At 60.1% G+C, this 101,979-nt stretch overlaps 7 protein-coding genes across 13 annotated transcripts in view; 2 read left to right on the top strand and 5 right to left on the bottom strand.

The window, feature by feature from the left end:
• Positions 1-13,373: 13,373 nt before the first annotated feature.
• Positions 13,374-52,963, top strand: NFIC (nuclear factor I C). 5 transcript variants are annotated; one of them, XM_048287797.1, is made up of 11 exons: positions 13,374-13,683; positions 32,363-32,894; positions 42,962-43,033; positions 43,553-43,627; positions 43,765-43,888; positions 44,398-44,522; positions 46,932-47,060; positions 47,175-47,359; positions 48,768-48,927; positions 50,531-50,616; positions 52,789-52,963. In XM_048287797.1, the coding sequence occupies exons 1-11, from the start codon at positions 13,681-13,683 to the stop codon at positions 52,804-52,806; spliced, it is 1,509 nt and encodes a 502-aa protein (XP_048143754.1). In that variant the 5' UTR covers positions 13,374-13,680; the 3' UTR covers positions 52,807-52,963. The 5 variants fall into 5 exon arrangements, with proteins under 5 accessions (XP_048143754.1, XP_048143753.1, XP_048143755.1 ...); XM_048287796.1 differs by lacking the exon at positions 13,374-13,683 and adding an exon at positions 15,799-15,991; XM_048287801.1 differs by lacking the exon at positions 13,374-13,683 and adding an exon at positions 30,037-30,107.
• A 5,527-nt stretch (positions 52,964-58,490) lies between these two features.
• On the bottom strand, positions 58,491-62,195 carry SMIM24 (small integral membrane protein 24). Its single transcript, XM_048287828.1, has 4 exons — positions 60,947-62,195; positions 60,457-60,574; positions 60,302-60,340; positions 58,491-60,089 (listed from the first exon to the last, which is right to left on the bottom strand). The coding sequence occupies exons 1-4, from the start codon at positions 61,017-61,019 to the stop codon at positions 59,999-60,001; spliced, it is 321 nt and encodes a 106-aa protein (XP_048143785.1). The 5' UTR covers positions 61,020-62,195; the 3' UTR covers positions 58,491-59,998.
• A 99-nt stretch (positions 62,196-62,294) lies between these two features.
• Positions 62,295-64,804, bottom strand: SMIM44 (small integral membrane protein 44). The gene is made up of 2 exons (XM_048287827.1): positions 62,798-64,804; positions 62,295-62,673 (listed from the first exon to the last, which is right to left on the bottom strand). Exons 1-2 carry the CDS (start codon positions 63,036-63,038, stop codon positions 62,462-62,464), a joined length of 453 nt encoding a protein of 150 aa, XP_048143784.1. The 5' UTR covers positions 63,039-64,804; the 3' UTR covers positions 62,295-62,461.
• A 102-nt stretch (positions 64,805-64,906) lies between these two features.
• On the bottom strand, positions 64,907-68,463 carry DOHH (deoxyhypusine hydroxylase). 2 transcript variants are annotated; one of them, XM_048287826.1, is made up of 6 exons: positions 68,357-68,463; positions 67,727-68,055; positions 67,264-67,340; positions 66,847-67,084; positions 65,682-66,019; positions 64,907-65,528 (listed from the first exon to the last, which is right to left on the bottom strand). In XM_048287826.1, the coding sequence occupies exons 2-5, from the start codon at positions 67,998-68,000 to the stop codon at positions 65,703-65,705; spliced, it is 906 nt and encodes a 301-aa protein (XP_048143783.1). In that variant the 5' UTR covers positions 68,001-68,055; positions 68,357-68,463; the 3' UTR covers positions 64,907-65,528; positions 65,682-65,702. The 2 variants fall into 2 exon arrangements, with proteins under 2 accessions (XP_048143783.1, XP_048143782.1); XM_048287825.1 differs by having other exon boundaries at positions 64,907-66,019.
• Positions 68,464-69,166: 703 nt separating this feature from the next.
• On the bottom strand, positions 69,167-71,943 carry LOC125317757 (protein ANTAGONIST OF LIKE HETEROCHROMATIN PROTEIN 1-like). Its single transcript, XM_048287824.1, has 2 exons — positions 71,710-71,943; positions 69,167-70,478 (listed from the first exon to the last, which is right to left on the bottom strand). The coding sequence occupies exons 1-2, from the start codon at positions 71,902-71,904 to the stop codon at positions 69,360-69,362; spliced, it is 1,314 nt and encodes a 437-aa protein (XP_048143781.1). The 5' UTR covers positions 71,905-71,943; the 3' UTR covers positions 69,167-69,359.
• A 3,001-nt stretch (positions 71,944-74,944) lies between these two features.
• On the top strand, positions 74,945-99,493 carry FZR1 (fizzy and cell division cycle 20 related 1). 2 transcript variants are annotated; one of them, XM_048287829.1, is made up of 15 exons: positions 74,959-75,034; positions 75,269-75,593; positions 86,789-86,930; positions 87,307-87,432; positions 87,658-87,721; positions 88,445-88,572; positions 88,982-89,064; positions 89,506-89,689; positions 89,880-89,945; positions 90,335-90,437; positions 91,677-91,861; positions 93,238-93,471; positions 94,153-94,257; positions 95,425-95,517; positions 96,534-99,493. In XM_048287829.1, exons 3-15 carry the CDS (start codon positions 86,862-86,864, stop codon positions 96,573-96,575), a joined length of 1,482 nt encoding a protein of 493 aa, XP_048143786.1. In that variant the 5' UTR covers positions 74,959-75,034; positions 75,269-75,593; positions 86,789-86,861; the 3' UTR covers positions 96,576-99,493. The 2 variants fall into 2 exon arrangements, with proteins under 2 accessions (XP_048143787.1, XP_048143786.1); XM_048287830.1 differs by lacking the exon at positions 75,269-75,593 and having other exon boundaries at positions 74,945-75,034.
• Positions 99,494-100,800: 1,307 nt separating this feature from the next.
• The window catches only part of LOC125317762 (GRAM domain-containing protein 2A-like), a 4,162-nt gene continuing 2,983 nt past the window's right edge, over positions 100,801-101,979 (bottom strand). The window contains exons 9-12 of the mRNA XM_048287832.1: positions 101,757-101,867; positions 101,551-101,653; positions 101,235-101,342; positions 100,801-101,168 (exon numbers count right to left, since the gene is read on the bottom strand). Of these exons, the coding sequence (XP_048143789.1) occupies positions 101,153-101,168; positions 101,235-101,342; positions 101,551-101,653; positions 101,757-101,867 (338 nt within the window). The 3' untranslated portion in view covers positions 100,801-101,152. The remainder of the gene's footprint in view (positions 101,169-101,234; positions 101,343-101,550; positions 101,654-101,756; positions 101,868-101,979) is intronic.

Raw genomic sequence — 101,979 nt, 5'->3', positions numbered from 1 at the left:
CCCTGGCACACGGTGGCACAGGGAGCTGGTGGGCTCCCACCCTGATCCCCTTCTCCTTTCACACGGGGGGGCTCGGGGAGCAGCAGAAGGGGGCACTGGGGGGATGCTGGACTGCATCCCACCTCGTCTACCCCCTCCCCACAGCATCGCCCACCCTTCCCCTGCCGTTACATAAAGGCCCGATGACAGTAAATCAAGGGGCAAAACGTCTCCCTCGAATTAATAACTGACTTCCTGCGGTTGCAGATTCACCCTCAGCGCCTGTTTGTACCCCCCCCTTCCCGCCCCCCCGCTTGGGTTAATGCTCCCAGGCGCCGTTTGCCATTAACCAGCTCCAGCACCATGCAGAGTGAGAGGCTGGGGCCCAGTTATCCCAGTCCAGCCCGGGCAGGGATGTGGTGGGATCCCTGTCTCCATACATTCTGGTCCCACTCGGGCAGAAGTGCAGGACCTGTGGTTCTGCCACCACTTGCCCGGTGCCCTTGGCCATGGCACCCCATCAGCTCCTGTGCAGGGCCAGGGGCTGGGGACACGGGGAATAATGGGACATGGCCAAGGCTCCCTCCTGTCCTCACACCAGGTACAGGGGCCCCCCACACCCCCCCCACCTCCCTGCAGGCTGCCCAGACAGGGTCTGGCAGAGCCTGGTAATCTCCCCATTGCAAACGTTGCCACCCCTGGATCTGTGTCCTTCCCCCAGCAGCCTCTCGGTGCTCCCTGCACTCCCATTTTGTAACTGGGAGCAGGCCCTGCTCGCTGGGAGCTGGGACTGGAGCTGGGGCCAAGCCATTGTGCTGTGCCGCCGACTCGTGCGGGAAGAGCGGGTGCTCCCGGATGAACCCGGCTGGCGCAGCCGTTTCCTGGTGCATTTCTTCTATATTCCGAAAAAAAAAACCAAACAAAATTCTTCTTAAACTAGTTAAGGTTGCTAAGAGACAACAATGTGCTTTATATGGTGCCTTATTGACAAAGCCCAGCTCTTAATAAGCTCCGAAATGAAGGGCGAGCAGCTTGGGAAGCCCACACGGCAGGGCCGGACGCCGCAAGCAGCCGCCTCCTTCCTCCCGCAGAACAGCCCTAACCCCGCCTGGCAGTGCCAGGGAAGGGCCCTTCTCCCCCAGGGCTGGGGCTGGTCCCCACTCTCACCCCCCATCAACTCCCCCAGCAGCCCTGGCCACCACTGGGGTCCAGCCATGCCCCGCTGGCATCTGCAGCGTTTTGGAGCCGCCTGCTTGGCACAGGTACAGTGCCGAGAGCCGCCTCCGCACCCGTCTGCCAAACACCCACCAGCCCGGAGATGCTGCGGCTCCCTCGGGAGGGGGAACGGAGCTGGCTGGATCCACGCTGCCCATTCCTGGGCATGGCGGGTGCTGGGTGCCGCAGCCCCGCTGCGGGCAGCGGACCCGTCATGGGTACAAGAGCAGAGCGTGGCGTGCGGGGCCAGGCTCGGTGCTGGCGGGGTCAGGCTGCGCTCCTTGGCACAGGTGCTGAGCACCGGGGCTGGGCCCAGCTCTGCCGCTGGCGTGTGCAGGCAGGAGCGGGCAGGCCCCGGTGCCAGGCAGGGCTGGCAGCCAGCTGGCATGGCGGGGAGGCTGCGGGCTCTGTGAGCAGTGGGCACCACCCTAGAGCTGGTGAGGGGCGACGGGGGGACAGGCCGAGGTCAGCCCTTCTGCCATTCACCCGCTGTGCTGAGCCACCCGCAGCCTGTCACCGTGCTGGTGTCCGCAGGGGAATGGCTCCTTCCCAAGCAGCAGCCTGGCTGCTGGAGACCCCAGCATGGGGGACGAGGAATGGGCAGGAGGTGATGAAGGTGACAAGGTGCTGGTTGGGGACACAGCAGGAAGTTTTGGGCTGAGGCCAAGGGCGCTCTCAGTACTCCAGTATCTGGCCCTGCCGGCCCTCCTATGCCACAGCTCCCAGAGCAGCTCAGCACCCTAATTTTTCCCTGCACAGATGATGTGGGTGCTCCACGGTATCCCCACAGTGGGATGAACCAGGCCCCAAGCATCTCCACGGCCCCAGCTCCAGGTGCTGGCTCAGTGCCCAAAGCGGTGCCAAACCCACCCTTGGCCCCACCACAGCCTCAGCCCCTGAGGAAAGGGGATGCTGCAGGCTCCTGGCTGCTCCCAAAACAGTCCCAGGGGAAAAACACGTGCAGGAGCACACGTGTGAGGAAGAGGAAGGTTTGCGGGGGGTGGATAGCACCCCACTTGCCCAGGCCCCGGGCACTGGGGCATCCGTCAGCACACGGAGCCTGGGAACGTCGGTGGCTGAGTTGACTTTGGCTGGGGCCGCTCCCGCCTCTCCCTGCCCATGGCGGCGTTTCCCAGAGCCAGCCCCCGTGGCCTGGAGGGGATCCAACACCCCCATTCCCCCCAGGGGCACTGCCCCTGGCACACTGGGCACCGGAGGGTGACGGGCACAAGCAGCAGGATGGGGGTGCCACCCCACAGCACCTCAGGCTCGCCTGTGGCCCCCTCCCTGGAGGGCTCGGTGCCCCTTCCCCCAGCACTGGGGGCAGGTAGGGGCCGGGGCCGGATCCGTGCCTGCCTTGGCCACGTCCCCAGCTTTTCAGCTTAGTGCTCAAATCAGCTTGTGAGGTGCCGGCTGCTTAGCACCCAAATCCCCAGCCAGGGCTAAAAATAACCCCCCAGGCCTGGCGGGTGGCAGCTGGCACCGCTCAGCACCGCCTTGGCACCGCCATGGAGGGGCCCTAGAAATGCCACTGCTGGAATGGGGCAAGGACAGGGACCGGGAGGCAGGAGCTGGCCTCATCCCTCACCTGGGTGCCCTCACCCACCACGGGCTCAAGGCTCCTGTCCCCAGGGATAAAAGAGGTGTCAAAGGGGAAGGTGACCCAGTATGCCACCAGTTCCTCCCACTGGCACGCCTGGGAGTGGTGCCAGGTAAAGTGGCCTTGTAAGCAGGGCTTTTCCCCACTGGTAGAGTCTCTGCAGTAATCCAGGAAGGTGTTTGGGGGGAGGCTTTAATGGCCTCATGCTCCGTTTGTGACATGGGCACTGTCCTCACACCCCCCAACCACCCCTGTCCCCGGCACAGCCCCGGTGCCCAGCCAGCCTGTGATGAGTTTGTGCAGCCTCAGCCCCCAGGGGAGGAATTTGGGGGTGCTGCTGCTGGGACCCCTTGGCTGGAGGGAGCAGGAGGTTGTGGCTGCTCCTCTGCAACAATGGCCACAACCGTCGGAGGGGGAAGGCTGAACTCAGGAAGCCTCAAGCTGTGTCCCTGCAGCCACCGGGTGTTCAGCAAGAGTTGTCACCTGCCTTTGCGCTGGCCACGGGGCAGCACCTGCACACCTGGGGGACAGGGAGGGGAACAAAGTGCCCCCGAGCTCCCTCCGGCAGCCCCCGGCGGCCTGGGCTGTGCCGTGCCTGTCTGCAGCACGCTCGGAACATCGCCGGAGCCGTCACCGGTTTAAAAATAGCGTCTCAGCAGAGTGCAACCGCGTTCCCTAAAAGCCATGTGGTTCAAGTTAGAGGATTAATTGGAAATGCTTATTTTGATTTGCAAAGTGATTGGATTTTTCCAGGGCATTTTGAAAGGAAAAAAGTCTGAATTTAATTATCACTATTCCAAAAAGCACCATGGGACTGAGTGTTTGAGGTCGTCTCATGTTTGCTTCACACCCCGTTCCAAAATGCAGGCGGGCTGCGGGGACGTGGTGGGACGTGGTGGGGGTGTCCTGCTGTGTCCCACTCCCGCTGTCAGGCCGGTCCCGGCTCCCGACCATTCCCGGCTCCCGGCCATTCCCGGCTCCCGGCCGTTCCGGACCCGAGGGAGTCAGGATGACCAGTGGCCATCGGCCGGTCCCGGCGTGCGGCCCCCAGCGGGATGAGAGCTCGGGGGGAACCGTGTCAGCACAGGCCAGGCCTGGTTTGGGGAGGGTTTTCTTTCACCAAGTTGCTTTGTTTTTACCAAAATGGATTTTTAACAGTAATTGCCTTTTTCTTCTTTCTCAGGGAAAACATCATTTTCAATTACATTTCTCTGGGTTTCCATTGAAAAATGAAAAGCAAATGCTCTTTCTTGCTGGCAAAATGTGGAAAAATGTCTAGGAATATTTTTGTCCAAATGAAAACAGTTTCAGTTCTTTTTCGAGATCTCTTTTTTCCTGAAAAGAAACCACAGTTGCCTTCCCAGTTATTCTAGTCGGACTGGTTTCGGGACAGACTTCCCAGCTCCGAGGCTGGAGCTGGGTTGATGGTGCTGCAGGGCTGCTCTGGGGTGCCAGTGCTGCCGTGGCCCCTCCATGGCTGGTGGAAGGATGGGGCAGGAGTAGGGTGACACCTGCACCAGCACCTTGGCAGCTCTGGGATGCACCAGGCCGGAGAGACCAATGCTCTGTGCGGCAGGCTGGGGCTGCAGGGTCCTCTCCAGGGATTTGGGAATGTGACCTGAAACCCACATTTTTGAGACGCTTTGGAGCCCAGAGACTCCACTGTGCTCCCCACAGCCTTGCTCCCATCTCGGTGTCAGACACAGGTGCAGCATGGGCGTGTCTGGAGGGTGTCAGGGGTGTTTGGGGTGTCCAGGTTATCTGGAGCCCAGGGCAGGGCTGGGATTCGGGACTCAGTTTGGCACACGCCGAACACAGCAGAGCACCCAGAAGGGCCTGCTCGCAGCCAAAACCACCCTGGATTCAGAAATGGTGCCTCCATTCCTCCAAAATACCCTTTATTTGGAGGCTCTTCTTGCCTTGAAGTTCCCCCTGGCAGGTCTGGGCCTCAGAGCTGGCTGGGATGCAGGGCACACACGGATGCAGGATGCCCCACGACGGAGGCTCCGGCTGCAGGAGCTGTTGGCTCCGTGCACCCCACAGTCCTGCCAGGCCGGAGGAAGGGGAATACAGAAATCAATGTTCAACATTATCACTGGGCTGAGATTTGGCTCGGCTTCCCGGCCCGTGACGCTGCCTTCCCCCTCCTCCCCGCTCTGGGAGCACAGCCAGGATGGCCGGGCAGGTGGGGAGTGCCAGCGCGGGCATTCCGGTGAGAGCCTGCGGGTCCCGTGGGCTCCGTGCTGCCACACCTGGGCTGGGCACCTTTCCCACCACCCGCCATGCTCAGCCAGGGATGCTCCTTGAGCAGAGCTCACCCACGTCCAAAGTGCCACGGGAGCCAGGAGTGCGGTGCAAGAGCCCCTATCTCTGCCACGGCAACAGCCTTCACCCCAAAAGGCCCCAAATGTTGATTTAAAAACCTTCAGGAAAATCCTCCCGCATGGGTCTGATTTGCCCTTGCAAGTAAGGAGCTGTGCCTCGGTTTCCCCGCTCGGAACACAGAGGGACCTGGTGATTCTCCTGCAACTCCGTGGGAATGGCACAGCAGGGACACATCCTGCCTTGGGCCCCGGGAGCACAGATCCCTTTCTTCACCTCAAAAGAGCTGAAGGGTTGGGCTGAGCCCCCAAGGCAGCGTTCGAGTGCAGCAGCTGGGAGGCTTCAGCCCCAATCCTACGGGAGAAGGAGCAGCCCCGGCGCTGGCAGCCAGCGGAGGATGTTTGCTCCCGCTGTCACGTGCCTCCCACCACAGATTTAGACACCGGAGCAAGCCAGCCCCGGTGACAAACACGGTGCCACTTGGGTAAACACAGCCCCTCGGAGGCGATGCATCCGGGGCCACCATAGGGAGAGACCCAAGAAACCAGAAAAAGGGGGGGAAAAGCAGGAGGGAAAAAAAAGAGAGAAAAAAGAGGGGGAAAGTAAAAAGAAAAAAGAAAACAAAAGGACAAAAAAAAAAAAAAGGAAAATGAAAGGCAAAAAAGCAAAATGAAAAGCAAAATGAAAGGCAAAATAAAAGGAAAAATAAAGGCAAAAAAAAGAGAGGCAAAATAAAAGGCAAAAAAAGAGCCAAGCAATTGTCTTTAAAAAAATATTTTCCTCCTGGCTCGCTGCAGAGCGGCTGGGCGAAACGCCGGGAGCCGAACGCCCTGTTTTCCTTGCTTCCTATTAAAAAAAAAAAAAAAAAAAGAAGCCGAAAAAAAAAAAAAAAGAAAAAAAGAAAAAGCACCACCCAGCAGCCCAAAGCGGGGATACAAAGTCCACTTGTGGCCCTGCGCTGCACCCTCGGCCCGGGCGGCAGCTGGGTGCTGGCGCAGGGCGCCTGGCACACAATGGGGGCTGTTGTTGCCGGAGCGGGAGCTGGCGGCGGTTCAGGGCCGGGCAGAGCATGTGCCGGCGGCCAAGAGCTGGCGTGGCTGGTGTTAACTCTCCAGGCCCTGCTCCGAGTGCCCCGAGTGCGAAACAGGCAGGGAACAAATCCAAACCCACCGAACTCCCTCGCCCTGGCACGGGGCAGGTGGGGGAGCCGAGCTGTTGGTCCCCGCGCTGCTCGTTAATGCGCAGCCCCCAGCCCTGGGCCCGGCCATAATTTGGGCTTTATGAGCCAAGGCTGGACCAGGACCATGACAAAGCCCCTGTACCCCCTTCCCAGGGCTATCCAAGGCCTCCACCCTGCACAGGGTGCCTGGCCCTGCGCACTGACCCCACGGGGTCTCGCAGCACCCACTGGGCACCTGCCCGCGGGGCAATGCCTGGGCCTTGGGGCACTGTCACAGCCAGCAGCACCCACACCCCCTGAGTGCCACCACATCCCCCAGGGAGCCTCCGGCAGGTTCACAGCATCCCTCGGCGCCTGCTCCATGTGCCCAGGCTGGTGCATGCCAGGACACTGCGGCGCGGGTGCCACGCCAGCTCTGGGGGTTCCCCGCCACCACCCTGGGGTGCTGCAGAGTGGGTGACCCTGCAAACCCCACATTCAGACAGGACACCCCATCTCCTGGTGCACCTCAAGCGCCTGTGCTAAACACTCTGGCCACAAGCCCCCCAAGCCCGTGGTCCGTGAGCTGCAGGTGGGGGCTGCTGCCCCCCCACCAGTGCCTCACGCAGCCCCCCCAACCACAAACCCCATTTTCCCTCCCTGCTCTGCTGAGCTGCCTGGTCCCGCTAATAAAAAAAATAATAAGGACATGGAAAATTCTGTAATATCCCTTTCCAGCTTCTTGGATTTGGCTTTCGTTAATTCGAAGCAGACCCCGGGGGGGCGGGGGGGCAGAAGGGGGGAATCAAATCAAACCAGAATCACGGCACGGAAAGCCAGTTTTCACAAAAAAAGACCCAAGCCAGCAACCCCAACATTTGAATGCAGCAGGGAAGGGAAAAAAAGTTTAATATGTGCTTAAAAACAAACGAGCGGTGGTATCATTTTTAATTAGGAGCCTATTTTCAAAGCCCTTATTACTTACAGTACGCTCAGCATCCGAGTAATTTTCCTCTCTCATAAAATCGTGGCAGGGAAGGGGGAAAGGGAGGGAAAACGAGAGAAAGCGAGGAGGGAAGGCCAGGAGGGAAAGCGAGGAGGGAAGGCGAGGAGGGAGAGCGAGGACGGAAGGCGAGGAGGGAAAGCCGAGCCCTTTGTGCGGCCGAGAGCTCGGCGAGGTGAGCGTCCATGACAATTTGTCTGCAGTAATTGGTTTAGCTGCAGACAGAGGCTGGCAATGGAATCTGCGAGTTGCCAAACTTTTCCCGGGAAAGGGACTCTTTCCCCAAAATCCCTTTTGGGTATTCCCCCAGTTTGTGTCGCTCCGGGACACGTCGCTGTGCTCCGGCACAGTTGGAAGCTCCTTCTGGAAAACTAATATAATAATTCTTTGCCATTCCCTTCAAACTTTCTTCTTGCAAATTCCAGCCCAGTTTTCTCCTCTGGCAAACAAAATCCTCGGAGAAACCATTTCCTACCACAGCAAAGGCCTCATCTAAGGGCCGCTGGAGGGTCCGGGGCCAGCGCTGGGCTCCAGGGCTGTGCTGGGAGTGTGAACCCCACACCTGGCCCCAGTGTTGAACTGGTGCAACTGGGTAGTGGTGGTTTTCCATTGCTGCTGCCAGCGTGTTTGCCCCTGGCAGTGCCCTGGAGTGCTGGGCCCGGCACACACCGTGGGAAGGGGGCTGGGGCCGAGCCGGAGGTGCTGGATCCGGCGATGGGAGCAGGTACCTCGTTACCTCCCCGCACTTCTGTTTGCTTTGGCAACTGATTAAAATTCCCCCAGGATTCCTTCCCGCTTCTGTAGGGGCTCCAAAACACCACCACCGGCTGCTTCTGCCCGCCCCAGGCCCAGCTCCTGGGGACTGAACCCCCCCCGCAGGGGACAGGGCGCCAGCTGGGTCCCCAAAACCTCACTGCGCTCGCCGCACCCACCGCCCGCCACTTTCACTTTCAGCTCCCCAAAGCTTCCCTGCTCCTCCGCCCTCCCCTCCAGCAAAGCCATATTTGGGGGGATTTTTGTGCTCCCCCCATCCCTGAGTGCTGCTCCCCTTGGCACGGAAACATTTTGGGGGGGCTCCCCTGGCACTGGGGCACTGCTGGGCTCAGTGTGGTGGTGCAGAGCCACAGCCCTGTGCCGAGGATGTCACTGGGGTCACGGCACTGAGGCGCTCCTGCTCCCAGAACGGAGCTGCAGGGGCCGAGGGGCTGCCGTGGCAGTGTGACGGTGACATGGGGACCCCCGTCTGCCAGCTCTGTCTGCAGGGAGGGGACAAAAACCAAACTGGGATTCACACGCCCCGAACAAAGAGTCGGGGCCATTCCTCCCACTCCAGAAATTTCCCCAAATTCCCCAACACCAACACGACAAACCCGCCCTGGGAGAGTGGCCAGATTTGATTTATGTCTTTTTGCGGACAAAGAAAAAAAAAAAAAAACAAACGAGTGAGGAAACGTTTCCTGGTTGCATTTGGGGTTTGGTTGTTGTTGGGAGGGGTTTTTTTTAATGAGTGAAATTTCGGTGTTTGCAAGAATTCCTGGTGCCTCCATCCACATGTGGCTGCAAAAGTCCTGGCCCAAGCGCACAGAGCAGGGAAAGCAGCAGCACCATGGGCCCCGTGGTGGTGTTTGAAGCTATTTGGCAACCCCCCCCAAAGCCCCTTTTTGATGTAAAACCAAGCTTTAGGGTCATTTTGGGGGAGATTTGCTCCGGTAAGGTCACGGTTCCCTGTGCCGAGTGGTGTGAGAGCAGGGAGAGGGCTCCACAAGCTCTTTGAGGGCTGGTTTCCAACATATCCTGGGGGGAAAAGGCGATGTTTGAGATGATGTAGAAAATACAGATTGGGGGGGAAAATTGAGGATTCTTTTTTTTTTTTTTTTTACATTTAACTTGCAGCCAAAAAAACCAATAAAAAGCCACAGCAAAAATCCTAAAACCCCTTGAAATTCCTGCAGAATAATTCCCTGAAATCTGCTAGCAATTTTTAAGCTGAAATCCCCCCCTCATCAGCAACAATTTGACTAGTTAAAAACCTGCTTTAGAAAGAAAGAGAAAAGGGGGAAAAAAAATCTCTTTTCATTGCACGTTTTGGCTTTGAATCGAGCCAGGCCAGACCTCTGCCTGTTTGGGACCCAGGCCAAGAGCCATATGCAGGAATAAAGTAAATAAATTCTGGTCAAAACCAGAATATTCTCCTTAAAAGTTATTTTAAAAGCAAAGAAAGGCAGCAACAAAACTATCCCAACATGGATTATTTCCCTTTCTCTCCCTCTTTCCAGAGAGGGACGTGGCTCGGCCGTGCCGTTGCGCCCAGTAGAATGGGACCTTGGAAAAAGCCCTGCAAAAATGCTAAAAATGAGCCCAAGAAAAGGGTTAATGAGGCTGGGGGATGTTTCCCCGTGGCGATGGGGGGGCATCCAGCCCTGTGCTGCTCCGCGGGTATCTGCACCCCCTTGGCTGAGCCCAAAAGTTGGCATCGAGGTGTCTTAGCAGCACAAATCAACCATGAAATGCCCTTTAGAAATAAAATCCAGCTTTGAGGGGGGGCCCCACAATTTTCCACTTGTTCCAAGCACTGGTTTTATAGACGGCGGGTCGTGAGCCCACGAACAGGCCGGGATAAAAACCCAAGGAATGAACAAAGGGCCTGATCCAGCCACTCCCTGGAATCGGGGTAACTCAGCTTCCACCTCCGGGCTTTAATGCTTGCGAAAAACCACTTGGAGAAACAGAACTGCGCCCCAAATCCGCCCCACACTTCTTGTTTTATTTGAGGCAGCAGGGATGGCCTGCATGGGAAAATTAAATTGGGTTTGGATTCCACCCCCATCCTCAAAACGCCATTTACAGGCAGCCTGGAAACACAAAAAAAATCAGGATTTTTGTATTTTTAGTCTTTTTCTGCCTGGGATTTACACTAGGAATTGGGGTTCAGGCTGAGGGGGCTGCAGTGAACAGGGGGGAGTGGGGACGGTTGCTGCAGGGTTTGGTGGCAGCTCTCCGGCCCCATGGGCAGCACAGCCCATGGCACCCCAAATCCTGCAGCACCCCCGGGGCTGGGTGACCCTCCAGATGAGGAGTCAGGATCTGGGGTGCCCTTTGCTCTGCCTCTGGCCCTGCCAGTGCCAGGGGACAGGTGCCACTCACTGCACTGAAATTACTTCCACCCTCGGCCGGTGCTGATGAGTCCCCGCTGACAGAGGAGAAATGGGATCAGTTTGGGAGGACAGACTGCAGGATGAATTTGGGGGGACACAAGGTGTGGAAGCCCACGGGGATGCCTCAAAACCAAGGGCAGCAGCCCTTCAGCCCCAGCTTTGAATCACCCAGGAAATACTTTTAACAGCATTACAAAAATAAATAACTACGGCAGTTGTTTATTTATTATAAATAAATAGAAACGATTATTTATAATAAATAAAGAACTTCTTTATCATTAAGAAATAAATAACCCCTTCCCCATCACCCTGCACACCAGGGCCTCGCAGAAGGGAAACTAAAATCCCAGCCCTGCTCTTTCTCTCCCATTTTCCCTCCTCGCCTGCCCTGGCACCACCAGCCTGGCACGGCCGGGCAATCTCCCACGGACTGAACCCAAATATCCACGTTCCCCCCAAAACACGCCGGGCCAGGGGAGACGAGGAATCGCTGGAGAAAAATAAAACCCTGGCAGGAGAGAGGGAGCTGCCAGCGGGCACCACGGCGGCCTTGGAAGCGGTTAAAAATTGGCAAATTCTTCCCAGGGTTTATTTTTGCGCCGTATCGCGCTCAGGGCCGGGCAGAAAATGCAAACTGTGCTCTGCGAGCGGAGTTACCGCCGAGTTTACATTCCTCGAGGCTTCTGGAGCTGGGACGAGGCGAGGGAACTGCTCATTTCAGCCTTTTTTTTTTTTTCAGCTTTAAAACAGGGAAGTGGCTTTTTTGGGGGGAGCAGATGGTGATTAAAAAAAAAAAACCCTAAAAGAAAAAAGTTCTTGAGGTTTTAAATTTAAAGAATTTTTCTTTTTTTTTTTTATAGACAGCTGGAATAAAATTAGATCTCATTTCCATAAGGCCGATGGCCGTACTTGTGTCTGACAAATAACTCAGTAAATATATGCACGTATAGAATATAGATATATACAGGATAATACAATACCCTGTGAACGTACAAATTAACATCCAGTATCTTGGTATGCATGTGGTGGGTTTAGCAGGCAAAGGGGATACGGGGGATGGACAAAATAAACCTCCAGTGTATCCAAAATCCCTGCTAAATTTGAGCTGAGCCCTTGTAAAAATGATCAGGCTCAGAGTACCCCCCCAAAAAAAATATATATATAAAAAAGAGGGAGAAAATCATGGAATAAAAACTAGTGGAATGACTGAGTAGTTTGCTTTAATTTTATTTTTTAAATATATAATAAATTATTTAGCGTATTATTTATCACATTGAAACCATTTGAGCTCAAGGCAGACAGAGATTATGTTCCTGTTTGTTCAGGACTACGGAGCGTGCCGAAAAATCCAGGCACATGGTGCACGCTTCGGCCCTCGGCAAACTGAAAAAATATCTAATTTTTCTTGCCTTCCTGTAGAAAAATATGGTTATTTGAAAGGATTAAGAGATTAAAGGATTACTCGATAACAAGGGTTAAAAATCCAGGTCCAGACACAAAAGGGGTCAATAGAAAGGAGGGAATCGCTCTCCCCCCACACACGCCCTTCGCCGGTCCCGGACCAAACCCAGTGCCTGAGTCGCTGCCAACTTTTGAGTGGGACTTGGGAGGGGGCAAAGCCCCCAAACCCCCCAGCCCCGGCCGCAAAGAGGCCTCTGGCTTTAAGAGATGGGGGGGAAATCCGGGGGTGTTTCTGGGGAAGGGGTGAAGGGAAGGCTGGGGGAGCAGGGATGGGTGGGGAACCCTGCAGGGGATGGAGGGGCAGGGATGGAGGATGCTCGAGAGGGCTGGAGTCGGGGGGTGACACAGCCGGGGGGGTGTCTGCCCCCAGGGACAGGGGGGTGGCAAGGAGGGCGACCAGGGCAGGTGTCTACACCCGGGGGTGGGGGTGGCGCGGGGCTGACATGGGGGGGTTTCTGCCTCCGGGAATAGGGGTGGCAGGGAGTGACCACGGGGGTGTCCACACCTGGGGCATCGGGGTGACCGCCAGGGTGTCCGCAACCAGGGGATTGGGGTGACCAGCGGAGTGTCCGTACCCGGGGGATCGGGGTGACCGGGGGGTGTCCGCACCGGGGGTGGCGAGGGGCGTCCGTGCGTCGGGGATGGGGGTGAGGGCGAGTGTCCGCGGCGCGGGGCCGGGGCCGGGGCCGGGGCCGTGCGTGCCCAGGGGATGCCCGGGCTGGGGGCTGGCGGCCAGGGCTGCGCGGGGCCGGGGGTGCCCGGGGGATGCCCGGGGCGGGGGCGGGCGGTGGGCCCGGCGCTGCCCGCGGCTCCTCCCCGCGCTGCGGTAGCTCCGCACCGGGGCCGCGCCCCCCCCAGCGCCCCCCCCGCGCCGGGCAGGGCCGGAGGGGCGGCCCCGCAGCCAGCCGGCCCCGGGGGGGCCGCGCCGCAGCCCCCGCCACCTACCCGCACCATCCGGGGGCCGCCGTCGCGCTGCCGGGCGAGCGGGGCCGGAGCCTTCCTCCTCCTCCTCCACCTCCTTCTCTCCCTCCTCCTCCTCCTCCTCCCTCCCCGCCCCCGCACCGGGAGCGTCCCCGCCGCAACGCCGCCGGTGCCCCGGGCGAAGGGAGGAGGCAGAGGAGGAGGAGGAGGAGGCAGGGGCGGCGGCGATGGGGCCGGGGCGCTGCGGGCTGCGAGGAGGAGCCGTGCCCGGCCGGAGTGGGGCTGCGCCGGGGGGGCGCGGGGGGGATGCCCGCGCTGCTCTGCCGTAGGCGCCGCCCGCCCGCCCCGCTCCCGGGCTTTATTTTTATTTTTTTTTAATTTTTTTTTTTTTTAATTTTTAGAAAATATTATTTTTGCTTGCCTTCCAAAAATACCCATCGCACCCCCCCCCGCCATCCCCCTGCCCCGCCACCCCCGCAGCGCATAAGGCCGGGCCGGGCGCGGGCCCCGCGCTCCCGCCGCCCGTCACCGCCGCCCCGCGCCCCCCGCCCCGCAGCCCGGCCCCCCGCCCGGAGCATGGCCCCCGGCAGCGCGACGGAGCCGGAGCGAGGGTGACCGCCCGCGGGGGACACTGTGCTCTGCCGCTGGCCTCGGAGGACTTTTATTATAATTACCATCATTGTTATTATTGTTATTATTATTGGGGTTTTAATTTTTTAATTCTTTCGCGGGGCAGCGGTTTTTTTTTTCTCCTCCTTCGGCGCGGTGGAAAACACACGTTTTAGACCAAAATCCCAAACCAGCCCATCCATCCTCTTTGCTTTGCGCTTCGCAGCAACTTGGAGCCCGTTAATTGCACTTGGCGATGGTAGGTCCCATGACACTTTCGTTTTCTCTTCTACTTCCCCCCTCTCCCCTTCACCCCCCCCCCCCGTGTGCGTGTGTTTGCGGGTGCCCCCACGAGCAAAAGTTGCTGCCGGGGAGGGGGCGGCGGGGCGAGTTTAATACGGTGTCAGGGCGGGGGGGGCGCGGGGCGGCGGGGGCGGGCGGGGGGAAGCTGCCGCCGTCTCTCCTCCCCCTGCCCACCCGCCCCGCGGTACCGGGGGGCGGAGGCGGCGGCGGGAGCCGCCCGGCGGGGAGGTCGCGGCGCGGCGCGGGGGGAGCCTCCGCAGCCCGCGGAGGGCTGGATGGAGCTGAAAATGGCCGCTAAAAAAGGGGCGGAGAGGCCGCCAGCCGCACCGACTTGAACTTGGAAGTGACGCCCGGGAGGGTCGCGCTCAAGTCCGCGCTGCGCGGGGCCGCCCTGCCCGTACCGGGGAGGGAGGGGGGGAATCACCGTCCTCGATGTGAGAATAAAAACATTTCCCCCGGCCCCGCTGTGCGGGGCTTCTCCCGCTTCTCCTCCTGCCAGGCCACGGCGGTAGCGCGGCGGCGCGGCCCGAGCCGCCCCGGAGGATGCGGGATGCGGGGAGCGGGCCCGCCCGGCCAAGTTTGCGCGGAGCCGCCGCATCCCGCGGGGACGGGGATGTCCCTGTGGGGGGAGTGTGCGGGGTGAACCCCAACCCCCGGCGGGGATTGGCCGCGGGGGCCGGCAGAAGTTGAGAGTGAAAATCAGTTGTGCGGGGAGAGGCGCTGCGGGGGCTCGTCCCCACAGAAGGGGGAAAAAAAAAAAAGGCCAAAAAAAGCGGTTTTCTTCTTTTTGGGGGGCAGAGAGGCAGCGCTGGAGCCGCGGCCCCGCGCCGGGAGCGGCCGCGCTGCGGGCCAGGTCCTTGAAGGGAGCGGCGACCCCCGGTGCGGGAGGGGAGCGGGGCGCGGCCCCCCCAGCCCGGGAGGTGCCCGGGGATCCCCTTTGTGTTCCGCCCGTGGCGCTCCCCGCGCGCTCTCTAATTAGCGTCATTAGCGCCCGCGATCGGCCGGGGCCGGGGGGGTGCGGAGTGAGAACTTGCGGTTTGGAGTTTGCCGGGCGCAGGCTCCGCATTTTTAATCTCCTGCTCTCTTTGTGCGGGGGGTGTTGCGGGGCTCCCCGGGGCCATGGGGGGGGGGGGGCGGGGGGGCTGCCCGTGGCGCTTTCCCCCCGCCCCGTGGCACCGCGATGCTGCCGGTCGTTAAATAACGCGGGGAGGGGGGCGGAATGAGCGTCTCCGCGGGATGAGCGCGGTGCGGCGGGGGCAGCGCGGGGCCGGCGGGGCGGCCCCCGCGCCCCGGGGCTGGGTGCGGGGGGTAACACCACTGCCCCCCCCCCCCCCCCCCGCGCCGGGGCCGCTGCCCAGAAGTTGCACATGAATCTGCAGGGTTTTTTTTCTCCCATCGCTGGATTGGCTCCGTTGAGTTAAAAAAATAAATAAAAAATAAAACCCCCAAAACACGCAAAGCCGGGCGCGCTCGGCGCTGGCCGCGCCGGGGCGAGGGGGGATTCGCTGTCCCAAGGGGGGCCCCGTCCCTCCCCCGCCCCCCCCCCCCGCCCCGCAGCGCCTCGGCCCTGCGAGCCAAAGGGGGTTCCTACATCTTTAAATGGGATGTAATATTTTGGGATGGGCTTTTTTCATAACGTCACTTCATTCCTCGCTCCTTTTTTTTTTTTCCGTCTTTTTTTTTTTTTTTTTTTTTTTTTTTCATTTTCTCATTCTTTCTTTCCTCTCTCTCTCTCCGCTGCCCGGGTCTCGGATGGAGCCGCTTCCCTTCTAACTTCCCCGCCGCCCGTGCCTGCCGGCTGGGTGCGGACCCCCGACCCCCCCCGGGGCGAGGATGACCCTTCTGCCTCTTTAAACCGCCCCCCCAAAACCCCCAGACAAACAACAACAACAACAAAAAAGAGCTTTATTTTCCAAGGGGGGGGGGGAAATTTTGCTTTTTATTTTTAATTTTTTTTTTTTTAGGGTTGGTTTGTTTTGGTTTGTTGGTTTTTTTTTTTTTTTAGTTTTTTGGCGGGGGGGTGGAAGTTGGAATCTTTTTATTTCCTCCTCGGCCCCCCCTCCCGCGGGGCCGCCCCCCCGTGCCCGGCTGCCCCCCCCCGGGCCCCGCAGAGCCGCTCCGGAGGAGAGAGAGAGAAAAAACGCCCGGACTGCTCCAGCCTCCGAAATGACTCAGTAACTTTTACGCCTCGAGTCTCAGCCCTGCAATTAGGCACTTTCCCAGCACGGCTCGGGATGTATTCGTCTCCTCTCTGCCTGACCCAGGTAACCGGGACCCCCCCGCGTCCTCCCCCAATTTGCTCCTTTCGCCGCAACAGACTTTAACAGTTGCAATACAAAAAAAATAAGAAAAAAACAAGAAAACCCAAGAAAAAACAACACCCCCCTCCCTAAAAATAATCATAACAGAGAAAGGCGGGTTGGGGCCGTGCAGGGCTGCTCAGAGGAGCCGCGTTCCCCTCTTGTCCCCCTCCTTCGCCTTTTGCAGGGTTTTTTTATGGTGTTTCTGGTGCTTTTTGGGTTTTTTCAGCCTTCACTTTCACTTGGGGCGTGGGGGGGTTGGAAGATTGCGTTGTGGTTTGGGTTTTATTTTTTGTTCGCTGCGCCCAGAGGTGGGTGGTGCGGGGAAGCCGCCGGCTTTGGGGGCGAGGGGGGACACCGTGGGGTGCAGGGGGTCCTCGGTGGGTTCGGGGAGCCGGGGGGGGGGCTCGGCGCTGCAGACTCGGGCTCGGCCGTGCTGCCTCTTGCGTAGCGTGAAACTTTTCCTTCCCCCCCCCCAGCCTAGCTGCACATGGTGGGGTGCAAGGGGTGGGGGGGGCACAGGCTTTTTGTTCAAAATCCTCCAAGTTTGGGACAATGTGCACCCGGCCGTGCCACGCCGCGCTGGCGGGCGAGAGGGCAGGGGGGGTCGTGCGCGGCAGGATGTGGGGGGCACCCTCTCGGTATCCGAGGTGAGGGGCGATGCCAGTCCCCACCGAGGTGTCAAGGTGACGAGGGTGAGCCCCGAGCCCTGCGGGGGGACACTGGTGTCACCCCAGGCCACGCCACCATGGTCTGGCGGCACGCGGCAGGGTGGCCGTGCCAGGGCCCACGGTGCAGGCGAGTGAGGCGTCCCCGAAATCTCCCCCCAACAGCCGGTATGGCCACAGGGGGGAGATTCAGGAACCCCCCCCTTGCCCACAGCACGACCACTGCGGCTCTGCCTTTGCATTGTGCTTATTGATCGCTGATATTTATTTAATTATTGAGCAGGCAGCTTTCCCCGCCTTGTAACCTCTTCCCTGCTGGCAGCCACTGCCCGCTCCGGGCCTGGCCTCGTGCTGCACTCCACGAGGGCTCTGCTGTGGGCAGGGGGTGCTGCTGCAGGACCCCCCTGCCCGTGCCAGACTCCCTCCTGCCAGATGCCCTCCCTTGGGCCGGAGCTGCGGGCTGGGTCTGGCTCCACCTCGGGGGCTTGGGCTCCGCTGCCCGTGGGGGTCCGTGGGGGTCCCCTCGTGGCACTGTGAAGTGAGGGGGCAGTGCGGGGTCCGGCCCCAGCTCTGCCCGGACGCAGCGTGAGGCTGGTGAGGGCACGGGCAGGGGCAGGGTGGGCAGCACCAGGGCTGCTCAGATGACCCTGAGGTGGTGCTCCCTGTCGTGTGGTTGACTTGGCAAGGGTCACACCTCAATCTGGCTTATTTTCTTCTCTGTCTTTCTTTTTCTCTTTTTTTTTTTGGTTCTTCTATGTTTTCCTTCTCTTTTTATTTCCTTTTCTCTTTCTATTTTTTATTTGCATTTTTTCTTTTTTCCCTTCTTATTTTTCTTTTTCATTTTTCCCTTCCTTTTTTTCTTTTTTTCTTTCTTGCTCTTTTCTTCCTTGCTTTTTTCTTTTTTCCTTTTTCCTTTTTTCTTTTTTTTTTTTTCTCTTTTTTCGTTCCTTTTTTTCCCGTTCCTTGCCATCCCGCCTTCCGCACCCTGACTCCATCCCTCCCAGGGGTCCCACCACCTCCCAACCCTCCCAGTCTCCAGCTGGTGCTGGGTTGGCAGCGCCTGTTGTTGCCAGCTCACAGTGCTGGTGTGATGTGGGAAGCCGTGCGGTCGCTGGCCGGGCCGGGGCTGGCAGGAGCCCTTCTCTTCACAAACCCGTGCTGTTCCCAGCACTCCTCCTGGCCGACGGAGGGGAGCTGGTTTTTCCTCCACGGATCCTCTGCCCCACTGCCTGGGCTCGGGGAAGGCTCTGGTGTCCTCCCCCTCACCCTGACACGGCCTCAGCTCCGATCCAGCCCGGCTCGGATGGGACCAGCCGTCGTCCCCCGCCGCCAGCCCAGCCATTCCCGCTGCCGTTCCCATCCCACCCGCGCGGCGGGCAGGCTCGCCCGGGCTCGGGAGCTGCGGATGGTGATGTGGATACATTGGAACGTGCGCGGGAGCCGCCCTGCCTCGGCCTTTGCGCATCTCCGCACCACCACCGCTGCCAGCCCCTGGAGCCCGGCGCGGCCGCTGGGACCCCGGCGACCCCTCAGGCGGGCGCCCTTCCCAGCCGGAACAGGCTCGAGCTGGAGAGCCCGGCGGCACCAAAATAGCCCTGGCAAAGGCATCGCCCGTGACACGCTCCTGGCCACGGCCTCGGCCGTGTCTCCCGTCAGGCAAGAAGGGTGGCTTTGTGCCCTCCCCAGCTCTGTGTCCCTGCTTGGGGACTTCCTCCCGCTCCCGCAGCTCACCTCTGTCCCCCTCAGGGACAGGCCGGGAAGTCAAGAGGGAGCTGCCTAGATTAGCAGGGAAGCAGCACCGGAACCGCCGCCACGCACGAGGCCTCACCCTGCCCACGGGGAAGCGGGACGGGGGAGGGGGCAGTGTCCAGCTGCCCCGGCTCCAAAATAACCCTGGAGCTGAGCACCTGCCAGGGACCTGCACGTGTGTCCCCTGGGAGCTGCTGCTGAGAGCCGAAGGGATTTCCAAAGCCGTAACGGTTATCCTTGGCTCCTGGATCTGGATCTGCAGTGGGGGGAGATTTGGGATACATCTGGTGGGGGAATATTGCAAATTTTGTGACTTGTGATGCTCCTGCATCTCTGGCTCCTGCCTGGCACCTGGCAGTACCCCCAGCACACCCTCAGCCCCCCACCCTGGTACCTGCAGGATAGGAACGAGGTGAGATGGGCACCAGCCTCCAAGGCAGCTGTAATGTTGGAAGCCAGGCATCCCGCCAGGGTCTGGTCAGAGACCCTCTTCCCTCTCCCAGGCTCCATACTAGGGGTGCAGATCTGATTTTGGGTTGGCAGAGGCAATGCACCCGCGCTGCCTGACCGAGAGCCGGCGGCCGGGCACGGACCCCTGCGCGTGCCATTGTCAGTGGCTCAGGATCCGAGGGGAGCGCCTGGCTAAGCTGGCCTGGCACAAACCTCGGTACCGGCGAACTGGCACAGCTCAGGGCCTGGGGATGGAGCTGGGCTGCCAGAGGCGTTGCAGCCACGTGGCACGGTCACAGCCACATCTCCAGGCATCCGAGGGGATCCCACCTCTCTCCAGCCACAACCGGGCTCCAGACATCACTCGGCTGCCACCACTGCTCCAGGCACGTGGCTGGAGCAGGGAGCTGCCTGCTGGGCACATCTCATGGGGCATCCTTTGGCAAGCCCCCTTCCCAAAAAGCGCCGGGATTTTTCAGTGCCGGTGCTCGCCCCCTCCACCAGTAGCTCTGGCGAACTGGTTTCCAGCCGGGAGCTCAGATCGTCTGCCAAAGGATGGGAGCAGCAAGCCGGGCATGGCGGGGGAAGAGAGGGAAGGTTGCAACACACTTTCAATTCTCCCATCTGCTGAGTATTGTTTGGGAAAAACAATGAGGCTGTTCTTTAAATGCAACCTTCGGGAGATCCTCGCTTTCCCCGCGGCGCCCGCCGCGCTGTGCCCGCCTGCCCTGGCGAGCCCTGCCCCGCTGCTTGTGCCCGCTGCTCCTGCCTGATCCCATCTTAAATCCTCGCCCAGGAAACACAGATCCTGTTTTCAGTGAGGTTTCTGAAGCTGGATCGGAGGGCTGGAGTGGGCATGCGGGGAGGTGGATGGGATAAAGCCAGCTGCATGAGGGGCTGCTGGCCGGCGCTCACGCTGTGCTGCTCTCCCCCTCATCACCTTGAACTTGTCTGGGGCCTTGTGCAGTAAATCAGCCACCCCTTTCCGAGGCACCTGCCGATTCCTCCCCTCCCTGGGCAGCTTTGCCCTGCCCACGGTTCCCTCCCTGACCGTGGTTCAGGTCCCTCGTGCCCGCAGTTCCCTCCGTGCCAGGGCAGGGAGTGATCCCACCGCGTGGCCAGCGCTGCGGGTGTGCGCACGCCTTTGCAGACTGCTGAACAAAGCCCAGCTGCCAGAGCCCAGAGCACTGCCCGGAGCTCTTGGAGCAGTTGGGAATAGCTCCCTTTGGCGCTTTTCTATTCCCCTGAGCCTGGGAGGGCTGGGGATGGATGCTGGGAGCCGTAGCCTGATCCTGTTTTGACCCGGCGGTTTTCCCCCCTTGCAGGGGTGGCTGTGGCCAGGGCAGTGCTGGCATGGCAAGGCTCGCTGGGCAGAGGAACCATGGCAAGGGCCAGCCCAGCCAGCCACGCTGCCCTTATCAAGGCACAGCAAAGAGCGAGAAAGGCGGCTCCCCAAGGAGCCCTGGGCAGCCCTGGAATGGGGAGCTCAAGAGCCCAGGGGAGAACTGCCACGGTGGCACCAAGGGATCTATCCCGACACAGGGCTGTGCATGGCGGGGAGGCCCCGAACAGGGATTTGGGACTCACAGGGAAAGGGAAGGACAGTGTCTCCCACCTTTGGAGGTGGTGGAGGCAGGTCCCTGCAAGGCAGGGCTCCGGAACGGCCCTGGGACAAGGACAGCTTGCCCTGTTTGCTCACCAGCCTTCCTTGCCCGATGCTGCCTGTGCCAGCCATCCCTGTGCCTGGCCCCTGGACACTTCCCTGCAGCCCAAGGGGTGCCCATTGTCCCCCCATCACCCCCGTTGTGCCTGCACCTGTTCTAGCCACAAGCCAAGCCCTTGGTGGCAGGACGGGGATGGTGACGGTGATGGGGAGCATCCCCAGAGTCCCTCACTGGAGGGGAAGGAGAGTTGTGGGGGAGGCAAAATCCCTCCCTGTGAGGCTGGCACGCTGCCTGCCACCCCCGGCCGTGCTGTGGCTCCTCTGCGCAGGGATGGCAGTGCCAGCACTGAGCATCTCTGAGGGGGATGGCTGCCCCTGGGAGGGGGCTGAGGGGCTCCTGTCCCCATCAGTCCTTGCACCCAAGCTGGGAAGTGCAGGCAGGGCCCTGGGGTGGCAGGGATGTGCTCCTTAGGGACCCATGGGGAGAGGATTTCTCCCACAGCACCTTGGGGTGTGCCGGGCAGGTCGAGGCAGGGTGGCGAAGGCGATGGGAGCAGCCAGGGCATCAGTGGGTGCTGAGCCCTGCCAGGATCATGCGGCATTGCTGATGACGTCCCCACAGCATGGCTGAGGGCTGCCAGTGGGGCTGAGTCTGAGTGGGGCAAAGCTTCGTGGTGGGCCAGGAGTGCCCAGTGCCAAATCCTCATGGATTTTCGGTACCAAAGTTCTTTTGGATGCACCAAATTGGTGCAGACAAAAGCCTGAGCTCAGCTTCCCTCCCTGCCCTGGCAGCCAGACACCCTGAGATCTCACCCTCGAGGAGGGTATGCAGACCCCTGGGATGTGCCAGCTGCAGGGAGGGGATGCACAGGGTACCCCCGGGCATCCCAGGGCCTGGCTCGCACCCGGGCGGGCGGCTGGGCTTGCCATCCGTCACGTCGGCCCTGGGCAGGCATCCCCCGCGGCCGGGCGCTCTGTGCCAGCTTGGCCGGGACCCAACGCCCTGCGCTGGCCGCCAAGACCCGGAGCTTCCCAAGTCCTGGAGAGGAGCTGGGAAAGGATCCCGTGGCTCAGGTGCGGCAGCACTCACATGCTGGGGGACCTGGGGCCAGCCACTGCCAAGGATTGATTTCTCGGTTAACTCACCACTGCTCTAAAAGCGCATTAATCCTCCTTCCCCGGCCAGCAGCCAGTGCTGAGCAGCTTTTGGGCGAAATCCCCAGGTCTGGGCTTCGGGCTGCCTGCCGTGGACGTTGCCCTCCCCACCACCACCACCACCGCTCCAGCAGCACTGCCTGGCACGGGAACACCGGGATCCGGCCCTCCTGCTGACCCCTCTTCCCTGGGAGCTTATTCAAGTCCATAGCCAGGTGGATTTTTTTTTTTTTAACTGGTGGTTTTATCTTGTTTTTTAAGAAGGCTCTCGCTCTCCTTGCAAAGGGCCCCTGCATTCCCTTCACGGGGAAACGCTATTTGACCGGCTGTTGTCCAAAAAAAACCCCCAACATGTTTCTGATCACGAAAAACCAAGAAATATTTTTGCTTTCAAAGGAAAAGAAAAAAAAGCCCATGAGGGAGAAATGTTGATTTTCCACCCAGACATTTCCCCTTTCCCCAAACCAGCCCTGAAAAAGAGAGGCCCCACTGCTCCCTCCTCGCCCTAGGATTCCATCCTGGGCGTACAGTCCCGCCAGGGGCACGGTGGATGTCACCCAGGGCTCATCTGGGTGCTGGCGGCTGGTGGCAACACCAAGTGTGTGCCCCCCTCTCTGCTCAGACCCCCTTTTCCATCTGCTCCCACACTGCACAGGCACGTGGGGCTGCGGGGAGGACGGCGAGCGCCGGTGACCTGCTGGCTGTCCCCAGGGAGCCACCCATCACTGTGTGCTGCAGAGCCGCCGCCGCCAGCCCGCCTCGCCCCGCTGCCACAGGCGACGAGGCCGCTTGGTCCCACGGTTGCCTGGCGGGAGCTGTGATGTGTCGGATCCTGCACCCCCTCCCACCGGCCCTGGCTGCTGCCCAGCGATTTGGGAAAGCGAGACGGCGCGGGCTGAAATGTGACCCCCGCCACGCTGCGCCGCAAAATCTCCTTTAGTAACCTGTGCGCCAGGACAGCGAGCGCGCGGCGTGAATACCAATGAGGGGAAAAGTGCCGAGTAAAGGGTTTTTGATGGAAATGGCATCGCATGAGAAAGAGAGCGGGAGCGAGAGGGCGAGTGCGCGCCCGGAGCCTGCGCCGCGCACGGGCACGGTGGGGCACACACGTGTGCGCACCTGTGGCCCGCGAGGCTGGAGGCTGAGCGTGGCAGGGTGCCAGGGTCGTGCCACCCCGGCGAGAACGGGGGCGATGGGAATGGGAGTGATGAGCGGAGGGGGCTGCGAAGCAGCACTTGAGGGGACGCACTGCAAGGGGTTGCCACGGGCAGCGTGTCCGCAGGGGCCGGGGCACTTCCGTGGCACAGCGTGGCCCTGGCCAGGGGGAACGGCTCCCGTCCCCCGGCGCAGTGCGCTGCTGATCAAAGGCGCAGGCGGGGAGGGAGCGGGCCTGTGTGAGCAGCGCCCTGGCCGCGCGCCACCCCACCTTCCCGCTCCGCTCCCCCGGGAGTTTGTTAAACAAATTTCTCTAATTGCACAAGCCAAGGAGTTTGTTGGAGAAAAAAGCCGGGGAAATTCCCCTCCTCTGGGCCACCCCTTCCCCGCTTCCCCCGGGGCAGCCGGCGCAGAGTGAGCAGGTCCTCCCCACGACCCCCGGCTCTGCGGGAGGCTGTGACCCCGACGCCTGCGGGGCGCAGCTGCGGGCTGTCCTCATGTCACCCCTGCCTACGCAAGGACGTCCCCTGCTCGACCTCTTCGCAGCCGGGTCACGCTCATTCCCTCCCGTCCAGCCCCCGGGGTCAGACCCTGTCACCTAACGCGGTGACACCCAGCACCGCCGTCTGCCCTTCCCGGCTGGCGTTCTCCATCGCTTGGCTGAGCACCCCTGGAAACGGCCTTTGTGAGCCTCCCGTGGGCAGCCCCTGACATCGAATCCCGTCGGATTAGCGAACGTACGGGATAAAAGCCTCGGCTTGGCGGCAGTTCTGTGCCGGGTGGGGGCTGAGGCGGTGGCCCTGCCAAGAAGGGACGATGCGCGGCCGGGTCCTGCCCCGGCTCCCGCTGAGGTCATGGCTATAGATAGCCCGGGAGGGCGCAGCGCCGAGGGCAGGATCCTCGTGCCCTTGCCAGCTGCACCGAGAGCCCTGTGGGCACCCGCTGCCTGGGAAGAGACGCTGCCAGGGCGCTGGGGCTTGCTGATGGATGGGTTGGCTGGGCCAGCCGCTGACCATCGCCAGGTGACAATCTGGTGCTGCGGGCTGTGACCCCACACCTGCAGGGATGCTCAGACCCAGCCACTCTCCATCCTCCGTGGTGAGTGGGGTCCTGCAGCCTCCGCTGACGCAGTGACCTGGGGTGGCTTTTTCCGTTCCTCCCCACCACGTTTCCTTCTTCCTCTGCTCCCGAGCAAAAGCCAGGCTGGGGCACCCCCCATCCCCAGGGTGCACCCATGGGTGCAAAGCTGCTGGGTCAGGGAGTGCAGGGCCAGGGTTTGCCCCCTCCAGCCCCCCAGTCTGGGTGCAGCTCAGCTCCCCACAAAGCCAGGCAGGCGTGTGCCCAGGGTGCCCCCGCCAGCCCCATGGGGCCCTGGAGCGCCGGGGTGGCTGGGGAAGGCGTTGTTGATGAGGGCACTAAAAATAGAGTGGGACTGGGATCTTAATGGGACTTTGTGGGAAACCTGGAAACATTTTCTCATCCCCATAAATGAGTCCAGATGCATTAACGATGACTGCATCGCATCCTGAGGTACCGCCGGAGGGAACCGGGACGCGCTCACCAGCTTCCTCGCCTTGCGGTGGGGAATTGGTTGGAGAGAGGAGTCACATTGGTTGGAGAGCAGCAGCCGGGGCGGAGCCGTGACCGCTGTATCCCATGTGGGGACAGGGACTGGAGCTTGCCCAGCATCACCTTGGTGAGGACCTCAGTCCCATCCCATGGTCTCTGTTGCCAGTGCCCGTGGGTGCTCAGAGCTTTGCGTGCGGCGGGCAGCATGCAATGTGCACGGGTTGGTCACGGTACCGCAGCCCCGTGAGCCTTCTGGAGCCCCCAAGCCCTGAGGTGGCCAGTGGGGGGAGGGTGGGGTGATGCAGGAGGGCCACCAGTCCCAGGGCCAGTGGTGCTGGTACACCCCAGTGTGCCCTGCAGTGGCATCGAACTGTGGGATTGGGCCTGTCGAGGGGTTTTTTCCTGTTCCGTCGCAGAGCTGTGACTGGGGTATTGGCTCCCGAAGTGCCCGACCCCACTGGGGGACCTTGGACTCCCCCAGGGGATGGCTCAGGGCCAGCCTGGGCAAGTAGCCCAGGGCGGGTGGCTGTTGGAGCCCACGTCACGAGGCAGGTTGGCACGGCCGTCTCCGCGGTATGGCAGTGTCACTCAGCGGTTACAGCGGCAGCCTGGGAGGCAAGGGCAGTCCCGCCCTCTCCTCAGTTTACATCCAGGTGGGGAACAGCACCCGGCACGGGAGGAGGGCACTCGCCCCCTGCCCCAACCCGGGCTGCTGACCCATCACATGGGGGACAAGGGGACCGGCCGCAGCCACCGGCCTCCGTGCCGGGCACCGCCGGAGCCCAGCGTCCCGAACAGAGTCCCTTTGTGCAGGTCAGCCCCCACCCACTTCTGTCGCTTGGGAGGCATCCAAAATCCTCCCGAAATAGGACCCAGCCGGGCTCAGCCTTTGAATCTCCCCAGGAAGGCTCTGCTGAGCTGCTGAAAGCGGATGAACACCCCCCCTTCCACCCCGTTGAACCAGTCCCATCCTTCAGTGCTCGGGGTGTAGGGCCTGGCCAGGCTCAGAGGTGACCCTTCGGGGACACGCCCAGCCCCTTTGACCTCCAGGCACCACCCCGTGCCTCAGTTTCTCCATCTCTCTGTGGAGGGTCCTGGCAGGTTGACCCGAGCACCCAGGGAGCCAATGAGATGCTGGAGGAGGGGCTGAGTCTTTGGCACATCCATGGCACAGCAAAGGCACTGGGGCTGTGGGGGGGCCATGAACTCTCCACCTCCAGGGCCCTGGGCTGGCCGATCCTCCTGCAAGGTTGCCGATTCCACGGCAAAAGGCTGGGGCTATTTTTAGCCACTGACTTGCTCCAGGGATTGGATTTGCAGCGGAGTGAGCCCCGCAAGCCCATCACAGCACTGCCCATCGTGGGGTGCAGAGATACCCCCAGTGCCAATTCCCCCAGCAGGCACCCCCAGGAGGGAGCTGGGGACACCTCTCTGCACCCCTACACCTTTAATGGTGCGTGATGGGGGGGAATTAATCCCCCTCAGAAAGGCCAGGACAAAGCAGGCAGGGCTAAAAATACATTAGGAGGGAAGTAAAACCTCCTGCGTCAGGGGCTAAAGCCGGGCTCAGAGCCCTGGGCCCGGCCCGGGGGGCTGGAGGGACCCTTTCTGGTGGTGGCTCCTCCCCAGAGTGCACACGGTGTTGCCAGCCCCAACACATCTGCCTCAGTTTCCCTCTGTGCTCCTGGGAACATCCTCCGTCCCTGGGTCACACCCTGGCAGCTCCCAGGCTGAGACCCTGGGATCTGGGACGGGCCAAGCGCTGGGTCTCGGACACCGCAGCCCCTGCCATGTGCCAGGAGCAGGGATGTGGGCATGGACCACCCCCAGGGCCCCGCGCTGAGGCAGGGCAGGGTGGAGGAGCTGGCAGCGCCAGGACCCGTTGGCACAGCTTTTTTTTTTTTCCAGTTCCATAAAATATTTCCCTTCCTTGGAGCCCCAGGGGAGTTTCGGCTGGGAAGCCACGTGGCTCTGGTGCTGCTGGCCACGGGATGCTTCCTAGGACGAGGGGACATCTCCTTGGTCCCCCCGGTGCTGCTTCCAGACCTCTCCCAGATCTCAGCAGCCACCGTCGCATCCTGCCTCTTCTGTGGGCTGGCCTGGCAGGTGACGTGCCTCAGTTTCCTTATTTTTGGAAAGGCAGCGCCTCACCCTGGGGGCAGGTGGTGTCACCCTGGGAAAGTGGCTGAGCCGTCGGCTCCCAAACCCCAAAGGTGATGCACAGAGACGGCACCTGGGGAAACTGAGGCACCTGGGGAGTCCAAGTGACTCTTCAGGAAGGCAGCGAGGGGCTTTGGGCTCTCACACCACCGAGTCTTCCTCACCAGAACCCTCTTGACTCCTCCACCACCCAGTGCTAGCCGTGTTGCTGCTGGATACCATCCCTGGGGCATCCGTACCCCTCCCTGCACGTTGGGCACGCTTCTCCCCAGTTTGGGGTGCATTTAGGAAACCCGGGGACCGGCAGTGCCAGTTGTTGCCGGGGTGGGGGTGCACGCAGGCAGACCAGAGGCGGTGCTGGGCATGGTGTCGGGGCACGCAATGTGCCGCCGGAGAAGCCCCCTCCGGCTCCATCCCACCTGGGCCACCCCCAGCTGCCGTCTGCGGGGCGGGCTGTGCTGGCTGGCGGGGGCCCAGGCAGCGCTGGCACCGGAGCCCGGGGCTGCCAAGAGAGCTGCTTTTCTTCCTGCTGTTTTCCAAAGCAACTGGCAGGTTCTCTGCCGCCGCGGCCTCCTGTGACCCGCGGCCTCGGCGCGCTCCCCGCGCCCCCGCTCGCAGCCGCAGCACCTGCGAGGGCGAGCGCCGGCACCGCTCCCGCCCCGGCACGTAGGCGCGGGCAGGTGGGCACCGGCCCGGCACCCGGGGGCGGCGGGGACCTGCGTGCTCCAGGGTGGCTCAGAGGACCCGGCGGGGCGTTTGTGGGCAGTGCCAGGTGTGGGGACCCCAGGGCGGCTCAGTGAGGAGTCACCGCAGTCCCGGCTGTGTGGTGAGCACCAGGGGGCTGTACGAGCCCGCCCACCCCCTCCTGGGCTGGTCCTGAGCGGGGCTGAGCATCGCGGCAGTAAATGAGGGGTGGGAGCCCCTCTCTGCCGCATCTCTGCTCACCCTTCCAGCAGAACCCGTAGTGGGAACAGTCCAGCCCACCCAGAGCCCCCAGCCATGTGTGAATGTTGGCTGGGGGATGCTCTTGGCTCTGGGGGGGAAAAAAAGCCACAGGGTCTGGAGAGAGGAGCTGCGAGGAGGTTGCACGGTGTCCTGCCTTCACCTCCACCTGTGCCAGGGGTGCCAGCCAGATGCCTTGGGCGCCGAGGCTCTGTGCTCCGGCGTGGGCTGCAGAAGGGGTTTTGCAAGTGAGGGGCTGGGTCAGCCAGAAGCTGGGGGGCGGAACGTGGCTGCGACAGAGTGTTCTGCCCCACGGGCAGCTATGTCGGGGGGCCGGGAGTGCACAAGCAAGGCCAGCACAGCTCGTACCTCCCCTGGGAGCCTCAACTGCCCCCGTGCCCCCTCGCCGCCCCGCCCCAGCGCAGCGCTGCCGCTCTCCCGGGCCGGGGAAGCCGCGTTCCGATGCGGAGCAGGCCGGGACGCCCGGCTGCGCCACACCGGCGAGCAGCAAAAATTATGAATAAGCTCTTGTTAATAAATACTTTATGATGAATCCAAATAGATTTCCTCCTCTGGAGCAATTATTGTAAAATGGGCTCTAATAGGGTGCAGGGCGGCCCCGGGAAGGGCTGGGTGCCTTTCAGGGCCTAAGTGCCTTCTTCCATCCCCTCTAATGAGCACTTCCCAATCATTTGCATCTGTCTCGGCAACAGGTCTCATTACCAGGTTAACTCATTACCCAGAGCCGCTTCGGCGAACAGTTATAAGCGGCTACCGGAGGCTCCGCGGTCCATGCCAAGGGCATCTGCGGGCTGTGGCGAGGGGAAAGTAAGTTCCCGCTGTGCCCCTTTCAGGTACCGGGATTTTCAGGATTACCGGAACCTCTGTAGTCGCATCCCCTCCCTGCCGCCGCGCCAAGGCTTCCCATGGGGGCACGGAGCCCGGCGCCCGACTTGCCAGCCCCTGCCCGGGCTCGCAGGGCCGCGGGGAGCGGGACCTGGCAGGAGCGGCGGCCGTGGGAGCCGGCAGCGGTTCGGAGGTGTGTGGCTGCTGCAGGGGCGGCTGAGCATCCTTTCATGAAGTAAACGCTGTGTGGTCCCTGCAGGGCTGCGATGCAGCGAGGTTGACCCGCGTCGCGCCCTGCCCGCGGTGGGGATGGCATCCCGCTGCTCCCCGCAGCCGAGGCCGCGCTGGTGGGGAGCAAAACCGACTGCCGAGGTGTCTGACCCCTCCCGTCCCGCTCCTCCTCCTCCGCCCCTCACCCCAGCGCCTCCCCCGTGAAAACTGCTCGGGAATTTCCTGAGGAAACGTTGTTGTTTTTTTTTTTTTTTTTTTTTTCATTGGAAAATTCAGGCTGTTTCACTGAGCCCGACCTGTTTGGACAAGGCGCTGGAGCGGAGGATGTTCGGAGGGTGGCCAGCCCATGCCGCGGTGCCCGTGCCAGGTGCTGTGTCCCTGCGTGGCACAGAGCATCCCCCCCTGCCCCAGGGTGGAGGGTCCCCGGAGTGCAGAACCCCGGTGCTGCCGAGCCGGCGGCAGAAGCAGGGGAAGAGGCAGCGCCTCAGCTATGCCCCTTCCCACTCCCTGGCGCTGCCAAACCCTGGGCTGCGGAGGAGTTAATCCTCCGTGGTATGCCCAGCTCCACACAGAGCATCCCTCCTTCCTCTCCCCACTCCACCGCAAGACAGAGCCGGGCTTGACCCGTGCCTCAGTTTCCCCTCACAGCACCTGGCACGGAAAGCCAGCGCTCCAGCAGCCCCTGGAAAGGGGCTGCAGGGGGGCCCGGAGCAGGGCCGGCAGCACCCGACGCAGGCGTGCTGCTGCCTCGGTTGCAGGGCTTTACAAGCCTGGGCTGGATGAGGCCCAAGGGCAGGCTCTGCTGCCAGATTCTCATCCGGAAATGCCCCGGGAGCAGCCTCGTCTGGGGTATTGCAGCACGTCTCTGCTTCCCAGCCCCGCAAAGGAAAAACAGCAGGAGAAACACTTAACCAGTCCTTTGCCGGCACTCGGGCTGCTGGATGGGGGGAACGGGGTGCGAGACTGGGACGGACAGACAGTGCATCCCTGCCTTCGCCTTCCCAAGTGGATCCGGCGCGCAGCTGGCTGGTGCCAGCCGGGATGCTGTGCCCGGCTGAGGGGCTCGCTGGCTGCACGGCTGGGGACGGTGCCCAAGTCCCGCAGCGTGTCCCCTCAGCCCCCAGCAGCAGCGTTCCCGTGTGGTTGTCCTGGTGCCCCCCGGCCGCCCTCGCCTGCCCTGCTAAAGCAGCTTAACCGCGGCATCGCGGCGCGGGATAAGCCGGGCGGGAGGGAAAGTTGGCGAGGGGCTGATTGGCTTTGGGTGCAGCTCCCGGCCTGCCGTAATCCCGGGCAAGGGGGGGGGTCTGCGATGGCTCCGGGGACACCGAGGGCTGCAGGGGCTCCTGCACGCAGCGAGTTTTTGGAGAGTCTCAGTTGTGGGTCCGAGTGAGAACTGCAAATTCTCGGCACCGTGGCGGGGGAAGGCACAGAAACCGGGGTTTGCTGCTGCTGCTACCCCGGAGCAGAGCACCGAGCACCCCCGGCTCCTGCGGTGAGCACAAGCAGCACCCAAGGGTGCTGCCTCTCCCAACCCGGATAACCTGGTTCCTGCCACGCTTCCCCGCAGTGGTGCCTGAGGTGGCAGGTCCCAAGCGGGAGAGCAGGGATGGGGACAACGGCGTGGTGTCCCCCCGGCCCTGTGGCCAGCCCTGCCGCCGGCTGCCTGGGGAGGGTGGCGGGGCCAGGGGATGGCAGCAATTTGTAGGGCTCGTCTGAATAACCGGCCACCAAGGAAGATCAGCCGCCCACCGCCCCGGCCAAGTATTGTTTTTGGAACTCACTGCTGCTTTTTTCGGCTCCTGTCTTACTTTTCTTTGACCTTCTTCCCTGATTTAAGACACATGCCCAGCCCTTGCCCAGCTGCACTGAATTAGCGGCTGCTGCTGGGGAGGGAAGTGGGAACCAGACCCTGTGGCCGCCCCGAGAGCAGCCGGCGGGGACAGGTCCCCCAGGCAGAGACGGCTCCTCCAGGCAAAGAGGGGTTCCTCCGGCTGGCTGAGTCCCCTGGGCAGGGACGGGTCCCCAAGGTTAGGAGGGGCTTGCCAGCAGATTTGGATCCCTGCTGGTGCAATGGGCTCTCCAGGGAGGGGACAGTCCCCTGTCCCTTGTTAGGCATGGGAGGGACACCTGTGGGGTCACAGCTCTGGGTCCAGAGAGGGGCTGGTGGCTCCCAAGGGTGGCAGGGTCTGTGCCTGTGTCTGGGATGTTTAGGGGATTAGCAGGGCTGTGCCGGGGGTTGGGGCTGGCAGTTACTGGTGTCCGTGCTGGGTTCAGGGACAGTGGGGTCTGTACTGGGATGCCTGTGCCAGGACACAGCAGGGTCTGTGTAGCGGTCAATGGTTCAGGGGACACCCAAGGCTGTGCCATGGGACTTGTGATGGCTGTTGGCAGGGTTTGTGCTGGGGTAGGAGTTTTAGGGTTAATGGGATCTGTGCTGGATTTGGGAACCAAGTAGGAGTTAGCAGGGTCTATATGGGGCCAGTCCTTGCCAGGAGCCTGTTTCAGGGGACATTGTTCCCTCCAGGAAGGGTCACTCTGGGACACAGCTGCTTCAGCCAGGGAATGGCATTGCTGCTCTGGGATGAGTGGGACCAGATCTGGAGCACTTGCCCCATCCCACAGCCACGGCCCTGTCCTCTCCCAGCTCCTGCCCATGGCCACCTCCTCACCCCAGAGCAGCACTTGCCCTTGGCACCCTTCCCAGGCAGGGGCAGTTGTCACCAGCCACCCCCCTGCCAGCCCTGACACCCTGCAGCAGGAATCCAGCTGAGCTCCTTCCTCCTCCTCTGCCCCACAGTCATGAGGGACACCAAGGGCCAAATCCTGCCCTTGGGGAGCAGCTTGGTGCCACCCTGGCTATGCACAGGGATGTTCAACCCTCTGCCTGCTGCTTTCCAAGCTCTGCTGCTCCTCACCAGGAAGGCTCCCAACACCTTTCCATCCCATGGTGGGGTTGTGGGCCGCCCCAGCCAGGAAGCACTGATTTTCCAAATTGGAAAAAAAAAAAAGGGATGCGGGAAGGAGGGGCCAGCGAGGGGGATGCATTTTCCTTGTTTTCTTTTTGGGGCCGGACTCATCCAGCAGCGCTCGCCAAATGGAAAAAGGCAGTCAGAGCACGCCTTGTGTGCCGGGCCAGACGCCAGACGCCGGGCTGGCTGCAACTGGGGCAAACTGGGGGAGTTTCTACTGGTCCAGAGGGAGTGGAGAGGTCCAAGGCACCCACAGCTCAAGCGGGAGCACCCGGCATGCTGCAGGCGTGGGGGACCCGGCACTGGGGTGTTGCGGTCTGGCAGCACCTGACGCCGGCACAGCGGCTCCGGTGGGCACGGTGTCAGCTGGGATTTCAGGTGGGATTTCTGCACCTGGTGGGAGCAGATCCTGGCATGCAGATCCTGCGAAGGGGAGAGGGTCCAGGTGCTGCTGAGGTGGCCACGCTTGTGCAGGTGCCTGTCCCCCTGTGGCACTGCTGGCTCCAGTTTGGCCTAGCCACTCCCAGTGGGTTGTTGGTCCGGGAAAATTGCAGCCAGTGGGATTTATGGAGGTCTTCTGGGATGGGGATAACCCTGCTGTGTAGTGAGGGGATCCCCATCCCTGGTGGGCATGTGCCTCTGCCAAAGCTTTTCCTTCTGGTTGCACTGGGACGCAGTGGGAATGAGCCTGGCAGGTCCCCAGGGCTCCCCAGCCACCCCAGGAGGGAGCTTGGAGGGAGTCAGCCAGGAGTGACCCCCTGTCCCTCTGCTCCCACAGGATGAGTTCCACCCCTTCATTGAGGCGCTGCTCCCCCACGTCAGGGCCTTCGCCTACACCTGGTTCAACCTGCAGGCCCGCAAGCGCAAGTACTTCAAGAAGCATGAGAAGAGGATGACGAAGGATGAGGAGAGGGCGGTGAAGGACGAGCTGCTGAGCGAGAAGCCGGAGGTGAAGCAGAAATGGGCCTCGCGCCTCCTGGCCAAGCTGCGCAAGGACATCCGGCCCGAGTGCCGCGAGGACTTCGTGCTCTCCATCACAGGCAAGAAGCCCTCGTGCTGCGTCCTCTCCAACCCCGACCAGAAAGGCAAGATGCGCCGCATCGACTGCCTGCGGCAGGCGGACAAGGTGTGGCGGCTGGACCTGGTTATGGTCATCCTCTTCAAAGGGATCCCGCTGGAGAGCACCGACGGCGAGCGCCTGGTCAAGTCGGGCCAGTGCAGCAACCCCATCCTCTGCGTCCAGCCCCACCACATCAGCGTCTCCGTCAAGGAGCTCGACCTCTACCTGGCGTACTTCGTCCGTGAGAGAGGTGGGTGCTCGTCTGCCTGCAGGGCAGAGTCTGGCTGTGCCCTGCAACAGCTGGCTCCGGGGGGTTTGTTTTAGCTTTCCCTCCCCGTCTGTCCCATCCCCATCTCCAGCTGGGGACACTGTTCCTGGATGCCTTTCCCATTGCAGACCTTGCAGTGCTTCCCTCTCTCCAAACTGCTTCTCGGGTGGGTGCCCCCCACCCTGGCCCCTCTCCCCCAGCCAGGACTGGTCCCAGCTGCCTGGGAGGAGGAGGAGGAGGCAAAGGTCTCTGAGGATGCTCCTGTCTCAGAGCATTCCCAGCATGGAGTTTTGGGGGTTAAACCAAGAGCTAACCCCACATCCTGCGCCTAGCTGAGGGGAGTGGGTGGGCAGCGTGGGCGGGGAAGGGACAGCCTGTTCCTGGTGCATCCCCAAGGGCTGGAGCTGGGAGAGGTCCAGCAGTGCCCATTTGCCATGGGCTACAGTGCCAACCCCTCAATGCCAGAGCAGGGACAGGAGCAGCGAGGCCGTCTGGGGAGGAGGCAGTGATAATGTTGGTGGGGGCAGCTCCTGCTGTGCCTTGAGGAGATGCTGGTCCCAGCCCTTCACCTGCCTGGGGGTCCCATGGACTTGCTGGGAGAACTGGCTGCTTTCATTGCAGCAAGCAGGGTCAGACCTGCTCTCAAAGCCGTCGGTCAAAAGGGGGAAACTGAGTCACGGTGTGCGGTGCAGGCAGCAGGTCTCGGTTTGGGTCCCCGAGCCACCATCCTCAGCACTGCTTCATGTCACCTCCCTGCGTGCTGGAAGGGAAAGCTCATAAGAAGGTATTTTACCTGGGCAGGTTTGTTTTCCCTGGCTGGTGACATGCTGGCACAGACACTCTGCCAGCAGCTGGGGTCCCCCACAGACCCTGCCAACCCCCCAGTACCCCCAGGTGCACAAGGGGCCAGGGGAGATGCTGTGTGATCCCAAGTGAGGGCTGGGCTGTTGTGCAGGGCTGGTTCACAGACAGGGGGGTCGGTGACTTGCAGCCTTAGGGGCAATCAAGGGGCTTATGGCCACCTCTGGCCAGGCCAGGCTACCCAGGTGTGCGGGGACCAGGCAGTACCTTCTGCCTTTGCCCACAGCGCTTGGTGATGCCCCCCGGCTCCGTGAGCCCACCCCCGTCGACACCACGGCAGGGGGAGCGTGGGACTGGTGGCTCTTTGCCTGGCACTGGCCAGAGCCCAGGGACAGACAGTGACACCACAGAGGCCACCTTGATGCCGGCAGTGCCAGCAAATCAGGTGCCAGCGTTGTGAATCATGGTGGGCACACGCTCTGCCCAGCCATCCATGGGATATGCTGGGTGTCACTGGGGAAACTGAGGCAGGGCGGGCATGTGACCTCCCCCACTACCCAGGGGAGGGGCTTGGCAGGACTACCAGGCCCTCGTGGCTTTGGGGAAAAGCGAGGACACAGCCTCCAGCAGGGAACAGCCAGGGCCAGACCCTGCCCCAGGGCCCAGGCGGGACCCCGGGCTGGTGCGGGGCACAAGTGTGGTTGCACACGCGTGTGTGGCCAGGACCTGCCGGCCCGGCCGTGTCTCCCGGCGTGTGAGCACGTGTGCTGCCAGCACCGCGTGCCTGTGCCCACGCCCGTGACTCGCCCGCTCCGGGGCAGCGTGGGACCCAACGGGGCCTGGCACCGCCGCTTCCCAGCAGGGCACTGGGGAGAGTGGGTGCTCTGCTGGGAGTGGGGGAGCCCAGCGTGCAGGCTGGGGGCTCTGGGTGTGCTGTGCACCTGGGCAGGGAATGGGGTGTCATGTACTGGGCTGAGACATGGCCATGCTGGGCTGAACTGCGATGGCATACTGCGCTTAACTGGGGTGCTGCATGCTGTGTACTGACTGGCATGGGGTTGCTGCATACTGGGCTGGACTGGGGGCACCCTGTGCTGGCTCAGCTGGGGGTGTAGTGTCATACTGGGCTGGGGTACCCTGGACTGGGCTGAACTGGGAGCACCCTGATGCTGGACTGGGAGCCCTACAGTGGCCGAGCTGAAGGCAGGGACCAGGACCCCCACTGCATCTGCAACGGGGTCCCCATATGCCACCTGGTGTGCCTCACTGGGGTGCCATGCCGGCAGGTTCCCTGGCCATGCCGTGTCCAGCTGCTGTCCCCGGGAGGTGGCTGCCCCTCTGCCACCCCCCACCCCCCCACCGGCGACCTTGACCCCGGTGTCTGGGTCCCCAGCAGCCGCAGTCACCTGACTGTCTAATTGGGAACACAGCGGCTGTAAATACTCCCTGATAAGGCCTGGCAGCCTCTCACTTTCACTGTTAAGGTCGCTCTGCCCCTGGTTAAGGGGGACCAGGATGGGCCAGGAGCAATGGCGTGGGACCCCTGAGGTGCTGCAGGGTGCTGGGTGCTCGGCATGGCCCGGTCCCAGTCCACAGTGGGCACGTTCTGTCAGGCTGTGGCTGATGGGAGGGGTCTCTGGTCTCCCACCTTGGTGGGGAAACTGAGGTAGGGAGGGACACGGAAGAAGCCACCACATCGATGGGACCCTGCATGGCACGGCCAGGCTGGTGACAGCACTCGATGGGTGCTGGGGATCACTGTACCACCGCCTTGTGGGCTCAGTGAGCTTCTCCCTGCCCGACACGCTGCCCTCCTGCTCCCTCCTGCCGGCTCCCTCCTACCTGCTCCTGCCCGGCACACTGCCCGTTCCTACCTGCCCCCTCCTGCCTGATTCTGCCTCCTCCCTCCTTCCTGCTCCCTCCCGCCTGCCCGCTCCTGCCTTCTCCTGCCTCCTCTCACCTGCCTGCCCGCTCCCCCGAGCCACCCGCAGCATCTCCAGCCCTAAGGAGAGGGGCCTGGGAGGGTCTCTCCCGCGCAGGGCCCCCCCGGCCGGGCAGTCCGGGCTCCCCGCAGCCCCCGCGGCCCCCCGTTATCAGCCCGAGCACGTGCGCCCGCGCTCCCCCGCCCCCGCCGCCCGGTTTTGCCGATGTCAGCACAATTTCCCAGCCGCTGCTCTGGCAACGCCGGGGAGGGGGGGGATGGAGGAGCCCCCGGCCCTGCGCTCTCCATCCGCAGTCTGGGGCAGCTCGGCAGGGGCTGAGCGCCCGGACGGCTCTCCCAGGCCGATGCCAAGGGCGAGCTCTGCCCCTCGGCTTTTCCCCCTATCCTCGGCTTTCAGTGCCCCCGGGATGGGCAAACTGAGGCACGACCTGTGCCGGGCTGGGGGGAGGCCCCGTCCCGGCCCTGCCGGCCCCGGGGATGGCCGCGGGGTGCAGGGAGAGCTGAGCGCCTGGGCCCTCCCCAGAGCAGCACCGGCCCTGCTCCCATCTTGCTCCCATCCTGCACCCAGCCCTACGACCGCCACCCCCGGTACCTTTGGGGAAGGATAGGATTAGGATGGGTGCGGGATGGGAGCAGGGCTGGATGCAGGATGGGTACGGGAAGGGCAGGGAATGTGAGCAGGGTTTGATGCAGGATGAGTGCTGGATGTGAGCAGAGCTGGTTGCAGGATGGATGCAGGATGGGAGCAGGGCTGGATGCAGGATGGGTGCGGGATGGGTGCGGGGCTGGGTGAGGGCTGGGCTGTGCACACCGCAGTGGGGGAGGGGACGGCGCTGCAGCCCAGAGCTGGGTGTGCGGCGGGGGGGCGGGGGGGCTGGGGGGGAGCTCGGAGGTCGCTGGTGAAAGTCAAAAGCATTGCAGTAAAATGGTAATCAATCTCCCCAGCCGATGGTGCCAGGACCTTCGGAGCATTACGGAGAGATTCCTCCCAGCAGCTCCCGACGGCAGCAGCCAGTGGAGGGGGACTTTGCCCCCCCCCGCACCCTCCCGTCAGTGCTCCCCACCTCCACGGGCTCTCTTGCTGCACCCTCACCGTGGTGCCTCCATCCCTGTATCCCCATCCCTGCATCCCCCCGTTCTTGCATTCCCACGCTGGTAGCTCCCATCCTTGGACCCCATCCCCCCCAGGCTCCCAGAGCGGGGGAGAGGCAGAACAGGGGCAGTGCTGGCCCCTCACACCCTCTGAGGTTCCCTGCCCCCCCCCCAGCCATCATGCTCAGCGGGGCAGGAGTTGGGGCTCTGCCCTGCTGTGAGCTTTTCCCGGCAGTGCCCCGAGCTGAGCCCCCAGGCCGAGTGGGGTGGGAGCAGATGGGTGCCCAGGGCAAGCAGGCAGTGGGCCCCAGGGTGGCATCGAGCTCCTGGCAGCCCCGGCCATGCTTCCGCCAGCGGACAGCACCTGGGGGGAGGCGGGGACCCCCACGCTGTGCCAGCATCTGCGTCTCCCACCGCCTGGCAGCCCCTTATCTCCCCCCACCAGCCTCGCCGCTGGCTGCGGCGCGAGGCAGATGGCACCAATCTGCCGGGGAGCCCGTGCCAGGGCTCTCATCCCAGGCGCGCTGTGGCCGTGCCAGGCCGGCCGTGCCAAGCGTCTGCTCAGCCCCTCCAGATGGAGGGGCAGGCGTTTCCCTGGGCACCGCCGCTCCGCCAGCCCCCGTGCAAATATTTATTGCCAGGGTCGTGAGAAGATTGATGGGGTTCACAATATTTGGGATCTGCCGTTCACAGAGCTGGGCACCAGCGGGCAGGCAGGCTGGAGAACCCCCCCAGCACACAGATGAACACGGGCAAGCCCTCCCCCTGGTCCAGGTATCTCTACTCGCAGTTAAACAGCCAGGGAGGCCAGGGTTGAGGGGAACGAGGTAGGCAGAACCCAGCAAGTCCAGGAGGAGACCCCCGGGGAAAGGGCACAAGTGTATGAGAGAGCAGAGAATCCGCAGGGGCTGGGTGCCTGCCCCCAGAGCTGCGTGCTGCAGAGGCGGGATGGGAGGGGGCTCCCCAGGGTGCCACGCCCCCGCCACCCCTGTCTTCTGCAGCGTCACTGCCCGGGGTCCCGCCGTTCCCGAGCCCGGCCCCGCTGCGAGCCTGGCGCTGGCACGGCCGGGGCGGTTTCCATGTGCTCGAGCTCTCCGGATCGATGTGCCGGCGACCTTGGGGAGGTCAGGGCTTCCCCGGCTCTCCCGCAGTGCGCCGAGCCGGTGGCGTGCCGGAGCCGGACGGCTTCCCCGCAGTGCCCGCTGCCAGCCCCGGCCCCGCGTCACCACTGAAGCGAGTTGCGCCGTGCTCAGCGCGGCGGCCCCGGCAGCGTGAGCGGTGCCTGCCGGGGACCTGGCACACGGTGCCACGTCCTGTGCTGCCGGAGGGGACAAGGGGCCAGAGCGGTTCCGCGCACCGTTAGGCACCCGATGAATAAAAGATGAGCGAGCTTCTCTCACGAGCACCTGCCGTCCCCCGCCCTCGCCACCCGCCGTCCCCCGCGCTGGCAAGCGCCGTGCCCTCCCCGGGGCCGCAGTTGCCATCCTGGCCGGGTGCCCGGCTTCGTGCTGCGCTGGCAAGGGACAGCTGGGGCGGCAGATGCCCACGGTGCTCTCTCCCGCCCGTGGCCGCGGGAGGGGGGAGAACAGACGTCGGCAAGCCCCCGGTGTGCCCCTGCACCCCCGATCAGGGCTGGCACTGCCAGTTGGGGCATGGGATCGGTCCCCTGTCACACTGGCCCCTGCACTGGGGTCTTGGCCCTTGGGAAGGGCTTGAGCCTGCTGCCGCAGCCCTGCGTGGTGGTGGTGAGGCAGGGGCTGGTTTTGGGGGAGCATCGGAGGGGCCATGGTGGGGGCCCATGGGACTCTGGGGGGAGGCTGGCTGTGCTGTGGGGCTCTGCCATGGGGCTGGGATTGGCAGAAAGATAGTGGCAGCATATTTCCCTTTCCCTGTCCCTGTCCCTTTTCCTTTCCCTTTCTCTCCACTTTAATTTCTTCCTTCCTTTCTCCCTCCCTCCCTCCCTTCCTTTCTCTCCTTTCCCTCTCCCATCCTCTGTCTTCTCTCCCACCCCCTCCCAGCAGCTGCACCCCCAGGTGCCCCCAGCTCAGGGCGCAGCGGCTGGATGCCAGCACCCCGCAGGGGAGAGTCCCAGGGAAGGGGGGGCTCAGCCTTCCCTTTGTCTGTCCCACTCTCCCCATCCCTTTGCCCGCTGCCATCTGTCCCCGCTCGCCTCCGCGGGCGCCGGCAGCCCTGGATGGAGCCCAGGCCTGGCAGGGCTGAGCGAGGGGGCGGCCGCGCCGCCCGCCTGGGGGGGTTCCCCCCGGCCGCTGCCATCTCCCCGTGCCGGCCGGGGTCGGCCGAGGACAAACCCGCTCGCTCCCAGCGCCGCTCGCTCGCAGCCGCCGGCCAACGTGCTCGCGCCTCCCAGGCTCCCGCCCGGGCCAGCTGGCCGCGGCCGGCGTACGTGGCAGCGGGGCGCGTCCGTCCCCCCCGCCACCGCCCCGCCACCTCGGGGGATGCCTCCGGCCAGGACCTCCCCGGGGCTTCGCTCGGCAGAGGGAGGAGGAGCTGCCGCCCCCGCAGCGTTCGTGGCTAAGGCCCAGCATAGTCGCCTCACCCCGACGGCCCCGCAGCGCTCCGGGCATGGCGGGGGGCACCGGGGGCGGGGCGGGATAGGGAGTGGGGAGGGGGGGTCCCGCGCGCCGGCCGGCCCGGCTGAGCCAGGATTTACCCGGCACACGCGGCGGTTCAGGGTATTATATAAAGGAGGTTACACAAGCAGGACTGTTCCGGGTTTATGTAAGGGCCACCCCAGCCTGGCGGCAGAGGGATGGACGGTGGGACGGGCAGCGAGGCGGGCAGTGCCGCTCGGACCTGGGGATCGCTGTGAGACTGGGACGAGGAGTTCTGGGGGGGGTCTGACAAGGCAGGGCCCCCAAATCACACCCTCCCACAGCCTCGCTCGCCCCAGCCCTTGCAGTGGGATCTGCCCCACGGCACACTGGCTCCCTCCGGTCTCCAGGGGTCTCCCATCCTGACCAGGCTGTTCACTCTGGGCCATTCTGGTCCGCGCTGTGGTCACGGCCAGCCGGAGGAGTGCAGTGACACCTGAGCAGGTGCTGGAGCTTTGTGGCCACGGAACATGGGGGCAGTTCCCCCTCAAGCCAGCCCCCAAGGGAAACTGAGGCACGGGGCAGAAGCCTGCAGGCAGCAGTGCTGAACCCTCGCCCATCTCCTGCTCTCAGTTGGCAGAGCTGGGGAAGAAGGAGGAAGACTGCTGCCCTCGATGGGGGGCTGGGACTGCTCACACCGGCGCCAGCAGCTCCCCCAGCCCCCGGCATCCTCCAGCCTCTGCGCCTGCGCCCGCGCCGTTGCCGGTAACACCGTGCCCTGTTACCGTCAGCTCTCGGGCACCGAGCCAGGGCTCTCCCGCAGCTGCGCCAGCCCCGGGGGGCACCCGGCCTGCAGTGACACCCCCCAGGGCCGGCCCTGCTGCCCGGGGGTCGTTCCCACGCGCTGAGACCGCGGGCGGGTGTCGCTGTGGGGCCCGGGGGCACCGTGCCAGCCAGCAGGGCCGGGGTGCGGGATCCGTAATTCAATGGGTGGCACGGGGCCAGGCTGCCAGCGCGGCCCGGAGCCCAGGCAGCTCGCGCCCCCCCCGGGCACACACTTGGCTATTTTTAAAAAAGAGATTGGATCGACCTGTTTGGGCACTGAGCACTCTCCTCCACCTTGCCGGAGACGACCCTGGCACTGAACCCCCTCCCCCCTGAGCGCCCCACAACGTGGCAGCAGGACCACCCCCACCTCCATCCCCCATCCCGGCCCTCCGAGGGGGTGTGGAGGGCACAGATCACCGAAGCAGCGGGGGCATGGGGGGAGCTTTACAGGCTTTTCTCCTCTCTGGTGCAGTCGAGCCACTTGTTGGGTCCTGGATCTGGAGTCTCCCCAAAACACCCCTTGTGGGGAGCGAGGCCCGGGAGCCCAGGGCTCCCTTCGCCATTTTAGCGCGCGCCAGCCGGCGCAGGCGGCCGTCACATGGCGGTGAGAGCAGCGCTTGGCCCGGCCGCCCCGCCGAGGAGGCAGCCAGAAATCTGCTGGCGAGCTCGCCCGCCCAGCCACGAGGAGCGCCGGGGGTACCGGGCCCGGGGCCCCGGCCTCGCACCCTCTGCCTCCATCGGCCCGGACACGAGGGTGCAGGGAGGGGCCGGCCCTGCTGCCAAACCTGCGAGCTCGGGAAAGTCCCCGCTGCTCCTCGGGCTGCTGTGGGTGGGAGTGGAGTGCTCGGTTTGGGGGCAGGTCCCCGGGGTGTCCCTTGGGAATGGGCGTCAGTGAGGTGGCGTTGGCGGTGATGGGTCAGGGTGGTGCCGTGGGACGGTGTGGGGGTACAGGACATGAGACCCACCCGGGGGGCACCCGGGTGAGTGCCTGGGTGCCCTGGGGGAACAGGGACCAGACTGGGGTGGTTCGGTGTGGGCAAAGGTCCATGTGGGGCACCTCAGGACGAGCAGTGGTGGGGGTCCCTGGGCTGAGCCAAGGGCTGCGTGGGCGCCTCAGAGGTACCAGGCGAGGGCACGGCCTGGGGGGCTACCCAGAGGCCGAGCACCCCAGGATTGGGCAAGTGGGTGCTATCTGGGAGGCAAGTGGGGCCCCAGGGAGCCCTGAGGCCACAGTGGGGGGCTGTGGGGAGCCGGGCCGGCCTCAGGCTGTGACCGCCAGCCTCCGTCCCGCGCCTTGGCCAGGCTCCACCACTAACCACTTCCAGAGCCGCCGCCAGATTTGTTGTTTTTAGAGGCGAGGAGGGGCCGTGTCCGGCCACGCGGTGCCCCTGGATGCGCGGGGGGTCCCCGCTGCCACTCCCCCCTGTCCCGGCTGGTTTGTGCCCCGCTCACTCCCACCACCCGCGCCCCGGTACTTGGGCACACGGCCGCTTCAAAATGGGGGAATAAGGTTAGAAAAAGAAAAATGGAGAGAAGGGAAGGAAAAAAACCCTGCGCCTGTCTCCAGGGGGAGTTTCTGCTCCCTAAAATGGCTGCCTGGAGGGAGCCAGGGGTGCGGGCACGGGGGGGGCTGGTGGTGGGGAGCAGCTTCAAGGCAGGATGCCATGGGGCTGCCAGCGTGGTGCCAGGCTGGCACGGGGTGGGTGGAGGGGAACGCGGCAGCTGGGCAGGGAGACAAAATGGCTGATTTGGCATCGGCATTGAGCAGCACCAAGGGGGTGTGGGCACACAGGGCTGTCAGGCTGGGAGGTGGCACAGTCCCACTGCCCCCATGGATAGTGTGCCAGGTGGGCAGCACACAGGGGTGGCAGGGTGGGGGGTGGCATGGTGCCCACATGGATAACTTGCCCAGCCAAGGATAACCAGCCTGGGAGCCACATGTGAGTGCAAGGGACTTGAGGGGAGAAAAAGGGGGAGAAAAACAGGGAGAAAGGGAAGAATCCCAAGGCGAGCACATGGGCCGGCAGTGGCAGCTGCGTGGTTTTGATGGTGTTTTTGGATTGTCTCAGCCCTTTCCTGACATCTGCCAAGACTGCCAGAGAGAAATGCCGAAGGCCAGGGGGTGGGAGGAGGATGGAGAAGCAGTGGGAAGAAGGAGTATGGGGGAGAAATACATGGCAAAAGTCATGGAAGGGCTTTGAGAGCAGCCAGGTGAGGAAGGATGCTCCTGACTGCAGTGTCTTTGCCGTGCCAGGCTGCTGAGCTCAGCATCTGAGCCGGGATATTTTTAGCCAAGAGAGAGCAGGGCCGGACGGGGCTCCAGGGGTCAGTGCCGGTGCTGCCCCAAGCCCTGCTGCCCTCCAGGAGCTGGGCAGAGGCAGGACAAGGTGCCACAGGTTATGCCATGCTGCAGTTACGCTGCCTGGTGGGGCAGCACTGGGTCATGGATGTGGCTGGAGAGAGGAGAGCAGGCAGCAGGCTGGAGCAGGGCCAGGTGACCATCACCCGGCCCAGCACCGGGGGTCTCCGCCCTGTGGGCAGCGGTGCCCAGATCCTGCATGTGGGGCTGTCCGTGCTCCTGTCGCTGGCGGGGAGGGCAAGGGGGGGCTGGTCGGCGACTGTTCCTCAGTGACTGGGGATATGCCAGCTTGGTGGTGGCCCTACTGCGTGGTGAGAGCTGCTGGGCAGCCTGTGCCTCAGTTTCCCCCAGCAGGGCAACGAGGGGGCAGTCAGCTGGTGGGCAGCCCTGGCTCACACCAGCATGGAGGCTCACACTGGCACGGGGGGCTCACAGCAGCACGGGGGGCTCACCCTGGTGGGTTTTCCTCTTGCAGATGCAGAGCAGAGCAGCAGCCCCCGGACAGGCATTGGCTCGGACCAGGAGGACAGCAAACCCATCACGCTGGGTGAGCGCAGCGGGCAGGGCTTGGGCAAGGGGACAGGGGACACCCCAGCCTGTCCCTGGGGTACCTGCCATGGGGGGGGAGGAGGGCCCATGACACACAGCCAAGCCCCCCGTGCTACGGCTCTGGTGTCCCCCAGCCCCAGCCAGCCGCTGCCTGGCACCTGCAGCGAGCTGGGCATAGCCTTAGCCTTGTCTTACACCCAGCAGAGTCCCACTGAGGCCACAGCCCTTGGGGACAGCAACTGCCATGGAGGTCCCATGGTGGGGGTGCAGCCCCAAGCCCTGCCAGCACTCTCAGCCACAGGGAAACTGAGGCACTGAGCAGCTCCAGGGCGTCTTTGGCAGAGGGGACCAGTTCGGGTGGTCTCTTGCTGGAGCAGGGAGTGGAGTGGAGGCTGAGGAGGGGGACAGATGGGGATTTGGGGGTGTTGGGGTGCCCTGATGCATCGCCACAAGGCAGTGCAGGATGAGAGGGGTGCTCCTGTTGTCCCCTCAGCACGCCCTCCTCTCTCCTGCACAGATTCGACAGACTTCCAGGAAAGCTTCGTCACCTCGGGGGTGTTCAGTGTCACCGAGCTCATCCAGGTGTCCCGGAGTGAGTGTCACTGTGATGCCACAGCCCAAGTCCCCGCTGCCTGGGCACACCAGTGTCCCAACAGCCCCCCCACCCCACAGTGGGCTGGGACTCCTCTCCCCACCAGGCCCCCCTGACCCCCGTCTCTCTCCCCACAGCGCCAGTGGTGACGGGCACGGGGCCAAACTTCTCCCTGGGAGAGCTGCAGGGCCACCTGGCCTATGACCTGAACCCCTCCAGCACCGGCATGAGGAGGACACTGCCCAGCACCTCCTCCAGTGGGTAGGTGCCACTGGGGCTGTGCCAGGGCGGTGCTGGGGCCAGCCCGAGCCTGGCCATGAGGAAGGACGGGGGCAGCCAGATCCTGCCACGGCCTGGCACTGACCCATGACAAGCCGGGAGAGCTGGGGGTGTCCAGCCTGGATAAGAGAAGGCTCCAGGGAGAGCTCAGAGCCCCTTCCAGTGCTTAAGGGGCTCCAGGAAAGCTGGAGAGGAAGTTTGGACAAGGGCCTGGAGGGACAGGACACTTCTGGCTTCCACTGCCAGAGGGCAGGGCTAGATGGGTTCACTTCCCTATGAGGGTGGGCAGGCCCTGGCACAGGGTGCCCAGAGCAGCTGGGGCTGCCCCTGGATCCCTGGCAGTGCCCAAGGCCAGGCTGGACACTGGGGCTTGGAGCAGCCTGGGACAGTGGGAGGTGTCCCTGCCCATGGCAGGGGTGGCACTGGATGGGCTTTGAGGTCCCTCCCAACCCAGACCAATCCATGATTCTGTGACCCTTCCCTATCCTCAGGAGCAAACGGCACAAGTCGGGGTCCATGGAGGATGACATCGACACCAGCCCTGGGGGCGAGTACTACACCTCCTCCAACTCCCCCACCAGCAGCAGCCGCAACTGGACAGAAGACATGGAAGGGGGTTGGTGTCACCTCGTTACCAGTGCTCTTCCGCTGCCCCGGGGCCCCCATCCTGCTCCCAGCGTTCCGCAAACCACTGCCAGAACCCCCTGTGACCATCTGGGCACTGCCCGTGCCCTGGTGTCCCTATGGGCCTTCAGGTCACAGCACACACTGGCTGTGGGGGCTGCGCTGCCACCCTCAAGTCCCTCAGAACATCCCTGTTTTTCCAAGGATCTGTGGGGTTGCTGTCAACCCCCCCTTATGTAGGCACAGGCTCTCCATAGGTGCCCAGGTGTGTCTGTGGCCCCCCACTTCGGGCAGGGCTCTGTGGGGGCTGCGGTGTTGCTACAGGGCCCCCCCATTTCAGCATGGGCTCTCTCTATAGGGCCAACCCAGCCTCCAGCCCCACACCAGCCTCCCCCGGCCCCACACTGCTGTGGACAGCTTTCTGGCTTGGTGGGTTTTTTTCCCTTTCCTGTCTAGACAGCCCCAATTAGCTGTTCATTAAGAAAGGGGGGGGGGGGCTGGGCTAATTAAAGCGATGCTGCAAGGCTGGCACAGCAGCTCCCACGCCCCGAGGTGCAGGCAAAGAAGCTGCTCCTCTTCCTCCTCCCTTGGCTCTTCTCCTGCCTCACCCAGCAGTGGGGTGGGCTCCACATCAGCCCCCCAGCCCTGCCAGAGCCTGGGGGTGCCCAGATGGGGGGCTGGAGGTACCGATCCTGTTGGAAGGAGGTTTGGGCGATGCAGGTCCAGCCCCCAAACTGTATCCTGTGTGTGCAGGAACTGTGCCCCATCCTGCCCCATGGGGCTGGTGCATGGGGGGTCCTGGGGAAGGTGCAGCCCCCTCCCCAAAGTGGTGCATGGAGGCAGGAGGGAGCTGTGCCAGGGCATCTGTCCCCTGCCGGTGGCCTGACCCGGGCAGGGGTGAGGGTGGCTAGCAGAGGAGCTCAGCCACGGCGGCGGGGGGGGGGGGGTGGGTTTGGCAATCCTGTACGGGATGTTCTGGGAAATCCTCCTAACGCCCGGCTGAGAACGGGCTAAACCCATTACCAGGCCTGGGCCAAATGGCCAGAGCTAAAGCCACGGCAGTGGGAGATTAACGTGCCTGCCAACCCCCCTGCTCAGCCCCATGCCCCGGGGTGGCCTCGGGGACCCGGGCAGCTGCTGCTTCTGGCGAGGTCACCCCCATGCCGGCACCTCTGTGCCTCCCCAGGAGCTCCTGTAGCCCCCAGCCCCATGTGCCAGGGGAGGTGGGTGCCATGTGGGGGCTGCAGGGTCACAGTGGCACCCATGAGGGCACCCACTTGTGCCACCAGGGTGGGACACACACAGAGCTGTGTGCACCCGCATGCACACACCTGCAGGGTCACACCTGTGCACAGGTGTGCAGGGACACACACACAGGTACACAGCTGTGCTGGTACACAGCACACACACACACACACACAGGTACACAGCTGTGCTGGTACACAGCACACACACACACACAGCTGTGCTGGTACACAGCACACACACACATACACAGCTGTGCTGGTACACAGCACACACACACACACACACAGGTACACAGCTGTGCTGGTACACAGCACACACACACACACAGCTGTGCTGGTACACAGCACACACACACAGGTACACAGCTGTGCTGGTACACAGCACACACACACAGGTACACAGCTGTGCTGGTACACAGCACACACACACACACAGCTGTGCTGGTACACAGCACACACACACAGGTACACAGTTGTGCTGGTACACAGCACACACACACACACACAGGTACACAGCTGTGCTGGTACACAGCACACACACACAGGTACACAGCTGTGCTGGTACACAGCACACAGCACACACACACACACACACACACAGCTGTGCTGGTACACAGCACACACACACACACACAGGTACACAGCTGTGCTGGTACACAGCACACACACACACACAGCTGTGCTGGTACACAGCACACACACACACACACAGGTACACAGCTGTGCTGGTACACAGCACACACACACACACACACACAGAGGTACACAGCTGTGCTGGTACACAGCACACACACACACACACACACAGGTACACAGCTGTGCTGGTACACAGCACACACACACACACACACACAGGTACACAGCTGTGCTGGTACACAGCACACACACACACACACATTCATACATACAGCTGTGTGCACACTCACACACACCCTGTGCGTGTGCATGCCTGTGGTAGCCCCAGAGGTGCCCACACGTGTGCTCACCCTCCTGCCGGCACACACACTCACAGCACCACCCGCCCCACGCCCACCCTGACCCCGGGGTGCCCCTTGCCCCCAGAATGGGCTCCCCCAGCACTGCACTGAGATGGCAGCAGCCGTGGGATTTCGGGTCCCATGGCAGGTCCTGACGTTGCGCCCCACTTTCCCCAGGCATCTCCCCAACCGTGAAGAAGACAGAGATGGACAAGTCCCCCTTCAACAGCCCATCGCCCCAGGACTCCTCGCCCCGGCTGAGCAGCTTCACGCAGCACCACCGTCCCGTCATCGCTGTGCACAGTGGTGAGTGTCCTGCCAGGGAAGCCGAGGCACAGAGTGAGCGCTGAGCGGTCGAGGGGCTAGGGCAGCCACTAGCTAGTGACACAGGTGTGCGTCCTCTTTTGCTGTCTCCCGCAGGTATCGCCCGAAGCCCGCACCCATCGTCTGCGCTGCATTTCCCCACCACCTCCATCCTTCCCCAGACGGCCTCCACCTACTTCCCGCACACGGCCATCCGGTATCCGCCTCATCTCAACCCGCAGGACCCGCTCAAAGACCTTGTCTCGCTGGCCTGCGACCCGTCCAACCAGCAGCCCGGACCGGTAAGGACGCAGCCCCGTCCCCGCACCCATCGCTCGCCTCGCCGTGGGCACCGGGGGCTGCTGCCAGCCGGGCTGCCCGAGGAGAGTCCCCCGGACCGGCCACCGCCGCCGTCACCTCTGCCGCCGCACGGGGGGGGTCGGGGTGTTCCGGTGGCGCTGGTGGGGTGTTCGCTGGGGCTGAGCTCCAGCCGTGCCGTGCGTTGGTTCGGGAGCGCTGCTGCGCCTGCTGCGTGTTGGCACCTCGTGTCTCCGGCGATGGAGGTGCTGTGCCCCGGCTCGGCGCGGGGACACCGCGGGTGTTGGGGTGCTGGGGCTGAGCCGTCAGCCGGAGCTGGGGTGTCGGGGGGGAGCGAGATGTCTGCCAGGGGTGTGTTACCATCTCCCAGAGTCACCGTCCGCCAGCCTGTCCAGGAGAGTGATGGGCTTGGCGTGCTCCATCCACCTGCAGAGCCCACGGGTGACCCGTCAGCTCCTCACTGTACCCGTGTCCCCAGTGTGCCTGCGGGGATGGCAGAGCCACACTGTGCTGCTGTGGGCCTTCCCTTGCCACAGCGGCCTGCACCCCATGCACCCAGTGCACCCCACAGACATGGGACCCCACACACCCGGGACCCCACACCCCATGCTCCCATCACCAAACAACCCATGCAACCAGCACCGTGCACATGCAGCACCCAGTGCATGCAGCACCCAAACCATCACCCCATACACCCAGCGCCCCCACACACAGCACATGCCCCACCACCAGCACCCCGCACACCCCGTGAAGGGCACCCTTCATACCCGAAGCTGGAGCCTGGGAGTGTTCCCGCTTCCACACCATCCTGTGGCCCGCTTCCACATCCCCTGTGCCCCGCTTTGTCCTCCCAGATGCAGAGCTCTTGGGGAGCCCTTCTGACTTCTGCCCACCGCTTGCCTGTTTCCCCTCACCAGCAGGGCCTGATGCCAAGGTGAGGGGCATGGCCACTCTTCCCCTGTGCAGTGGCTCAGTGCTGGCTGATGGACACCAGATCAGGAGCAGCCCACGGCCAGGTTGGGCACAGAGCACTGGTGCAGGAGCCTTTGGAGGCTCTGGGTGCCCCTACCCCTCCAGGCAGTGCTTCAGAGGCCCCCCTGTCACTGCAGAGAGGAGTCCCAGCGCCCCGGCTCCAGCATGCGCCACTGTGGGTCATGACTCCCATGGGGCCTCTGTCTCCACAGCCCCCCAAATCCCTCCTGTCCCGCCGTCATTTCCTGCCTGCTGCCAATGCCGACCATTCAGGGCTGCTCTGAGACCCAACAAACTCATGTCTGCAGTGAGGGACACCCCGTGCCTGTTCCGGGGGTGTCCCCGGGGCTCCCCGGCCATGCTGGTGTGCGTGTGTCCTAATGGCTTGTGCTGTTTGTTTTTTGTCTGTGTTGTCCCCAGTTAAATGGAAGTGGTCAAGTGAAAGTGCCCAGCCACTACCTGCCCACGCAGATGCTGGCGCCGCCACCTCCCCCCGGCATGCCCCGCTTGGCCGTCTCTCCTGACACCAAATCCACCACGACAACTTCCGAGGGAGGGACGACCTCGCCGACATCACCCAGTAAGCACCCGCGGCGCCCACCCTGCTCCCCGGCCCGGCTGGCCCCCTCCTCTCGCAGCCCCCCAGGGTGTCCCCTCATCCCGGTGCTGGGGGGATGTTGGCGGAGGTGGCCTCCCCGCAGCCGGGGAGAGGGCGGCAGCTGGCACACCATGAGTTTGCTGGGTCTCAGGCAGGTCGGAGTGGACAGGGTTTGGGCAAGTGGCTGCTGTGGCCGCTGAGCCAGGGGGTCCCGAGCTGGTCCCAGGGACCAGCTCGAGCCCCATGTCCCTCTGAGCGTGAGTGGAGCCGCAGCAGGGCTCCCCAAACCAGTGTCCTGCCCAGACCCTCGGTGTGGGCAGTGCTGTGGGGGAGGCCGTGGCCTCTCCGTGTCTGTTTATCCCACCATGGTGGTGGCTGTGCTGCCGGGAACGGGGACCAGCTGGCACGCGGGTGGCACTGGGACTAGGGACAGTGTGCCTGGTGTGCTGTGTGGGCTGTCGTACTCTTGCTGCCATGGGGGTCCTTGGTGCTGGGGACTCTGGTCTCGTGGGGATGTGAAGTGACACCAGAGAAAGGATTTTGTGCGGGTCCCCCAGAGCCCTTGGCAGGTGGCACCTGGGATCTTCATTAGCACGGTGGCTGACAAACTCTTTGCCCTCCGCTCCACCTCAGGGCCATAAGTGCCTTGGCCAGGAGGTTTTCGGGGTGCTGGGCCCAGCAGCCAGAGGCACCCCAGACTGGCACTGGGGTGTGTGCTGCAGTGGTGGGACACCGTGCCGTCGCCACATTCTGTGAGGAGTTGTTCCTGTTCCCATCGTGCTGTACCTATGGGACATGCTACCCCAAGTGGCTGCTGTGTCCCCACACAGTCGAGCCCTGCCTGGTTGGGCCATTACCCTGTCCCTGAGTAATGGGCCATGGCTGATTGCCAGCAGCTGGTCAGCAGGTATGGATATCCCATGGCATGGAGGAGCCAAAGCCTGGACAATCTGGAGGGGACAGTATGGGATGGCATGGGGTGGCCTGGCTGATAATGGGGTCACAGCCTTGGGGAGGGACAGAGGAGTGCAAGTTCCTGCAGGCTCAGGGAAGGATGCATTAGGGGGACACTGGCTGTCCCCAAGGGTTGCAGCTGGCTCCAAGTCCCCCATTCCCCTTGGCAGCACTCTGCTTCCAGCAGGGCTGCACCCAGATGCTCAGCAGGGCTGGAGGTCCCACTGCTGGACCCCCAGCTGAGGGATGGAGGTGGCAGCAGGGTGATGTGGCCAAGTGGAACTGGTGGCTCCCTTCGTTCTCCCCGTGGCAGCTCAGCTCTGGAAGCCGCAGCGCGGGCACAGCCGGGAGCACCATCTGCGCCTGCACCCCGGGGCACCTCGCCCCCTCAGCCTGTCATCGTCCCGAAACCACGGGTGGTACCGTCCGAGCGCAGCACCCCTGGGTGCAGCACCCCTGGGCTCCATTCGCCTGCCATCAGGTCACAGCCAGGGACGTCGCCCAGTCGCCAGCGCCGGGTGCCAGGGAGCTCCGTCCCAGCAGTGCCAGGGAGAGGGCCGGGCCTGGCCCCGGGGGGGACAATGGCAGTGCCACCCACAGCCCCGTTAACGAGCTCTCGTTTGTTCCCCAGCCTACTCTGCACCAGGCACGCCCCCTGCGAACCGTTCCTTCGTGGGATTAGGACCAAGGGATCCTGGGAGTATCTATCAGGCACAGGTGAGAGCGGGGATGCTGCTGGGGGGACCCTCCTGCCCTCGCCCCGGGCACCCTCGCCATGGCATCACCGTGGGCATCGCCGTGGGCATGGCCAGTGCTGGCATCGCCGTCGTGGCTGTCGCTGATGTGATATTGCTGATGTGGGCATCCCCGCCATGGCGTCCCTGCCGTGGCATCACTGCTGTGGCATCACTGCCATGGCATCGCTGCTGAGGGCATTGCCACCATGGCATCACTGCCGTGGGCACTGCCACCATGGCATCACTGCCATGTCATTGCTGCCATGTTTATTGCTCCTGTGGGCATTGCTGCTGTGGGCATCACCACCATGGATATTGCCACTGTGGCGTCCCTGCCACGGGTCATTGCTGCTGTGGATGTAACCTCCATGGCCATTGCTGCCATGGCCATCGCTGCCATGGCCATCGCTGCTGCGTCTGAGGCCACAAGGAGTGTCACCACAGCAGTGGCATCACTGCCATGGACATTGCCACCACTGGCGTTGCCACTGCAGGCATTGTGGACATGGGTATTGCTACTGTGGGCACTGCCACTTTGGGCACCACTGCTGTGTATGTCACCACTGTGGGGTTATTTCCATGTGCAGTGCCACCGTGGGCATCACCACCACGGCATTGCAGCTCTGGCACTGCCACTGACGGCTTTGCTGCTGTGGGCATCACTGCCTTGGCATCACCGCTGTGGCCCATGGGCATTGCTGCCATGGCGTCCTCGCTACGAATTGGTACAGGGCACTACAGGGCCTTGGGCACTGCTGGTGGCTCAGGGCCACCATGAGTCCTCCATCATAGCGGGAGGTCACTGCCATGCTCCAGCTGCACCCTGCCTGGCACCACCTGGCACCCTGCCCAGGTGCCAACAACATCCCCAAAGGAGGAGCAGCAGGGCCGTGTGTCCCCCTCTGTGTGGGCACAGCCACCTGCTCTCATCCAGCTGTGCCCATGGCCACTCCAGCTGCAGCGGGAGGTTGTGTGCGCCTTTCCAGGGGCTTTCCATTAGTCCTGGCTTCTGGAGCTGGCATCGGTGCTGCAGGCAGTGCAATGGTGCCAGGACAGGGGTGGCAGCTCCTGGCCTCACTTGTGACATGAGTGGTTTGGCCTCAGCATTCCCTGCAGGGGCAGTTGCGGTGGCTGCAGTCCTGCCTGGCGGGGGACACGGGTGACAGGACAGTGGGATGGGGCTGTGGATGGTGCCGTGTTGGGGCACCCTAGGCTGCTGCCCTGGCTGGGGGGGAGTACTCAGGGGGCTGTGCCGTGCCAGGGTGTGGGTACTTGGGGGCTGTGAGCGGTGACACGGCACCCGGGGGTGCTGTGCTGTGCCAGGCTGTGAGATTTGGGAACCATGAGCTGGGACACCCGAGGGTGCTGTGCCGTTCCTGAGGAAAAACATGGGGGACCCGGCTCTGATCACAACCCCCACTCTGCCTCAGTCCTGCACATGGGGTGGGTACTCCAAAGGCCTTGGGTCCCTAAAGAGGAGACCTGGGACAGAACCAGGAGAACCTTGTAGGAGCAGGGGGCCAGAGTCCCTGTCCCGACACGGGGGTCGCAGCCACTCAGTCCCAGGACACCAGGGTCCCTGTGTATGGATGTCCCCAGTCATGCTCGGGGAGGCTCCCCAGGGCTCAAGAATGCTCTGCCTGGGGAAACTGAGGCACGGGCGAAGGAGGCGGTGTCATGGGAGGAGCAGCTGAGACCTGCCACGCTCTGGTCATGTGTGGCGGGGCCTGGAAGGGTTAAGGGAAGCAGCGGCCCCGAGCTGTCTCGTTTCCAACGGAAACCAGACATGAGGTAATCGGGAATGAACTTGAACTTGGGGCTGGGGGGGGGGAAACAATGGGAGGGTGGCAGGGGGCCACCTCGCGGGGTCCCCAGCCGTGCCACCCCCCCTACCTGTCCCCAGGCGGCACCAGTCCTTGGGGAGAGTCGCCTTTGCCGTGAAGGTGCGGAGGGACCGGCCCCCAGGGGAACGCGGGTGGCCGCGGTGCGGAGGACGGCCAAACTCAGTGCAGGAGTGGGGACGCCAGCCCCGTGCGCCGAGCAGGGCACAGCGCGGGCACAGCGGGGGTCTGGGGTCTGGGGACCGGCCGGGGGACGGAGCAGCTCCGCGGGGCAGAGCACTAACGCCGGCCTCTCTCCTCTCTCCCGGCAGTCCTGGTACCTGGGATAACCGCCGCCGTGCCGCCCCTTCGCCTCCCTTCTCCTCTGCTTTAGGCACCCCCAGAGGAACATCCCCGTCCCCGAGCACCAGGCCCAGCCTTGCGGTGACGACGGAGAGCGCGGCCTCACGACGACGACGACGACGACGACAAGCAAAACCCACACCCGAAGGAAAGAGCGAGGGAAAGGAAGAAGGAAAAGGGTCAAACTGTTTTAAAAAGGAAAAAAAAAGAAAAAAACAAACAAAAAACAAACAAACCAACAACCCATCCCAGGAGGACCTTTCCCTCCACCCCGGCGATGCGCCAGAAAACAAAGAAACAGAAAAAAAAAAAAGAAAAAAAAGAAAAAAACACTATTATTTACCCCGTCGGCCGGCGCCGCGCTGAGACCTGACACAAGTCGTGCCAGCAACGCCTCCCGGAGCGGCTGCAGGGCCGCGGCGCCGAGCCCCGCCGGCCGCTCGAGTATGCAAACGGCTTTGACTCTCTCGTTCTTGCCTCTATGTGAGTAAAAAAGATCAAAACCTCCCCCGCCGACCCCCCCGGCCCCAGACTCTCGGGGGGCCCCGGGGCTGGGGTGGGGCGCGGCGGGGCGGGGTGGGGGAACCCCTCCTGCTGCCGGAGCCCCGCGGACCGGGCGCGCTCGTGGTCGGGGCGGGTGATGCTCCGTGCTGTGCAAGCGCCTCGGGGACGGGCGGCACCGTGCTGCAGTGACACGGTGACGGTGGTGCGGTGGCACGGAGACATGGTGGCACAGTGGCTCGAGCGGGTGGCACAGGAGGAGGGGGCTTGTGGCCACGGAGGGTGCATGGGCACGGCCAGAGATGGTCGCGGCGGCGGTGGCACCTCGGTTCCCGCGCGGACGCGGTGTCGGGACTCTCCCACCACGGCCCCAAACGTCACAGCGGCGGTGGCACCCCGATTCCACCGGGGAAACGGCATGGGGACTGTCGCAGCCCGGCCCCCATGGTTCCCGGGCGGCCACCCGTCGCGCCGGGGCACCGGTCACCATCCCTCTGGTCACCTTCCTCCCCCAAGCCTGCACCGGCCCCGGCCCCAGCCCCGTGTGTTCCCACCGTGTCCCTGTGTCCCCCGGCGTGTCCCCGCGCCCGGGGGGTCCGTGGGGCTGGGGGGCTTGCGTCCGTGTGTTTGAGCTATGCATTCCTGTGGACAGGTACCAGGTGGGAGGCAGGGGAGGGTGCGCTCGTGTTGCACATTTTGTAGGAAATGCACTTTTAAGAGGGAATCGTCAAAAAAAAAAAAAAAAAAAAAAAAGAAGAAGAAAAAAAGAAAAAGAAGAAAAGAAAACAAAATCACAAAAAAGGAGGAAGAGGAAGAGGAGGAGGAGGTGGAGTCCCCGGCACTAGCTTGCCGGGACGGCTGGTTTGGGGTTTTTGGGTTTGGTGGTTTGTTTTGTTTTTTGTTTTTTGGGGTTTTTTTTTTTTTTCGGATACAAAAGGATGGAGCAAAGAAGCCCGAGCGAGGGAGAGGGCAGAGCTAGCCCCCCGGAGCCCCTCGAAGTCCGCCGGAGTCCCCCGGAGCCCTCAGCCCCGCGTCAAGTGCCTGAACTGCAGCGGGGAGGGGTCCCGGCCTCCCCGGAGGAGCCCCCGGCCGGGGGCAGCGCGGGAGAAAGCGCTCGGCCATCCCCGTCCCGTGCGGTGACAGCGTGGCCGGGAAGGGGACGCAGGGACGTGGCAGTGCCTTAGAGCAGAGGGACCCCCTCGACGGCCGAGGCGAGGAGGAGGAAGAGGACGAAGGTCCCGCTGTCCCCAGCGAGATGAGGAGACTGGTCCCCAAAGGATCTCCGGCCCAGAGGACACCCGAAGGGTGGTGATGGAGAGAAACCACCGTGGGATGTCCAGGAGCCGGGGATGCCACCGAGGCCACCGTCGCCACCCGCCTGGCCCCCTCCCCTGGCACCCAGAGCCGCCCCGAGGACCACCGGCATCGCATCCCCCATCCCAGTGGCCCCCGCTTCCCCCCGCTTCCCACCCCCCCGGGACGGCACAACGAAGCACCAGGGAAAGGGCTGACGCAGGAAATCCCGGGAGACAGAAAAATAATCAAAAAGGACAAGAAAAGGAGAAAACCCACCAAAAAAAAAAAAAGAAAAAAGAAAAAAAGGAAAAAAGAGCAACAACAAAAAAAGCGCTTGGCGGAGAGGGAAACCTGGTTTTTTTTTAAAGATCTGAGAAAAGAAACACATGAAAAAAAAGACAAAAAGACAAAAAAAAAAAAAAAAAAGACAAATAAACTGCATGGTGCTTTAACAGGATCTGGTGACCTGGCTCAACCCAGCCGCGGCTGGCTGATGCTGTGCATGGCAGACTCTATTAACCGGCTCTACCTTCCCCTTCAGCAAAAGAGAAAAAAAAGAGGAAAAAAAACCAAAAAAAATCTGTATAAAAGAAAAAAAAAAAGCCGTAAAAAAAACACACACAAGAAAAAAAATCCATGTTTTCCTAATTTGCACGAAATTTTATACCACATGATGTGCCTTGCCTTCGAAGCCTAAGTATTACTGGACCCGATATCAGTGCGAGGGAGTCGCTGCATGCCCGGGGCTCCCGGGGGGCCGGGGGGGCCGGGGGCCGCTGCCCCCCCCTCGCCTCCTGCATGGCTTCTTCTCGGCCGGAAAAGTCCCTTTTTCTCTCTATTCTTCTTTTTTAACCGATTTTCCCCCTCAGAAACGTCTTCCAGTTGGTAATACCGATGCATCCTCTGCGCCAACACACCGGAATATGCAATAGCTGTGGGGGGGGGCCGGCCGGGGGGGCGGCCACCCCTTTGCTTTGCCTCTCTTTTATTTGTTTTCCTTCCCTTTTGGGGGGTTTTTATTTGTTTTTTTCTGCTTCCAGCAACCAAAGGCAGCGAGGCGGGAGGCGGCAGCGACCCCCGGGCCAGAGCCCCCCAGAACGCTCGGGGGGGGACCCAGTGTCCGGGCGCGGCAAGACTGACCGGCATGTGGTGGGGTCCGTGCGGGGAGGAGCAGGGATGGAGACCCGCAGGGCTGATCCTTACGGGGGGGTCACAGGGTCCCACCCCCCCCAAGGGGACCCCCACTTTTTCATTGGTTTTCAATGGGGCGCAGGGCCAGGAGGGCTGAGCCCAGCTGCTCTCGTGACAGGAATGGAACCGTGTGAATGTAGCTGTGCCCCCCCCGGGCTGGTGTCAGGGGGGTCACAGCCTTCCCCCCACCTCCACCCCATCGGCTTCATCCCCGGGGGTCCGGCTGGCGCAGCAGGGAATGGCAGGAGGCGCCTTCTCGCCGCCTCTCCCTGCTGTGCCCGCTGCCGAGCAGGGGCCCGACACCCCCTAAAAACCCAGAATTTGCCTTAAAACCCCAGCGTTCCGCCGGCTGGAGAGACCCCCCCCAACCTCCCTGAGGCTGAGGACTGACGCGGGTCGTGACACCGGTGGGCGGGTGGCACCGGCATCGCTGCTGCTCGGGCATGAAGAAACGTCGTCGTCAACAGTTTTTAATTTTAATTTTTTAATTTTTTTTTTTTTTTTTTGGTGTCTAAAAGTATTAGTGGGGGGTGACGGGGTGGTCGCGTCCCGCCGGGTTTCACCCACAGTTGAGGCTGGTTTGAGGGTCCCAGACCCTTTGGGAGGAGCCTTGGGGGACGCTTCTTTATGCAAGGTGCAGTATTGATTTCTGCAAGGACAATGCAAGGAGGGAGCGGGGGCGGCGTCCAGCTGGGGGGGGGGGGGGGGAGGAATGAAAAATAGAATTTAAAAAAAAGAGGGGAAAAAAAGGACAAAATTAAAAAAAAAAAACGAGAGAGAATTTTTTTTAAAAATAGAAAAACAAAAAACAAAAAAAATTGGGGGGTTAAGGCTGGAAAAGGCTCAGCTCAAAGCAAAAAATATTAAAAAAAAAAAAAAGAAAGCATTTTTCAGCGGTGACAGCGACAGCGAGAGCGGAGGGAGGGAGCGGGGGGCACCGGGGCAGCCCCTCCGGCCAGCCCCGGGGAGGCGAGGGGCGCTGGCGCCCCTCGGGCCTGGGCCCCCCCGCCCCGAGGAAGCCCCGGAGCCCCAGTCCCGTGGGGACCCCACCGGGGCCGTCCCCTGCCCCCTTTTTGCTGCCTCCCCACCCCCCGGGCCGGCAGCAAGTCCGGCCGGGCTGCGGTCGCAGCCCCTCAAAACCCGCCCTCGGCAAGAAAAGCACCTTAAACCGTATTAAAAAAGGCAAAAACGAATCAACTCGACGCCCCCCAGCCCGTAGGGCGGCATTGGGGGGGGCGGGCCGGGGGCTTCCCCTTGCGGGGCCGGGGCGCCCCCCGCGCCCCCGGGGTCTTTGCACTGCTCCCCCGACACCCCCCCGGGGCCGCACCCCCGGCTCTGCCCAAAGGGAATATGCAACACCCCCCCGGTCCCTCCCTGGGGGGGGGGCACCACTCATTTTTATTATTTCTATTTTTTTAATAGTTCTCCTTTCTTTTTTTTATCTTCTGGCGGCCTCGATGGCCACGGTCGGGGTGAGCGCAAAGCCGGGGTGGAGGACACCCCATCCCTGGGGATGCTCCGGGGGGGTCCCCCGCAGGATGGGGATACGAGGGGGCTCCGCTCGACAATCACCGCGGGGGTTTCATGCACTACAGTCTCTCCTAGAGGGTTTTTAGTCGGGCTCGTCGGCTTAAAAAAATTAATTAAAAATAGTCCTTGTGACCTATAAATAAAACAAATAACCTGTACATATATATATATATATATCTCCACATATATATATATGGGGCTGCAGGGCCGGGGGGGGCGCGGGCCCGCGGGCCCACACACAGTTAAGGTACTTTAAATCGCAAAGGAATATATATATATATAAAATCTCATATATATATATATATATATATATGTCTTGTTTGGTGGGGTTTGGGCTCTTTTGTTTTTCTTTTTTTGTTTGTTTGTTTGGTTGGTTTTTTGTACTCAGAGTTTGGAATTTGCTGCTTTCTGCCCCCCCCCCCCCTCCCCCCCCGGGATCCCGCCACCGGCTGGGATGGGTGCCCCGGTGATGGGTGCCCCGGGTATGCCCATGGGTGACCCTCTGGGTCCCCTGTGCGGCGCCCGTGGGTGTCACTGGGGGTGCTCCAGGTGATACCCGCGGGTGCCGCACCGGCTGCCCCACCGGGTGCCCATGGGTGCACCTCTGGGTGCTCCTTTGGATGCTCCAGGTGGTGCCCACGGGGGCCTCTCTGGGTGCCGCAAGTGATGCTCACAGGTGCCTCGCAGGGTGCCTCGAGCAATTCCCGCGAATGCCCCTCTGGGTGCCCTCTTGGGTGCCCCTCTGGGTGCTCCAGGCGATGCCCATGGGTGTCCCTCTGGATGCCCCGAGAGATACCCACGGATGCCCCTCTGGGTGCTCCAGGTGTTGCCCACGGGTGCCCCGGTCCATGGGTGCCGCTCTGGGTGCCCCCATGCCCCGCTGGGCGCCCCGTGCGATGCCCGGGGGCAGGCGGGAGGTGGAGCCGGGGTGGGGGGGGGGGGAAATCCCACCCCCGGGCAAAGAGCGGCAAAAGGAGAGAAACCGCCCCAAAAAGGCGCCGAGGCGGCAGCCGGCCGGACCGCGCCTCTTACCCAAACCAAAAATCCCGCCGCAGTGCCTCCGCGCCGCCGGCTGCCCCCGCCCGCCTTTTCGGGGGGTCTCCGCTCCCCCCGGGGGGCCGGGGGTGCCCCCTCCCCCCGCAGTTATATTTTACTCGTTCGCCGGATTCTCGCTTTCGCTTTGCCGCAGCCGATACACACCGCGAGCGCACCAGGGCCGCGAGCCGGGGCCGGGCCCCCCCCGCTGCGCCCCCCGCGCCCCCTGGCCCCGCATGACCCCCCCGAGCCCCCGCTCGCCTCCCTGGTGCTTCACGATATTTGATTATACCATTGTACGCAGCCATTACCGATAGCGCCGCTCCTGCCTACATACACTTACTGACCCTGATACGGATTTTTGGGGTTTTTTTTTTGGTTTTCTTTTCTGTTTTGTTTCTTTTGTTTTGGTTTTGGTTTTTTTTTTTTTCCGTTGGTTTTTTTTTTTTTTCTGTTGTTGTTGTTCCCCCCTATGCAAAAAAGAGAAAAAAGAGACAAAAAAGAAGAAAAAAACAAAAAAGAAAAAACTGACACACAAAAAAAGATTAAAAAATGAAAAGGAAAAAAAAAAGACAAAAAAAAAATGTATAAAAATTAAACAAGCTATGCTTCAACTCCAGCTCGCCTCCGCCCTTCCTTTGCAGCCCCCGGGGGAAACTGAGGCACAGCGTCCAACCGGGGAGAACACGAGTGTCCCAGCGGAGGAGGGGGGCGCTGGGGAGAGCAGAGCCCAGCCAAGCACCCATCACCCCAGAGGAGGGACCCGCACCCATTACTGCTCTTGGGCCGGATGAGGAGGGTGACAGAGCTGGGACCCCGCAGGGCGCACCCCCAGCCTCAGGCGGGGCCGCGAGGTGGCAGGGACAGGATGGAGACAGGGACATGGGTGGGGGCAGCCGTGGTTCACGTGGGGGTTCAGAGCTGCTGCCGCTTCCTCTGCTTCCAGACCTTGGCCACGGGGTGTCACCATCTCGTGCGCGTGACGTCATCGCCTGGCTGCGTGACGTCACTGTCCTCACCCGTAGGTCAGCGTTGGCCGAAGCTGCGCTTCACCCCCGCGGTCCCCACGGTCCCTGTCCCCAAGCACTGCTCAGGACCTCCTCGGTGCTCCCCAGCCCCCTGTGTCCCCTCGGTGCCCACCCCTCGGTCCGGGGTTGTCGGGCAGCGATGTGGCTGGACATGGACACCGGCTCTCGCCCTGCCGAGGTCGCTGAGGTCTGGCAGCTTGGAACTTGCCATTGTCCCCTGCCCTAGTGGCACCCGGGGGTGCCGCACAGCCTCCTCCCCAGCACGGTGACACCAGACGCTTCACTCGGGGCAGGCTGGGGACCTTTACTAGGTATGTCTGGGGAGGGGGCTGATCTCGTCCCCCCGCGGCCGGGACCCCCCGCCGGCCCAGGGTTGGGGGACACGGGGAGGCCCCGCTGCCGTCCCCCCCTCCGCTCCGGCGAGCGGGCGATCCGCGCCGGGTCTTGGTCACAGCCGGGGCGGCCGCATGGCGGGAGGTGCCACGGTGGCCACGGCTGTCGCCGAAACCCGGCGCGGATCCCCGTCCCGCGGACGGGGTGAGGGTGCGGCGCCCGTCGGAGGTGCTGCGGAGCGGGCAGAGGGGGGGGCCGGGGGGACTCAGAAGGACGTGGCCTTGCTCCGCTGCTTGTCGTCGCTCAGCTCATCCCAGTCCTCAGCCGCCGGGTTGACGTGGCCGGAGCGCCCCAGCCTGCGGCAGGGAGGGAACGTCGGTCAGCCGCGCACTGCACCGGCATCGCGGCCGTGCCAGGGGCACGAGGGCACCACGGCAAGGCCGCCTCCGGCCATGCCAAGGGCATACAGCCACCATGGCACCTCCAGAACGTGGCCACTCTCGAGGGAGTCCGAGCCCCGGTGCTGGGGGTGTCCCGGTGCCGCCCCGCAGCACCCGGGCTGTGGTACCTGTCAGTCGCCAGGGTCTCCGGGTAGTCGTTCTCCTTCCTGCGAGGGGAGAGAGAGGCTGAACGGTGCCCGGGGACGGCCCTGTCTCCAGCCCATGGCAACCTTCCACGCAGTTTTCCCCCAGCCAGCACCCCCCGGCCCCCAACCAATCCAACCTGCGCCTCCTGAGATTCCAGAGCCGGTTAACGAGCAGCATCACGAAGACGATGAAGAGGAAGACAACGACGGCCGTGAGGCCAATGAGCCACGGCTGCAGCACCTTGGGGCCCGTGTCTGCATGGGCAGGGGACAGGGAAGGGAAAAGATGGGGATGGGGACAGCTTCAGGGGAGTTACATCCTTCAGGGGATGGGAACCCCCATGAGATGGGACATTGGCAGACACTCACTGTGCCCCCTTCCCACTGTCCCTTGGGTACCAAGGAAGCCACCCCCAACACAGCTCACCCGTCCCCAGCACAGTGGCGAGCACTGAGGCAGCGGATGGGTGTCTCCAGATCTTTCTGCTCTGCCCCCAAAAGTTACTGTCGGAGCACTGGGACAGACTGGTCCCACTGGAAAGGTCTCCCAGGAGCTGATCCGATGCCTTGGGAGGGCCTGGCCACCTCCCCAGGCACAGCAGCACAAAGCATCACGGGGGCACCTACCAGCCTGTCCCTGGGCGGTGGCAGTGAGGACGAGCAGGACCAGGAGCGAGAGGGGCTGCAAAGGCCTCGGCATTTTTGAGTGGAGGGCTGGAGCAGGGCTGGAGCACGGCTGGATCCTGCTCCTGAAAGTGAGCTCCTGTCCCCCGCTGCTGTCGAGCCCTGCTCTCCACGCCCAGGGCAACGGGCACCTTTATTGGCTCCAAGAGGACAAGTGGCACCAAGCACCATGGCAATGTGTCTCCTGTCACCCGTGGGAGGTGGTACCACTCCCCTGGCTCAGGCACCGGCACCCCACAGCACACAGTGGCCACCACCTCAGGGACCGCAGTGGCAAAGGACAGGCATGTCCCTGTGCCCAGGACCGGGGACCACCCCCGGGATAGGTGGATGGACGGAGGGAGAGACAGACAGACAGGCGGGAGGGTGGAAAGACAGACAGGTGGGTGGTGGGGTGGGTGGATGGACAAACACGTGGGTGGGTGCACAGGTGGAAGGACAGATGGGTGATGGGGTGAAGTGCCCACCCTGCCTGGTTCCACCCAACCCTGCTGGCAGGGCTGGGGCAGATCCCATGGGGATGGGGCAGCACTGAGGGGTGGGCAATGCCAGGCCCCCCCCAGCCCTCCCCTGGGCACAAGCCAGCTGGCCCCAGACAATCCCAGCTGGGACCCCATGACATCCTCAGGGCCCACGTACTGCCAAGAGTGAAATACTGATGGGGTTATCAGGGAGACCATGGCGGGGTGCCCACCCACCAGGGCACAAGGAAAACTGAGGCACAAGGTGGCCAGCAGCCCCCCAGGGAGGGACAGTGGGCTTTGGCAGGGCCACCCTGCCTGTGGCAAGTCCTCAATGGGCAAAGAATGAGACTGGGGATACAGGGATCCAGCCCCAGCCTGGGTTTAGGACAGGGGGTGCAGGACCATGCAACAGCCCCCATGCCCAGTGCCCTCACCCAGAGCCCAGGAGAGGCTTGTGAGTGCTTTGTCCCCCAAGAATGGTTTGGAGGTGCCACTGGGCATGGTCTGGCAGTGCCAAGGCACTGAGGAGGTGGTGGGGGCACAGCCAGCCTCAGTGTCCAGCTGTCCATCTGTCCCTACCCATGTGTCCACACTGATTTGGCCCATCCAGAGGTGTATCCATGTTTCCCTGTGCATGTGTGCACCCATGCCCACGCCCCCTGCCCACCATTGTCTGAGCCCCCACACCATGGGTTTGCACCCCCAAGCACCCACCTTTACACCCACGTGCCCATGGCCAGGGGTGGCATGGCTGTGCTAAGGGGTGCTGTTACCCCAGGCAGAGGTTGGGATGTCTCAGCCCTGCCACCCCTAGTGCTGTGCTGGGCCAAGGTGCAGGTGGCTTTATTGGGGTGACAGCTCAAGAGAAGCCCCAAGAGGAGCACTAGGGCTGGGCAGGGAGGGGAAGGCTGTGTGCCAGTGCTGGGCAGTGCCTACGGCCAGGGCCACACTGTGACCCAATGGTCAAGCAAGGCTGCAGGGGTGTCCCCTGGCCCTAGAAGAACCTCTTGGGGGAGTCGGCAAAGGAGACGGAGCTGCGTGGCACGAGCAGCCCCAGCGGGATGTCCGAGCCGGAGAGGATGCCGGTGCCTTCGTCCTCCGCCTTCTGCTCCACCAGCACCTCGTCCTTCTCCAGCCACTCTGCCTCTGGCACGGTGCCCTCGGCCATCCCTGCCTTCTCTTCCGGCTTGGGCCCGAATGCCCAGTCTGCAGGGGCAGAGACGGAGCTGTCAGCAGCACCAGCCCTGCCACAGCACAGTCTCAGGTGGGGGGGATCCCCCCGGCCTCCCGCCCACCCCGAAGCCTGGACCCTGCTGTGGGCAGCACTCACCGGCGAAGTCATGCACCAGGTCCTTGATGAGGTGCCCCACAATGGCATATGCCACCACCAGCACCAGCGCTGCCGCCATCATCAGGTACAGGACGTAGCGGGGCAGGCGGATGCTGTCCAGGGCAGGGGGCTTGTAGTCCACATACAGCACCCCGTCCTCCTCGGGGGGTGACTGCAGCAAGTGCCGTGGCCCCCATGCCCCCCCGGTGCCAGGGAGGGGGACACCCCCTGCCAGGGCCATGGCCAGCTATCCGTGCACCCCCACCCCGAGCCACTGAAGCCTCTGCCACGCAGGGGACTGCAGGGGAGGAAGTGGCATCAGGGTCCACGAGGCTCCTCGGTGCTGGCAGCTCACAGGGACAGTGGTGTCCCCATGGCTGGTGGCAGTGCCACTCACCCAGTGACAGAGCTGTGTTACTGAGAAGGAGCTTAGCGCCTGCTAATCCAGGCACAGCCCGGCTGCCTCAGCATGGGGGGTGACCAGTGGGCTCTGATGTGGGTCAGGGTCCCCAGATCCTGCCCCTCTGGCAGCACCACTGGTACCTCTGCCTCCCTGGGAGTGGGGAGTCACCTGCAGCTGGAGAACCCCCAAGGACAGGGATGGGGAGGGATGCTCAAGGTCTCTCCTCCCTCCCCTGGGCTGGGTTAAATCCCTCAGCAGACCCCAGATCCCTGGAGCAGATGGTTGAGATCCCAGAGGACACAGCACCCTTGGAGCCGGAGGCGATGGGCAGAGGGGATAGGGATGCAGGCTCGGCTGGGGGGCTCCCACGGGGCCCCCTTTGCTGTACAGTGGAGCAGCCCATGACAAGAGGCTGTCGCCTTCCCAGAGCTTCACGATGGCTGCCATCCGTGTCACCCCAGCGCCCAGGATCACCTCCCCCATGCTTCCCCCAAAAGCAATTCCTCCCACACCAAGAGGGTGCAGGGTTTAGCCCAGACCAGCAGCAGCTTTGGATAAACCCCAAACCCTCCCCAGCACAGGCTAGACTGGGAGAGGTGAAGGTGCTGGTGGGGTTCAGTGCCAAGTCAAGGCTCAAGGCTCAGCCCTGCTCCCTTCCAGCACCTCCCAGCTCTGCGGCACCAGGTCACCCCTGCCCAGATCCCAGCCTCAGAAATGCACTTTGTTCCAATTTTGTCTTAAAAGGTGTTGGGGGGAGCAGAGAGAAATGCTGGCACAGAATGACTGAGAAACAACCCTGTATGGTCTGGGTGAGTCACCCGTGGAAAGGTTGGAGAACAAGGGTGGGGGCAGCTGGGGTGATAAGTGGGGACAGACGCCCTGGCAAACTCCAGGGTGCTGGAGCCCATGTGCCAAGAAGGGAACAGTGGAAGTGATAACATAGCCCGGGGGAAATCACCCATGGGGATGGATACGGACACAGGAACACCCCAAAAGTGCCAGTGGGTCCTGCCCATCACCCAGGGGCTTACACAGGGTGAGGGAAGGGGGACAAGCAACCCATACCAGCTGCTGACTCCAAACAGTGTGAAAACATCAGGTGTTTGTCCCCAGTGCTGGGGAACTGCAGTCTGGAGCCCCTCACCCTCCACATCACACACAGGTGACCCTACCCACAGTGCTCAGGCACACGTCACTGACTCCCAGTGTGTACAAGTGACCAAAACTGGTCACATCTTGACTAAAAGCCCTTTCCATGGGGTCCTGAACTGGGTCAGACTGGGCCATGGCCAGGGCTGCCCCTCCCTCAGGTGTGTCCCTGAGCACCAGAGCCCTGGGGATGCTGAGCTGGCCTCAGGGACTAAGAGGATTGAGCCTGGGACTGACTCACAGGGAGGCCTCGGACAAGGGGAAAAGCCAGGTATGCCCATCAGGATGCCAGGCCCTGCAGGGCAGTGGGACCTACCAGGGCACCTCAGACAGTTCATCTTCCTCCCCAGGGCTGGGGGTTTCACCTCATACCATCAGGGATGCCACTCCTTGCTCCTCCCAATGTGGCTGGACTCGATTTTAAAGGTCCTTCCCAACCTCAATGGTTCTATGATTTCATTGTGGCAGCCCCCAGGCTTCCACCAGGGCCTGACCCCGTGGCACTGGGTGCACTCCACACCTGGGCACAGGTAAATCACAGCTCGACTCACTCCACCTTCCCGTGCCAGTGCTTTATTCCCTGCCAAACCCCAGTGTCCAGGCTGGGCTGGCTGGGGGGTTTGGGTGCCAGCAGCAGCCTCAGCCCTCTTGGCCCTGGTTAAAAACGGGGGAAAGCCCAGGCAGGCTCTGCCTCACCCTGCCCGCCCTAATGGCAGCGCCCTTCCCTGCAGAAAAAACCCAGCCGTATCTTCCCAACTTTGCCATGAAACAATCCCCATCCTGGGGCAGAGGCTGCCACAGGCTCAGCTCCAGCCTGTCCCAACAGGAGAGGCCAAACCTACTGCGGGGGCGAGGAGGGCCCCGGCTCGGTACCAGCACCAAGAGCAATTTCGAAGCATCCTAACACCACAGCCCACAAGAGCGGGTGCCCAAAGCCCATCCTGGCCCCCAGCAAAGCTCAGGTGGGGAGAATGGAGCTGCCGACGTGGCAGCACCAACCCAGGGCAGGCCCAAGCCCCGCAGAGCTGCAGCAGGCTCTGACACGCCAAGCAGAGCCCACCTGGTCCAAGCCCCAAGCCAGGCTGCGGGCAGGCAGTGCTGATCCTGGCAGGGAAAAAGGGGCAGATCCAGGAAACAGTGGCTGGCGAGGAGTGGTGGAGAGGCAAGTAGCAGCTCAGCCTGGATTTGGAGGGAAAAGGTGGTTGTAATTGTGCCAGAGAGCATACCCAGTTCCTCCTCCAGCTCTGCGTGGCAAGGCACGGCTCCACGCTGACAGAGGTGGCCGTGAAAGCGCCATTGGCAGCAGGAGGGGGTGGGAGGCAGCACACCCACCTCAGTGCCCCCAGTCCAGGCTTAGGAGGAGGCCTGCAGCTTGCAGAGCCCGTCGGCGTACTGGAACTGGGCGCCGTTCTCATACTCATACATGTCCAGGGCCACCTGGCAGCTCTCGCGCACCACGCGCTCCTCGTCGCTGGCGAAGGCGCGCAGGGCCTGCAGGCAGGAGGGCCGGGCGATGGAGCCCAGCGCCTCAGCGCACTCGTGCCGCACCATGGGGCTCTCGGCGCGGCTGCGCAGCGTGGCCGTCAGCTGAGGGACGCACGCCTCGTCCTGCAGCTGCCCCAGCACGTAGCCGATCTCGTGGCGGAACAGCGCGCTGCCACAGCGCAGCCCTGCGGGAGGGGCAACGGTGAGCTGGGACGCCCCAAAACGCACCAGGGTGCCCCAAAACGCACCAGGATGCCCCAAAGCGCACCAGGATGCCCCAAAGCGCACCAGGATGCCTGGATGGAGCCCCCCACCCAAAAGCTGGGGATGTAAAGGGTCACCGCCCCAGCCCTGTGTGTACAAAGGGGTGTCCCACCCTGATCCTGATCCCAGCCCTGCCCCAGTGCCTCCCTTGATGGCAGCACCCACCCTCCAGCAGAGCTGCCACCCCTCACCTGCCCCAGGTTCTGCCCCACCACACGATGTTCCAGGGGATGGCAGCATGGCCAGGGACTCCAGCCCTCCAGGACCAAGCAGCTGGAGCAGGAGCTGACAGATCCCATCTCATGGATCTCAACTGTCCCAGATGTCTGAGAGCCTCACCCACTTCCCTCAGGCTGGGGGTGGGTCCAAATGCTTCCTGGGCTGTGGTCTGCCCCTTTCCCACTCCGGGAACATTCCCCTCTCCAGAGCTATTGCCAAACACCAGCAGCCCTTGACTTTCCAGGCCAGGAGAGCAGGACCCCAACAATCCCAGGCCAGGTCTGACAATGGGTCAGACCAGCTGGTCCCAGACCACCATCACAACCGGTGCCCTCCCTCCCTCAGGGAAGGGGGTCTGGAGGGTGGCAAGGGGGCTCTGGAACACCAGAGACCACTCAGCACTCTGTAATGTGGCAGGCGACAGCAACCCTAGACACAAACATGTGAGAGCAGCTCTGGCAGTCCTGGATTTGGGAAGGGCTCATCCCAGATTAGCCTGGACAGACCCACAGCAACGACAGGCCCTCACCTTCTGCCAGTGCCAGCACAGCAGCCTGGCCCCCCACGTTCCGCAGGGCAAACATGGCCCGGTAGCGGTCAAACAGTTCCTGGGATTCATCCAGGAGGATCTCCCGGAGCTTGGCAACATCCGTCTCCTCAGCAGGGGGAGCAGGATCTACAGAAAGGTACGGGGTGGTGCTTGGCTTCTCCTTGTTGTTCTGCAGCCACTCCAGCCTCCTCACGGCCAGCTGACATGTCTCTGCCACCTGTGGGGACAGGGACACGGCCCTGCCTGCAGAACAGCACTGGCCAGCGCCAGGAGAACCCCAGCATGCAGCAGGATGTCACTGTGATGTCCCCACCCACCTGCCCAGGCAGGACCTGCCTCGTGCTCTGAGACCAGCAGTGCTGCATCCCAGAGGAAATGACCCCTCAGGAACCTCACCTCGACCACAGGATCCTGGGAATAGCGTTTCAGGATATCCAGCACGTCGGGGTTCCCGATAGCACCCAGGGCTTCACCTGAAGGATGTATCGGGATGTTATCAGGGTGTCTGTATGAGAAGAACCCTGCTGTGTCCTCTGGCAATGCCTCGCCTTGCTCTAAAGCACAGACACAGGCCTAACTGACTGATCCCAAATGGGGCAAACGTGGACACAGGCCGGACTGACTGATTCCAAACAGGACAAACACAGCAGGAGAAGCCTGGCCAGCAGGAACAGCAGGACCTGGCCAACCTGTCCTGTCAGGTCTGGCCAAGGTGAGATGTTCTGTGACTCAGGGTTTGACACCCAAGCCGGATCAGGCCCCCATGAGCTGCTCTGTACAGTGGGGGAAGCACCTCCAAGCCCCACTTGCCAGCCAACCCCTTCCCCTGCCCCCAGAGCCGCAGGAGCTGCCACCATACCTGCCTCGTGCCTGACCATGGGCTCCTGGGCCGTGTCCTCCAGCACGCTGATGAGCACCGGGATGGCCGCCTCGTCCTGCATCTGGCCCAGGCAAAAGGCCAGCTCGTGCTTCAGCAGCGCCGAGCCGTCCCCGAAGGCGCGGCCGATCCACTCCACAGCCGCGCGGCCGCCGAGGTTCCGCAGGGTGAAGAGGGCCCGGAACCGGGCGGGCAGGGGCTGCGCCGCGTCCAGCAGCGTGCGGCCAATGGCCTCCACCTCCTGCTCCGTCACCATGGCGCGGGCGGGTCTGGGCACTCTGGGGGCTCTGGGGGGCTCCTCGGTCACACTCCTGCGCCCGGGGAAGGAAGTCAAGGTGAGCCCTCAGCCGCCAGCGGGTCCCGTGGCTCGGGGGGGCGGGCAGGAAGGGCCGCGGCCCGGCCTGTGCCGGAGAACCGGACCCCGGGGCCGACCCCACAGCGCGTGTCCGGACTCGGTTTCACCCGATACCCGGGAGGAACGTGGACCCCCTGCCGCGACCGCGCCAGACGGAGCCGCCGGGCCAGCGGAGCCGGGGCCCGAGTGGAGCTGCCCGGGTCGGGGGATACCGTGGGGGTTCGGGGAGGGCCCGGCGGTGCCGGCGCTGCACTCACCGCACGCCGCCATCTTGCTGCTGCGCCACGTGACCGCCCGGCGGCGGCGCCTGCGCAATACGCACGGGTGGAGCCGCCCACGAGGGGGCGCTGCCTCCTCTCCAGCTGAGGGCGCTGCTGTTCCCGCCCGCAGCTCGCCATGGCCGGGGCCGGGGCCGGTTCGGCTCCAGCCGCGCCCAGTCAGGGATCGGAGGGACCGGCGGGAAGAGCCGGGCAGGGGCACAAGGACCCAGGAACTGAGCCACAGACCCCTCCGGAGAGGGGCTGGGGGTGCCAGGCATGACAAACCCCTCCAGAGAGGGGCTGGGGTATTCCAAGGAGAGCAGAATTCCTCCGGAGAGGGGCTGGGGATGCCAGGCAGGGCAAACCCCACCCTGAGAGGAACCTGGGGTGTGAGACTGGGCAAAATCCCTCAGGAGAGGAGGCAGGGGTGCCAGGCTGGGCAAACCTCTCTGGAGAAGGGCCAGGTATGCCAGGCTGAGCAAAATCCCTCTGGAGAGGGGCTGGGGGGTGCCAGGCTGGGCAAATCTCCAGGGCAGCACATCCCCGAGTTTGTGGATGCAGTTTAATTCCAGGCTGGTGTCAGCCCTTGCAAGTCATTGCTCCGCCTCTTCCTTCCCTTTTCTTCCCGTGTGTGTTTACACAGCAAGTTGCAAACCTTCAAAGGAGTTTTGCCTTATTTCAAGGCTCCTGCTGATTTTGGCCTAATGTAAAGGCCTTAGGACAGAGGAAAGGGAGATCCCAGCAGCCTCCCCCTCCCAGCCCTAATCCCCACTGTACTCCCACAGCACATAACACACCACCAAACCATTTAGATCCTGGGAGAGAGAATGGGCACAAAATACATTCCACTGCCTGAAACCTCCACAGCAAACTCAGCCCGAGCGCGACACGGCCGCCCCTCCCAGCCCTGGGCCCGCCTGGTACAGCTTTGCCAGAGTCCACGGTGAGTCTGCAAGCAGGGATGCACAGGGATGTGCAGGGCGGTTGCTCCCCGGGCCCGTCAGCCCTCCCCGCAGCTCTCAAAGTACTGGCACATCAGCTCACGCACTTGCTCGGCACGGTTGTCCTCCATGGCGGCCGGCGCCGGCTGGCAGGGCTTGGGCAGCTCAGTGGGCTCAGTGCCCTCCAGCCACTCTTCGTTGAAGGGGTTGTCATGGGCCTCGCAGACATTGTGCAGGATGCAGCAGGCAAGGACGAGGGTGGGCAGCAGCTCCAGGCTGCAGTCATCGCACTTAAGGAGGATCTGCCAGCGTGCCTTGAGGCGCAGGAAGGCATTCTCGATCACGCTGTGGGCCCGCTTCAGGCGGTAGTTGAACTGCAGCTGGCGCTGGGTGAGGTTCTCATCCTCCTGGTAGGGCTTGAGGATCCAGTCTTGCAGTGGGTATGTGGCATCACCCAGCAGCACGTACTTCTGTGCCTTCCCCATGAAGTGCTTGGGAGGGTTGGGGCACAGCCGGCCCTCCTTGGCCAGCACCCACAGGCTGGAGCTCTCCAGGACCGCGCTGTTCTCCATGCTGCCTGGAAAGGCGGTGGAGACGTCCCAGAACTGCCCCAGCCCGTCCACGGTGGCCTGCGTGAGGATGGAGTGCCAGCCCTGGCCATTGCAGTAGTCGGCGGTGAGGCGCAGGGGTGGGTGGATGGGGATGTGCAGGCTGTCCAGCGCCCCGATGCAGTGCGGGAAGCCCCAGCGTGTGCAGAAGATGCGCACCATGTTCTCCAGCTCCTTCTCGTCGGGCAGCCGGAGGTAAAGCGGCTTCAGCAGCAAGACCACAGCGTAGCTCACCTCCCGGACACAGCTCTGCACCGTGGAGGGCCCCACACCGAAGAGCGGGCTCAGAGTCTGGTACTCCACATTGGTGGCCAAGTGCCACAGGGCCACAGCCACTCTCTTCTCCAGGGGCAGGGTGGGGTGGAAGTGGGCACTGTGCGGAGCCAGCCCAGGCCGCAGCTGGTTGCAGATGTAGAAGAAAGTCTCCTTGGACATCCGAAACTTCTCCAGCCAGTCCTGGGGCCCAAACTCCTTCAGGACCACCCGCTCCCACCAGTCCGTGCTCCTGAGGCTGGGCCAGGCACGGGGGTAGAAGCAGCAGCTGGTTCTCCTCCGGTGAGCGATGAGGAGCTGTAGTGCAGGGGGCAGACAAGAGCGGTGTGAGACAGCGCTTCCCTGCACTTCACCTGGACCCCCCTCTGAAGATCACCCAGCTCAAGAGATCTGCTCAAGGCAGGAGGATGCCCAGTGTCAGGTGGCCAGTGGTCCCAACTGGTCTAATACTGGTCAAATCTTCCTGTTCCTGAGAAACCTCACTGCAAACCCACCAGGCAGTAGGTGTGACTCCAGATAAGATGGCCAGGTGTTGCAGACGGAGTTTTCTGGAAAAGCCCCTTTTTGGGGTGGCCACTCCCTCTGGGGGTTTATATTTTAATGAGCATTACTGGATTTCCTGCTGCCAAGGGAACTGTGGGCTAAGTCCTGATTTGGAACAGGGAGAGAGCATCCCTTGAAGGTGGGAATCATGATTTGGAAGGGGAAGCTCCTGGCCTCTCCACAGGAATTGGTTTTCTGTTATTAAATTTAAAAATGCAACTTTAAACTAAAAAGAGGCTTTTGTCGCTTTCTTCAGCCACTGCCCAGGCCAGCAGGTTCCCCGTGTTCCACTCCAGCTTGTCCTTGCTGCCACGTATCCCTTGTATCCTCAGGCCTTTCATATCCCCATTGCATCCCCCACCCCCTCCTTCACATCCCCACGTCCTCTGCATCCGCCATCCTTTGTGTCCAGGATCAAATCCTGTGTCCTTCAAGCCCCATCCTTTGTGTCCCTGTCTTTGTGTCCCATAGAACCCCCACGTTCCCCATCCTTTGTGATCTCTGTGTCCATGTGTCCTTCCAGTCCCACGTCCCATGTCTTGGGTCTCACATGTCCCCCACCCTTTATGTCCCCCTTGTGGCTTCTCCGTGCTCCCCATCCTTCCCACCACTGTACTTTGCATCCTGAACCCCCCCCCACTGTCCATTTTTTGTGTTCCTGTCACCTGTGTACCCGTGCCCCAAACCCCTCCTGCCCCTGTGTTCCGTGTCTCACGTCCCCCATCCTGTGTCCCGGTGATCTGTGTCCCCGTATCCCCCCATCCTCCATGGCGCCGTGACCTCCGCGCGTCTCCCGTATCCCCCATCCTTTGTGTCCCCGTGACTTCAGCGCATCCCCCGTGACCCCCCCCCCCCCCCCATCCTTTGTGTCCCCGCGATCTCCACGTGTACCCCGCACCCTCCGTCCCCCGTGATCCCGTCCCCGCGTGCCGTGTCCCCACGTCCCGTCCAGGTCCCCCCCCCATCGTGGCCCCGCCCCGGTCACCGTCATGAGCCGCTTCTGCCGCTGGCTGTAGTAGTGCCGGAGCCAGGCGCGCCGCTGCGGCCCGTCCCAGCCCCCGGCGCCGCTCCCGCTCCCGGCGCCGCTCCCGTTCCCGCTGCCGTTCCCGGCCATGGCCCCGGCGCGCCGCCGCCGCCGCCGCGCCAGCGCGCACAGGAGCACCAGCAGCCGCTCCCGCATTTTCAAATCGGGAGCCGGGGCCGCCCTGGAAGTGATCGGTGGCGGGGTCACGGTAGCACCGGGGGGCGGGACGGGGCGGCACCGCTCCGCTCGGCTCCGCTCCGCACGGCACGGCTCTGCACGGCGCGGTACAGATATCCCCATCCCTGCCGCACTGCACCGTCCAGACATCCCCATCCACACCGCTCTGCACCGCACCGTCCTCCCCATCACCACCCCCACAGCACCACCATCCCCATCCCCATCCCTGCCTCTCCGCACCGTCCTGCACAGCTCTGCCATCTCCATCCCCACCACCATCACCAACTCTCATCAAACCACACCGTCCATCATCCCCATCCTCACCACCATCCCCACCACACCACCATCCCCACCTCCATCCCCATCCCAACCCACTCCCTTCTTGCCTCCAGGCTGGGCTGGAAAAGGGTCACCGGGCTCAGCTGCAGCAAGGACTGGCACTCCAGAAACAATAAGGAAAATCGCAACAACAAAATCCTAAATCTGCCTCGGATTTGCAGGAAGGCTTGAAAAGGCTGGATAAGACTGGACAAAGCTCATCGGGCTCGGCCTAGGCAAGGACGGGCACCTGAGTGACAAAAGACCCAGCCACAGAGAGGCAGTGCCAGTGCCCTGCTGGTGCCCTGTGAAAGGACTGAGATGAACATGTCTTTACAAACAGATAGTGTGAATCTGCTTGTAGATAGGGCCAGGGACTTGTGGATAACGAAGTAACAGGAGAAACCAGCAGTTTCAGAAAGTGTTGCTAATTCACATGGATTGCTGCTCAGCCAAGGTCATGCTAAATTCCTGAACTTGGAGAAGAACAAAGATTTAACAGAGCTATGGACATCATATGTTAGACAAAGGGGGGATGCATATTAGAGGGGGACATACAGTAGGCGATTCAGGGAGTTTGTACCTTCCAAGTACCTCAGTCAGTGGAGAAAGGGACAGGGAGATGTGGCCATGAAAATTATGATAAAAAGGAGGCTGCGTCCCCCAGCAATTTGAGAGATCCCCTGGGAAATGCCCCATGGCCTCTCCCTTTGTTCATGAATAAAGTTACAGGACTCCTCTCTCTTTTTGGACACAAATCTCTGGCGTTGTGAATTTTTCCGCACACCTGGGAGAGATGCCAGGGCCTGGACAGTGCCCCAAAAGCAGTGCCCGCTCTCCCAAAGCCTGTTGGGTTTTCAGATGTGCCATGGAGAGGCATATCCCATAGGTCTCCTGCGGCAACAGAGAGTGCAGGGATGACTGCAGGGAAGTTGCTGGGTTCCTCATGGCCTGAGCCCAGGATCTGTTTGAGGGAATCATCTTGAGTTCTGGAGGCAGTTTGGGCACCACAAGATCAGAAGGGTCCAAAGCTGTTGGAGAGTGTCCAAAGGAGGGACACGGAGCTGGGGAAGGGTCTGAGGAGCGGCTGAGGGCACTTGGCTCGTTCAGCTGCAGCAGAGGAGACTGAGGGGAGGCTCCTGGGGGCTGCAGCTCCTCCCGAGGGGAGGCGGAGGGGCAGGGGCTGAGCTCTGCTCTGGGACAGGGACAGGAGCCCAGGGAACGGCTGGAGCTGGGTCAGGGCTGGGCATGGAGCTCAGGGAAAGGTTCTTCCCCCCGAGGCTGCTGGGCACTGCCCGGGCTCCCCAGGGAATGGGCCCGGCCCCGAGGCTGCCAGAGCTGCAGGAGCGTTTGGACAGCGCTCTCAGGGATGCCCAGGCTGGGGTTGTTGGGGTGTCTGTGCAGGGCCAGGGGCTGCACTGATGATCCCGAGGGTCCCTTCCAGCTCAGAATATTCCAGGATTCTATGAATGATTCTGTTCCTTCTCAGGGCTGCAGTTATCAGCTGTTTCTTGTTGAAAATAACATACAAGGGAGCCTTAAAGACAGACTTGATTGTTATGTGAGGCTGAGCTGCATGATTGATAGGGAGTCCAAGATTAATAACCAGGGAATTGCATGCAGTTGGCTGCATTGCTGCAGTAGGACCAGAATGGGTGGTTGTGCTGGGCAGGTGACAGTAAGATGGTGGTCTGGGGTCGCCAGAGCATGGCAGATGGGCAGTCTGCAGACAGGCACCCCTCTGCCCCCCAACGAGCACCCCAGACCCCCAGCACCAGCCTCTCTGTGGGCATGGGCAGGAACTGGGGGGTTCCAGCACACAGCAGCGCTCAGAAGGGCGCGGGCCACGAGTCCTCTGCAGCAGCTGCCCCTGGCTCCTCCTGGGCCATGCAGAGCTGAGCTCTGGGGCAGCAGCAGCCCCTGGCCCAGTGCCCTCCCAAGAAGGGTTGGACACACAACTCGCTTCCCAACAGCCCCCCCCAACTCCCTGAGAAGAGTAATGGGGATCAGAGACCAGGAATGGGGAAGACACAGACACTCTGCGGTGTCGTGGGGGGTCCTATGCTGAGTCACAGACAATCTCTGGGGGGGGGGGCACAGGAATCCCACACCTTCCTGGAGGGGCCAGGACCAACCCCCAGGACCCAAGAAGCTCCCCAAGGACCTGAGGCACCTTCTTAAGGACCCAAGAACCTTTCCCAGAGACCCAAGGATCCCTTTAGGGACGAAGAAACTTCCACTAAGGAGCTCCCCAAAGACCCAAGGACCCCCTTAAGGACTCAGGGAACCCCTCAGGGACATGATGAGTCCCTTCCAGGGACCAAAAACCCTCCTAAGAACCCCCTCAAGGACCAAGATAATTGCCTTAAGGACCCAAGACCCCTCCACCCAGGAACCAAAAGAACCCTATAAGGACCTAAGGCCCCCAAGAAGCCCCTCAGGGACCAAGAGAACCCTCTGGAGGGCCCAAGGGCCTCCTTACGGATCCAAGGGTCCCATCAGAGGCCCAGCAGTCCCCGGCCCTCCAGGGAGGGACACACAGAGACACCGGCGCCCCCGCCATGACGTCATGGTCTGTCGGTGACGTCACCGGGCCGTTGCCATGGCGCCGCGCGCCGCCGCTTCCTGTGTGTGTTCGAAGCGGCGGGTGGGGCGCGCTCCCGTCGTGCCCCGCGCGGGGGCGGGGGCGGCCGCCATGTTGTGGAGCGGCGGGGCCGGCGGGTGCTGACGGAGGAGGCGGAGCTGGGCCGGGCCGGGCCGGGCCGGGCTGGTGGCACCGGCACCGGAGCAGGTACGGCCGGGGCAGCGCCCGGGGCACGGTGTGGAGCACGGCATGGCACGACACGGCGTGGCGAGGCGGGGGGGCTTCGGCAGGCTTGTGCCCCGCACTCTCCCCCCGCGGGCACGGGCCTGTGGGCCGGGCCGGGCTGGGCGGAGGGGCCGGGCTGGGCTGGGCCGGGCCGGGCGGGGCTGGGGGTGCCTTGCCTCCTTTACTCCCTTTCTCCCTCCCTCTCTTCCTCCGCAGCCGGTCACCGAGCAGCCCCGCCTCTCCCTCCCCGCCCGTTACGGTGCCTTGTCAGCCCTGGCAGGATGGGCCCAGTCTGTGCCGGTTCCTTCGGGCCCAGGCGGGCTGTGCTCCGTCACGGCGGGGCCGGTGAGCCCCAACGCTCCGGTGTGTTTGGTAACGGGCATCCCGCACCTGCACCCAGGGCCGGGGCTGTGCAAAGCGGCTGGAAGCTCGCGGTGTAACCCCTTCGCTCGGCCCGTGTGCTTTGGCCCTCTGGGGAAGGACGCAAAGAGCTGGAGCCTGGATCAGCTCTTGATTCTTGATCAAATTGGCAATACAAACGGTAACAGATTTTAGTGGTGTGGATCTTATTCCTAAAGAGATCTGCCAAGCAGAAGCAGAAACTTTGGCCAGCAGTCTGTTGTTTACGTGCAGCACCGGTGGATGCGCCCCAGCCCACCCGATGGCTCTGGGGTCTGAGAGAGCTCTTTATCGCTGCGTGTTTCATCAGGGTGTTTTTAACCTGTTGTTGATATTTTGCACTGGGATTTGTACGCAGGATCAGCCTGAGCTGAAGGTCCTCCAGGTGGTGAGAAGGTTCTGCTGGGGCAGGGGGGGCTGTCAGGTCACATTGGAGTCACCTCGGGAAGGTGTTGTTGGATTCTTGACATGGAGGATTGTTTTCTCTTGATTTGTAGCTCTCTTGAAGGCTTTGTGCCTGTTTTCTTGTGAGGTGCTGATTCTTCCTGAGTGTGTTTAATGACACCACCCCAGTATTTTGTGCTGAAGGTCCTTCAAAGAGCAGTTCTGCTGAGAGCAACAAAATCTCATTGCAGCCTTCTAGTGGCTGAAGGAGCTGACAAAAAAGATGGAGAGGCTATGTACAAGAGCCTGGAGGGACAGGAGAAGAAGGAATGTCTTAAGGGAATGTAAGGAAAGCCACTTACAGAAGTCAGGGATGGATGGGAGATTGGGAAGGGCAGGCCCTGGCACAGGGTGCCCAGAGCAGCTGGGGCTGCCCCTGGATCCCTGGAAGTGCCCAAGGCCAGGCTGGACAGGGCTTGGAGCAGCCTGGGACAGTGGAAGGTGTCCCTACCGTGGCAGGGGTGGAACAGGATGAACTTTAAGGTGCCTTCAAGCCCAAACCATTTTGGGATTCTATGATCTTGTCTTAGTCTGATCTTTGTGTTTTGATTGTTATAATTAATACAGAAGCAGAGTTTTCTGGGGCTGTTGACTGAGGCTGTTGTGTTTCCTAAATCCTATGGTTTTCTTTTGTAGTTTGTCAACTGTTGCATCTTCAGTATCTTAAGTGTTACGATGAAGCAAAGTTTTGGATGCCTGACCTTCCAGTAAAGCTCTGAACACAGAGCTGCTGGTGAATTTTTAATCTTTGCTTATAGTGCACTGATTTCTCCTTTACTGGAAGCCTTACTAGAGCGTGTATCTATAGAGCTGCTGCTTTTAGCTGTCTGTACCCACTTGGATGTACAAGATAATTGCACAACCCTCTTCTTTTGAAGGGAAACTGGATGTTACTAAAGTCAGTAGCCATATAAAAAATGCTCAGATAGAGCATAGAAACTACTAAACAGAAGCAAGCAACAAGCCTTGAAAGTTCTGTAAGTTGTTATAAAATGCAGGCTATGGCCTTTGCTTGTCCTTTTTTCTGCTCCTAAGTCAGTCCTCTTTGAGTCTGGAGTGTCTGACATGTGAAAACATTTTAAAAAAAGTTGTAAGGACCCTGTGTCCCTAAGATCCAAGTACTTCATTATATCCATCCCCACTTTTTATTATTATTCTCCTTTTTATTAGCCCGCCAGGGTTCAATCCTGTGCCCAGTGTTGTTTAACTCACCCATCAGTGGTTGGATGAAGGGGTTGGTGTCTCCTCAGCTGCAGACACAGAGCAGGAGCAGTGGCCGATCCCCTCGAGGGCTGTGCAGCCCTGCAGAAGAGCCTCGGAAGGGTGGAGAGGTGGGCAGGAAAGAACTGTCAGAACTTCAGCAAGGGCAAGTGTAGGATCCTCCACCTGGGGAGGGATAACCCCAGTCCAGGCTGGGGGCTGAGCTGCTGGAGAGCAGCTGCAGAGGGCTCTGGGTGTCCTGGTGAACAGCAGACTGTTCCTGACCAACCGTGTGTCCTGAGGGCCGAGGGGCCAGTGAGATCCTGGTGTGCATTAGGAAGAGCATTGCCAGCAGGTTGAGGGAGGTGATCCTGCCTTTCTGCTCGGCCCTGGTGAGGCATATCTGGAGTGCTGTGTCCAGTTCTGGACAGGAGGGACATGGAACTCCTGGAGTGGGTGCAGTGGAAACTGTGGAGATGCTGAAGGGACTGGAACATCTCTCTCTTCAGGAAAGGCTCAGTGAGCTGGGTTGTTCAGCCTTGAGAGGAGACGCAGCTGAGAGGGGACCTCATGCCTGTCTCAGTGTCTGCAGGGAGGGCTCAGAGCAGGGACCAGGCTCTGCTCCATGAGGCCCAGCAATGGGACAAGAGGAGAGGGGGCAGGAACTGATACCCAGGAAGTTCCACCTGAACATGAGGAAGAACTTCCCTGTGCAGTGACTGAGCGTTGGAACAGGCTGCCCAGGGAAGGTGTGCAGTCTCCCTCACTGGAGATATTCCAGAAGGGTCTGGACACAATGCTGTGCCCTGTGTTCTGGGATGACCTTGCTTGAGCAGGGAGGTGGGACCAGATGACCCACTGTGGTCCTTCCAACCTGACCCACCCTGTGATTCTGTGTAACACTGGGATATGCAGGGCAGTGGTGGAGTCCTCATCCCTGCAGGGGTTTAACAGACATGGATCTGGCACCTGGGGCATGGTTAGTGGTGGCCTTGACAGTGCTGGGGGAACAGTTGAACTCTGATGTTAGAGGGCTTTTCCAACATAAATGATTGTGTGATTCTACACAGAGTAATTAAACAAGTAAATATCTCCTAGGTGATTACCAAAATAGGTGCCATCATATGCTGGTTGAAAACAGAACCTTTGTTTCTCCTGTCTGTCCAGTGACTTGTCCAAAACGTGTTTGTGTGGGGAAAACTGCCACCAGGTGACAGTGGGAACAGAAGTGCTGTGGCTGTAACTGGCCTTCTGGGGAGACCAGTGACTGCCCAGAGCTCAGCTCCTGTATCCGAGGGGAGTTCCGGGAGCCAGACAGTGTGGAGAGAACTGTGGGGTTTGATCCGGCCCTGCCTCACGAGAGGCACATCCGGTTGACACTGGTTATGTCCTGGACTGAGGTGAAATCTCAAAGCAGAGCACTGTAAGGTTATTGCGTGTCCCCTCCTTGCCAGTAAGTACCTTGGGGAATTCATACCCAGCCCTTTCCTCAGTGCAGGAATTAGCCTCCAGCACCTACAGAAGGGATGGGGTTCTGTGCTGTTCTGCCTGAGCACACAGGGACCAGTGGCAACCTCTTCCACTGGCAAGTGGGAGCAGCAGAACTTGCTCAGCACTTGGTGTTTCTCAAACAAGACCTGCTGGAGCTGAGCCTGCTCTTCACCCCAGCCCTTGGAGCATCCCGGAGCCGGGTGACAGCCAGCGCAGCCCAGGGGTGCAGGTGCTGCTTCACCAGGTGCCTTGGCTAATTACTTAATCTCTGAAACTGGAGTGCTTCTGCTGCTGCCTCTTGTTTGTTTTGCTTTTGTAACAGATAAACCTCTTTAAGGAGACTTCCTGTTAATTAGGGGCCTTTTGGCCCATGGGCAAGAGGTACCACCAAAGTGGCCCCATGTGTTGTGCTTTGTTTCCCTGTGCAAGGCTTCCTGCACTGCTGAGGACTTCATGCTTTATTTTGTATGCCCTGGGAACAAGTGTGTCCCTCTTATTTGTGGAGCATCATGGTGAAAAGGTGAAATAATCACCACCTGCAAGCAATAAAAAAGGGGTTTAATAGTGGTGATTTTCTGAGAAATCCCCTGCTGAGTGCATGGTTGTCATGTCTGCTTGGATAAGCTCTGCACTGCCAGGAGACAATGGTACGCTGCAGTGGGATGTGTATTGAATGAAAAAGTCATCTACGAAGGTAAAATAACAACCCTACAGTTCTCCTGACTTCTTAAAAGCAGGCTGAGGCAAATTTGGAACCCCTCAGCAGGGGGCCTGGCTGATGTGTGGGTACATCAGTGGGGTGGCTGCTGGTTCTGACCTCTGTAGTTGCCCATCACTTGTATTTGAGTTTCAGCTGAAAATAGCCTGGTCTTTGGAGTACAGGCTGGACTGTCATCTTCCCTTTTTTTCCTTTAGTTCTGGAGAAAAGAGGGATTTAGGAAAAACAGCTATGCTGAAAGCAATGGTGATACCTGAGCATCATCTGTGTGAGAGGCAGCAAGAGTGATGTTCCTGGTCAGCTTTCTAGAGTGTCCTCTTCGAGGAGCACTTGCATTTAAGAGCAATTGTTTTGTATACAAAAATCCTGGTGAAAACCTTTTGGGCCTGTAATGGTGTACTGAGAAGATTTATTAGACATTAGGAAGGAATAGTTCCCTGTGAGGGTGGGCAGGCCCTGGCACAGGGTGCCCAGAGCAGCTGTGGCTGCCTCTGGATCCCTGGAAGTGCCCAAGGCCGGGCTGGATGGGGCTTGGAGCAGCCTGGGCTAGTGGAAGGTGTCCCTGCCCATGGCAGGGGGTGGAACGAGATGAGCTTTAAGGTCCGTTCAAGCCCAAACCATTTTGGGATTCTGTGATTAGTGGTGGCAGTGTTTATCTTTGGTAAAGGCCCTTCCAAAGGCAGAGATTTTGCTGTTTCCTGAAGATCTTACAACCCTGAGTTTCCGCTGGCTCGTGATAGTCCAGGCCACAAACAGAGCTCTGTGTTATGAGCATTATGTCCTTGGCTCCCGCAGGCTTCCTGCAGCCTTGGTCATCAGAGTGCCCTAAATTTTTGGGGTTTGCTGGTCAGAGTTCCTCTGTCATCGTGGTAGGATTGTGCATTGCTTTGGGATGGTGGACATGAAGCTTTACCTGAGCTTCTGAAGTTGTCGTGGAGGGCTGTGGGAAGTCTTGGAGTTTGTCTGTGAGTGCAGGTGGGGGTACAAACGTTTGTCACCTCCAATCTGGATTGCAGGTTGGGCCTCTGCCTGTGAGGAAAGGGGGATATTTTCTGCCTGTGGAGAAGGAGAGATGTTTTCTACCCTGAGAGGTGAGTGGAGGCAGGGATTACTGTGCATTTTGCTTGTATCCCAGCTTCTGTACTCCTGTTCAAGACTGGGTGGCTGAGTGCAGGCAGGAGATGCAATCAGTGTTTTGGCTCTACCCTTGAGCCACTCTGCCTTCAAATGAAGCTGGAGTTCAGTTTGTGTATATTGCCACCCTCTAACAGTTGGCACTTTTGGAACAGGGGCATTGTAAGGCTGATGGCAGTGAGTGCATAAAGGTGTTTCTGAGTGCCCTGGGCAGGAGGTGCTCGGCACAAGGCTTTGGAAAGGCAGAAGAATGTGGAATTGTGCAGGACCTTCAGTGAGGAGCAGTCGCCTACGTCTTACCCTCTGAAGTACACTGCTGTGGTGTGATGGCTCTTGCCATAATCCAGCATCTTGGATTTTGGAGGATATTGAATCTTCGAGGAGTGTGAGGACTAATGGTGAAGATCCCATCTGACACTGGAGTAATTTTTTTCTTGTCGTTAGTGTGATCTCTGTTGTACAAAGCTGTGAACGTGCTTCTCTGATAAGGGCAAGGCAGCAAGGGTTATAGTTTGTTTTGAAATAAAGCTTTAACTGCTCCCATTGCATAGGGGTAAATGGCTGATTTTATAAATGCTTCTCACACTATACCCTAGTAAATTGCTGAGTAACAAATTATATCCTTGTAGCTTTAAAAAGGTAAATATTGGTAAAACACACAGCTTTCTAACTTTTTGTGCTATTGCTGGTTTGAAAGGAGGCCAGTTCCTGAAAAGGTTTGCTTGGTTGGTGTAATGTTCCTCTGGGTTAAATGTGAGCAAGTTCTGCTTGAGCTTGGCCAAGCACAGAGTATCTTGCTCGTTCCCAATGGCTGCCCTGTGAAGCCTCGGCATTCTGAATGCATTCCTAATAGTCTTGACTATTACACAGCTAAAAGCTATGGCTTAGCTTTTTTTGTTGGTTTTGTTTTCCTCTTTCCCCTTACAGCTTGTTCAAGAGCCTGTAAAAGAATCTATAACTGGTAATACTCTTGCAATACCCCACGTTGAGGAGAAGGTGATGCCTACTAAACCAGCTGAAAACATCAGCCCTTTGGGGCTTTGTGTGATGTGGTCAGTACGTGGAGCTGGCATGAGGAGGGGCAGGGCACTGCAGCTGCCAGGGATAGAGGAACTGCCACTTCTGCTGCCAGCTGAGGGTTTTGCCTTATTGATTTGCAAGTGTTGTGATTGAGTTTAGTCAAATCAAAAGAAGATGAAAACTTTGGATTTGGGGAAGCAGGACATCTAGGTTTGATTTCAAACCTTGCTGGTCATGACTTGGAGGACTAAGTACTTGCATACTTTTCCCCTTGGCAAATGATGGGGCTATTCCAGAGAGCTTGGAAATGTTCAACACCTGAATAGTGACATGTTTTTACCTTAAAGTTTGTGCCATTAAATATAGGCCCAAAGAGCAGGCAGCATCTCTGGGTTTGGGTAGGCTCTTGCTGACTATAAATGTGGGGTCTGTTTAGGGCTTATTAGTAAGAGAAGCTCCAGGCAACCTTTTTCAGACTTGAGATGCTTCAAAATAAAGCACCAACATAACATTAATGGTATTTAAATTACCAAGGCATCCTTTACCTCCCTTTGGCCCTGTGTAAATTAGGAAATATATTCAGCTTTACATTTACATTTGCATCCTGCCTTTGGTATTCTGAGTCTCTCACTTTCGTCAGCACCTCTCTCATTTAACGCTTACCTACCCAAATACTTTCCAGAAGAGAAGGTACGTGAACAATTTCTGGAATAAAAAAGGGTCAGGAATCATCCAGCTCTTGAACTGCTTGAGCAGAGCATGTCTGAATTGAGAGAACCAACCTGCATCTCTTACTCCCCTTTCAATGTGTGCTGGGGAATCCAAACAGGTACAGCCTCTCTCAAACCACAGAAATAATTTTGCAAAATTACTGCCCTCGTTTCCCTGCCAGGCCTGGCATTCTGCATGTTGGCTTATTAAAAACACATCCATACCGAGACAAAACACTTTTGTATTTGAATACATGAAGGTTGGGTCAATAAAAAGAACAAAAGGCACTTGTTCAGCACCATAACTCTGCCTGGAAGTATTGTTTGAAGGTAATAAGCTGTGAGACAATCCAGCCAATTCAGAGAGACGACAAAAGGTGCATGAAGAACAAAGTCAGAATACAAATTCTTCTCAAGGAATTCAAACCCTTCCACCAAATCCCACCTTTCTTCTCCAAGCATAAACTGCATAATTAGTGACAAAATAGCGTCTGAAGAATATGTAACACCTGTAGCTCCTCAGTATCTTTTATTTCTTCAGCTTAAAGGGAACTTGAAGCCCACATATAGAACGACAGAATTGTTCAGTTTGGAAAAGCCCTCTAACATCAAGTCAAACCATTCCACCAGCACTGCCAAGGTCACCACTAACCCATGTCCCCAGGTGCCACGTCCACACGGCTGTTAATCCCTGCAGGGATGGAGATTCCACCCTGCCTATGCCAGTGTCATGCTTTCCATGAAGAAATTCCTCCTGATGTCCCACCTAAACCTCCCCTAGCACAGCTTGAGGCTGTTTCCTCTCACCCTGTCCCTTGTTCCCTGGGAGCAGAGCCTGACCCCCACCCGGCTGCCCCCTCCTGTCAGGGAGTCGTGGAGACTGAGAAGGTCTCCCCGTAACCTCTCTTTCTCCAGGCTGAGCTTCCCCACAGCTGCTCCTGGTGCTCCAGCCCCTTCCCCAGATCCATTCCCTTCTCCAGATATACTCCAGCCCTGTTGTGAGAGGCTCAGAACTGTCCCTGGGATTTGAGATGGGGCCTCAGCAGTGCCCAGCACAGGAGGACAGTCACTGCCCTGGTCCTGCTGGCCACACTGTGGCTGATACAAGCCATGTACTATTTGCCTTTTTGCCCACCTGGGCACACACCAGTTCATGTTCAGCTGCTGTCACCAGCACCCCCAGGTCCTTCTGGCAAAGCTTTTTTTAATTGCTTTGGGGGAAATGGAAAATCTGCTCACTTCCCACAGACAAATTTAGAGACAGCAAAAGCCTACCCCAAACCAGAGGTGCTGCTTGCTCCCTGGGCCTGTGTTAGTGGCATGGTTTTAGGGTAAAAACATGTCACTGTTCAGGTGCTGAACGTTCACTGCTGTGTTCTGCCTCTGTAGTCTCTCTGTTGGACAATCTGTGCTGTGTTTCTGAGTGCAAGTTGTAGGTGAAATTTGGGCAGATGAGATCTCAAAAGCTCGATAGTCGAGTGTGTTTCAGATGTAGAATTTAAAATGTCTCTTTGCTGTGTAACTGGGTCTGGATCTCTCACGAATACTGTGCTGAGCTGTTTTGGGAGGACACTTCAAGTGTGTGGTGTTCCCTGGCTGATCACGCTCCTTGTGTGGGTTCTGCAGGCTGAGCTCTCTTACTCATGGTGTTAAAACAACAACAACCCAAAAAAAGAAAAAGGGGGAGGGGGCATTTTGTTGGACTGTTTGGTTTGAGACACACATTTGGTAGCTTGTGGGTCGGTAAGGGTGGTGGTAAGTAAACTTCAAAATGAGGGAGAGTGATTGATATGGCATGCACTAATTTTTATTTTTTAAACCTCCTTTATTAATAGCATCACAGACTTTTCTAACTTTTCACTCCAATAATGTTGTCTCTGACTCTGCTTCATTTGGCGGAAGCTGATCTCTGTTAAATTTGGGAGCTTTCTCCAGTTTTGCCGCTGAAAGAACATATGGGAGAAATGTGTTAAATTAAGAAGAAAAAAGCTTGGGGGAGGAGGTGGTAGAGGTAAGCAGGTGTGATCAGAACCAGCTTGGCACTAGCTATTTCAGGCATGCTCCTGTAAAAGTGTTGGCATGCTTAATGGCAAGGAAGAGAAGCATTTCAGCATTTGTAAGAAGTCCAAGTTTCGGCACTGCAAAATGGTGTAGCTCAAAGAACCACAGGATCTCCTGAGGTGGAAGGGACCCTCAGGGATCATCAGTGCAGCCCCTGGCCCTGCACAGACACCCCAACAACCCCAGCCTGGGCATCCCTGAGAGCGCTGTCCAAACGCTCCTGCAGCTCTGGCAGCCTCGGGGCCGGGCCCATTCCCTGGGGAGCCTGGGCAGTGCCCAGCAGCCTCGGGGGGAAGAACCTTTCCCTGAGCTCCATGCCCAGCCCTGACCCAGCTCCAGCCGTTCCCTGGGCTCCTGTCCCTGTCCCAGAGCAGAGCTCAGCCCCTGCCCCTCCGCCTCCCCTCGGGAGGAGCTGCAGCCCCCAGGAGCCTCCCCTCAGTCTCCTCTGCTGCAGCTGAACGAGCCAAGTGCCCTCAGCCGCTCCTCAGACCCTTCCCCAGCTCCGTGTCCCTCCTTTGGACACTCTCCAACAGCTTTGGACCCTTCTGATCTTGTGGTGCCCAGAGTGCCCCCAGCACTGGAGGTGAGGCTGCCCCAGTGCAGAGCAGAGCGGGACAATCCCTCCCTGGCCTGGTGCCCCCCAGGACACGGTGGCCCTTTGGGCTGCCAGGACACACCGGGGACTCAGATCCAACTTGGACCAACCAGGACCCCCAGGTCCCTTCCCACGGCGCTGCTCTCCAGCCTCTCGTTCCCAGTCTGTCCCTGCATCCAGGGCTGCCCCATCCCAGGGCAGGATCCAGCACTTGCCCTGTTAAACATCACATGGTGGGGGAATTTCCCAATCCTCACATTTGTCAGGGTCTCTCTGTGGGGCCTCTCTGTCCTTGAGGGTGGCAGCAGTTCCTCCCAAGTGAGTAACCTCAGCAAACCCACTCAGGACCTTCCAGTCCTGCACCCAAGTCACTTACAAAGAGATTTGAGAGAACTGGCCCTAAGATGGAGCCTTGTGGAGCCCCAGTGGTGACTGGTTGCCACCTTGATGTCACCCCATTTCCTGTAACCTTTTGAGGTGAAAGGCCATCAGCTCTGCAGTGCAGAGTGTGTGTACTTTGCCTTGTTTTCAAGCTTATTTCACAGAATATTGTAAAACTTCATCACATCTTAGTGAATTGCAGCATGTGCTGCTGGACCCCTCGTAGCTTAGTAACTTGCCCCCAGTTTTTAGCCGTTAAACCCTGGGCAGGTCTGTGGTTCCTGGAGGCAGCCTCTTCCCAGGAGGGAGCGGGAGGCAGTGCAGGGCTGTCCCTGAGCGGCGCACTGTGCAGCTGCTCCCTGGGCAGCCTCCTCCCAGCACAGCCTTTGTGTGCAGTTGCCTCCTGGATTTTACCACAAGTTTGTATCTCGAGGCAGCTCCGTTTGTGCAGCTGAGACTCCAGCCAGGTGCCATAAATGTTTATGCAATAACAGGAATGAAATCCCTTTATGTTCTGCACAGCCTCCAGATGCCTGTGTGTTGTGGGGATTTGCTTATGTGTTAAATTCCACCTTTGCCTTTGGACATGTTTATCTTGGGTTGAAAGGCCAACTTGATGTCTCCTCTGGCGTTGGCATTTTTGTGTCCATGTCAGCTGTGGACAAACCACATGAGGTATGTGAGGGGGGAGGTTGGACCCTGGGGGTGCTGCTCTCTGCCCTTGGGGCTTGGCAAGGGCTTGGCTGTGTATTCTCACACAAGTGTCAGCTCATTTATTTTTTTTTGATGCACATGTTAATTTACCAAGCAAATTGCAGCTATGAAGCAGCCCTGTCCTAAAATATATGGTTAAAATATGTGCTTAAGTGATGTTAACGTTGCTTATAGACTGTACAGCTCTATGAGTGAGCAAGCTTTGTGCCAGCCAGGAGGAGTATTTGGGATAGTGCAGGCATCAGACATGGAATGTTCACTGGGACTACTAGATCCCTAGTATGTTCCTGCAGTGGGTGTGTTAAAAGTCTGCAGTACTTGTGGCATGGCTAAAAGCATCCCACCTTCAGCACTGCTCCCGTGCCCCTGACCTGAGCAGTGGGACAGGCTGTGGTGGGATCACAGAATCCCACAATGGTTTGGGTTGGAAATGACCTTAAAGCTCATCTCATTCCACCCCCTGCCATGGGTTTCACTACAGGTTGCTCCAAGCCCGGTCCAACCTGGCCTTGAACACTTTCATGGATGGGGCAGCCACACCTCTCTGTGCAACTGGTGCCAGTGCCTGGACAGGACAGGCTGCAGGTGCCAGGATTTTTCATGCCCCTGTCCTGAAGGATTGCCAGACTCTGCTGCTGCAGGGCCTGGGGGCAGTCCCTGCTCCAGGTGTGGTGGGGACCCACTGAGGTGCTGTCAGACACAAAATACTGGCTGCCTGCGTTCTTCAGTGTCACACAAGTTTGGTACCAATGCTCTGGATAGGAAAAGTGGTCTCAAGTTCAAAGAGCAGGCTTAGGAGACTCTGAAGAGGCTGTTTCAGCATGGAGGGGTTCAACATTTTGTTGTTTTTCTCCTCCTGTCTGTTGCAGCACACTAGTTACTGCTTGGACTTTGCAAACATAAATTCCTGAGCCTGCTGATCTCTCCAGCCAGCTTCCCACCATGGATCAGGACTACGAGAGACGTCTCCTACGCCAAATCAACATACAGAATGAGAACACAATGCCTTGTGTGAGTACAGATGGGTTCAGGCTCACTGTTATGTTGTTGTCTGTCTCACTTGTGACTCTTTTCCTTGAGCTGCTGAAGGACCTGGGACCTCTTCAAAGCAAACCACAGTCTTTTGTTGGGTTGTGAGCAGGTGTGAGTTCCTGAGCTGTTCTATGAATACCCAAACAGTTTGACTTTAAGAGAGTTTTTGAATATATAACCTCAGTTCAGGTTGCAAAAAGGAGTGAAGATATTTTTATGGAGTTCAGTAATACCTTTTTAATACATAATCTCAGTGACTACATGTAGCATAAAAAATTGAGGGCTAACAAACCAACCAACTCTAGGGCTTGACAAGAATAAGAGTAAGTTCAGTGTCTTTTATTCTTTAATTCAGGTAGCAGAGATGAGAAGAACCTTGACCCCTTCCAATTCTCCAATGTCTTCTCCTAGTAAGCATGGTGACAGATTCATTCCCTCAAGAGCTGGGGCCAACTGGAGCATCAACTTCCACAGAATAAATGTAAGTTTTGCTCCCTTCTCCTACAGCTCAGCCTTGGAACTGAGGAAATGGTACCTTTTGTTTTGGCTGGCATGATTGCTCTGCTTATCTTCTGCACCATGGGCTTCTGCTGCCCCAGAAGAGTTCCTTTGAGTGCTCGTCCTCAAACCCTATGCTCCCTGCCTTTGCTATTTCACCATATACCCTGAGGTTTCTGTATGGTGATGGCATGTTTCCCCATTTCAGGAAAATGAAAAATCACCAAGCCAAAACAGAAAAGCAAAGGATGCTACATCAGACAGTGGCAAAGGTGAGAGCACCCTTCTACTGCTTGGCAGTGCCCAGAGCTCTTATTGCAAACTGTTGGGGAAATTAAGGCCACGCTGGCATTTTCATGCTTATGCCAAAACTCATGCTGGTGTTTTGGGAAATGCCCACATCATGACTGAGTACTAGGTCACTGCTTCTGATGAGCGTCTGGATGCAAGAGGCTGTCTCTATCCCCTGATTTATTGTGTCATGGAAGCACTTTCCTGATGGAGTGGAAGGAGGGGAAGCTTGCTACTAATCTTGATTCTAAATAGGGGCCTCAGGCTTATTAAGAGACTCTGTGAGTGTACAAGTTGTAGAATCCCAGACTGGTTTGGGTTGGAAGGGACCTTAAAGCCCATCTCCTTCCACTACACCAGGTTGCTCCAAGCCCCATCCAGCCTGGCCTTGGACACTGCCAGGGATCCAGGGGCAGCCACAGCTTCTCTGTGCCAGGGCCTGCCCACCCTCCCAGGGAACAATTCCTTCCCAATATCCCATCTAACTCTGCCCTCTGGCAGTGGGAAGCTGTTCCCCCTTGTCCTGTCCCTCCAGGCTCTTGTCCAAAGTCCCTCTCCAGCTCTCTTGGAGCCCCTTTAGGCACTGGAAGGGGCTCTAAGGTCTCCCTGCAGTATTCTTTTGTCCAGGTCAGGCACACATGATTCTGACGCTCCCTGCTGTTGCTGCTCTGAGCTCTCTGCTCAGTGCCTGTTTGGGTTTACAGATGGCCTTGCCTACTCTGCCTTGCTGAAGAATGAACTCTTGGGAGCTGGGATTGAGAAGGTGCAGGACCCCCAGACAGAGGACAGGAGGCTGCAGCCATCCACCCCAGAGAAGAAGTCTCTCTTCACTGTAAGTTAATTGCATTAACACCAGTGGAGGCTGTGTGTGTGTCACAGGAACACAGCACAGGGCTCTGCCAGGCTGCTCGTGCAGTGAGTTGGTGTTGGGGCTTGGCTGAGATAAGGTGTTGATAACAAATGTGGTGGCCTGCAAAGGGAACCTGAGTGTGCAGCAAGCAATGTGCTTCCTGTGTCTGTGCTGGCAGGAAAGCTGGGTGGAGCCAGGCTTTTTGGACAGTGTGGTGAGTGGCCAAACCAGGCTTTTGGACTTGAGCATTGATGAGGGGTTTTGTATAGTTTTGGAGCACGTGGGAAAGGAAAAACTGTGTTGGAATTAGCTTGGCAGCAGTGCACGTTGGGAGTGATGCCCCAGGCCTCCCGCACGCCGGGTTCCTCACGAGGTGTGTTTCTTTGTGCAGTACTCACTCAGCACAAAACGCTCCAGCCCCGATGATGGCAACGAGGTCTCACCCTATTCCCTGTCTCCTGTCAGCAACAAAAGGTAACACTGATCCTCTGCAAACTGTAAGAAGGGAAGGGCTGGGACAGAGGGTTCAGTGAGGTTCTCTAGGACTTCTGTCTGAAGCTCTGAAATTGCAATGTGAATTGGGTTTGGAAATCTGGAGAGATAATAAATTTTGAATTTATTTTAAATGCAAGTCAAGTTCTAAGAATTCCTTCAGGTGCCCAGCCTGCTTATGTGCTTGACATATCTTGGTCAGCTCTCAGTAATCAGTTTACCTTTCTGCTTCATAGCTCCTTTGTAGAAGCAGAACCTAATTCCTTCCAGTCTTGCTGCTGAAAAAGTGTTGTGCAGCCTTTTTGTCTCTGCATTTCCATAGAAACTTCAGGGTGCTCTGTAAAGAGTGGCTACACCTATGCCTCCCATCTGCTGTGATGTGCAGATTCCTGTAGTTGTTTTTTTATCTGTTTTTGTAAACAGTCAGAAGCTGCTAAGATCACCTCGAAAACCAACTCGGAAAATCTCCAAGATTCCTTTCAAAGTGCTGGACGCCCCAGAGCTGCAGGATGACTTCTACCTGAACCTGGTGGACTGGTCTTCTCTTAATGTCCTCAGCGTTGGCCTTGGGACTTGTGTTTACCTGTGGAGTGCTTGTACAAGTCAGGTAAATTGTCATGAGTGTCTGAAGATTGAATTGCCTATTGATGTAGGGTTTTTCCAACCTTCCAGAGCTATGGAATGTGCTGTGTGAGGGCTTCAGCACTTGTCACACTCTATCCCAAACTCAGCACTGGTCTGAGACAGCCAGCAGTGCTGTGTGACGAAAGTTTCTTACCCCATTTGTCTCTCTGAAGGTGACCCGGCTGTGTGACCTCTCTGTGGAAGGCGATTCCGTGACGTCCGTGGGCTGGTCAGAGCGGGTCAGTATGACACCGTCAGCAAGGACAGCTGAGACACGTGTCACTTAGTCACTGTCATCATAGCTGTAGTTAACTCCTTGGGTTGGTTTTTCTCTGCTAAAAGAGAGGGGATAAAGAACAGCCTCTTGTATCTTGAGGTTCCTGAGGCATTGCTAAGAGGAGTGGGAGGGAGAAGGATCCAGTTTACTTCTTCAGCTCTTGACAATAAAATGTTACAATAAATATATTCCAGACAGGCTGCTTGGACCTCTCAGTAGGGAAAAACATGTAAGATGGAAGAACTCTGGATGCTTTCCATCTCGTGGGATTTATGTCAAGTCTTTTCCTCAGCTTTCAGTTTTCTGGCTGTACTTCCTGGCTGTACTGATCCTGGTTCTCTGTTTGTCCAGGGGAACCTGGTGGCTGTTGGTACTCACAAGGGCTTTGTGCAGATCTGGGATGCAGCTGCAGGAAAGAAGCTCTCCATGCTGGAGGGACACACAGCCAGAGTCGGTAAGGAGTGGGGAGGCAGAGGGTTCTCAGGGGTCTCTCCTTCCTGATTGAACTTTGCTAGCCAGGGATCTGCTGGAAATAGTGAACTCAAGAGTACCAGGGTTGATATTTTTTCCCTGCTGTGTCTTGAGCAGGTTCAAAATATTATCATCTCATAACTGTGGTGCTCTGATCTGGGTGTGATGGTGGTTGGGTGTTGCAGCAGGTGTTTCCTCCATGCTTGAGGCTTTTTGGGTTTGGTTACAACATCACTGCTGCTGGCTTCCGATTTCAGCCCTGCTGGCAGCTTCACACTGAGATTTCCAGTTCCCTTTTTTGGGGGGCTGGTTTTTTCTGCTTAGAGATGTTGTGAGTGTAAACTCTGGGGTGAGATTTGGGAAGTCCATGCACCTTCTGAGATCTGTTCCTGTGCTTTACTGCACTGTGAAGTGGGGTTGGTAATACCTGCAGTCAGTGTGTTCAGGGGAACCTCTATTTGTGCCCTGATCTAGGACTCCAGAGACTGGATGTAAGGGAGGTCTGTAAGGAGTGGTTTGAGGTTTGTTAGGGTTTATTTTAAAACCCTGGCAGCTGTGATGGCTGCATTTTGCTTATCAACTGCTGCAGGACTGGAAGGGTTGGACTTGATAGTGTGGCCAGCAGGACCAGGGCAGTGACCATCCCCCTGTGCTGGACACTGCTGAGATCCCATCTCAAATACTGGAGTCAGTTTTAGATCTCTCACAACAGGAAAGACATCGAGGGGCTGGAGCGTGTCCAGAGAAGGGAACAGAGCTGGGGAAGGGGCTGAAGCACCAGAAGCAACTGGCAAAGCTGGAGGGGCTCATCCTGGAGAAAAGGAGGCTCAGGGGAGACCTTGTGGCTCTGCACAACTCCCTGACAGGAGGGTGGAGCCAGGTGGGGGTTGAGCTCTGCTCCCAGGGAACAGGGACAGGATGAGAGCACATCCCCTCAAGCTGTGCCAGGGGAGGTTTAGATTGGATATTGGGAAAATTTCTTCACAGAAAGGGTTATAAATCATTGGAACAGGCTGCCCATGGCAGTGGTGGAGTCACCAAGCCTGTAAAGTGTTCAAAGGAGATATGAATGTGGCACTTGAGGAGATGGTTTGGTGGTGAATGTCGTGGTGGTGCTGAGTTGATGATTGGACTTGGTGACCTTTGGGGTCTTTTGCAGCCTCAGTGATTCTGTGATTGCATGACTCCTACGACACCCTCTGAAGCTCTGCCCCCGTTGCAGGTGCCTTGGCGTGGAACGCGGACCAGCTCTCCTCCGGGAGCCGGGACAGGATGATCCTGCAGCGGGACATCCGCACCCCACCCCTGCAGTCTGAGCGGCGGCTCCAGGGACACAGGCAGGAGGTCTGTGGGCTCAAATGGTCCACAGACCACCAGCTCCTGGCCTCTGGAGGGAATGATAATAAGGTACATTCCTTCCAAGGGGTCACAGGAAATGTCAGACCCCCTTTCTTTCTAGGGTAAGGGGGAATGGTGTCAAGTTGCACCAGGGGAGGTTCAGGTTGGATGTTATTATATCGCTGGGGATGTTCAAGGCCAGGCTGCACAGGATGTGCAGCAACCTGGTCTAGTGGAAGCTGCCCCTACCCATTGCAGGGGATGGAACTAGATAGGCTTTGAGGTCTCTTCCAACCCAAACTATTAGGGAGAAATTTCTTTGATGGAAGAGTGGTTAAGCGTTGGAACAGGCTGCCCAGGGCAGTGGGGGAGTTGCCATTCCTGCAAGTGTTCAAAAAACAAGTGGATAGGGCACTCAGCAATGTGGTTTAGTGGGCATGGTGGGATTAGGTCAAAGGTTCGACTTGATCTTGAGAGTCTTTTCCAGACTTAATGGTTCAGCGATTCTTTAAGGAATGTTTGGCCTCTCTGAAGAGGACTTTTGTTTTGGTTGTTGGACTGTGACCAAATATTAATCATGCTAAGCTTCTACTCAGTCTTCTCTTCCTAATAAAATGAAAAAGGCAAATTTAATTTTGCTTCTGTATTTGGCTAATTAAATCTCTAGCTTGGCTCAGGGGGTTGAGTTCAACAAAACCACTGCTAAGCTGCCCTTCCTGGCTTTGTTTGGGTAGTGTATGGTCACGTTTGGTGCAGTAATGTTTGTGTGCAGCAGGAACCTGAGGTAGAGCTCTGTGAGTTCTCATACCTGTAACTCAGGCTGGCAGCTCACTGAGCACCATATGGGAGAAGCATCTGTCACAAAAAAGCAGTGTTCCAAGCCCTCTGGAGTGGTTGCTAGGTAGGGAATGTGCCCAGTGTCTGTGTGACAGCATGGTTGGACCGAGTTCCTCCTGCTCAGAATAACTCTTAATGAACTGAGCAGATTCCTAGATGTGTTCTGGAATGATACAGCCAGAAAGGCAACAGGAGGGTCTGAGGCCCCCTTTGGTGACACCGTTTCTTTAGATTCATTCCCTTACCTTAGGGGCTGTTCCTGCCTTGTGGCCTGGGGGTAGGACAGCTCCTCAGCTGAGTGTGGTGCCAGGGTGGTTGTGACTGCCCCATCCCTGGAAGTGTTCAAGGCCAGGTCAGATGGGGCTAAGAGCAGCCTGGTCTAGTAAAAGGTGTCCCTGCCCATGGCAGGGGTTTGAACTGAATGAGCTTTAGCCAACCCAAACCATTCCATGATTCTGTGAAGTGCAGAGTGGAGCTGTGCATGCCTGGGCAGAGCTGTGGGAAATCAGCCTGTTTCCCAGCTGCCTTCATGGGTCCCATTGTGGCTTGTGGGTGTAGTGGACACATGACTGAGGCACAAGTTGGATCATGTCTCTCCTCTCTGCCAGCTCCTTGTCTGGAATCACTCCAGCCTGAGCCCTGTCCAACAATACACAGAGCACCTGGCAGCAGTCAAAGCCATCGCCTGGTCTCCACACCAGCACGGGCTCCTGGCCTCGGGTGGGGGCACAGCTGACCGCTGCATCCGCTTCTGGAACACACTGACGGGGCAGCCCCTGCAGTGCATCGACACCGGGTCCCAGGTGTGCAACCTGGCCTGGTCCAAACACGCCAACGAGCTGGTGAGTCCTTCCCTGTGCGGCTGCTGCCAAGCTGCCCTGTGTCAGGAAGCGTGGCTGAGCAGGAGCCAGCTGTGTGCAAGTGGGCAAGGAGGCCGAGGGCATCCCGGCTTGTACCAGCAAGGGTGTGGCCAGCAGGACCAGGGCAGTGACCGTCCCCCTGTTCTGGGCACTGCTGAGGCAGCTCAAGTGCTGGAGTCAGTTTTTGAGCCCCTCGCAACAAGAAAGACATCAAGGGGCTGTAGCGTGTCCAGAGAAGGGAATGGAGCTGGGGAAGGGTGTGGAGCACCAGGAGCAGCTGAGGGAGCTGGGAAAAGGGCTCAGCCTGGAGAAAAGGAGGCTCAGGGGGACCTTCTCGCCTTCTGACAGGAGGGTGGAGCCAGGTGGGATTCAGGCTCTTCTTCCAGGTAAAAAGCGACAGGACAAGAGGAAACGGCCTCAAGTTGCTCCAGGGGAGGTTTAGATTGGGTATTAGGAAAATTTCTTCATGGTGGTCAGGCACTAGAACGGGCTGCCCAGGACAGTGGTGTAGTCACCATTCCTGGAAAGTGTTCAGAAAACATGGGGATGTGGGTTAGTGGTGAACATGTTGGTGGTGCTGGGCTGATGGTTGGATCTTGGAGGTCTTTTCCAGCCTTAAAAATTCCATGATTCTATGATGTGTGTCCCCTTCTCTCCTTTCAGGTGAGCACCCATGGATACTCCCAGAACCAGATCCTCGTCTGGAAATACCCCTCGTTAACTCAAGTAGCAAAGCTCACAGGGCACTCCTATCGAGTCCTGTATCTGGTGAGTGATGGCCATGGCTCTGTAGCTGCTCACCTGGCTGCAGGTGTGCTCACATGGGGACCCAAAGCAGCAGTGCCAGTGGCACCATAAGCTGCCTGGGTGGGAATGTGAACACTCCCCATGAGCAGTGGAAAACTCTGTCTGGTTTCTGTGCCTGCAGGGGGACGCTTTGATTTGCTGCTATGGAAATGTGAGGCTTTGTTAATGATAGCAAAGCCTGCCAAACTCTCCTGAGGAAACATCTGAGTTTTATTCTAAGAAAACTCTTCTGAGCCTGGAGAACACAAAGCTCCAGGGAGACCTTCTAGTGCCTAAAAAGGCTCCAGGAGAGCTGGAGAGGGACTTTGGATAAGGATCTGGAATAGCAGGACAAGGGGGAATGGCTTCAGACTCCCACTGGGCAGGATTAGATGGGATATTGGAAAGAAATTCTTCCTGTGATGGTGGTGAGGCCCTGGCACAGGGTGCCCAGAGCAGCTGCGCCTGCCCCTGGATCCCTGGCAGTGCCCAAGGCCAGGCTGGACATTGGGGCTTGGAGTATCCTGGGACAGTGGAAGGGAATGAGATGGGCTTTAAGGTCTCTGCCAACTCAAAACGTTCTGGGATTTTATGAAACAGAAGTTTCTCTCCCAGAAGACTTTCACACCTCTTCACTGATGACTGCTGCCCAGGGAAGAATTTGCTGCTTCCAGCCCTCCTAATTTGTTATTAAACATTTGTTGCGGGTAATCCCGACCGATCTCGTATCTGCTGTTACTGTCACATGGGGCTGTCAGCAGTTCACAACAGAGCTGACAAATGCTGATGCTGTTTTGGGAGGTAGATCCCAATGTAAGCAACCAATACAGCCAGAAAATCCAGTCATATCATCTTCCTGCCTTTGGGCATGTTGATAATCCCAGGAGGAACAGCCTCAGTTACTCATAGCTTGGATTTCTTAACAAAAGCATCCTTTCCACAGCCCTCCCCCCATGTGTTCCATAGCTGCACCATAAGGTGCGAGCGCCCAAATTGCACCTGAGGCTGCATGAGGCACCTGGAAGTAGAGGGAGTTGGCTTCTCACCACCGAGTAGGAAGGAGAGTTAAATCTCTCCTGCATTCCAACAGAGACTTGTTTTCAGCCTCAAAAATGTGACAGGTGCTAAAGGTTGTTGTCTTGTCCTTAGGCAATGTCCCCTGATGGGGAGGCCATTGTCACAGGAGCTGGAGACGAAACCTTGCGCTTCTGGAACGTCTTCAGTAAAACTCGCTCGACGAAGGTAAGGCCAGGCATGGGGGCAGCTGCCTGGGGGAGCTCAGGCCATGTTGGCTCTGCTCTGCTGCCTCCTTTCTGATCCCTTCCTGCAGATCAAGGCTGGGGCAGTGAAGGGTTCAGCTTTGCTGAAATTTAAGTAAAAGGTCGCCCTGTGTGCCCAAGGCAGGTGTGACACGACATTCCAGGCTGGTCCAGGGCTGCTGAGCAGAGCAGCGTTTCAGGGGCGTCACTGAGCTGAGCCCTTGGGTGACAGCAGGCTGGGGAAAAGAAGGCTCCAGGAGACCTTAGAGCCCCTTCCAGTGCCTGAAGGGGCTCCAGGGGAGCTGCAGAGGGACTGGGGCCAAGGGCTGGAGGGCCAGGACCCAGGGAATGGCTTCCCAGTGCCAGAGGGCAGGGCTGGATGGGATCTTGGGAAGGAATTGTTCCCTGGGAGGGTGGGCAGGCCCTGGCACAGGGTGCCCAGAGCAGCTGGGGCTGCCCCTGGATCCCTGGCAGTGTCCAAGGCCAGGCTGGACGAGGTTTGGAGCAGCCCATGGCAGAGTGTGGAGCAAGGTGAACTTTAAGGTCCCTTGAGGCCCAAACCATTCTGTGATTCCCTGATTATCCCCTGCCTCTTTACAAAACTGCTTGAACTGGGGGTTTGGATGAAAATGAGATCATGGATTCTGCCTGTGACAACTTGCCATCACCAAAAGCAGTTTGTGCTTGATGCTCTGAGAGCTTTCCTGAGTGCCTGGCAGAGGGATTTGGAGGAGGGGACTGGGGGGAGCTGGCATGGCTCCTGGGGGTCCCCCACTTCTTGCCTTCTCTGGGGTACAGCTGCCTGCAGAGCTCTGGGAATGGCACTCTGACCTGCTGTGCACTTTGTTACCATTTGGAAGAAGCTCATGGGAATATTTATGGTGTTGGACTTTGAGCTGGGATCATGCCCTGAGCTAGAGATAGCAGATTAAAAACAAACCAACCCAGAAGCACGTGAAGTAACAGCTGTTTACCCCCTGCTTTGTCTTCCCTTGTCAGGAGTCTGTATCTGTGCTCAACCTCTTCACCAGGATACGATAAACCCCCTCCCTGTGCCCCGGGAACCTACAGCCTGACATTCCAGGATCAGACCACTCCCTCGGCGTGCATGGACCCCCAGAGCCCAGCCAAGGGGAGGGAGAGCCGTGGGACTGGAGAAGGACCCAGCTCATTAAATATGTGCTTGTGACCCACAGGGCTGGGCAGTATTTGGGATGGGGTGGGGAGGGGAGGGAACTGCCAAAGGTTATTGGATTCATCGTTCATAAAGGGAAACGGGTACAAGAGAAATGCTGACCCAGCATCCTCCAGCTGTCCGGATGGTCCTGGGGAGGACTCGTGTGACATGGACCATTGAGAATGGACCGAGGCCATCCCCACTGCCATGGTGTCCCTCCTGCGAGAGAGGAGCATATCCTTGCTGCTGTGGGAAGGGGCTTGACATGCTGCTCTGTGTCCCCGAGTGACATCTCTGGAGGCAGGAGCCAGCCAGACTGGTGCAGTACAGCTGGTGCGAGGGGCACAGCTCCAGGCTGGGCATCTAAGGGCTTTGTTCATAGCCTGGCATCCCCATTCCAGGAAGAAACTGGAGAACTGCCTATTTTCCTTTTTTTTTTCTTTATTTTTCCCCCCCCAGACAGGTACTATAGTACTTGACATGATCATTCCCATAAGACAGCTTGATTTTTCTGGCATGCTTGACAGCTGCCTCCGAACAAATATACTCTGGGGCTCTAGACTTTGGAGGAGACTTGAAAAAGCTTTACCTCTAAGGGAGCAGATTCGGGAAGTTCTGCAGTTGCTGTTTCATGTTCTGGGCTGATCCTGGGAGTTACCAGAGAGGAGAAGCAAGGACTTTATGAAAAAAGAAACCCACCCAACCACCTGTGCATGTGGAGCTTCCTTCCGGGTGGGTGCCTTGCTCTGGAGTCTCCCTGAGGCCAAAAGCAGTTGGGATGTGTTTGAGAACAAAAACAAATCCTGAAGATCTGATTTTTGGGGTGAGCAGGGCCTGTTCTGGCTGAAGGAGTGGTTCTCCTGAACCAGGGCTGCCGTGTTGCTTTTTTATCTCCAAGTCCCAGCCAGGGCCCTGCTGTTGGGTTTTGGTGTGTGTTTTGGGGTTTTTAGGTTGTGTGGGATGAGAGTTCTGGCTGGTGTTGGAGCCCATGGGGTGTAACACGAATGCTCTGTGTGTGTGGTGCTTTTAATTTAAGAGAAGCTGTGAGGCTGCACAGCCTGTTCCATCTGACCTGTGCCTGTGCCTGCCTGGGCCCTGGCTGCCTCCTGCCCTCTCCCAGCATTGCTTCCTGTTCCCATGTGGAATTTCCTGGCTGTGTATATAGACTTGTCCTCTCTCTGTAGATTGCATAGGTAATGCTTTATCTTTCTTTTTTTTCTTTGTTGTTTTATCTCCTGTCCTTTCTTTCCCTGAAACCAGGCAGTAGGACTATGATTGCCTGTCCTCAGTACCACCAGTATCCTTCGGGTGAGCCAAGGTGTGGGAAGGCCGATACAGCCTGTTCACCACAGCCTTGACCACTTGTGCCATCACATCGGTGCCTGGATCAGGCTGTTGGTGCTGCACCTGGGTCACACATACTGGGAGTCACTGGTGAGGAGCTGGTGTGCTGGGAGCCCCCTGGCAGCTCCCAGTCTCCCAGGCCCACAGGCCACTTTGTCATCTCACAGTCTCACTTGCCACCAAAATGGAATTTCCATGGAATTTCTGAAACACAGTTTGAGCACAACTGCTTTAGTGCAGCTCTGGTCGTGGGACGTGAGGCATGGTTTGAAGTCACTCCCCGGCCTGTCTTGTGTTGTTTGTTCCACTCGTGGGCACTGTTCCACATCACCGTGGATTGGGAGCACCCAAAGCACCCAGCAGGTGTTAAATTGAGTTGGATCATTAAATTGGGGAATTGATTTGAAGCAAAGGTCTACCTGCAGCAAGAGGTGATCTGTTGTGGGTGTCATCACCTGGGGAAAGGGCTGTTCAGAGGGGCTGGGGAGGTTGGTGGCTGTGCTGTGGATTTTCCTGTTGCGGATTGCCTTCTGCTAAATAGCACTGTGCAGACCCCCAGGACACACTGCTTTCTCCTCTGGGAGGGCATAGGTGCTTGGGTTGGGGGCACACAGGAGTTCTCGGCCCATTGTGGAGCAGGAGGGAGACAGGCACCCAGCTGGAGTGCAGGGTGAGTGTGGTGATGATTGGGCTCCCCAGTGCCGTGGGGCTCCACAGGAGTGGATTTGCCCCTCACCCTCTGATGTGGGAACTTCCTCAAGGAGTCCCAGAAGCTGCTGGGGGGAGCAGCAGTGCTGTGGGTGGGCAGTGCCAGGTGGGCACTGCAGCCACTGCCCAGTGCTCCCAGCTGCAGAGCAGGGACAGCTCCTCATTGCTCTGTCCCCGACCATTGTCCCCTCTTGTCAAGGACTTTCCCGAACTGCATCTTGTGTCTACATCTCGCTTTTCTCTCTCTCTGCCTTGGGAGCAGGTTGGCTCATGCTGGCTTGTCTTATTGCACTTGGCAGGGAGGCTGGTGATTCCCAGGCTAGGGCTGTTCTGTAGCCACACACGCTGGTGACAGAGCATGGCAAGAACAGGCTGCTCACCCTCACCTGGCTGTCAGAGCCCGGTACAGCTGCCTTCTCTGCTCCGCTGCCAGCTGCCAGGCAGGAGCTCCCGGTTGTATCCGTGTGGAGATGGGTTTGTGCAGGTGTCTCAGGATGATCCTGTCACTGTCACCGGCTGCGGGTTCAATAGGGAAAAGGGCAGAGCTGAGGTGCTGTGTCAGGATGTGTGACCTTTGAGCACCGACCCGGGCACAGAGTCCTCCCAGAGCAGTCTGCAGCCTCGTGGCATCGTTGTATCCCAGGTGTCATGTGATGGAAAACAAACATGGAGCGCGCTGTAACTTTCCGTGTAAAGCAATTGAACTGGCATTAAACAGGTTGTCAATTTATTGGGGTTGGGCTCCATGGCTCTGCTTTGCTTCTCCCCAGCGAAGGGCGCAGCAAGTCCCCAGGGTCCCCACCCCACCTCTGCAGGTACCAACTTTCTTGGTGCAGCTCTCAGCTGAGGTTTATTGCTCCCAGCTTCCTGCTCCTGTTTGCTTTCCTGCTTCTGGGAAAGGGCACAGTTGCCCCCTCCCTGCCCTGCCCTGTGCCCCTTGGCACGGCAGGAAGGAGGAGAAGGGGCCCCTGGCCTGGCACAGCCCCTCCTTGGTGTGGGGCAGTTGCCAGGGGATGGCTGCAGCGAGGCTGGGGGTGCAGAGCCCCTCGGTCCCACAGGCCCTTGAGTCAGGAGTCCTGCTGTCCCCATGCAGGTGGGACCCTCACATGGGGGGAACATCCCCTCCCTGGGCACTGGAGCGCTGTGGACCGGGGACACCTCTCCAGTGGGGTGCAGCCCTGTGCCCCCACACCTGTGCCTTGTTCCAGCCCTCGGGAGGGACATGGAACCCTAGCAGCTCCCTCCCCCCAGTGACTAGTGTCTCATGCTCTGGGGATGAGGCCTGCTGCTGGAAAACCGCCCCCGGGCTGGGTGGTGTGGGGCAGAGCTGGTCCATGGGGCTGAGCAGCAGGATGAGTGGAGGGATCCCTGACCTTGGCATCACCCACTGCTGCTGCCCCAGGCATGGAGCTGAGCTGTGGGTCTGGGGAAGGGATGGCCCAGGAAATGGCACAGAGAAAAGAGTGGAACAAGGAGCTGTCAGTGCCTCAGTTTCCCCACCTTGGTGCTTGGGGGAAGCCCCAGGGCCCCTTGACTGGCCCAGAATGGGATTAGGTTCCAGGGCTTTGGGCTGGGTGCAGGTCCTGCTGTGCCCCCAGCTCTGCTCCCACCCCCAGCTTATGCTCAGAACCTGTGGGACCCCACTGTCCCCACCGTGTACCTGAGACCCTGCACCTGCTGGAACCCGTTCCTCTGCCAGGTGAGCCCGGTCCTAGGGAAGGAGTAGGGTAAGATCCAAGGCCTGGCCAGCTGCAGGGCCCTGGGGCTCCCTGGTGCACCCCCACTGCCCCCTTCCCCTCTGTCCCCCATTGTCACCAGCAGCCAGAGCCGCGGGGGACTGCTCAGAGTCTCCTGCTGCTCCCTGGACCCCTGGGACATCAGCACCTGGAGCTGCCTCCCCACACCCGTCAAAGAGAAAAAGCCCCTGGTCCTGCTGTGTCCTGGTCTGTTCTGGGGAGCAGGGGGTGCGTGATGGGGGACTGGCTGCTGCTCATGCTGTGCCATCTGGCCCAGCAAATAATAAGTATTAAAACAATACAGATTTTATTAATCTTTATTAATAAAATATTCTGTTCTCTGTACCCCTGCCTTGCCTGTGGCTTGGCCCCCTCTGCCTGCTCCCCTTGGCAGGGAGGGCTGGGTGGGTGCTGGTGCAGACTCCAGCCCCCCTTCCCTGCTCTGTGCCCTGCTGGGAGCTCTCTGGGTCCCTTCTGCTGCTGCTCAGGGTGGGCAGAGCGAGGTGGAGCCTCACGGCCCACGTGGGCTTCCCAGGCATCGCGGGGGGCTGGAAGGCACTCGGTGACAGAGGCCCCTGAGAGGCCAAGGAAGGCTCGGAGCAGCCCCTGAGCCCCCGGCTGGGGCTCTGGAGGTGGCCGGGTCCTCACTGGCCTCACGTTGTCTTGTACCTGAGGGGAGGAAGGGGGGGGGGGTCTCTGCTGGGGACAGAGGTCCCCCCACGCCCCACCACTCACTGCTGTGACAGGTTGAGGTCTGGCTGAGCCCCCACGAATGCCAGCTGCTGCTCCAGCTCCACGATGCGCAGACCGATGTACCCCGAGGACAGCAGCAAGGCCACCATGCTGGGGACAGGCCAGCATCAGCCAGGGGGCACAGGGTCGGGACATGGGGCAGGAGCAGTGCCACGGCCAAGCTCCCGAGTGCTCGCCCTGGGGATGGGTGTCCCGGGGAAATGCGGAAACCCCGGCCCGCCAGTGCCACCCTGGAGAGGCTGTGTCGGGGCTCAGTAGGGATGGGGAGCAGGGGTGTGAGCAGGTCCTGGGGACTCACAGCAGCAGATAGATGATGATGATGATGTTGAGAGGGCTCAGCTGGGGGAGTATCCGGGACCAAAGTGCAGTGGCCCAGGTGCAGAGCACCGTGTGGGGTCCCCCTGCCAGGACAAGGCAGTGTTAGTGGCATTGAGAGTCCATGCTCCGCTCTGCCAGGGTGTAAACCCCCAGCATCATCTCCCCATCCCGAGCCCCTTGACCCACCCCAGAGGCCACGTGTCCCTGCCGAGGGCACCCATTCGCTGCTGCTGGGAACCAGCAGGGCCACCTCATCATCCTCCTCCTCCGCTTGCCTTGATCTCGGGCTTGGCTCGTCTGTAGGTGACCAGGAGACACTTAATGAGTGCCCCAGGGAGGGGTCTAGGCGTCCTGGGGGCACATGGGGCCACAAAGAGCCGATCCTGCCCTCCCTGGTGCTGCGGGAGAT

Source organism: Corvus hawaiiensis, chromosome 28 (assembly GCF_020740725.1).
Source record: "Corvus hawaiiensis isolate bCorHaw1 chromosome 28, bCorHaw1.pri.cur, whole genome shotgun sequence".
Taxonomy (NCBI): Eukaryota; Metazoa; Chordata; class Aves; order Passeriformes; family Corvidae; genus Corvus; species Corvus hawaiiensis.
Note: the sequence above shows the minus strand (reverse complement) of the source record. Positions and strands in the feature narration are given on the sequence as shown.

Bases quoted from the DNA above. Each gene is read 5' to 3' on its own strand.
- NFIC (XM_048287796.1), top strand. From the start codon at position 15,962: ATGTATTCGTCTCCTCTCTGCCTGACCCAG. The intron at 15,992-32,362 runs GTAACCGGGACC...CTGCTCCCACAG, and splicing joins CTCCTCTCTGCCTGACCCAG to GATGAGTTCCACCCCTTCAT. The intron at 43,628-43,764 runs GTGAGTGTCACT...CTCTCCCCACAG, and splicing joins GCTCATCCAGGTGTCCCGGA to CGCCAGTGGTGACGGGCACG.
- SMIM24 (XM_048287828.1), bottom strand. From the start codon at position 61,019: ATGCCGAGGCCTTTGCAGCCCCTCTCGCTCCTGGTCCTGCTCGTCCTC. The intron at 60,575-60,946 runs GTAGGTGCCCCC...CTGCCCATGCAG, and splicing joins CACCGCCCAGGGACAGGCTG to ACACGGGCCCCAAGGTGCTG. The intron at 60,090-60,301 runs GTACCACAGCCC...TCCCTGCCGCAG, and splicing joins GAGACCCTGGCGACTGACAG to GCTGGGGCGCTCCGGCCACG.
- SMIM44 (XM_048287827.1), bottom strand. From the start codon at position 63,038: ATGGCCCTGGCAGGGGGTGTCCCCCTCCCTGGCACCGGGGGGGCATGG. The intron at 62,674-62,797 runs GTGAGTGCTGCC...CTGCCCCTGCAG, and splicing joins CCTGGTGCATGACTTCGCCG to ACTGGGCATTCGGGCCCAAG.
- DOHH (XM_048287825.1), bottom strand. From the start codon at position 68,000: ATGGTGACGGAGCAGGAGGTGGAGGCCATTGGCCGCACGCTGCTGGAC. The intron at 67,341-67,726 runs GTATGGTGGCAG...TACATCCTTCAG, and splicing joins CATGGTCAGGCACGAGGCAG to GTGAAGCCCTGGGTGCTATC. The intron at 67,085-67,263 runs GTGAGGTTCCTG...CTGTCCCCACAG, and splicing joins CCCAGGATCCTGTGGTCGAG to GTGGCAGAGACATGTCAGCT.
- LOC125317757 (XM_048287824.1), bottom strand. From the start codon at position 71,904: ATGCGGGAGCGGCTGCTGGTGCTCCTGTGCGCGCTGGCGCGGCGGCGG. The intron at 70,479-71,709 runs GTGACCGGGGCG...CCTGCACTACAG, and splicing joins GGCAGAAGCGGCTCATGACG to CTCCTCATCGCTCACCGGAG.
- FZR1 (XM_048287830.1), top strand. From the start codon at position 86,862: ATGGATCAGGACTACGAGAGACGTCTCCTACGCCAAATCAACATACAG. The intron at 86,931-87,306 runs GTGAGTACAGAT...TCTTTAATTCAG, and splicing joins ATGAGAACACAATGCCTTGT to GTAGCAGAGATGAGAAGAAC. The intron at 95,518-96,533 runs GTAAGGCCAGGC...TTCCCTTGTCAG, and splicing joins GTAAAACTCGCTCGACGAAG to GAGTCTGTATCTGTGCTCAA.